The sequence below is a fragment of the Lycium barbarum genome, chromosome 3 (assembly GCF_019175385.1).
Source record: "Lycium barbarum isolate Lr01 chromosome 3, ASM1917538v2, whole genome shotgun sequence".
In the NCBI taxonomy this organism is placed as follows: domain Eukaryota; kingdom Viridiplantae; phylum Streptophyta; class Magnoliopsida; order Solanales; family Solanaceae; genus Lycium; species Lycium barbarum.
Window position 1 is genome coordinate 5,583,432 of NC_083339.1, and position 144,179 is coordinate 5,727,610.

The window sequence follows — 144,179 nt, forward strand, 5'->3', positions numbered from 1 at the left end:
TAAGAATATACTTATATATATATATATATATATATATATACCGACTAACAACAATACAGCATATACGTGTATATATATATATATATATATATATATATAATAGCCCGTGCAAGCACGGGCTCAATATTTACAATTTAAGGTAGCTAGTAAATGTTCCTTTACATGCGAAGAGTTGTGAGAATAGACAAAAGCTCTTCATAGATACATAGGAATTAGAATCTATAAAAGATGCGGAATTAAATATCTTCAAACTCACTGTTTTTAAAAAAATCATGGTCCATTATTGGAGAGGATGTTAGTAGTGCTATCCTAAATTTCTTTGAAACTAGTGTCATGTATGCCCCAATCAATAGCACCTCGGTGACCTTGATTCCTAAAATAAAGCACCCTACCACCATTAGAGACTACAGGCCTATCTCGTGTTGTACTACACTCAACAAGATTATATCAAAAATGCTCACTCAAAGACTCCAGCCTGTAATGGATGTTTTGGTGGACAGTGGACAGACTAGTTTTGTGCCCGGTAGAAGGCTGAATGACAACGTGATCCTAAGCCATGAATTAGTCAAATGCTATGGGAGGAAAGAAATTTCACCTAGATGCATGATCAAGATTGATATGAAAAAGGCCTACGATTCTCTAGAGTGGAATTTTTTGGAGCAAGTCCTGCAAGGTTTACAGTTTCCAGAGCAGTTTGTCAACTCGATAATGGTATGTGTAAGAACTGTTTCATAATCTATACTTGTAAATGGATCTCCAACTGCCCCATTTGCTGCTAAGAGAGGGGTTCGACAAGGGGACCCTATGTCCCCTTACTTATTTGTGCTATCAATGGAATATCTTACTAGGCTATTGAAAAATTTGAGAACAGCCCCTGATTTTCAGTATCACCCGAGGTGCAAAAAATTAAACATCATACAATTGAGCTTTGCGGACGATCTGTTATTGTTTTGTAGAGGAGATAAGGCATCTGCATCAAGGTTATATGAATGTTTCCAAGTATTTTCTCATGCGTCTGGCCTTATAGCAAATCAGAGTAAGAGTAGCATATACTTTGGAGGGGTTCCGGAGCCCATCAAACAAAGTATCATTCAAACACTTGGTTTCTCGATAGGGAAGCTGCCATTCAAATATCTTGGGGTCCCTTTGAGTTCCAAGAAACTTACTGTAGCTCAATGCCAACCCCTCCTTGAAAAGATGCTTGGAAGAATCACTAGCTGGACAACTAAATTTCTATCTTATGCAGGCCGTTTGCAACTGTTGAGGAGTGTCCTAATAGCAGTGCAATCTTTTTGGTCCCAAATGTTCCCTCTGCCTAAGAAAATCCTACAAAAGATAGAAAGAGTGTGTCAGAAGTTTCTTTGGACATGTGCAGCCGAGGCAAAAAACAAAGCCCTTGTGGCATGGGACCAACTTTGCTGGCCTAAGACTGCTGGTGGGCTGAACATTACTGATGTGCATACATGGAATAAAGCTGCAATAGTGAAGCAACTATGGAATCTTAGCAAGAAGAAGGATAAGCTCTGGATAATGTGGGTACACACATACTATATAAAGGGGAGAGCAGCTTGGGATGTGATTACCAAACAGGCCTCTTGGCTAATCCAAAAGATCCTGCAGGCTGCGAAATATCTCACTGAGGCAAATCTGGACAAGGTGACAATCCTGCAGGCTGATAATTATTCTATCCGAGATATATATAATCAGCTTAGGGGCGACTAGCCAAAAGTTGAGTGGAGGAGGCTTATATGCAACAACCAAGGCAGTCCTAAATGGATCTTTGTGTTATATTTATCAATCCATTGCCGAATGTATACACGAGATCGACTGGATAAATAGGGAATCCAAACGAGCTTACTATGCCCGCTATGTGAGGTGGAGAAGGAAGATCACCAACATATATTCTTTGTCTGCAATTTTTCTAGGCTGGTATGGGAAAAATTACTTACCTGGCAAGGTATTCACAGAGGGGTGATGAACTGGAAGGAAGAAGTCAAGTGGGCAAGTCGAAGGGCAAAAGGAAAAGCTGCACTTGCTATCATATATAGAATGGTGTTGGCTGGGGCAGTGTATCATCTTTGGCTTGAGAGAAATCAAGGATTTTCCAACAAAAGAGCAGAACACCTGAGCAATTGGTGAGAAAGATCATCCAGGAAGTGCATGGAAGAGGAGCAGCTTCCCCAAAATTAGCTAGTATTTTGTAGGCTTTAAATTTTTACCCTTGATAATTTTGGTAGCATTGTTACACCTCGGAAAAGCCCCCGCACGTGTACAAGGGATAGAACAATAAAGGGTATGAATGTGTGGTGCTTCATTAAGTAAGGGGTGATGATTCATGAATTATTGGAAATGGGAAAGTTGTAGAAATTCATGCAGCCCAGTGGTCGTAAAGTGGTTTACGGCCCCGTAAAGTGATTTACGGACCGTAAACCACCATCGTCCTCCAGCTTTCCAAACTTCAACTTTCTGTCGATGTTGAAATGGTTAAAAACGACTTGGAGGACGGCCCGTAAACTGGTTTACGGACCGTAAACCTTAGTCGTAAATTGCCATGCTCCTCAACCAAACTTTCTGTTTCTGGGATGCTTAAACACGACCATGGAGGACAGACCGTAAACCAGTATACGGTCCGTAAACTGTGGTTTACGACCACTGTTCATCCCGACAAATATTCATTAAAGACCAGATTTTGAATTATTAAAGGGACCTAAACCTCATATTTTCTCATTTCTCACCTACACCATTCAAGAACACTCTAGAACATTCCTCACAACACTTCATCCAAGATAATCAAAGGAACATCAAGATTAACAACACTAAATTCATGAAATCAAGTGTAAGAACACATCAAAGGATCATCTAAGTCAAGAAATTCCCAAGAAGGTGAAACTAGGATTTTGTCTAAGTGAAGTATTGCGACTCAAGGCCTGTTCAACCATCATCCGAGGTAAGTTTCATGATCAATTCATGTTGTTTGAGGTACTGGAAAGCTTAGATACTTGAAATGTAGAAGAACATAGAAATGAGTATTGCATGGGTGAATAGTGTCATAATGGAATAGTAATTGAAGGGAATCATGGAAGTTGAAATGCTACGATTATAAATACGTTATAAATGACATATAGACCATGGAATAAGTGTAAAGTGAGTAAAATTATGAAGATGAGCTAAAACCATAAAATGTGGGGAAATTGGAAGGAAATGGTGGATTTTGCTTAAGGTGTGTAAACGATGATTGTTGCTTGTAGTATTATGAGTATTATTGTAAATGTTTGGGAGTTGTAATAGAACGGGGGAAAAGTAGTGGAAACAAGGGAAATGCCGCCTAGTTTTCCTTAGGAATAATGATGCGTTTTCGTAATCCGTTAACTAACATGAGCCAAATTCTCTCGTGAAGGTGACGACGTGATATCGAAGGAAGATAAGTGAACGACAACTTAGCTAAGCGATCAAGGTATGTGAGGCTAAACCCTTTCTTTCTATGGCATGAATCCCATGACATGATTTCCCCTCTTTCCATGACTCTCCTATACCCTGAAAGCCAAGAGCTCAAGATCATAAATAGCTATATGAGTCAAAAGATATGATATGATGTTCTCAACGTAAATGATGTTGTTCCTTGTATGCACTCACCTTATACATTGATTCCTTCAAGGTGAGGCAGAATAATCATGTATGTCCATAATAGAATCGAGGGTACACGACCTTACGTCACCTCGATGGAATACAGCTAATCTAGAGTCCTTATGCATGTATAAGAACAAGCATATTTTATAAATATATTACTATGAGTATTTTACCATGAGCATGTCATGATTGCATTCACACCGGGCCTAGTTGGCCGGGCAGACACCGCTACGGCGGGCGGCTATACGGACACACCGGGCCTAGTTGGCCGGGTAGACACCACTAGTGGGCGGCATGAGATGGTACCCCGGACGCGGGAGGCCTGGACGCGGGCTCAGATTATTGATTATCACACCGTTCCGGTAAGGACAGGCAGCTTGCATGTCATGCATTTATGATATTACGATAAGTATGAGTAAGATAGCATGCATTATTTCTCTTATGATCTTTATTCAGATTCAGATGTTCTTATGGATGCTCACACTATATTATCGATGTCTTTCTTCATTGTTTATGCCTCTCATACTCAGTACAATATTCGTACTGACGTCCTTTTCCTTGGACGTTGTGTTCATGCCCACAGGTAGACAGGGAGGCGAGCTTGATCCAGACACTTAGGAGCTGTCAGCTGTTGAGAGCACTCCATTGTTCGGAGGTGCTTATGGTTTCTCTTTTGGTGTATATATATATATGCATGTATATTTTGGGCATGACGGAGTCTTGTTCCGTCCATTGTATAGTATGTCAGTAGAGGCTCGTAGATGCGTAGTGTGGGTAGTATGGTCTCACATTCTTCATGGACATGTGCACTTATTATTTTGATATACTAAAGCTCTCTATTTGTAAAAGTATTTATGTTTTCATATAAACTATGGTTTTCCCATGCTTTGGGTTAAATATGATAAAAGGGCATTAATCGAGTAGGGTGAGTAATAGAGTAAGTGGTGCTCGGTGGTTAGCCCCGGGTACCCGTCGCGGCCCCTAGCTGGGTCGTGACAAGCATAGAGGTGAAGTAGGCAGTATGCAGATTGTAGCGTGACTTGAGGTTGGGACTCTGTCCAACTCAAGATATTAAGTTGTACACAACGTTCACTTTGGTAAATAAAATCCTTTACTTACCAAAAAAAAAAAAAAGTTGTAGAAAAGGCGACGCTAAAACATGAGGTAAAGAATCTTGAATGTAAAAGCTAGCATCTTATCAAAATTCCACCCACCACAAAGTAATAAGCAACTTAAATATATATAGCGCTAAATATAACTAATTATTTGTGTCATATCAACTCCAAAAAGATCAAAGCGGGACACAGAGTCTATATGAGTATGTCCGAAAAAGTTCATACGGGGCTAACGGGTGTTATCGATACAGATTGTGTCATAGAAATATTGTAGAGCTATTGCTGATCAGTCAAAATCAGATCTATTCCATTCATTAGCAAGCAACATTTCAATCAGGTATTTCAAATCAAACACCTAGAATTCTTCACATAATATTAATAGTATCAGCTTACCATGTGTGCCCAATGGTAATGGTCTGAATCCTAAATACCTGAAAAGCTACAAATAAGAATTCTATCATAGTTGAAACAACTTTTTTTGATGACCTATCATAGTTGACACTCTAGCAAAGCCAAGAGAGAATAGGTATTTTGAACAACAATGACAACATTGGGTAGGAAAGTGAGCTTAAGAGAGGCATATCAAAAAATGAAATTATTGATATAACCTACAAAAGATATTCTTCATGTTATCATTTATCCACGGTTTTGTCAAATCATAATTCTTTAACAACTATAAATACAAAGAAAAACACATATACGAACATCATAAGATTCACCTCTTGCACAAGTTAACCAGGAAATCGGGTAGAAGGATCGAGTAAAATGGAAGTGAAAAGGTGATGTTCCAATTCGTTTTGAGTTTGCATCAATTGTTACCTAATGCAGTAAAAAAAAAAAGGAGAAAGCGTGTAAAAGAGTTACCCCAACTATAAAGCTTAGATACCGGGACGACAATCGGAGATGATCAACTAGCGTATATTTCTTTCTACTATTTTCTGCATGGTTTATCAGTCAAGTACTTAATCCTCTCAATTTTCCATACTGATCTAATTTGACAACAGTTATTAGAAGTCTAAATCTTTATAATCAATTATTGAAATAGAAAAACTTAAATAGAAACAGAGGAAGTGAAAAATCCTATTCCAACTTGTAAAACTTGTAGATATTCTCAACTTACTTTATATCAACCAAATGAATGATTATCAATAATCACAACATCGAGAATCAGATTGTTTGGTTTGCTTGGAAGTCCACAGGCAGCCTGAAGAGAGAATCTCTTGCCTTACCATATTCCTTCTTACTGCTGCTGCTGCTGCTGCTGGAATAGATACATGGACTTTCATTTACTTAGCATATTGATTGAGAAATTACCTTCATAGGAGACTGCATTGGACCAAGAATCGTAACATTAAAATATCGCATATTTTCTTCTGAGCGAGAACCACTTATTCCTGGTGGCTGCAATCAAAGTTAAACCAGGCAAAAAACTTTTCTCTCTTAGCAATATAGGTCGCAACCCAATCCAATGGACGAACTCACGTATAAGCTTCAAGGGGCAGAACACTTGCTCATACCATAATTAACAAACTAAAATATGTCACCTATATTGCCGAAATTCAGGGGGAAGATACTTTAATGCTTCAAAGAGCTCAATATTGCACCTCGGATGAAAGGAGAGGAGAGAAAAGGCGCATGTAGGTAAAAAAAGACTTTGTCTCCAAATAAATTGCGATAAAGATATCACTTTGAATTGCAAAAATTTGGCTTTTTTCTAAACCACTAGTTGGGTCCATTTCATTCCAATACTCAATCATTTCTCTTCTAATAATAAAGGGGGAAAAAAAAAACTAATACGTACACCTGGCCATATATTAATACACCACGTATTATCCAGTTTACAGCTCACAGTGAAATGACCGAAATGCCCCTCAAGCATGTCGACGATCCAAGTGCTGAACCCACTCTTCCATATAGTTATAATATATGTTTAAGTTATGTGTATACTATATATATACTTATATATTATAACTTAAGTTAGTTATAACTTAATTTTTTTTTAAGTTTATAAATTCGTATTTTATAAATTAAGTATATTTATATTATAAGTATATTCTTAGTATATTTTAATTATTTTTCAAGTATATAACTTTCTAGTTTTTAATTTAAGTAGATGTATATTATAAGTATATTCTTAGTATATTTTAGATATATTCCTAACTTAATATAAGTAAAAATATGAGCACAAGTAAATAGAAGAAAGCTCAATGAGCCATATATTTTATTCATTCTTGGATAACATTTATTTGTAAGTTGTAAATTTTTTAACTTGCAAATAATACGTGAGTTGCAAAGAAATAGTAGAATAATAAAATCACCAATTCTCAATCATTTGGTTAATTTCCACCATATCATATTCGACCATAAAGATATCTTCAAAGTCTTCCATTTGGTCCGCTCCACTTGCTATCAAATCTTCAATCTCTTCCTCTTCGCCTTCTTCCGCTTCTAAGTTTTGGTTGCGTCGCTCCAATCTAATCCAATCGCGAATGCACACTAGTACTTGCAAGCTAAATTCGGATCATGAGTGTCCATGGTCTCCAATTTGTTCTCTTCTTTAGCTAAATGCACTCTCCGAAGCCACAGTTGATACTTGAACCGTAAGGATATCTCGAGTCATTCTTGAGAGTATCGGATCACTTACTTTGTATTTCTTCCACCATGCTAAGACGTCCTAATCATCTAGTTCCTTGATATCCACATTTGGCTGCATCAAATAAAAGTGACATTCATCAAAGTTTGCAACTTTGCATTACAAGAAGGAGTTGGATGTGAATGTAAAACTTTTAAATGCGACAAACCCGACAAACCCTTTTTGCTACTTTGAGAAATAATAGGGCGTGGATCAACGGGTGTAGCATGTTCTTCCAAATTAGAATAATGACTAAAAACTTTTCTAAACTCGGCATCAATAGAGAGTTCGGCTTCAGCTAAAGATGATTCAACCCCCTCTTCAATTTCTAAAAATGTATAAATTTGATTAATCAATGCTTTAGTATAAGACACTTTTAAACAAGGATTTAAAAGAGAACTCAATATAAATAAAGTTGGGATGGGAAAAAAATACTTCTTAAATTTTGTTGTCATATCAAAAATAGCCGCTTGATAACCGAGTTTATATTTATACTCTTGTAAAACTCTAGCTATTTCCACTAAGTAGGCTAAAATTTCGATTACCGTGGGATAAAATTGTTTAGAAAAAGCAAGAGTTGCATTATAAAAAATTTCTAAGAGTTCAACACATTCCTTAACATCTTCCCAATGCGTAAAATTTAACCAATCATCATTATTAATATTATATTTGTTGTGAACTTATTGTATGGGAATCCTATACTCATATGCTTGTTGTAGCATAATGTAAGTATAGTTCCACCTGATCTCAATTTCTACTTGAATTTTCCTAGGTCTAAGGTTATTTTCCACACAACAATTCTTAAAATCTCTAAGTCTTCCCCTATTAGCATTACAAAAAATAAACGCAACCGCCTCTCTAACTTTTTGAATAGAATCGTCAAAACACACAAGACCATCTTTAACAATTAAGTTTAAAATGTAACAACTACATCTCACATGATTTTTTTTTTTTAGCGGAGGGTTTAATTCTCTTTTTAAAAGACCAATCGTCTTTGTATTATTAGAAGCATTATCTAAAGCAATGCAAAGTGTTTTTCTATAAATATTAAAAAATCTCATAATAGTAGACATTGAATCCGCTAAAAAATTTTCATCATGACGACCTTTCCCTTCATCATATAAAAAAGCTATAATTCTTTTTTGCATAACCCAATTATCATCAACCCAATGACATGTAATAGCAAAAAAATCTAACTTGTTAAGACTAAGACCCAAATCAGCGGTAAGAGAAACATTACAATTTAAAGAATTAAATACATGACGCAAATAAAATCTATATTTTTATACAAATCTATAACACCCGCTCTACAAGTACTTCTAGGAATACCCTCAAATAACGAATTATAACAACATTGAATATAAGTAACAAACCCCAAACCCGAAGGAAAGAAAAATGGTAAACAATCATAAACTACCATTTTAGTTATTTCTACACGCTCATTTTTCTTGTAATACTTAAATATTTTACCGGTTCGTGGGTATATCGTCATTTGAATACCCCATCACATTTGAACCCGTTTGCTCTCCCTAAACATCCATATGTCTCTTTCTCATATGACCATTTAGTGTACCCGTTCCACCATCCTTACTAGTTTCTTGCCTAAAAGCAAATACTTATCCACAAATGGTACATTTAGCTGTTTGGCTTTCCTTATCCTTAGTCATAAATTTTCAAATTTTAGCGGTTGGCTTACGAGTTCTAGGCGATTCATCTTGTGTATGTGATTGTGTAGGACCTATATCTCCTATGAGATTTTCTGGGGCTTGTGTTTCATCATCATCATCAATTTCATTAAAAGTGTCAGTATAATGTTGTTGCATTGCCTCATGATCTAAAAATGGATTATGTCCACCAATATCAATACCTAAATTAGGTGTTTCTTCCACAAATGTTTCCTCATTAAACCCACCCTTAACAATACCACTACTACCGGCACCACGTCTAAATCTCTTCGTCATTATTAAATAGAATTAATTTAAATCACACTCAAATAAATCACAAGAAAATAAATTGCAACAAATTAAATTCCGTAAATTAAATTGCGAAAAATAAAGATAGAGTTGGAACGAAGGTACCAAATTGCCGGACTAATTTCCAACAAGGTGAAAGCGGCTAGAATTGCAAATCCAGCAAAGCTACTTCAGATTGTTGCAAAATCACTAACTCCACCAATAATATTATTATAATTGCAAAATTAATAATTGAAACTATAATAAGACTTTATAATATTTAATTGAGAGAAATTTAAAGTGTTTAATTGTTGTAAAGTAACTATAATTGAGAGGTTGAGAGAAAGAGAAGAGTGATTGGTGTGGATTAAAATGGAAATGGATAGGGGTTTATGAGGATGGATTAAAGTCTTAAAAAAAAATTTGGGGGTTGGTTGGGGGGGGGGGGGGGCGAAAATGTGGGTTTGGGACCGTTTGCCTCCGTCTCTTCTTCGTAGCAAAGATTGTTGTTCCGTCTTTCGCGATTCATATCCAGCGCGGTCAGCGGTACTACATATTGTTGACGGATATACAAGCAGAAACGAGGCAATCCTCCGCTCCTAAATTCTTAACTCCCTTTTAATTCTCTGCTTTTGCCACAACTGAATCCACCATCTTTGTCCTAACGCTTTACAGGATTCTTACTGGATATGCCCCAGCGGTTGGCTATAGTCGGCATCTCTTTCTCTGATCGCCGCAAAATATGGTATCTACATCTACTCGCATTTTTTTAAGTCATCAAAAACTAACAAAAGACAAGTTTGTTCTTTTACTCTGTAAAGAACTTCTTTTAAACAGGATTTTCTTGTAGACTTGTACTTTGGGGAAGAGATTAGGATAGCAAGTGAAGAAACTAATGATCTTTTCAAGCAGGTCGGAGAAGTAAGCCGAGCAAGTAAAAGTGTGGTCCTTTGTCGTTACATGGTTATATGTTGCACTATGGTTTAGTTTTATGTAGGGATTAGTGAGCAAGAAAGAGAGTAAGCTTCTCTCTTTCTGTTCTTATGCGCTCTCTTCTTTAGGGGCAGAGTTAATGGAGGAGATACCTTACTCAGACCATAAGTCTGAATAGAAAAAAAAAAAAAGAAGATTCTTTTCAATAGAGAAACGTATGTGTTGTTTACTGCTGCCTTTAGAAGGCAAAGTCTTTTGCTTTCATTCTGTTGAAATACAAATTATCTCCTAATTGAGCTACAACTTACTTTGGTTAACTTACTATAGATGGAGAATATTGTATGTTCTTATATCAAATCCTCTCTATTTAGACCCACATTTTAATACATGTAAAAGTTCATCTATTAGAGTACGACAAAAAGAATTTGCTTCGTTAAGTCATTCCACTAAACTAATCTTTATGGATTGAGTTTTTCCAGTCTTGGTTTGAAAGCCTTGACAGCTCAGATTACGTAGTTCGTAGCCATTACTATAGGAAAGAACTCGTATTTACACGGATTCATCAACTGTAGATCTAAAAATCCCAAGAGTTGTGTATCGAGATGCTTATTAAAAGAGAGTTATCCATCGAGGTATTGGTTCCAGATGACTTACCCTTATTTTGGATAAGATCCTGACTTCTCTATGACGGGCTATCTCTTTGAGTCACATTTTTCTCCCCTGTACTTTGTATACATTATGTTACTGCAGTAGAATAATCCTACGTTCTGTACTGTATTGCTACCACAGTAAATGGTACAACTGCAAATATCATTAGTTTCATCTCTAAGTAGGTGAACCGTTTTGCTGCCAAACTTAGATGGTTTAGGTTGGTGATGTGTTATACATTGTTGAAATTGGAGCCTTTTGGATCTGAAATCTTCATATGGTCACTGTTTAGATTTATCTATGTTTGATTGAAAAAAAATGTAGAAGAGATATCTTCCTTTTCAGGGCCATCGGCCATTCAATAGATGATACATTGAAGATCAAAAGCTGCAGGTTAGATGATTGTATTGAATTTCTATCCTAATTTTGAGAAAATTTCTCCTCATATTGAAATTTTATACTGGATTATACAGGTTGATGATTTTTATGCTCGGAAACAACAGAACAGGCTAGCTGCACGTCAGACAGAACCGGGCAAAGCCAGCCATGAAGATTTTGTATTGAAGCATCCAGTGGATAATCATGAGAAGGATTAAAAAAAGCTTCTACCTATTGTAGGTGTCTCTTGACAACAAGAAAAATAGAGATTCGCAAGGCATGGATGCCTACTGCTTTGGCTCTCTTTTCCCCTCCCCTTTTTCCTATTATCTTTTGGTGGCCTTGTGAAGCTAAAATTTAGCAACTCCACTAAGATGCTGAAGAAATATTTCAGCTCACCTTACTGATGCAATCATTGTCTGTTGAACACATTTAGACTTGGTTGCTGTTGAATTCCCTAGCAACATCATTGGTCTTGTCTTAATCCGAAGTTTCATCAGTATTAACTGCTATCACAATGAATTCAACTTTTGAATAAATGATTTCATTCGAAATCTCTAAGCTTATTTTGGCAGGTGCTGCTCTTGAAAAATTAGAGGAGGAGAAAGGTATCGTAATCATTTCATGGAAGCTACATGTAATATATCTTATGTTTGGACTTTTAGTTTAAATTGAATAAAGGTGCAAATTTTACTAATATACATTAATACTATAAAAGTTTTTTTTTTTTTTTTTGTCTATGCAGTTTTGCCAAATGTATTAAGATAATTTACCCATTATAATAGTTTATGGTGGAATCATGAAGAAATTTTAAAGAGTAAAGATCGCTTTTATGTGCCAAATTATTTTGCGATATCTCTATTTTCTTTATGATTTTGAATTGGAAACTCTTTACTTAGCCCTAATCTATATATTTATATACGGCTGGTCTATAGCCTAAGTTACATGTCACTTCCAAAAAAAAAAAAAACCCCAGTTTTTTCCCTTTTTGTTTTTTTATTTGCTTGCTCATTGTTTGGCTCTTTTCCCCTTTCCCGGATTCTTTATTTGTTATTGTAATAGAGATTGGCAATAAGAAGTTGTGAGAGTTAAAATAAACAATTGTATGCATTATGACCCTCAAATTCTGGTGATACCGGTGGATTAATTCTTCGGTTAATTGTTATCTTTTTCCTCCCCATTAAGCTTCAAGCCACATTTCTTTGGCCTGCATATTATCAAAAAATTTAGCATTTATGAGTTTCCTTTGCAATTCTCAGACTCTCAAGTTCAAGCAAATAAACAAAGAGCTCATAGATACACGTTGAAATGCCTATAATTTGGTAAGTCCACGAAGAATAATGTTATTGATCGAAGCTGAACAGAGGTACAAGAATTCTGGGCTAAGGAGTAAGAAGCAGAGACAACGCCAATATGATCCCCAAGACAAAGAACTTCATTGCATAGAATATATAGTTGCACCTTATCCAACAACATTAACTTTCTTTATAGCACACTTATTATAACGGATATAGTTCAACCATTGTCCTCTGTTACAAAGTTGGCTTCAGAATCAATGACATAAATGTACCTTATTTTTGGTCAACATAACTGTTCTTCATTCCTGCACTTATTGATATTGTCTCTATATAACTTAATGTTTAGTACCATATACCAGAGTCCGAAAAAATATGAGTTGGATGGGCTCGAGGCTATTTAGCGTGTTCGTGCAATGATCCATTAAGAGATCAATGTTGGTGTTAGTCTAATAATGTTTCCGTAAGTGAATTTAGTTAAGGAAGTTTCTCCCCCTTCTCTCACTCTTAGACAAATTTATGCATAACTATACTTAATGTATGGGTGCCTTGATGTTAGCAGGTGTTCTTCTGTACAAAAAACTCTATGAGGAGGTATTGTGTTTAAAAGGTGGAGTAATTGTCTAGATACTAACTTCTATGAGATTCAACGGTTTATGTTTGAAGCATATGCTAATCTTTTTCTTAAGTTGGTGGTTGTTTTATGTGGAGGGAGTACTAAGTAGAAGTTTGGCCATAGATACCAAAAACAAATTCACTTTTTTTGGAATTTTTGAAGTTGGAGTTGTGTTTAGCCGTAGTTTTTGAAATTGTAATTTTTGGTGAAACAAGTTTTTTGAGTTTTTGGTATTCCGCAATACAACTTCAAGTTGTATTCAGAATATTTATGGCCAAACGCCCAAAAGTGAAAAAAGTGAAAAAAAAATTCCAGAAAAAAGTGAATAATTTTTACGGCCAAACGGCACCTAAGTGTGTGCACAGGGCATGGGTTGCAGAAGGCTTTTTTAATATGATCCCCGACTTGCTAACTGTTTCACTGCTTAAGACGTATACATAAACACTATGATATAACACAATCAGAAAAATTTAGCATAAAAATCTGATGTTTGTATTTCTTTAATAAAAGACGAAATAGCAAAAAGGTGAGAAATGTTATAAACAGCTTGTAGATATTGTCCGCTTTGGCGCACCTCACGGCTTTAAAACGCGTCTGTAAGTAAAGGCTTCAGGCCCTGCTTATAAGCACGCACACAATCCCGTGTGCGAGCGATGTGGGAACTTCAAGTTCACAACACACCCTCCCATCGCGAGCATCGTGCTGATAACGTGTTATAAACAGCTTGTAGATATTGTCCGCTTTGGCGCACCTCACGGCTTTAAAACGCGTATACAAGTAAAGGCTTCAGGCCCAGCTTATAAGCACGCACACAATCCCGTGTGCGAGCGATGTGGGAACTTCAAGTTCACAACACACCCCCTCATCGCGAGCATCGTGCTGATAACGTGTTATAAACAGCTTGTAGATATTGTCCGCTTTGGCGCACCTCACGGCTTTAAAACGCGTCTGTAAGTAAAGGCTTCAGGCCCTGCTTATAAGCACGCACACAATCCCGTGTGCGAGCGATGTGGGAACTATATTTTGAGATATTTTGGGATATTTATGGGATATTTCCAAATAATGGATATCCACTAAGATGGGATATTTACAACACTCCCCCTTGGATGTCCATTAATAGATGATATACCTCGTTAAAACCTTATTAAAAAAAAAATCCTGTGGGAAAAAGTCCTAATGAAGGAAAAAGAGTGTACATATCTAGAAATACGCTTTGAGAGCTGTCTCATTAAAAACCTTACCAAGAAAACCCAATAGGACAAAACTTGGTTAAGGAAAAAAGAGTACAACACGTATTTCACTCCCCCTGACGAAGACCAAGATTCAGATGTCGGAGTCTTCGCATTCCAATCTTGAATATCATCTTCTCAAGAGTTGAAGTTGGCAAAGATTTAGTGAACAAATCTGCAGGATTGTCACTTGAACGGATTTGTTGCACATCAATATCACCATTCTTCTGAAGATCATGTGTGAAAAATAACTTTGGTGAAATGTGTTTTGTTCTATCTCCTTTTATGAAACCTCCTTTTAATTGAGCTATGCATGCAGCATTATCTTCATATAATACTGTGGGTATTTTTGTATCACACTTCAAGCCACATCTTTCTCTGATTAAATGTATCACTGATCTCAACCACACACATTCTCTACTTGCTTCGTGAATAGCGATTATCTCAGCATGATTTGAAGAAGTAGCAACAATGGACTGCTTGGTCGATCGCCATGATATAGCAGTACCTCCGCATGTAAACAGATAGCCCGTTTGAGATAGAGCTTTATGTGGATCAAATAAATAACCTGCATCTGCATAACCAACAAGATCTGTACTACCTTTGTTAGTATAAAACAGACCCATATCGCTAGTTCCCTTCAGATATCGCAATATATGCTTAATCCCGTTCCAATGCCTCCGTGTAGGAGAAAAGTTATATCTTGCTAGCAAATTAACAGAAAATGCTATGTCAGGTCTTGTAGCATTAGCAAGATACATAAGTGCACCTATTGCACTAAGATATGGTACTTCAGGACCAAGTAGCTCTTCGTTTTCTTCCTGAGGTCGGAACGGATCTTTGCTCACTTCAAGTGAGCGAACAACCATAGGAGTACTTAAAGGATGAGAATTGTCCATGTAAAACCGATTTAAAACTTTCTCAGTATAGGCAGATTGATGGATAAAGATCCCTTTTGCGAAATGTTCAATTTGCAGACCAAGACAGAGTTTTGTCTTTCCGAGATCTTTCATCTCAAATTCTGGAGTTCCAATAAGGTTTATGTCATCAACATAAACAACAAGTATTATAAACCCTGATTTTGTTTTCTTAATAAAAACACATGGACAAATGACATCATTTATATATCCTTCATTTATCAAGTACTCGACTTAGGCGATTATACCACATACGCCCTGATTGTTTTAAACCATATAATAATCTTTGTAATCTGATTGAATACATTTCCCGAGACTTTAAACCAAATGCTTCAGGCATTTTATATCCTTCAGGAATTTTCATATAAATTTCATCAAGTAAGCCACATAGGCCGTGACAGCATCCATCAGTATAAATAATGTGACATCTTCTGTTGTTTGGACTGCTGGCCCAATAAACATTACGTCTACCAAGATGCTTCATTTTACTTGGTAATTATTCTACGTCAACATGCTTGAAGAGACGTAGAAATCAAATCCTCACAACCTTATACAATATTGCGCGCTATATTGTATATTGTCGAGAAGATATCATGTTGTATCGGTTCGCAATTCGACATAACTTACTGAGATCTCATCACTTCATTATTTTCAGGTACCTGAACCTCCCATAAGGTTTATGAAGTGTTATGTCGTAGCTCTTCAAGAGCACATTGCCTCCTTATTATGATCATTTGCTCCTCCCTTTTTCAAGGATTATTATATTTGGAACCGATTGGTCTACCATGCTCCATGCACGCTGTAGACTTTGTCCTTCAGGGACATTAAGAGCATATTTTGCAGATGAAATATGAAATAGTTGGGTCAGGAGGCATCCAATGCCAAACCAACTTAGATATAAACCAGCATTATCAAGATGATTGTCTTGATTACATATTCTGAAAATTGTGCTTCCAACTCAATTATTTTGAGCAAGCAACTTTGTAAATGTCAAACTGCCAGTTGACAATAAACATACATGTGACCGTCTCATAGATGCATCTATTTAAGACATCACATTGCAGGTGAAGGGGCCCACACTCACCTTTTATATTTTTCAGAATTTTGGGGATTCAGTCCCAACATTAGCTGGTGTAATCAACTTATCATGAGAACAAGCAACACAAACAAATTCTTGAAGAATCTTCCAGTTCTTCAATATGTTTTTAATACTCAATTAGCACATCAGATTTAAATCAGGACGATCAAAATGGTCTTGTCAACTGATAAAATTATCTGTACCCGTAAACTTCAAGTTTACTATGACGAGTGCTATTTCTTTTAATAAACTTCTGGTTTACTATTGCATAAAATTTTATGTCAAAACTTCTGGTTTATTGTGACATGCGATCTCTTCATGCTCGGGTAACGCTTTACACACGTGACCCTACCCGTAATAAGTTGGAGATATTCAATCTTCCAATCATCTGTAGTCTCAATATGATGACCATTTTTCTCGCTAGTAAACTTCAGGTTTACTATAATTTATTTTCCGATCGAAATAATTATGATCTGAGATGAATGGTACTATCATATATAAGCTCTTCGAGAGACATTAATTTGTTCACCATAATCATATATTATTTGGACACTGCTAGTGTCATGATACTTGTAAATAAATAATTAGCTCTTCTGGAGCCTTTGATCATTAATTTCTATTACCAAAAATTGTATTAATTATTTCCCCTTTTTCTACGCAAGTAAGAAAAGTATTTCTCATTTTTTAATATAGCATGCGTTGTTCCACTATCAATTACACAAATATCTTCATGATTGGTCATTGATCCAAATAATATTTGAGGATTTTCCATATATTCTTCAAAACGAAAGAATAGGCAAAGTAAACATCGAAGTAGATATTTTGATTAGACAAAGTATTACACACACTTTATTACATATATATGGAAACATAACCACAATAGCTAATACAAACGACATGTATTAAATATCTAAGTTAATACAGATCCATCACCGATCAGATGATCTATGTTTCCTTCAGGGAATTCAAAGAAATCTGCCACATCTAGATGCATAGGCTCAACATTATCTTCAGAAATAAAATTTGCTTCGGCATCCTTTTCTGCCCTTTTGAGGGAGGCTTGATATAGCTCAACAAGGTGCTTTGGCGTACGACAGGTACGTGACCAGTGCCCTTTTCCTCCACATCGGAAGCAATTATTTTCTGAATTTTTCTTTTGCACAACTTCATACTTTTCATCCTTCCTTTTACACTGCTGGTGGTCAAGGGTATTATATGGTGCAAAACGAGAATCATGATTAAAATCCCTTCCTCGACCACGACCATGACCACGACTGGGGCCACGACCTCTTCCACGCCTAGAATGGCGAAAATTTGCCTCATTCACTTCAGGGAATGGGGCAGTACCAGTGGGTCGGCTTTCATGATTTTTCATCAGTAATTCATTATGTTGTTCAGCCACTAGAAGATGTGAGATTAGATCAGAATATTTTTTGAACTTCATCTCTCGGTATTGCTGCTGCAGGAGCATACTCGAGGCAGGAAAAGTGGAGAATGTTTTCTCCAGCATATCAAGATCAGTAATATTTTCACCACATAATTTTAATTGAGAAATAATTTTAAACATAGTAGAATTGTATGCCTTAACAGATTTAAAATCCTGGAACCTTAAATGGAGCCAATCAAAACGTGCTTGTGGAAGTATGACCATCTTCAGGTGATCATATCTATCTTTCAGATCATTCCACAGCGTAAGAGGATCTTTAACCGTGAGATATTCCATTTTTAAATTCTTATCAAGATGGTGGCGGAGGAATATCATTGTCTTAGCACGGTTTTGGTTTGATGCCTCATTTTTATCTTTGATGGTGTCTTCCAGACCCATCGCATTAAGGTGAATCTCGGCATCAAGAATCCAAGACATATAGCTATTGCCGGATATATCTAAGGCTACAAATTCACGTCTAGAAAGATTTGCCATTAGTAATGGAAAACAAAGAAATCAATACCTTCGAGGCTTGTAAAGTATTTGCTCGAGATGACAGAGTCTCGTGCTGATAACGTATTATAAAATAAAACCTATGAAGTAAATACACAGAAGAAATATGTAGAGAGAATATGTAGAGAAATATCAGATTATCTTACTTCTGCTCTTTCAACATTGCATCTGTGCATCCTATTTATAGGAGCAACAAGACATGGGATATTTTGAGATATTTTGGGATATTTATGGGATATTTCCAAATAATGGATATCCACTAAGATGGGATATTTACAACAAGAAACATATTATTTAAAAACTCTTAACAAAGTGATTGGAAAGTTGCCCGAAAAATTCTATCTTTTATTGTCATACCAAAGCCTTTAGTGCGTCCAGTGTTGTTGTTGGTGCCCACTCCTAGGCTTGGCTGGCGAGAGTTTAATCCATTGCAAAAGAGTACAATTCTCAAATTGAAGTCTGTCAAAGAACTTCATTTAAGGTTTTTGCCACTATTTTCTGTGCTGGGTTATTATCTGTTGTAACTGATCATACTAGATTTTTTTATTTTTTTTTGGGTTCATACTACAATTATGGTTTGATTATTACAGAATAATTTCTTTGTACAAAAATTAAGACATGAACTACTCAGCAATATTTCAGTACTTTACCGCGCGAAGCGCGGGTGAATTTACTAGTATATATATATAGTAGTAATGTTCAAGAGTTTGTTATTTTTTCTTTAAACTTGATTTTCCAAAAATCAAGTCAAGATATTTTAAACTGAGTAAATTTCCTACTAGATTTTCTCGGAAGACTGCCACAAATATACTTCAGATTCATTTTTCTCACAAACTAATCCAAATGCATATTCTCTCTTAAATTACCTGCCAAAAACTTCTTAAAATCTAATTTTTCATAATCGAATCAAAATAAAATCCAAATAGCTATATTGTCGTTGATGCCAACAAGGAAATAAGTATTAATTTGAATGACTAATTTGGAAGTAGCTTTAAACAAGTCAAGTTCATAAAATATGGAGTAGTAACAAAAGCATACATTGTTACCAAAATAAATTGTTCAATCTCTTGTAATGCAACCAGGGATTTAGTTAATCAACTCTCACTAGATAATACTGCTAATCTCTTTTGCTCTATCCTTTGCCCATATAAGAATGAATTACATTATTCTTATTTATTCTTTAATCTCAATTTACTACTACTTCTTACTTTCATCACATTAATCTCTCTCCACATTTATTAGAGTAAACATATAAACTTGAAAAAATAATCAAATTTCTCTTATTTTTGCATTGTGACCAGGAGGTCACGAGTTCAAGCTGTGGAAACAGCCTCTTGCAAATATGCAAGGTACAATAGACTTGTGGTCCGGCCCTTCCCATGATCCGGCGCATAACGGGAACTTAGTGCACCGGGCTACCCTTTTTTTCTTATTTTCAAAAAATGATAAGTATCTCAAAACAACTATTTTTAGTAAAGGTGACGAGTAAAATATAATAAATGGACTACATTAATTAATCGTCTTTCCTTGCCTTATAAGTTATAACCAATACTTTCATAATACCTTCAAATTTTGTGGTGGAGTCATAAGTACACTTACATCCTTAACTTGAAGTATCGGGTTCAAGCCCTGAAACTGAAATCACTTTTGGTAGGGAATGCTTCTCGATTACCCTCACACTGAAACTTTCCACCAAGCACTAGATTAATCGAGTCTTTAAGCGAGTACTTTCAATTGTGCACTAGATTAATCAAATCTCAAAGCGAGTACTTCAACCGTGTACTAGATCAATCGAATCTCAAAGCAAGTACTTACAACCTTACACTAGACTAATCAAATCCCAAAGCGAATACTTTCACCCATACACTAGATTAATCGAATCCCAAAGCGAATACTTTTAACCGTACACTAGACTAATCGAATCTCAAAGCTAGTACTTTTAACCGTACACTAGACTAATCGAATCCCAAAGCGAATACTTTTAACCGTACACTAGACTAATCGAATCTCAAAGCTAGTACTTTTAACCGTACACTAGATTAATGGAATCTCAAAGCGACTACCGAATACCAAATGAAAAATAAAACAAAAGTGTGGTAGTTTATGGTAATGTTGATCTTGGTGTTCGAAAAATCAGTTTTTCCCCAAACAAAAAAGAAGAATAATTGTCCGAAATGGGACCCACAACAAGATTTCAGATTTCATTTTTTTTGCTCGGAATGTTCTTTCGGGGCGTTCTTTAATTTTTGCCCCTCAAATTGCTGGTCTTTAATTTTTGTCTTTCATTTAAAAAAGTGGCCGAAAATATCCCAAAGTTTTGAGTTCGAACCCCCGTTCAATTAAAAAAAAAATCGCAAGGCAAAGCTTTTACAAAAGTTTGTCCTCTCCTGCATAAGTTATGTAACTTCGCCTGATTTTTTTTTTTATACCTTGTGAAAATATTATTATTTTTTTACTCTACTGAATTTCGAACCTCAAAATATTTTCGATCATCTTTTTAAGCGGAGGATAAAAATAAAAAACTGAAGACCAGTCCGTATGAAATTGACCGACAAAAACTAAAGACCAGTCCGTATTGCCCTTCAGATTTTACACAGTGATGGGCCCAGTAAGCTTAATGGGCCCAGCCTTTATCCACACACACTACCCAAGAAGATACACGTGTCAGAAACCCACATACCTATCCTAAAAAAATCTATCACATCACATAAAATACTTACCCTATATAAACTCTTCCTCTTCTTGTGGGGTCAACAAAAAAAAAAAATCGTCCCTATAGCCCAAAGTATTCCAAAAAAAAAAAAAAAAAAAAAAAAAAAAAAACCCTACTAAAAATCTCTCTAATTTCCCCCCACCTTTTTATGGGTTCAGAAATAGTTGATTTTTCCGGTAACAAAGCAGCAAATGACAGAAATGCCCTTAAGCTAGTACCGAAGAAACTTACCTCTAACAAAGACAGGCACACAAAGGTAAATGGACGAGGCAGGCGCGTGAGGCTACCTACACTATGTGCGGCGCGTGTGTTTCAACTCACAAAAGAATTAGGTCACAAAACTGACGGCGAAACAATCGAGTGGTTACTACGCAACGCTGAACCGGCGATAATTGCTTCAACCGGAACCGGTACTGTTCCGGCTTGCCACGTCACCACTACGCCGGCGACGATGACGAGCGTTCAATCGCAACCGTCGATTTTGGCTCCGTTAAGTTGTGCGTCGGTTTCTGGTTATCCGGTTTATGCGCAGCCGAGTTGTAGGCTTGATTTGGAATATTCTGTTCATAGTTATAGGAATATGCCGTTTACGGCGTTGTTGTTGCAGCCGGTGACGGAGGATGATTGTTGTGAGGAGAAAGTTGCTGGAGAAGATGGGAAACAGTAATGTTTGGAGGTTTTTTTGGACTGAATGTGTTGGTTTCTAGAATTTTGTGGGTCTTTTTTGGCTGTTTCTAAAAAGATTGGGAAGGTTTAAAGGAAGGTCCAGCTTTTTGAGGGTTTTGGAGTAGATATGGTAAAGTTTTGGATTAAATGTGTCAGTTTCTAGACCTTTTTTGCTATGTCGAGAAGATTGGGAAGAATTAAAAGGTCCAACTTTTTGGGTTTAGGGGGATTTTGGTAAATTAGGTTAATGCAGGGGTAAAAGAGGTTAATTAAGGGGTAAAATGTTAATTTTTGATATATATATATTTCATTAGTAAGTCTTTTTTTAAATTAGTAATGTCCATGGAAAAGGAAGATGTTACATTATTACTTTGAATCTTTGTTCCATTTCCCTCCCGTTTCATTTTATATCATGTTAGTTTGAAGAAAATTTGTGATTTTTGTAGTTTAAACTATGGTTAAATATATTGTCAACCTTTTAAATTTGTTATTAAAATTTGCTTGCTAAATTTTTGTTTGAAGTAGCATTTGGAGATTGACAGACTGTTATCATTTGGTTTTTAAAGGATGTGTATTTGCATTCGAATTTGGAATAATTAAATTGGAGAACAGTTGGAATAATTTAAAATTTTAAAGAAGAATGAAAATAATAGATCAAGATCAACCGGAGAAATATATTAGGAAAAAAAAAAATTAACTTCTAAATAGCCAAAATTTGTAGCATTTCTGAACAGACCAAAACAACTTTACAAAATCGATTTCAGTCAATATTCATATATGACAACTGAACAAACTATATCTCCAGTAAAACAATAAAGCTAACAATAATTACAAGAAAAATCATCAAGGCCTTACTGTATGCATATAATTTGTATAAAGCATCGAAATAACTGAGAGAAATGTGCATGTTGGAGCACAATGTTTGAACAGAAACAAGATATCTATATAAACAATATGATCTTATTCGTATGCAACTGATAACAAACTATTGACTATTGCTATACTTTATTATGTGAACAATTATGTAAAAATGTAAAAGTAAGTATTACTTATCATAAAGAAAAAGAATGCAAAGCTAGCCAACTCTAACTTGCTCGGAGTTGAGGCATAGTTGTTATTGTAATGTATAGTAAGTACTGCACTAGAAGCTGTGTACCGCAGCCAGGATGACACCGATGCAGGTAGTGTTTGCCTTGAATATATAGGTCAAGAACTCTTAATGCATGTTCCAGAAACTCCACTTCTTCTTCTTCTTCTTAAAATCATCACATGGCAGGAAGTCTGTAATGTAGCATTAAGCTACCGTATTAGGATAATATAGCTTGAATAAATGAAGCAGGATTAGAATTCAGTCAACTTTCAATGTTCACTGCATTCCCCATTAAGGCATGTGATAAAGAACATTACCTCTGTCCCAATTTATGTGACATAGTTTGAATCGACATACAATCTAAGAAAGAAATGAAAACTTTTGAAACTTGTCGTCTTAATCATGACATAGCTTTTGTGTGGCTATAAACGATTCTCATTAAGGGTAAAATTGAAGTATACAGTTAATCATTTCCAAATTTAGGAATGTGTCAATCTTTTTAGAACAGACTAACAAAGGAAATACTGTCACGTAAACTGGAATCGGGAAATGCGCATGTAACCCTCCCCCTTTTCAAGATCTTCATTTTCTTCCTTCGTATAGGCTATCAATGCTAAGACGTATCATACAGAAAGAGGACATGAATGTACAAAAGTAATTACCTCCTTGAGGGTAGATTGAGTTGTAGTGCACCTCCGCCCAGAAACTCAAGTATATGACTGCACAAAGAGTAAAAACAAGAGAAACGATGAAATTGCTGTGAAGGAATTGATACCAAGACTTCAAAAACTGCTCTTTCATCTAGCTTGCAGCCACCAAGACCCCCCACAAAGTGCGCGTGTACAAAAATATTGTAACAAACTTTAATTCCTCTTCCGAGCAACCTCCAGATTTACATTATCCATTGCTTTGAAATGTCTACACTCGTTTTCGTAGTAGAGGTATGATTATACAATAGCATAGAATAAATGACGTGCATGCATAACCAATATAAAGATTGCCCCTATTGATTAAACTTTCAACATTTTCATTCTCATTTAATTTGTACGAGTACACGAATTTAGGTCTATAATAAGAGAAAGGAAAGCCCATGTGTCAATCTTAAGAGATACAATTTAGATTTTGAAACAGCTAACACGAGCAACCCTTGGGAATCTCCTTTTCATGAAACCTAACATCAAATTTCCTTAAGATAGTCCTTAAGGAAATTTCCAAAACTGCAAACTGGAAGTACGTGCAGCATCATGAATTTGTAAAGACACATGAAAATTGAGAACTACGAGCCAAGTCAATCCCACTTCCAAATTATTTCTTCTTCTTCTTTTTTAAATCAAAACTTGCTCAATGACATTCTTCAAAATAGAGGATATGACAGAAAGGTAAAAGCAATTTAAAATCTGAGAACTAGTTACCTCTGTTTGACTTTTGATCCTTCGGAAGAATCTCAATGTAATATGTGTCTTTGAATGACGTTAGAACAAAAACTTTCACGCCATACTGCCCACAAAGCAAAAGACAAAATCAATATGCAACACAAATAGGTTCATTCACAAAACCAATGCATTCTCAGCTAATATCATGATCATCACAAGCAAAATCATGAAAAAAAGAGCTGAGCATATACAATAAAAAAGGGAGGGCATCAAGACCAGACAAAATGGAGAGTGGAAGAAAGAGAAATAGCAAGACGGAGGTACACGAACATGCACTTGCTTCTACACTACAAAATATAAATGGTTAATTAAAGCCACAAACAACTACAGGGGACCACAAGAAAAGATTATATAGAAGCATGTTACTTCGGCAGTACCTATCAACTTGCAATTAACAAGCTACTAAAATATCCAATACCTCTATACCAGGACATCCAAATTATGGTTAGGCTGACAATAGCTTAAAGTTCTTATTTCCAAGGTTAAGAAACAAACCAAAAGACAGTAATCAAATGAAGAGCAAAAAACCAAGGAAGCAAAGTAAGGGAAATAATCAATACCGAGTCAGCGGCAGCCTGCAGTGTAACATGATCGCCCCATTCCCCATTCCTGATTCAACCAATATAAAAGCAAATGTAGATTAAAGGTGAAAAGGAGAATAAGGAATTTCAAAATAGAGAAACAAAGGTGTTGTTAATTACTCGGACATCCTCTTCAAGTATTCATCATATGCCATTGGGACATATCCCTCATATATCTCTGGATGAGCTTTAAGCTGATCAGACCAAATGATTTTACAAAACCTACTTTAGCTAAGATGCATTTGAAATAATTCAACTATGAAACCAGAGTATCATAAAGAAGATAATCTTATTTATTTGACAAGCACCTGAGTGACTATTTGCTGTCTGACAAATTTGTGGTGCTCTGGGGTACGATAGAATTGATCTGATAAAGCACGGAACTGGAAAAAAGAAAGGACAGGTAAGTAGATGTGCAGTAGAAACAGATAGGGTGGAACCTTATCTCAAAAAACTTAGATTCTCAGGAGAAGCCTTATGCTACAGAAGAAAAACTGCGCCTAAGTTCCCATACCCCATAAAACTAAAGAGTTAAGAAAATTTGAATTGTCCTCTTTTGCCTAAAAACTGAAATTATAATAATTTGGCAGGGAAACAGATAGGGTGGAACCTTATCTCAACAAACTTAGATTCTCAGGAGAAGCCTTATGCCACAGAAGAAAAACTGCGCCTAAGTTCCCATACCCCATAAAACTAAAGAGTTAAGAAAATTTGAATTGTCCTCTTTTGCCTAACAACTGAAATTATAATAATTTGGCAGGGAAACAGATAGGGTGGAACCTTATCTCAACAAACTTAGATTCTCAGGAGAAGCCTTATGCCACAGAAGAAAAACTGCGCCTAAGTTCCCATACCCCATAAAACTAAAGAGTTAAGAAAATTTGAATTGTCCTCTTTTGCCTAACAACTGAAATTATAATAATTTGGCAGGGAAAGCAGTCTTCCATCACCCCCCCAAAAAAAAAAAAAAAAAAAACTCTCAACTTCTCATATTTGCTTGTTCACTCTACATACGTAATCCAAGTTAATCCCTTCATTTATATTTTACCAACATTACTATTTACCAGCTTTTCTCCATGAAACAGCTCCCATTAAATTTTCACATTCAGTCTCAAATTTCTTAGTCTATTGTTTCAAGTATTCATATTTCATTCCATACGAGGAGCAAAACATTTATATTGGTCTAGCAGGATTGGGAAACTTTGGGAAAGCGTAAAGGGTGTTTAGAGGAAAAGAAGAATTCAGGGGAGAAATGGGATAAAAAGATGCGAGGTATTTCAAACTGTCATTTAGACCAACAAAGTTTGACTATTCAATTTAGATGAAATTGTGTCTTGGCAAGTAAGTGCAATTATTACCTGATATTTGAACAAAATGCTTTACTAAAAATGTTTATCTACTAGTCATAAGTAAATAGCCATACGAGATGTGGTACCAGTAAATTGGTATGCTATGGTCTCATTATCAGACTTTTCTGAGTACTTTATCGAACTAATCACTAGATAATTCAATTCAAATGAAATTGCAGATCCCCCGAATGTATATCATAATTTACTAATATTGTATATGGTCTTCACACACTCTCTAATAACTTATGGGAAATATGACTGACAGTGTTGCCACTGTTTAAGGCCAACGGCAAGAATTGACTAGTAAAACGCCAAATCTGAAAATGAAAAAATTGAGAAGTTTTCAAGCTTAGCTAAAAAGTGAAAAAGAAAAATAAGACAGACTTTATAACAAAAATCAACAACAAATTTCTACAACAAGGCCTCTGTACTGCTTAGCACCTTTTATCAACTGATATTTTTCAACGAGACAAACTTAAACAATTGTGGTGCCATCTTTAGTGTATGATTAATAACTATGTTAGAAGTAGTTTGAGGAAAGGAAAAACAATTATTTATCTTCCACTAGACAGAAAATCATGAAAGCCCATCTAGACAGTTCAATATCATTATTACAAACACAAGTCAACCAAGAAGTAGGGTAACCTGACAGTTGCCATCTCCTTGCACTTTGTGCTCCACCAAGTCATTTGTTTGCAATCTGAAGCAAGAAAACCCATGCATGGGATGCTTAGCCGAAAATAACTCACAGCAATAATATTACCATTCAATTGAATTAGCAAAATATCAACTTGATACACTTATGTGGAGTAAAATCTAAGCCAAAAAAACAAATAACTACAAAAAGAACGAAAAAGTGAAACCACATGCATTCTGTGACTTTAAGCAAACTAAATGTTCACAATATCTACTGGAATTTGCCTCAAAAGTGTGTATTCACAAAGCAACAGAATAACAGTTCGCTCATTACACACCAATTATTTTCTGTGCTCGTCTCAAGTCCCATCTCTCCTATTTGATTCTCTTTTTCCAAAATACTTGAGGGGTTAGGTGTTACCTTTTCAACTACCAGGCAGTAAGAACCACTAGGGGAAAAAGCACGAATACAGACAGAGAAAACCTAAGAAAAGAAAATACAGAAATGCTTCTGGAGACGCAGGACATCTAACCACAAGAGAGGTTTATATTTCTCACAGTGAAGCTATATTTTATTACCTTAAAAAGTGCTCAGGACTTTGGAGGAAAGAATTAAGCTAAGCACTACCGTTAGACAATACGTCATTAAAAGTCGTTACACAAAATTTTGTATACTTAAGAACCTAAGGCGGTGGGATCAAGAGATACCTATCTAGCAGCCTTTGGTGATCAGAGGTTGCTTCATCAACTGAAGGTATGTCTCCATTTATTCTAGGAACATGCTGCAATACAAATTATTTTAAGAAACTAAAGCAACAGTCAAGAAGGTATATCCAAACAAAAAAGCCTACATGCTCAAGCTAAAGGCTTCCTATTGCAGTTCATTCACAACAAACCAAGTATATATATATATATATATGATATATCTCTGTATATGCCTGTAAAGGCACAACAGTTCTCAGTATTCATAAAACAGAAGAATATGATCTCTCATATCCTTTTATATTTTACATGCAGATTCCAGATGAATAAATAATTTGGCAGCTGCTGATATAAGAGGTTATTGTTCTGATAACATTAATCCAGACAAAGCTAAGTACCAAGTATTCGCTCAGTTGCAATTTGTTTGTCTTCTTTTCTTTTTAGTCTGTTCCAAAAAGGATGCCACTTTCTATATATATTATAAGGTACTCCCTCCGTTTCAATTTGTTTGTCTAGTTTTGACTTGGCACGGAGTTTAAGAAAGTAAAAAAGACTTTTGAATTATGTGGTCTTAAACTAAAGCTATGCAGAATGTACAAAAATGCCCTTTAATCTTGTGGTCTTTAACATGCCATGCGGAAAATTGGAACTGAAGAGTTGCCAAAAAAGGAATGAGACATTATTTTTGAAATAGAATAAAAAGAAAAGTAAGACAAACATATTGAAACAGAGGGAATAACACTTTACACCCAACATCCCACACGGCATATTTAAGACCACAAGATTCAAAGGGCGTTTGATATACTACACATATCTTTTATTTAAGACCACAAGATTCAAAAGGCATTTGATATATTACACACATCTTTTGTACAAGACCACAAGATTCAAAAGTCTTCTTTATTTTCTTAAACTCCGTGCTGAATCAAACTAAGACAAACAAATTGAAATGGAAGGAGTAAATGGTTAAAGGTGCAGAGCACCATGCATGTCCTCATACACAACGTGAATTAGTGGTCTTGACACTCGCGCAAACAACCCCTCCAAAAGTTATAAAAGTACCAAAGAAGAGGGGAATTCCAAGCTCACCAAAGCTTCTAGAAAACAGACAAACTTACAGGAACAGCACTCAGTTGGTTTATTCTCTTCCTTACTTCTCCATCAATCTCAAATTCATCTTGTATGTCCAATGTGTAGGTATAATCTTCTCCATCATATGATCTGTTGCCAGGACTAGAGCAAGAACTTGAAGGCCCTAAATCATCAGCTTCTAGGCCAGTATCATGCCCTGTGAATGATAGATATATGTATACATATTTTAGCAAATGTTTAAATTCAAGAAACAATCACAAAACTGAAATAAGGATACGTACCAGCATAGTACTCCCTTGGAGGACCCTGCCAATGTTGTACACCAGTGGAGGCTTGTAAGTACTGCTGATCTGCATGTGAAGATTCAGCATCTTCTGCAATGGACAACTCTGACAGTTCTTCTTGTAGAGCCTGAGCAATAAGCTCATCATTTTCAACGTTGCAATATGATGGGTGACAGCGGTTTTCTCTGGCATATTGTTCATGAGAGATTTCAATGTCATGCTGTCTACTGTCACCATAATAGTTGGAACTAAAAAGTTGGTCCACATCAAGAAAACTAAAAGCCCCACGAGCAGCATCAGATTCCGGTTCACACATGATTATATCTTTCAGAAAAAATGCCAAAGTCAAAAACCTCTTCTCACCTCTAAATTGGATCTATCGCTTGTACCTGAATAGAGCTCGTTAATGAAGGGCTCAGATAAGAAGAATAAGATAATTCTGACCTATTGGTTAGATCATATAAAATCACTGTATATTATAATGATGTTCTGTTAGTAATATGGAGTATCTGTCCTCATCCGCTACGATTTTCTGATAGTGTTGTTGACAAGCAATGAATGGTCAGAGTTGAAAATGCACAGTGATGCATATGTACCATAGCTTCCACTTTAACGAATTAAACACGAAAATAGGAGTGAGATATGCAGTGGTGGTTCTAATAGATCTAGAAAGATAGGGCAGCCAAACAAAAAGGAAAATAGATAAATAACTATATCTTATGCAGCTTAATGTGTTGAACTACAGAGCAGTCAATTGCTTCAACTGAGACACCTTAACACTGATTATTGTTTCCTTTTCTTATATGTGCCAAACATTTAAGAAACCCAGAAGTGGTACGATTCACACATGATAGTGTGGATAGGATCAAAGGAATACATTATTCATGGAAATAATTTCTTTTCTTGGAAAAAAATTAATTCAAATTTCAAGACAAAGAGAGTAAGATCGGAGCAAGCGTATGCATTGTTTAAAGATTTAGGTATTTGACTTTCCACACTAAACTAAATGCTAGTTTCATATTAAGTGATTGTTTCAATGAATATGCAGATTAAATATTTACTTTGACTTGCTTCTTTATTGATTAGCACATATATTTACTTTGACTTGCTTCTTTATTGATTAACACAGCAGCAGCACTGACAATACTAACACTCTAACAGCGACTTTTCAGACTTATTTTTACAAGGACTACTAAGTGAAACATAAACAAAATCTTGTCGATGTTCTTGAATCAGATATTCTATTTAGACTTCCTCCCGATGTTCCAGACATATTCTGAATTCCTTTTGGAATCAACAAAAGATGATTTTTGTTTTTTAACAGTTGGGAGTTGAAGTTCACGCAATTGTGCTTCGTAATCCCCAAAGCCTGATGATAGTACCAGAATAATGTTTCAATAGAATCTAATAATATAGCTGCTAGCTCGATTGCTGAAAATCATTCTATCATTTTCTATATTCCTACCAATATAACAAACATTATTTTCATCTCTAATTACTTGTTCATCACGAAGCTCCACTGCAACCTTGCTATACTATTATAATACAACATCAACTGTTATAGCCAACTAAAGAGTTGATCTAGGAAGCATTTTACTTTCGTTAAACATTTTGTGGCGATACCAACGACAACTTACCTTGATAAAGAACTAAAGGCTCACCAGCCTAATTAACAAAATGTTATTGTTCGGTATCGCAAAAAAATATCTTCCTGATAAATGTTTTCCTTGATGATACCATTTTGCAATATTTCCTTACCTGGAATTATAGGAAATCCTCTTGAAAGGAGATAATCTTTTACCAAAATGAGAAAAAAGACTTCTATCACCCATAGGCAGAAGTCTTTCTTCACAAGTATCCTAGCTCTTACTCCAAATTACCTGTTTCATCAATATTTCGACGTTGTTTCAACCTTTATTACTCAAAAATATCACCAAAATACTATCTGCATACCCTATCCACCACCTTCTACAAATACAAATATCACCTACATTTATATCCAACAAAACACCCAAAACAACATTTTTTTTTTTTATACAAAAAAATTTCCATTAATCCCAAACATACCAACAACAATAGCATACCCATTGTAATCCCATAAGTGGAGTCTGGATTACCAAACATACACACTTTTCGCTTTAGTCCATCCCTAAAAAGAACGATACATTTTCTTATTTAGGAATAATTTAACTTTAAGCTTTACCTTTTACACTTAACGAGATGATCTAGAACCACAATAAATATCTTTAGCTCATTTTAGACCACAAAATTCAAAGTCTTCCTTTTTTTTCTTAAACTACGTGTCCAGTCAAACTTATATCACATAAATTGGGACGGAGGGAGTATAAGAGTCATAAAGTGAGATCAAAGTTAAAAGTCTTCACTTTTTTCAACAAAATCTGCATAAAATTCTTCATTTACCCCTAAACCACCCATTATTTTCTTGGTCCAAAAAGCCATCAGTATTTGTTGACTTTAAAAATTTTAACTTTCAGTCTAATTCTTCATTTAAACAACAATTCAGAATCTATTAACTCCCAAATCTTAAATACAAAAAAAAAAAAAAAAAAAACTCATCATCCCCAACCGCCCCCGCCAAAATCCCCCCCCCCCCCAAAATATATAATACGGTATACATTTCTTTTTAGTCCGTGCAAAAAAAAAAAACGTCACACAAATATTTAAGACTTACTTTGAACTTGAGAGTCTTTTTTTTTTTTTAAATATCGTGTCCAGTGAAATGAGTTCACGTAAATTAAAACGGAGGAAATATTAACAATTTCCCAATTAACACGTTTTCTTATTGACTAAGTAATTCAAAACTTCACCATAAAACAATTCCAAAAAAATCAATAAACTAGGAGAACAAAACAAAACAAAAAAAAATAGCAAAAATAAAATCAAGAATATGAATTAATCACAAATCAATCAGAGAAAAAAAGAAAATAAACAAACTAACCTTTTAATCCAATTCCACTTCAACTTTATTCATGTGTTATAACAACGTACTAAAAAAAAAAATATACTATCTGTGTGTTGTATTTTATAGGAGGAATAAGAAGTTGCAAATGAAGACAATGGGCACTGAAAAAGATGATAATTATTATAGGGAGAATAGGCAAAGTTATAGTTTATATAGAGTAAGAATAAAGGCAAATTAAAAAGTTCAACAGAGTTTTAACTTCATCGTTAAAAAAAAAAAAATATTATATAAATGTTGATTGAGTGTGTGTATATGGAAAGCTATTTATAGAGGGGATTGGGTTTGGCTTTTGAGTAGAATCAAAGATACCGTTACTTTATAGCATGGGTGGACGCTCGGTTTTTCGGTTCGGTTTTATCAAATTTTGGTTTGACTATTTAGGGTTCGGTTTTTTGAAGGTGGACACCAAATACCGAACCAAACTAGTTCGGTTCGATTCTTTCGGTTTCGGTTTTTTAAAGTTCGGTTCGGTTCGGTTTCGGTTTTTTCAATTCGATTTTTTTAATATAATATTAAAAGCGATTTCATTGACACTAATTCATATTCTCAAAAGCAATAAAATATAAAATTGATAAATTGAAATCAAAATCAAATAAACAGGATATACAAGAACAAAAAACTATAATCATGACATAGGATTACTAAGTGCTATATACATACCGTAAGAATAATTAAGAAAACACATAAATGACATACATTAATCCTAAAGAGACATCCTAGTTACCTTTCTTTGTTAAGGATATTTAATTTTTTCAATTGAAGTGAAAAATTAGGGATACAAATGCAAAAGAGGACTTATTACAATTGGGTTTTTTTTGCTTTAAACTTAATGGGCCTGAACTATTTTAATTTTTTTGGGTAATGTATTAAATTTCGGTGCGCGTTCGGTTTTTCGGTTCGGTTTTATCAAACTTCGGTTCGGCTATTTCGGTTTCGGTTTCGATTTTTTGACGATGGACACCAAACACCGAACCAAACTAGTTCGGTTCGGTTTGTTGAAGTTTCGGTTCAGTTCGGTTCGATTTTTCAGTTTTCGGTATTTATGCCCAGCCCTACTTTATAGCGCCCTTTATTTCAACTCTCCTTTTTTTTTTTTTACGGTAAAAGGTCAGTAAAAAATACATCTAAATTTTTAAATATTGTTTACTCGTAGATGTTAAAATTAGGGATGAGTTATTTTATTCGGAGAGACTTTCACGCGTCAATCCGTTTAAATTAGGGGCAAATCAGAGTGATAGTATAGTGATAGTGGCATAATTGATCGAAAAGTATAATGGAGGGTACGAGAAAATAATATTTGGAAGTTCAGAGATATTTTTGACCTTTTCTTATTTTTCTTTTAGTAATGATTATGTTGGAGTCAGATTAGACAGAAAATTGAATAACTCTATTTAGCAAGATTTGAACATATAAAGAGAAATCAATCATAAGATAACGATAAAAATAGAGAAACATTTTATAGAAATTCATCTTAACAACACAAGTGTTGATTAGTTGAGCAGAAAATTTTTAGCTGCGCCGGCTATTTGCATCAAGTTGTATTAGCTTAGTAAGATTACACAATTTAAGGGATAAAAATGTATATTATTAATCATGATTAAGTGATAAAAGTTTATGTACAATTACATATTATGCATCAATTTAATGATTTGATATAACCATCACGTGCTATTAAATAGGGGTTGGGGTACCGAATGCCTAAAGCAAAATCACATAATTATTCTATTCCATCTTATGTGTCATTGTTTCTCTATTAGTACGTGTTAAATAGAATGACACTTTTATATATTTGATATTAATATAATTTTAAACTTATAATTTTATCTTTAGTTGACATGTTTGTAGAAATCTCATATCACGTTTAAAATTACCAGCTTCAAATTAATAATTCTTTTTTCATATTTTAAACTTCATGATTAATCAAACAGATAAACACCATTTAGAAGTTAAGGTAATTACAAAATCTTGTATGATAAGTATTAATTGCTAAAATGATAAATAACTTACCATGATGTTAGACTTGTAAAAATAATAACACTTCCATATAACTAAAATTTATTTAAATAATAATATTATTATTACGCTTGTAATATGTACAAGTAATCTAATGCACAATTCGTTCATCGTTGATGAATTTTAATGGAAATATCGGGTAATAGTATATGCTTTAAAAAACAAAAAGAATTGGAAATAAATGTTGGAATGTCTTTATTTATAGTCCTGTGCCCTAAACCCGTCAACCGGTTCAAACCGGACCGGGCCGGTAACCGGTTACGAAACCGGTCACCGGTTCCGGTTTACCGGTTTGAAATCCCAAATCGGAACCGGTCCGGTTCAAACAGTCCAAAACCCTTTTTTTTGTATTTTATATATATATATATATATATATATATATATATATATATATATATATATATATTATAGTATTTTTTAGTATATTGTAGGTATATTTACATATGTTATATAAGTTTATAAGTAAAGTTTAAATATTTACTGACTGACAGGTTAACAGCAAGTCAGCAATGCAGAATATACGTGTGTATATATATATATATATATATATATTAAGTTATATGCTTAATTTATAGTGATATACTACATATACCTAAAATATATATCAATATACTTAGGTTATATAACTTATATATATATATATATATATATATATATATATATATATAGATATATGTTTAAGTTATATATATATTAATATATATATGTTTAAGTTATATGTATACTATATATACTTATAACTTATATATATATATATATGTTTAAGTATACTATATATACTTATAACTTATATATTATAACTTAAGTTACTTATAGCTTAATTTTTTTCTAGTTTATAAATTCGTATATACATATATATATATATATGTTTAAGTTATATGTATACTATATATTATAAGTATATTCTTAGTATATTTTAGTTATTTTTCAAGTATATAACTTTCTAGTTTTTAATTTAAGTAGATGTATATCATAAGTATATTCTTAGTATATTTTAGGTATATTCCTAACTTAATATAAGTAAAAATATGAACACAAGTAAATAGAAGAAAGCTCAATGAGCCATATATTTTATTCATTCTTGGATAACATTTATTTGCAAGTTGTAGTTTTTTTTTTTAACTTGCAAATAATACATGAGTTGTAAAGAAATAGTAGAATAATAAATTCACTAATTCTGAATCATTTCGTTAATTTCCCCCATATCATATTCGGTCATGGAGATATCTTCAAAGTCTTCCATTTGGTCCAGTCCACTTGCCATCAAATCTTCAATTTCTTCCTCTTCGCCTTCCTCCGTTTCTAAATTTTGGTTGCGTCGCTCCGATCTAATCCAATCGCGAATGCACACTAGTACTTGCAAGCTAAAGCCGGATAATGAATGTCTATGGTCTCCAATTTGCTGTCTTCCTTGGCTAAATGGGCTCTCCGAAGTCACGGTTGATACTTGAACCGTAAGGATATCTCGAGCCATTCTTGAGAGTATCAGATGACTTGCCTTGTACTTCTTCCACCATGCTAAGACGTCCAATTCATCCAGTTCCTTGATATCCACATTTGGCTGCATCAAATAAAAGTTATATTCATCAAAGTTTGCATTACAAGAAGAAGTTGGCTGTGAATGTAAAACTTTTAAATGCGACAAACCCGACAAGCCCTTTTTGCTACTTTGAGAAGTAGTAGGGCGTGGAGCAACGGGTGTAGCACGTTCTTCCAAATTAGAATAATGAGTAAAAACTTTTCTAAGCTCGTCATCAATAGCGAGTTCGGCTTCAGCTAAAAATGGTTGAACTCCCTGTTCAATTTCTAAAAATGTATAAATTTGACCAACCAATGCTTTAGTATAAGACACTTTTAAACAAGGATTTAAAAGAGAACCCAAAATAAATAAAGTTGGGATGGGAAAAAAATACTTCTTAAATTTGATTATCATTTCAAAAATAGCCTCTTGATAACCGGGTTTATATTTATACTCTTGTAAAACTCTAGCTATTTCCGCTAAGTAGGCTAAAATTCCGGTTACCGTGAGATATAATTGTCTAGAAAAAGCAAGAGTTGCATTATAAAAAATTTCTAAGAGTTCAACACATTCTTTAACATCTTCCCAATGCGTAAAATTTAACCAATCATCACTATTAATATTATATTTGTTGTGAACTTGTTGTATGGGAATCCTATACTCATATGCTTGTTGTAGCATAATGTAAGTGTAGTTCCACCTAGTCTCAATTTCTACTTGAATTTTCCTAGGTCTAAGGTTATTTTCCACACAAGCATTCTTAAAATCTCTAAGTCTTCTCCTATTAGCATTACAAAAAAGAAACGCAACCGCGTCTCTAACTTTTTGAATAGAATAGTCAAAACACACAAGACCATTAAGCCCACCCCTAACAATACCACTACTACTACTGACACCACGTCTAAATCTCTTTGCCATTATTAAATAGAATTAATTTAAATCACAAGAAAATAAATTGTAACAAATTAAATTGCTAGAATTAAATTGCGAAAAATAAAGATAGAGTTGGAACGAAGGTACCAAATTGCCGGATTAATTTCCAACAAAGTGAAGGCGGCTAGAATTGCAAATCCACCAAAGCTACTTCGGATTGTTGCAAAATCACCAACCCGACCAACAATATTATAATTGCTGGCTAATTATTGCAAAGTAACTATAATTGAGAGATTGAGATTTGGGAGAAAGAGAAGAGTGAATTGGTGTGGATTAAAATGAAAATGAAGAAGAGTTTATATAGGGGTGGGGAATGGGTTAAAGTGTTAAAAAAAAAATTGGGGGGTTGGGGGGGGGGGGGGGGGGGGGGGGGGAATGAATTTATGGCCGTTTGGCAACGACCATTTTTGCAAATGGACCGTTGCCAACGGTCCAATAACGGACAGCTGAGCCCAACAACGGCTATATTAAAAAAAAAAAAAATCACCGGTTTAATCGGTCCGGTTTCGGTTTCAAAAAATCGAAACCGGACCGGTAAGAAATAGACGGTTAACCGGTTCCGGTTCCGGTTTTACCTGTCCGGTTCCAGTTTTACCGGTCCGGTTACCGGTTTGAACCGGTTGACGGGCTTACTGTGAGGATCACTTTTCAACATATTCTGGTGAACTAATTAAAGCAAAGATTATATTTATAATTCATTTATTAAATATGAACATTCAAATCTACCAGCATCATTCAATTTTCCCTTGGCTTGTCCAAAATCATTGCACCTAATTATGAACGTCCAATTCTTATCTACTAGATTAATTTTCATTTCACACGTTTCTATTTAATGATTGTTTTTCCTTCTGTTTGCTCTATGTTTATAAGAAACGACTACGAGTGTATTTGCTTAAACTTATAAGTTAGACAAACTATCTTATAAATATCTGTTAATTTATTTATGGTTCTGATAAACACAAAAATAATACTCATAAACTAAGTGTCTATAAGCCATCAAAAATAATAAATTGGTCCCCATAACTTATGAATTTATAGATTATAAGTTATAAGCACTTTTGTTTTAAATAAACCACTAATAAAAGATCATTATTTTCTGACTAAAAAAATGCTCAGTGGCTATCCATAGATATTTTGATTGATTCAGTGAGAAAAAAACACTAGTAGTGTTTTGACACGGAAAAATTAAGAAGTTTTCTAGCGTTTAAATGAGAACTATGCATTTTTCCAGTGAACTGGTTTGGTAGGAATGAGGTGGAAAAATCATGTTTTATAATACAAATTCTCACTGAATGTCGATGGAAAAATCATTGTTTCTATTAGTGAACCTCTTATGATTTTATTCCTTTTCTTTCTTTTTTTTGTAATATTTGTCCAAAGAAAATTGCGTATCTGAAACTATTTACCCTTTGTTCTATTATTATGGGAAAAGAAAATGAAAAAGGGGTTGGATTAACCTAAACTTTTTACCTACTACTTTTCTTGGGGCAAACTATAGGCCTAACCTTATCAAAATGAAGTCAATCACTGTTGATTTTCTATTTTTATTAATTATTGTTTTGTTTTTCTTTATGTTGCTTGTAAGTTTTCATTTTTTGCCCAAAATAGAAACAAAGAAGTCAAGGCTCTCACTTTTTCTCAAGAGAGCATATATTGTTGCTTTGGGACATAGTCATTCTGAAGCGCTAGTTGTAGCCACTTTTATAGGGTTATTTAAAATATAATTACTACAATTTATAATATATTTAAATTTTAGTCATTTCTCTCGTCTTCCTCTTTTTCTTTCTTTGCTTCTTCCTACTCCTCGTCTTCTTTTTCTTCCTCCTCCTTTTTGATATACACAAAGAACTAACCTTTAACGAAAAATAAAATCGTGCAAAAGTTTCATAAATCTTGAATATTCATATATCTTAAACTACCTGACTTATAAAGTCAAAACACTATAAAAACTTAAATTATCATGGCAAATATAATTATTATATTATTTTTCATGGTTTCACAGAATATTATAGGCTTCAGAACAATAGCTTGCCAGATTTGAACTTATCATATGTTGATGAAGAAGCGAATTTTTACCGCTCATTTTAAGCTGTGATTATATGTCACAGCAAACGATGGAATATATCAAGGATGAAGGATTTGTAGTATCTTTCTGTATCTAACAAAAGCTAAAGAATTATTGCAAATGCTCGTTAATTAACTTTTAAACAATAGCCCTAAAAATTGCTATGGGTGCATGTAACACACCATTGGCACTAGACCCCTAATGGACTAAATTAGAATTTTACGTGTGGTGCTTGCTTATACATAAAAGGAAAGAGGTGGGATTTATATTTTTAAGCCTTGCCCACATTTCTATATTTGTCCTTTATTTATTTTATTATTACTTTATAAAATATAGAACCTGTCATTCCACTTGATTAAAGCTGATGCATGGTTAATGGGAATGAGAAAAAAAAAAAAAAACAAGCATTCAACAATTTAATGGACGATTTTGGAGTATACCCAATTCTTTTTTAGATTCTACAATATGAATTTCGTCATCCCAAGGATGGCCCAAAGGCACATAACATGTTGAACAATTTTCAAATTAGTATAAGTTATAAATAAAAAAGACATCCACAGGTATTTTAAATAAACTGATTGACGAATGCAGCTCGATGATGTAAACTACTTAATAATTGCATTTTATTTTAATTTTATGTTTTACTATTTCATTGAGTATAGAATTTAAAATGTGACGTTGACTTATACACCAGATATATTAGTGACGAGGAAAGAGAATAAAATCGTGGTTGAAAAGAGAGAAAAACATCATGTTGAAAGTATTATAGTAATCAGGATAATTTCTAATGTGTATTTAGTTTTGCAGTAAAAAGAATGTCATATAAATTGAGGTTGATAGAGTGTTTTTCTTTATTTTAATTTGATGGCCTGCATGGCTTTTGCTAGCTTAAAGATTTAATGATGTTATCATCACGATAATGATTGCTTTACATGCATGCTGATGCCGTCAGCTTTATTGTACGCGAGTCTAATGAAGTTATATAACAATACTTGTTTCCCTTTCATCACTGAAATTAAAAGCTTATAATACATTACATTATTAGGAAAAAGAAAATAAAACAGGTAGTAACCAAGAAAGGATTGATACAAGTTACACCACTTTCATGAGCCAAATTAAAAGGCCACAACTCTTCATGTGTTGTTAGCATTAAAAATGATATATATATATATATATATATATATATATATATATATATATATAGGGGGGACGAACACAGCAGTCCCCCTTGTACCCACTGCTTCACGAATTGTATCCGCATTAAATTCTTATATCATGAGATATATAATTTATATACTTTATCCAACTATTTTTATATCTCATGTAGACATGTGTCATAATATTTAATATTTATTCCCTTCTCATGTATAGACGTATGCACTTTAAATTTAATTCTCCGACACATTTATTTCCTCCGTGCACTTTTACTTGTTCTCTTTTGATTTTTGTATTCTAGCTAAATATTTATTATATTCTCATGTATAGACATATGCAATTCAATTTTAATTCTCCTACACAAATTTATTTTCTTCGTGCACTTTAATTTGTTCATTTTTGACCTTCACATTCTTTGAGAATTAATAAATCTCATGTGGATATATGTCATAGTACTGAATATTTATTCTCTTCTCATGTATACACGTGTGCACTTCTATTTTAATTCTCCGATACATATTTATTTCCTCCGTGCACTTTTACTTGTTCATTTTTGACTTTTCAAGTTATTTAAGAATTAATAAATGAAGTGCTCCTTCCGTCCCATATTATTTGGCCACATTACTATACTTGACTTTTTACGTTCTTTAAGAATTAATAAAAATGAAGTACTCGCTTCGTCCATTTTACTTGGCCACGTTACTAAAAATATATGTCGATTTTTCTATTCTATATTTATCTTCTTTTCTATTTCTGTTATCCCTATTTTCCTTATTTGTCAATACTTTAAACGTGAAGAGACGACGAACAATAGCAATGCAAATTTGCACCAAAAGTTATTTTAATGCTCCTACACATAACTTGTTCACTTTTGACTTTTCACGTTCTTTGAAAATTAATAAATCAAGTATATATTTTATCATAATATCCATATTTATTGGTATATAGTCTCAATAGCCTCATAAAATGATTTGAAAATGAATAATTAATGTGAAGGGTAAAATAAGAAGAAGAATCTTTTTCCTTGATATGTCAACATCGACAAGTAAAAGTAAAGGGAGGGAGTGACATTTATCCCTGTTTTCCGTTATTGTCAATATTTTACTTATTTACTCTCCTTTGCAGTCTCTGATTATTGTTTCTTTACATTTATAAAATGTATTACTTTATATTTTCATTTCAGAATTAAAATTTGATGATTAATGACATAACATATATCTTTCTAATTTTGATTTTTTTTGTAACAATTAATATAAAAAATTATAATATATTTTTTAATTAATTTAATAAAAATATTTTAATCCAATATATACAACAAAATGGTTTTTATGTTTGGATCTGAATAGTTACTTAATTGAAATGGATATCAACCTGTCGGTATACATATAAAATATTAAAGAATTTAAAAGAAAAAATTTAGAATCAAAATATTAATTTTCTCTCATATTCTTACTAATTTTCTTTTACATCAATGAACAATTTTCATTGTCATGATAATGATAAAAAAGGTCTGACTCTTTCCATCTCAGAGACTTTTAATTACAACTAAAGTGATAGTACATAAAATACATTTTGTATATATAATAACAATTAAAATATTTTTAAAAGTTATTTTCAAAATACAAACCTTAAAGACTTGCTAATTAAAATGAATAGACATGTTCGGCCCGTGCATCGCACGGGAATGTGTTACTAGTTTCTCTTATATATAAGTGTCTTAAGAGGACTAACACAGCATTGAATAGTTGTACCAGAAGCTCTACAAATTGTACACTCTAACACAACAATGAATACTTGTACCAAAAGTTATATAAATTGTACACTTTACTACTTCTTTATCTCACGTGGACATATGTCATAGTACTAAATATTTATTCTTTTCTCATGTATACACGTATGCACTTCAATTTTAATTCTCCGACACATTTATTTCCTCCGTGCACTTTTACTTGTTCACTTTTGACTTTTCACGTTCTTGCTGAATATTTATTCACTTCTCATGTATAGACGTATGCAGTTCAACTTTAATTCTCCTACACAAATTTATTTCCTCCGTACACTTCTACTTGTTCACTTTTGACTTTTCACCTTCTTTATGTCACGTGGATATATGTCATAGTACTGAATATCTATTCTCTTCTCATGTATACACGTATGCACTTCAATTTTAATTGTCCGACAAATATTTATTTCCTCCGTGCACTTTTAGCTGTTCACTTTTGACTTTTCACGTTCTTGCTGAATATTTATTTTCTACTCATGTATACATATATGCACTTCAATTTTAATTCTCCGACACATATTTATTTCCTCCGTGCGCTTTTACTTGTTCACTCTTGACTTTTCACATTATTTAAGAATTAATAAATGAAGTACTCCCTTCGTCCCATATTACTTGGCCACATTACTTGATTTTTCACATTCTTTAAGAATTAATAAATGAAGTACTCCCTTGGTCCCATATTACTTGGCCACATTACTAAAAATATATGTCTATTTTTCTATTCTATATTTTTCTTCTTCTTATATATAAACGCCCAAGGTGGACGGACACAACAATAATAAGTTGTGTAAAAAGCAACTGAAATTGTACTCTAAGCAGGGACTAACATGTGTACATTTTAGAAATTGAACAATAATTCTACCTCCTGTGTGTTTACTTTTTAAGTCTCCACAGGTCCGCAGTGTCTTAATTGTCCTTTCATTTCCTTCATTTGACATGTACTCCCTCTGTCTCAATTTAAGTGTCTACGTTTGACTAGACATGGAGTTTAAGAAATAAATATAGACTTTCAAATCTTGTGGTTCTAAATTAAAAATGTGTATAATATAATAAAATATCCTCTGAATCTTGTGATTATAAACTTGACATGTAGGATATTTGAATTGTCAACTTACTAAATATAAAAAGAGACGGACATAACCAAAATAAGACAATTTTTTTTTTTTAACAACAAACGCCCAAGTGGACGAACACAACAACAATAAGTTGTACAAAAAGCAACTGAAACTGTACTCTAAGCCAGGACTAACATGTGTACATTTTAGAACTTTAACATTAATACTACCTCTTATGTGTTTACTTTTTAAGTCCCCACGTGTCCCCAGTGTCTCAATTGTCCTTTCATTTCCTTCATTTGGCATATACTCCCTCTGTCTCAATTTAAGTGTCTATGTTTGACTAGACACAAAGTTTAAGAAATAAAAAATAAAGATAGACTATCTTGTGGTTCTAAATTAAATGTGTATAATATAATGAAATATCCTTTGAATCTTGTGATTATAAACTTGACATGTAGGATATTTGAATTATCAACTTACTAAATATAAAAAGAGGCGGACATAACCAAAATAAGACAAATTTTAACAACAATTGAGAAATTAAAGAGAAAAATAAGATGAAAAGAAAAAAAATATGGAGACTCACTAAGGAAAATCGCGGTATTCTTTAAAAAAAATTGAGTAACCAAATTAATCATGTTAGGTCCCGTGCATCGCATCGGCATAATTTTCTAGTATATATATATATATATATATATATAAGCATGAAAGAGGTACGAACACAGCTTCAAAATTTTGTGTCTGAAAATTCTGCTCCATTCATTGTCATATAGAGACACACGTCACACGTGTCTTTCCTTCTATTACTCAAATTTGTACTATCTGTGTATTGCAAATACCTTTTGGGATAGTCTGAAAATTCTACTCCATTCATTGTCATATAGAGACACACTTGTCTTTCCTTCTATTACTCATATACTTACCCATAGACCAAAAGTTATAAATTGTACACTTTAACCAACTATCTTTTTATCCCACGTGAACATATGTCATAATATTGAATATGTATTCTCTTCTCATGTATACACGTATGCACTTCAATTTTAATGCTCCGACACATTTATTTCCTCCGTACACTTTTACTTGTTCACTTTTGACTTTTCACATTCTTTAAGAATTAATAAATGAAGTACTCCCTCTGTCCCATATTACTTGACCACATTACAAAAAATATATGGCCAAATTACTTGTTCATTTACAAAATCAAGATAAAATTAATTAAATCTTCTCCATCTTACCCTTAGTATTAAATGTTCTTGCAAAATGGTCAATTTTGATTAGAATGTATTTATTGGGGAGAGATAGGGGTAAGATAGTAAAATATATCTTTTATTTATGATTTCTTAAGCGGCATACAAAAGGGAAAATGGGCAACTAATATGGGACAGATGGAGTATATATTTTACCATAATATTCATATTTATTGGTGTATAATCCCAATAGCTTGGAAAATGATTTGAAAATGGGTAATTAATGTGAAGGGTAAAACTAATACTAAGAAGAAAAATTATTTCTCTTGATTTGTTAACGTGGACAAGTAAAAGTGGGACGGAGGGAGTATATATTTTACCATAATATTCATATTTATTGGTGTAAGTCTCAATAGCCTTCGAAAATGATTTGAAAATGAGTAATTAATGTAAAGGGTAAAATTAATAATAAGAACAAAAATTTATTTCTCTTGATATGTTAACATGGACAAGTAAAAGTAAACGGAGGGAGTGACTTTTATCCCCGTTTTTCTTCTTTGTCAATACTTTAAACGTGAAGAGAGGACGAACAATAGTAATGCAAATTTGTACCAAAAGTTATATAAATTATACACTTTAATCAACTACTTTTTTATACTTGGACATATGTCATAGTACTGAGTATTTATTTTCTTCTCATGTATACACGTATGCAATTCAATTTTAATTCTCCTACACATAACTTGTCCACTTTTGACTTTTCACGTTCTTTAAGAATTAATAAATGAAGTATATATTTTATCATAATATCCATATTTATTGGTGTATAGTCTTAATAGCCTCAGAAAATGATTTGAAAATGAGTAATTAATGTGAAGGGTAAAATAATAAGAAGAAAAATTTCTTTTTCTTGATATGTTAACGTGGACAAGTAAAAGTGAAGGGAGGGAGTGACTTTTATTCCCGTTTTCCTTCTTTGTCAATACTTTACTTATTTTACTCTCCTTTGCAGTCTCTGATTATTGCTTCTTTACATTTATAAAATGTATTACTTTATATTTTCATTTCAAAATTAAAATTTGGTGATTTACGATATAACATATATTTTTCTAATTTTGATTTCTTTGTAACAATTTTTTTAATCTATAATTGTTAATATAAAAAATTATAATATATTTTTTAATTAATTTAATAAAAATATTTTATTAGTTTTGCTTAAAAAAATCCAATATATACAACAATGATTCTTATGTTTGGATCTGAACAGTTAGTTAATTGAAATGGATATCAACCTGTCGGTATACATATAAGATATTAAAGAATTTAAAAGAAAAAAATCTAGAATTAAAATATTAATTTTCCCTCATATTCTTATTAATTTTCTTTTTCACATCGATGGACAACTTTCATTGTCATGACAATGAGAAAAAAGTCCGAATCTTTCCATCTCAAAGACTTAATTCCATCATATGTTTTTAATTTTTAAACTCCATTTTTTAATTATAACTAAAGTGATGATACGTAAACTACATTTTGTATATGTTGCTATATATAACAACAATTAGAATATTTGTAAAAATTATTTACAAAATACAAACCTTAAAGACTGGCTAATTAAAGTGAATAAACATGTTCGGATCGTAGAACATCCATAGCTGAATTTCCAAATGAAAAAATAATAAACTTCTTTTATTATGAAATATAGCATATTTTGCATATTTGTCAAGCCAATTTCCTTTTTTTTTTTTTTGATAAAATAAGGTAATTGTCAAGCGAATTTCGGGGAATAAAGCAACAATAAATACTTATTGGTATCCAATATTTATATGAAATCATGCAAAGTCGTTGTTGTTAAGTAATTTAATAAGATGAAAATGTATATTAATTATTAAAAGTGTACAAACACATGCCATGCAACGCCATGCATCTTTCGACTTAGGGCAAAACATCAACTTCGAACAATTTTTTACCTCAAGGAAACCCCATACCCAGAGGTGGAAAGTGTAGTATAATATTTCAATTCACGATCCCGATTGACTTTTGCATATATTAACGGATCCACTAAACATCTATAAATTTTTTAATATGAATCCGATTATTATTATATTTTAATTAAAATCGTCATAGTAAATAGTAACGTAACGCTAACTTTTAACATTTAGCATCAAAGAATGTGGTGCAATGGGTGAGGTGCTCCTTCCTCAACCAGAGATCTCGGTTCGAGCTCTGAGCATGAAAAAATCCTTAATAGGAGTGTGACCCCCAACATGAGACCCTACCCTATGTGAATCTGTATTAGTCGGGTTTCAATAGAGATACTAAACACTAATGAGAAACAAAAAAAAAAAAAATTAAAATCTAACTCCGCGTCGGACCATATAGTGGGGCTGTGGGGACAAATTAGATATAGCAGAGAAACTTTTCTTTGAGACGAAGGCACACTGTACGTAGTATTAATTATATGATGGAGAAAGGAAAAATTTATTGATGGGTGAGGTACAAGTATGACTTGACATGTGAGGGTGACTATTTCTTTTTAAAAAGGGTATTGGTCCCACTTCTATTCTCATTGAGTGACTTATTTCTTTCTCCAACAGTAGCAACTCGATCTCCTCCCTTTAGTTATCAGCCGTCCTCTTCTTTATTTTTTTATTTTTTATTTTTGATGACATGAGAACCGCAGCCAGCAACAACTCGATCTCCTCCCTTTAGTTATCAGTCGTCCTCAGCCGTCCTCTTCTTTATTTTTTTATTTTTGATGACATGAGAATCGCAGATGACACGAGAATCGCAACCGTTATTCTTTGGGTGCGCACAGGGTAAATTCAGCTCCTGTGTAATAGCTCGCAAATCACACAGGAGAGGTAACCCGCACTAGGTAAATCCCGTGCGACGAGCTCGACCCAGAAGGCAAATCCCTTGCTGTCGTTGGCAGAGAGTTTCGAACCTAAAACCTCGATTATAAAAACTCCATGCTCAACTAACTGAGCCACCCTTGCGGGTCCTCTTCTTTATTTCTTTCATTCTAATTCTTCTTTTAGATCAATTTTCTGGTCACATTTTTTCCTTTAACTGCATTCTTTTTATATTCATTTATATATTTATCTTCATCATTTGATGCTTGAGACGTGTAGATAGATCTGATTGGTTCGAATTTTTATTTATTAAATTAATCAATTGTGTCAATTTTTTATATCTATAAACAAAATCAAATCAATAATTTTGAGTTTTTATTCTCAACCTTTTTTATATTTGATGGTTTTTTTAGTTCGATGTGAAACGTCTTAATACAAAATTAATTTGCTTTTTGTGAAGTATGATGCAAATGCCACACTATTTCATATAATTATATCTAATTCAGTTCATTGTAATCTTACGCATAAAACTATCAATCACAACCCCATAAGGGAAACAAATTTCATATAATACATGGTAGCTTTAACTTTTTGAAGGTGAGATCTTTTTAACTTTATAAACTATATATACTCAAAAAAACTTGATAAAAAAGGGATGGTTAGCTTCCAGGAACTACGAAAACATAGGAGTGTAATATATTCATTTAAGTTAATATATATGGACAGTGGGATAAAATTGTGAGGACAGACATGGTGTTGAATTGTTAAGAAACAAAAACTATGACAAAGTTAAAAAATATTTTTCAAATTAGATTTTATAAATATTTTAAAATATATATATATATATATATATATAAAATGTAATGTCAGGTTGATTTGGTGTTGGTTTTAGTTAAGATCAAATCAAATCAATTGTGATCAACCATCAGATTGAGGGGAAAAAATCAAACCATTAGATTATTATGTGTTTCAATTTAATTCAATTTTTCAGTTTGGTGCAATTTGTCAATTTTATTTATATACCCCTAATGATACAATGGTAATTATGTGCACTGTGTTGGCGAATGATGAGAAAGTTACTTTTAATGCATGTTTATTGTTTCTCGGACGTAATTTAAAAGTTAAAATTCAATATATTTGTTTTTTCAATATCTTTTTTGTGAATGACTTTAATTAACTAATCACGAAAATATTAATTTCAGGACCTCACAAATTGTTTTCACCGTGTAACAGTGTAATTTAAATTAGTGCAATCAAATGGCTTGCGCACACAAACTAAAAGATCAAAAGTATTTTTATTCAGCGCTCAACCTAAAGCCAAATGGAGATTAGTAAGGGAGGGAGAGGGGTACCAAAAAAAAAAAAAAACTTGCGGAGATTGAAAGTTACAATTCGCGGGGTTTTTAGCCTTCACTAATTGCTTAAGGAGGCTAAAACTCCGACAAATTGCAACTTCTAACCTCCGTAAATTGTCCTTTTTTTTTTCTTTTTTTTTCTGTAGTGTGTTCAGGAGGGTGAAGGGAAGAAACAGTAGTGGGTGAAGAGAGGGAAATGTTAAAAATGGAGTGAGACCCATAATGTCTACTTGTCGAATAATAAAGACTCTCCTACAAATTTGACATGGCATACCTCACACATAATGTCTACTTGTCGAATAATAAAGACCCTCCCGTCGAATAATAAAGACCCTCCCACAAATTTGACATGGCATACCTCACACATAATGTCTACTTGTCGAATAATAAAGACCCTCCCACAAATTGACATGGCATACCTCACACACCATAAAACTTTCCGGAGAAAGTGTCAACCTAGGAAAAACAGAAGACGATTCTTTTTGTTACATCCACATATTTCTCCATCCTGCGTTAAAGTCCATGCATGTCGGCCACCGCTTTTTCTATGTTTCTTTGTTACTGTTATACACTATGAACAAGGCATCACAGCTTTGTATGCTAGGTATAATTTATATAAGTACATCGATATATAAAAAAAATTACCCTGTTAAGTCATTCAAAGAATATATATATATATGGAAATGGATTTTTTAAATGGGCATGAAAAATCCGCCTACCATGTTTTTATTAATTTACAAATTCTTCCTTGGTTAATTTAATAATAATAATAATAAAATTGATTGATATTATGATAATATTAGGTAGCATAGATATCATTATCGGAGAAGTCGTTGATGTTGATTTTTAAATGGGGATGAAAAATCCGCCTACCAAGTTTTTATTAATTTACAAATTCTTCCTTGGTTAATTTAATAATAATAATAAAATTGATTGATATTATGATAATATTAGGTAGCATAGATATCATTATCGGAGAAGTCAGTTGATGTTGTGGAATGAATCATTTCCTTTCTTTTCGTAGAAAGAAATGATATTCAAGTAAGCAAATATGTCATGGTTTCTGGAGTCTATCTATCACATATAGACTTAAGGGCGTGGTAATTTTTTTTTTTTAGAATAGGGAAACAAGCAGCCTTCATCCTTCGAGTGCGCACTGGATAACCTGTTCACTGTGTAATAGCTCACAAACAACACAAGAGATGTAAATCGTATTAGGCAAGCCCGGTGCGACGAGCTTTAACTGAAAAGATTGCTGGTGAGGGGAATCGATCCCAAGTATTCCGCGTGGAAAACCACTCACCCAACCCTTGCGTGTTTGATACAATAAAAATAGAGACTGAATCTATTCTTTCCCTAAGTGAAATCCGTAAAAGAAATCTGAGATCATATGGATGTCTGTTCTTATTTTGACTCTTATATTAGGAATTAATAGGTGTACTAGTAATTGTTTGACTAAAAAGAAAAATATCTATAGGAATACAACGTATTATAACTGAGTATGCCGGCTCTTAGAAAAAATTTAAACATTAGCAAAATGGACAAAATTGCTTATGAAATACAACGTAACTCCCCATAAAAATGGGATATATAATCTTGAAATAAGGTAAGTTATCTGCTACTACGGATAAAAGGGACATGCAAGTGTAAAAAATGTTTACATCGTGTTTAATGTAGTCGCCGTTAACCCACTTATTTCAAAATTACATATCTAACTTTTTACGTAAGGATTATCTATAAAGATCTTTTGAATGACCTGATAGTATAGAGAACAGTTTTCACCATCCGTATATACACATTAAACTCGAGTTAGATTTAATTTATATGCATTCATATGAAAAAAAAATTACACATAAATGTATCAGAGTCCGCGATTTTTGTAGGACAAAAAAAACAGTTGAACCAAACTAACACAAAAAAAAAAAAAAAAAAAAAAACATAAGTAGTTTTCACGCACTAATTTAGTGCATGAAAGGACCAAACTGCAAAAATAAAAGTTTGGCCTTTCACGCACGAAATTCGTGCGTGAATGAGGCCAACAAAAACTCCTGCTTTGATTGGTGTTTACCACACATAAGATAACGGCTTCCGAATGTGAAAGCTTAAATGTTCATGCCTATAATTGATGTTTACTATGTAGTGTGTAGTAATTACAAGATAACCGTCAGATGTTAGAAGCAGGCACGATTAGTACTAAAATGAGAATTATTTTTTGTTTAACTCATTTTTTAACTTCTATTTTTTAATTTTTAGTAAATATTTATTGTTTAACTCATTTTACTTGTCATGTTGTTTTTTACACGGTTTTTTAAGGAAACGTCAATTAGAATTATAATTTCATATTTGATCTCCATTTAATATTATTTTTTCTTTTATGACATTAATCTCTTTTCACATTTATTAGAATAAGGAAAAAATGAAAAAGTAACTAAATTCTATGTTATTTTAATATATAAGTATTTTAAGTATGTTGCTGTACAATAATTTTATTTGCTCTCACTAATGGGTTGATACGCATGTAGCAATGAATCCATCACTATTGATTTAATTGTTTAATTTTTTAATATAGGATGCACTTTTTTTTAACATTGTTTATTTTTTTAATATGGGATTCACTTTTTTTTGTTTTAATATTGCTTGATTTGTTTAATATGGGCTCACATTTTTTTAATATTAGTTGTTGTTTAATATATATGGGGCCCACATTTTTTTTTAAAATTGGAACGGATGACGAACAAGTTGAGCCAACCGGCTCTTATATATAGTACAAAAATAGAAACTAGAAAGGATTTGCCCGTGAAAGCACCGGCCCAACCACTATAGCGAACATGATTTTTTCTTCTCTAATTTTTGTTGTCATGGATGAATAATGAAGGAACAGATTTTTAAAAAATAATTCTTTTCTCATCAATTTTTGTTATTACTACAACATATTTTATACTTTTTGGGAACACATTAATATTTTTTAGTGTGATGGCCTTGCCAATGCTTGATGTTTAAAGGGAGCCATGCTTTTCCAGTAAAAAAACGTATAGGGAACAAAAGGCCTTCAAGTATCATTATATCTTTTCTCTCACATTTGCAAGAGCACATATTGCATTATAGCAATTAATTGCAGTGGAATTGAAATTTGATTTAGTTAAAATAATTGTAATTTTTCAAAGAAGAATAAAAAAAGTTCTAACGTGAAATCCTAAAATTGGTGACGTTCTGCACCTTCTACGACTTCGGTGGTGAATGGAAATATTATATCTGGGATCCACGCGTTAAAGAGAATAGCAAACAGATGCGAAGCGAGGTCAGGAAATGACTGCCAAATGGGACCACCACAAGTGCACTTCTTTTGGCGGCAATAAAAGGAATTAAGGGCAAATTAGTCAATTCAGCTGAACGGGAAACTCCTCCATTAAGGGTAGTTTTACCCCTCCTTTTGCAATCTATATAGTAAACATCAATTATAGGCATGAACGTTTAAGCTTTCACATTCGGAAGCCGTTATCTTATGTGTGGTAAACACCAATCAAAGCAGGGGTTTTTGTTGGCCTCATTCACGCACGAATTTCGTGTACTTTTATGCACGAATTTCGTGTACTTTTATTTTTGCAGTTTGGTCCTTTCACGCACTAAATTAGTGCGTGAAACCTACTTATGTTTTTTTTTTTTGTGTGTTAGTTTAGTTCAACTTTTTTTTTTTATCCTACAAAAGTCGCGGACTCAAATGTATCATAATTTGTTGATTGTTGTAGTAAGTAACCTACCTATAAATTTCGAGAAGATTACTAATCCCACTTTAATGGAGAGCTACTTGTAATTTTTTTTTTTTTTGTTTTTTACATTACCGGGATATAAAACTCAATTAGGTTCTCTTGCTGATGCTTGTCCATGTTGATTATCGGGATGGATTTTGACAAAATGAGTTCCATCAACTTCATAAACAGTGATAGCACTTGTGTATGGTAATGCATAACCGCACAAGCCTAGATATGCTCAAGATCCAAGAAGAATTATTTTTATATTCCTATATAAAACGATTTTCCCACCACCCACCTAGTAAAATAACAATAAAAACAAGTCAAGAAACTCAGACTGGGACACACTGTCCACACAGATTACCTAGTTTATCGGCAGAATTGACAGCCATTTTGGGTGGAAATATGACCATGAAATCATTTCAACAAGGAACAATATTTTAAAAAGTTTAATCAACTTTTTGATGGAAAAAAAAAAAAAAACTATGTAAATGGCTGCTTGACAAGAATAGTCTAGTCAAAAGGTCACCAGTTATGCCAATGTACTGATATGGTTGGGATAGCAAAGTCATGAATACATACATTTTGCACGAAAAAATTTATGATGGGTGAGGCACAAATATTACTTGACATGTGAGGGTAATATTTTATTGAAAAAAATATATGGGTCCCACTTCTATGACCCCTTCTCATTCCTAGTGCTAATTCTCTCTCCAACCTCAGCTTTCACCATCAGCAATCGTCTTCTCTATTTATTTTACTCTCATCGTTTTATTTTCTAAATCAGTTTTCTGTCATAATTTTTTTCTTCACCCAATTCTTTCTATATTCATGTATATATTTATATTGTTCATATGATGCTTGGTACGTGTAAATAGATCTGATTGATTTGAATTTTTTTATTTATTAAATCAAATCAATTGTGTCGGTATTTTATATCTATAAATAAAATTAAATCTATAAAATCGAGTTTTATTGCTTTTTTGGGTTTTTTTTTTTTTTGATTTTTTGTTGATTCGATGTGAAATATTTTATAACAAAATTAATTTACTTTTTGTGAAATATGATGCAACTGCCATACTATTTCATACAATATATCTACTCCAGTTCATGTTAATCAATTATACACAGAACTAAATTTACAATGCCATAAGAAACTTGATTAAAAATGAATAATTTTTTGTCAAGGACAACAAAAACATCATAGGTGTAATGGATTCATTTAATTAATATATGAGAGAGAGACGCGCGCGCAGGGATAAAATTGCAAGGTCAAATATGGTGTTAAAAATGTTAAGAAACAAAAACTATGACAAAGTAAAAAAAAGATATTTACAAAGTAGATTATAATAAATATTTAATATATAGTAATTTTAAAAATTGAATATGTATAATGTTAGGTTGGTTTGTCTTAGTTTGATCTTTTTCAAGTTTAAATCAAATTACGATCATTTTTTTTCCTCATTATCAAAACCAATAAATTATTATTATTTCAGTTAGCTCAATTTATCAATTTGGTTATGATTTATCAATTTCCTTTATATACTCGTACTTGGTATAATGTTATTTTTGTGCACTGTGTTAGTGAAATAACGGAAAAGTTACTTTAATGAATGTTTATTGTTGCACAGATTTAACTTCATAATTAAAATTCGACATTCTTATTTTTATCATTATCTTCTTCTTGTGAATGACTTTAATTAATTAATTAATTACGGAAAAACTAATTTCAAGACATTAAGTTGTCTTTTCCACTGTGTCTTGTTTTGCTATTTAAATTAATATAATTAAAAGGCTTGTGTAAACAAACTAAAAAATTAACATTATTTTTGTCAAGCTTAGGCAAAGAGAGATTAGTAAGTGGAGTAATAAGTTATGGCTGGAGGGGTACGAGGGTGAATTGAAGAAAGTGGGTGAAGAGAGAGGAAAAAGTTAAAATGGAGTGGGACCCATAAATGTGCACTTGTCCATTAATAGAGACCCTCACACAAGTATGACATGTCATATCTCACACAAGCCTTAAAGCAACGGTAAAGTTGTCTCCTTATAGGTCACAAGTTTGAGTGATGCAATCAACCACTGATGCTTGCTCCCAAGGTAGATTGTCCACATTATATCCCTTTGGGGTTCCGTCCTTCCCCGGACCCTGCCTGAACGCAGGATGACCTTTTAAACATGGTCAATGATAATTCATACAACCAATCCGAACCTATTTGGGACTGAAACATAGTAGTAGTAGTGGTGGTTGTTCACCCAAGGGAAGTAAACAAGCCCTCCCCTTTCCCTTATCAACTAGACATTGTGTAAAGAGTACACAAGAAGATCAAACAAACAAGTTCACTACCAATCAAAATGAGATTTGAAATCTTTTGAGTCACTATATTCTCAGAACTGTGTCTTTAAAAACTGGCCTTCCAGGAAACTGCTCATCTAATACCACAAAAAAACTCATTTCCATTTTCGATATTGAAATAATCTAGTTACAAGATTCAATATTTCACTTGAATGTTTGTTTCAGATCACATTCCTAAACAAACATGACTCAGAATAGAAAAGAGTTTATAACACTAGATTCCATTTCTCTATATCAACGAGTCTCACTAACTTTCATGTATAACAAAACAAACTTTCTCATTCATTTTCTTGGATATCATAGAAAACTATAAATGCCATTTTCAATGAAAACTGAAAATACCAAGATCAGTATTACCATGAGTTCTTTAGATTCCTTATACCAAATGTCAAACCCCTTCATTCATCATTAAGGATCTCCAGAAGATTCTGCAGCAAGTCACATATAATGACAAAATCACCACATATATTGGGAGTAATATAATCTGCACTTCTGTGTTACCTTTCTCGCTGAAGGATATAATGTTCAGTCAACTTTTTCTTGTCTCCTTTTTCTTTCGTGCATATTGAAAATTACTATATTAACAGGTGTTTGTCAGCTTTGTTGACCACATGCGTACTAACCGTCCACCATCTTTAATATCAATTATCCTCCTTTTACCTTTTCTTTCAGATTCTGGCGAAGTCGGTTCAGCAATTCTCACAGGTGGTTCAGGATTTCCTGTTCCTGTTGACGCTTCGACAACTTTGTTCACCATTTCCAGGACCTCACTCATTTTCGGCCGTGACTTTGGATGTCTGACCAAGCAGCGGTTGGCAACAATGGAGAGCTTCTGGGCTGACCTTGAGATTTTACTTTCAAGCCTTGGGTCTATTATTTTCTGAAACTTCTTAGAATCTGATATGTACGGTTTTACCCACTCTAAGAGCTTCTGCTCACTCCTGGGACGATTTCGATCTAATGGGCGTCGACCAGTAATCAGCTCATAAAGAAAGACCCCATAGCTCCACACATCACTCTTGGAAGTGAGACGGCCAGTTTGAACATATTCAGGAGCAGCATATCCCATGGTTCCAACAACCTGATACAGTTTTTGAATATGTAGATTTTAATTTTAGAGTATTAAGTTGATATTTAATTTAAATTTAAAGATTAGTCAAATTGACTCGTAAGCGAAAAGTGTCACATAAATTGGGGAAATAGTTTTCAATAATCCATAGAACTGAAAAGGCTAACAAACAAAATCAACGCTAGATTATGCGGGGTGGGGGAAGGAAGAGGAGACTTGGAAAGCATGCTTCTTCTCCGTTTATAAGCTAAGAAAAAATACATATTTACCACCAAAATTAGCATTCATCATTCGACATATAGCTCGAAACTGGTAGAGTTACTTTATTTTATTAACTAGATATACCAGACCTTATCATCTAGTGAAATGACAAATTCAACTAAAAATAAATTCAATTTACTTTGACACAATACCTGGTGCAATTCAAATTAGAGGTCGTACTGGATTTTGACATAATATTTTACTAAAGGAGCGTACACTGTTAAAAATCATGAACTAGATTTGCTAAACTGACAGTGAATCAAAAATGAAGTTATGCAAAAGTTGACGGCAATTTTTGGCAACAAACTTCTTGAGTAACGGCTGGACCATTTTTGTTAAAAAAGTGACATGGATGAAAGTTAGAATTAAGAGTCAGCGAACTATAAGTTAGAATTAAGAGTCAGCGAACTATTCTTGGCAAGGAAATCCAGGACGAAATTAGATGAATCATAGTTGATCCCACGTACGAGTCAGGTCTATGTGACTATATTAACGTCTTCTAATATCCTACATTAATTAGAAAAAAATGATGAACGAACAAGAAAAGCTGAAAAAGAAGGGCAAGATCTTCAGGCTACATGTATTGAGATGCATGCCAACAAGTTATGGAAGCGTACTATTATGAATGGTGAAACTGAAGTTGCTGAGGTGGATGCCAAATCAGATGCCTTGCTGGAAGAAGAACAAAATATGTCAATTAGGCAAGAACGAATGAGAAACCCCCCTCAAAAGTTAGCTGAATTTGAGTGGAGAGCAAGATAAAGCATGTGCTGATCACACTGGAAGAATTTGGGACCATCTGGGAGCGAGAGGCGGAATGGGTTCAACATTTAAGGTTTTTAACATTGAACCAATATATCTTTAAAGTTATGAATTCATATCTATTATTTTTTGCAACTTTCGTGGATTTTTACATATAAATTTATGTTCTACGGCAACTAAAAGTACTCGGTTCAGATGAACCCGATGTACGTATGCTACATCCGCCCTCTGGCAAGAGTTAGTTATAAAGGCAGGAATGAGCAGTAGCAATAGCAGGATTTGTTTCTTAGGGAACTTCTGAGCTTCTCTCCCAATTATCTATCTTGTGAATCAGCTTTTCAGTACTTCCATGTTTCAATGCTTACCAGTTTGTCGCAGTCTTTCGGTTGAGTCATATCTATAATCGTTCATTATCAGTTGAAGTAATAGAAAGGTACTTGTAAGTCTCACTGTTACACATACCGCTGTTGAGACATGGCTTTGACCCTCAGGAGGTCCTAATCGAGCCAATCCAAAATCGGACAGCTTAGCATTCCATTGCTCATCCAGGAGAATGTTTGAAGATTTGAAATCTCTGAAGATGATCTATAATATGAAAAAAGAAAGACATCAGGTTTCTGAACGATAAAATAGCTGACTCAAAACATTAACAACTTGAGCTAACAAAACAAAAGACACAGAGGGGCTGAAGTGCATTGCTAGTTACATATTTCTCCTCCATCCCAATTTATGTGACACTCTATCCTTTTTAATCAGCCCCAAAAAGAATGACACCTTTCTATATTTAGTAAAAATTTACCTTTAAATGCCCATTTTACCGTTAATGAGATGATTTATAGCCACACAAATATCTTTATTTTGGAACACAAGTTTCAAAAGTGTTCCTTTCTTAAACTACATGCCCAGTCAAACAGCTTCACATAAATTTGGACGGAAGGAGTACATATTTACACTTTATATAGGTGTAAGTAGCTAAGTGGAAAAAGCACCTGAACATCCATTTCTTCATGTAGGTATGTTAAGCCACGAGCAGCATCTTGGGCTATCTTTAACCTCATTGGCCAGGAGAGAAGCGTTTCTGACCTAGCTGACAAATGGTTTTCAACACTTCTGTTAGGCATGTATTCATACACTAAAAGCCGTTGGATTCCTCTCTCATCATCTTCTGCACAGTAGCCAACTAATTTGACGAGGTTTCTGTGTTCAGCCACCCCCAGAAAATTAACTTCTGTCACCCACTCTTTGTGGCCCTGTTGTACACAAGTTATAAGAGTATATTAATTTACAAATGGGACAACAACATGTTTATCATGTTTTCTGTATTACCATGGTTCATTCCATAGAACTACTGTGAACAGACTGGTTATTCACCGTGTTCACCAAATTTATGTCTAAAAAAATTAACTAAGCATTAACTAAAAACCGGAAAGTTGCTGTGTGAGTCACAAGAAAACATGTGAAGTAAGTTAATTATTCTGCAGAAACTTCATCATAACCATGAAGAATTGATCCTAGTGACCAAAGTAAGAACATCATGGAATGTCAAAAACTGAAGTATAAGCAGCTTTCCAAGTACCTTATTCATGAGCTGGCAATGTACAATGTACAGAGCAGAAGATTTTCTAGTTTACAACCTCTTTCCACAATTATATGACCTATTAAGTTTATCAGAAATTGACTTGATTAATTTTTGGTGTAGTATTGGATGATAATTGAACTTTTGTCATGCTTATCTATCTATGAAGTTGGGGGAAAAAATCCTTTTCCGTTCTCTATTCTCATTTTAATAGAGATCATATTGGACAAAACCCCAGTAAGGAAAATGTTCTCTTCAGGCTACTAAGCAATCCAAAACTAATAGCAGCACCAATCACCCGTCTATGTTGAGAAGAATGTTCCAATGGGGCAAGCTAAGCAACTATCTTTTAGGTGATCCTCAACCACCAGAAGATTTGATCACTAGAACCATATTACCATCACATGTTAGAAGAAATAATTAGACAATGGGGCAAGCTAAGCAACTATCTTTTAGGTGATCCTCAACCATCAGAAGATTTGATCACTAGAACCGTATTACCATCACATGTTAGAAGAAATAATTAGACCTTTTTAATTTAGGAGGCTATACTTCTGCCATTCAGCACTTTTTTCTTAAATGGTACAAATAAATTCTAAGGTTCAGCACTTTCTGTTCAAATTTCAAAAACCTTGCCATCTAGAGTTGTTCAAATATGTCGAGTTTTCCATCTAGTGTGAAATTACACTGGGTATGTTGTTGTTGTTGTTGTAGATGGGTTGAGCTGCGAGTACATCACTATACCATAAAGAAAGAGAGGAAAAGTACCCCAAAAAAAAAAAAAACACGTTTTAACATAAGAGATCATCCAAGTCCATGGGATTCCATGTGCACAGTTAGATTATACATTTTGAAGAACGTCAAGCCAATTCAAATTAGTGAGTACGTATGTTGTTGTGTGGGTCTATAGATGTACAAACATTTAAGTTAAAACATTTCCGTAGCAACTTAATACTGCAAAGTAGTTTGCTTTGTTCTTCCAAGTTTTTCTGTCCTAATCAAATTCCCGAAGTTCTAATTCAGCTCCATAAATAACGCTTACATGGTAAGAGAAATGACAGTGATTAAGGTAATATTTCGATTTAGTTTCAGGCAGCTAAAAAGCTTAGATGTCAAAGTGTAAGATCCTAATATTTCTAATACATAATTATTCAAACTTAAAAAAGAATGGTACCTGTAATCCTCTCCTACCGAGTTGTTTTACAGCCACGTCAATCTTTTTAACTGAATCCTCACCGCTCTTTACAGTGGCCTTATATACACATCCAAATCCACCCTCCCCAATCTTGGTAATACGGTTGAAATTCTTCGTTGCTGCTTTCAGTTCTGAGAATGTAAATACCCTGAGATCGGAAGGCCTATCGGACAGGCTTGGAAATTGGCTCCTTCCTCTGGACTCTGTGCTCGTATCCGATGCATTCTGAGAGCCTGACTCAAGACGAGACTGCCTCAATTCACGATCAGAAAGTGCGGAAGAGGAGGACAGACCTGAATTTGACTTCACTGTGTTAGGTTCTTCCTTCTTCTCACCAGTGTAGAACGGAAAACACTTCATGTCTTTCAATATACTACTAAAATACCCTCCCTGCAGGTTCAAATCCAGAATGGTCCGTGAATATTCGAGTAATTTCTCATAATAGGTAACACTTGGCACGTATTTAAGTATATCCTATTTGAATATCTAATTAACACTGCCTTGATTAAGAAAAAATAAGCACATGATAAAGGAATAGACAACAATGAAAATGATAAATAGGCAGAAGACTAACCAACAATCCATGGAAATGGAAAAGGAGAAACCATAAGTAAATAGTAATAAATCAATTCTCTCCTACCAAACCCAATAACAAATGTTCCATGGCTCTCAAAAAAAAAAAAAAAAAACTCTAAAAACCTTGAAACTGAAATAACCACTCAATCTCAAACTAATTTTCTTGGCTGTATGAATTCTCAATATCCATATGTTTCATTTGGACCACAAAAGTTGACCCAACTGCTTGATACAATTCTTAATTATCAAGAAAGGAGCAAAATACACTTAATTTTCCATATGTATTTGTTGCCATCACAATCAAGCAAAACAGAAACAACTCAAAAAGCTAAAATTACCAGAGATGTAGAAAACCCACCATCTACAGGGCAAACGATTCAATCTTTTTCAGTTCTTGGATAGCCAAAAGCACAAAATTACAGTTCCTGTGAACATAGAGGTGTTAAAAACTTAAAAACTCTTTGACCCGTAAAAACCCCACATTCATATTTTCACTTTGAACGCCAATAGACACAAAAAAGAGGTTGAAAGGGTACTCAAGATCTCAAAAGACTTACCTTTAGGCTGCTAAATTTGAACCCGCAGCATAATTTTTATCTCAATCTGTTCATAAATGGAAGTATTATTTGGAGTTAGATAAATTTCTCAATATCCATTATGTTTCATTGGGAGTTAATTATCAAGAGAAAGCTAAATACAACCTTAAATTTCCATATATATTTGTTGCCATCAAAATCAAGCAAAACAGAGACAACCCAAAAAGGCAAAATTACCAAAAATGTAGAAAACCCACCACCTACAGTGGACAAGATTCAATCTTTTTCGATTCTTAGATAGCCAAAAGCACAAACTTACAGTTCCTCTGAATACAAAGGTGTTAAACTTAAAACCCCACATTCAACTTCTTATTTTAACTGCCAATAATCACAAAAAAAATGGTACTCAAGATCTCAAAAACCTCACCTTTGAGCAGCTAAATTTGAACCCACAACATAATCTTTATCTCAATTTGTTCTTAAATGGGAGTATTATTAAACTAATTGACTTGGTTATATCCATTATGTTTTATTTGAATACTTAACCATCAAGACAAAAGCTATATAGCCATCAAAATCAAGCAAAAGGGAAACAACCCAAAAAGGTAAAATTACCAGAAATGTAAAAAGATTCAATCTTTTTCAGTTCTTGAATAGCCAAAAGCCCAACTTCACAGTTACTGTGAATAAAGAGGCGTGATAACTTAAAAACTCTCTGACCTATAAAACCCCACATTCAAATTTTCACTTTTAACTGCCAATACACACAAAAAAAAAAGGTACTCAAGATCTCAAAAACCTAACCTTTTTAGGCTGCTAAATTTGAACCCACAGCATTATTTTTATCTCAATATGTTCACAAATGGCAGTAGTATTATACTAATTGGCTTGGTTATATGAATTCTCAATATCCATTATGTTTCATTTGGACCACAAAAGTTGACCCAACTGCTTGATACAATTCTTAATTATCAAGAAAGGAGCAAAATACACTTAATTTTCCATATGTATTTGTTGCCATCACAATCAAGCAAAACAGAAACAACTCAAAAAGCTAAAATTACCAGAGATGTAGAAAACCCACCATCTACAGGGCAAACGATTCAATCTTTTTCAGTTCTTGGATAGCCAAAAGCACAAAATTACAGTTCCTGTGAACATAGAGGTGTTAAAAACTTAAAAACTCTTTGACCCGTAAAAACCCCACATTCATATTTTCACTTTGAACGCCAATAGACACAAAAAAGAGGTTGAAAGGGTACTCAAGATCTCAAAAGACTTACCTTTAGGCTGCTAAATTTGAACCCGCAGCATAATTTTTATCTCAATCTGTTCATAAATGGAAGTATTATTTGGAGTTAGATAAATTTCTCAATATCCATTATGTTTCATTGGGAGTTAATTATCAAGAGAAAGCTAAATACAACCTTAAATTTCCATATATATTTGTTGCCATCAAAATCAAGCAAAACAGAGACAACCCAAAAAGGCAAAATTACCAAAAATGTAGAAAACCCACCACCTACAGTGGACAAGATTCAATCTTTTTTGATTCTTAGATAGCCAAAAGCACAAACTTACAGTTCCTCTGAATACAAAGGTGTTAAAACTTAAAACCCCACATTCAACTTCTTACTTTAACTGCCAATAATCACAAAAAAATGGTACTCAAGATCTCAAAAACCTCACCTTTTAGCATCTAAATTTGAACCCACAGCATAATCTTTATCTCAATTTGTTCTTAAATGGGAGTATTATTAAACTAATTGACTTGGTTATGTCCATAATGTTTTATTTGAATACTTAACCATCAAAACAAAAGCTATATAGCCATCAAAATCAAGCAAAAGGGAAACAACCCAAAAAGGTAAAATTACCAGAAATGTAAAAAGATTCAATCTTTTTCAGTTCTTGAATAGCCAAAAGCCCAACTTCACAGTTACTGTGAATAAAGAGGCGTGATAACTTAAAAACTCTCTGACCTATAAAACCCCACATTCAAATTTTCACTTTTAACTGCCAATACACACAAAAAAAAGGCACTCAAGATCTCAAAAAACTAACCTTTCTAGGCTGCTAAATTTGAACCCACAGCATTATTTTTATCTCAATATGTTCACAAATGGCAGTAGTATTATACTAATTGGCTTGGTTATATGAATTCTCAATATCCATTATGTTTCATTTGGACCACAAAAGTTGACCCAACTGCTTGATACAATACTTAATTATCAAGAAAGGAGCAAAATACACTTAATTTTCCATATGTATTTGTTGCCATCAAAATCAAGCAAAACAGAAACAACCCAAAAAGGCAAAATAACCAGAAATGTAGAAAACCCACCATCTACAGGGCAAAAGATTCAATCTTTTTCAGTTCTTGGACAGCTAAAAGCACAAAATTACAGTTCCTGTGAATACAGAGGTGTAAAAGGGCAGCCCACTGCACTAAACTCCCGCTACGCGCGGGGTCATGGAAAGGGACTAACCACAAGTGTCTATCACACGCAGTCTTACCTTGCATTTCTGCAAGAGGCTGTTTCCACGGCTCGAACTCGTGAACTCCTCGTCACATGACAGCAACTTTACCAGTTCCGCCAAGGCTCCCCTTCTTAAAACTTAAAAGACTCTTTCACCCATACAAACCATTCAAATTTTTTACTTTGACTGCTAATAAACAAAACGAATTGTACTCTAGAGCTAAACCATAAAACCTTAACCTTAAATCTGATTCCATATGTATTTGTTGCCATCAAAATCAAGCAAAACACAAACAAAAAGATCAAATTACCAGAAATGTAGAAAACCCACCATCTTAGTGAATCTTTTTCAATTCTTGGATAGCCAAAAGCACAATTTCACAGTTCCTGTAATTAAAGAGGTCTGAAAACTTAAAAACACTCTGAACCCTACAAACCCCACATTCAATTTACAAAAAAAAAAAAAAAAAAAAAAAAAAAAAAGGTACTCAAGATCACAAAAAACTCACCTTTGTGTTGCTAAATTTGAACCCACAGCTTAATTTTTATCTAAATATGTTCTTAAATGGCAATTTAAGCTCCAATAAAAGGTTCTCTCTTTTTTCACAGATGGAAAAGACTTATGATGACTTGAGAAATTAGAAAAGTCTTCACACGGCAGCATTTTCATACCCCACAAAAACAAATGAAAGTTTCTACAAAACAAGATACTATATTCACACTGTATTTTCAAGAAAGATTTGACCCAATTATTTTATTCACTCACCAAAATGGAATTGCGGATGATCACTTTTTTTGTCTTCTTGTGGACAAAGAATTAGTGGTTGAGTATAGTTGGGAAAATTGAATGTTGGAAAGCTCTGGTGCTTTTAATTTGAGTGTATTAAGGGCTAGTTTGGTGCCTGAGGTGAGGATAAATAGTCTCGGAAATAAATTTGAAGTGAGTTTATTTCATATTTGGTTGAGATAAAATTGCGAGGTAACTAATCCGGGATTGTAGAACTATTTTATCCTTATGAGAGGGTGAAATAACTAATCTTAAGATAAGTAATTTTGGTATAACTTATTTCCCAACCAAACAACCCTTTGTGGATGAAGGACAATAACCTCATATATAAGTATAGATTATTATTATTTGGTAATAAGCATTTTTGTTCATTAATAAACTTAAGAGTCATTACAAAGAAAGATTAGTCTAGGCAACATAGTGTCTATTCCGTCTTTTCAAAGACAAAAATAACAATTGGGGGGGAGGGGGGGGGGGGGGGGGCGGGAATGAGGTACATCATCAAGCTTTGTGGAAAGCTGTGTGCTTTCAATTTGAGTGTAACCTTAAAGGATGGTTTGATTTTTGATTTATGGATAATAACCTCAGATAAGTATAGTATTACTATTTTATTTTATGCTTAGTTGAATTTTTATGTTAAAATTAGCAATTTTGAGATTATTATATTACAATTATAGTACTCCGTTCGTCCTAATTTAAGTGTTTTAATTTGATTGGTATAAAGTTTAAGAAATAAAGAAAAACTTTTGAATCTTGATCTTAAATTAAAGATGCGTGTAATTCTTAGATCTCGTGATCTTAAACTATTCACGTAGAATGATGAAATTGACAAAACTATGAAATTGACAAAACTTACTAAATATAGAAAGAGATACTCTTTTTGAAATAGACCAAAAAAAGAAAGGAAAGCATTTAAATTGGGATGGAGTGAGTGTTATTTTATTATCACACTTAAAGTTAGATAAAAATTGTGAGATTATTATTTTCATGTCACACTAAATGTGGGATGATAATAACGGGATTAATCCTAGGATAAAATATCAAATGACAGAGATAATCTTGTCCAAATCTTTTCTTCAATCGTATAAAAAGTCAAGGTTAAAATTAAAAATAAAAATTTATCTCAATTTATCTAGTGACAAGCGAACACATATACTATAGTATACCTTAAATTCTTTATTTTTAGTCCAACAAATTAAGGGCCCGTTTGGCCATAAATACCAAAAATGTTTTCACTTTTTTTGGAATTTTTGAAGTTGGAGTTGTGTTTGGCCGTAATTTTTGAAATTGTAGTTTTTGGTGAAATGTAGTGTAAAAAAGTGAAAAAAGTTGAATTTTTTTGAAAAACAAGTTTTTTTTGTTTTCAGTATTCCGGAGTACAACTCCGGAAAAAAGTGAATAATTTTTATGGCCAAACACTAAAAGTAAAAAAAGTGAAAAAAAATTTCGGAAAAAAGTGAATAATTTTTATGGCCAAACGCCCACTAAATGTCTACCAATTGAATTACTTGAACTCATCCCAACCTTAGGTAGCATGGTTGTAACAAGAAGTCCTCTTTCTTTCTTAGCAAAGACATAGATATCCAATGTGATTATCTATTTGTGAAGATATTTGGCATCTCATAGGTCATGTAGCCTTTATCTCTCTCTCTCTCTCTATATATATAGGCATGCTAATATTTATAGTCCTAAAGTAGCTAAGTTGGTTTTATCACTACTGTATGAAGTCTTTTGACGTGAAAACTTTCCAGTTTGGATTGTCGATGAGTTTCCATCAAGTGGTTCAACTCCAAATGCTTCACGCTCATCTAACTTCAGTTTCTCCATCTTTTCTTTCATCACAATAAAGGAATGCTCATTATCCAGAATATTATTCAATTCAGGCAAACTCATATCATCAACCCACAGTTCTGCAATTAGTTTTGGTGTTTCTTCTGTTATAAGACTTCTCAATCTTTTACCACGGGGAGGTTCTGATATCACTGATGAAAATCAGGCATACGCAGCGGAAGCAAATAGCCAGGATCGAACTTGCATGTAATATAGACAACACATAATCAAGATATTAATCAAACATAAAATTAATACTTATCTCTTGAAGCGTGACCGCGACCAAGAATCGAATCTTCAACCACGAACACATACTATCCACGAGATCGTCATCCTTCAGTTCCACAGTCTTCTGCTGTGTAACTCGAATAATACCAAAATTTGCGAAATTCGTGTGGGCGAATTTCTATGAAAAAAATGGAGAAACTTGTAAAAACTCTTCGCCTCCTTATGGAATAAGACCCCTATTTTATAACTACAGGTTTAGGGTTTTCACCCTTTTCCAAAACCTGTTGGGTCTTTATTTTTCACTAAGAAATAATATTCCATTTAATTCTTTATCATTCGGGCACAACAGGGACCACATAATTTAATTAACGAGGCTTCCTATTAGGGAATTAATTCAAAAAATCTGAATTAATCCTACCATAATAAATTACGAATTATTCCACTAAAAAATCGTAACTGCACTCCTCAGTTCAATTTCGAAATCATACATTAAAACTTATTTAAGTCCTCATGTTAAGATTACAGATACCAATCAATTAAATTAAATTACTGATAATTTAATTCATTGACTAATTGAATCCTTTATATTTCTGCTTAACTTACATCATGTGACGGATACAAAATCCACCTGCAGGATTTTCACATGAGACTTATAAGCATCCATAAAGGGGTATCATCAGTCTCAAAGTCGAGACGTGGATTCTATCAACTAATTATTATTTCACAAATGTAATCTGTCATTATCCAATTTACCAAGAATACATAGACCTGCAACTGAGTCGTACCTTTTAATAAATCAAAATAATGAACAAATCACATTGATCATAATAATTATATCAAGATTAAGAGTATAAGTACATTTAATGAACTAGAGAATTTATTTTATATATTCAGTACAAAACACTTATCTCTACTTGGTCCGTTCAATACATACAAAATGTGCTAGCACAAGAAGATGGAACTATACCGTTCCCATAATGAAGATACATTATAGTAATCTTGTGCTACAATCATACCGATGGCGTTGCCCAATTTTCATCTTAGATTGTGAACATAAATTTTATACTTATAAGAACTGATGATTTAATCTTCTGTGTATAAGCTAAACTCTATACACTAAATCATCTACTATATAAGTAAAGGACACACATACTAGTACATGATCTATTTAACTCTTTATTAAACAATGAATAAATAATATTTCTATAATAAATACTATATCCAAACACATGGTTAATACTATATATCCCAATAATCACTTTCAAAGACGAACCATAAATCGCGAGAAATCATGACCTTAAAAAAAAAAAAAAAAGCTAAACCAAAATGAGCTTGCCATGAGAGCACTTCTTTCCAATCACTATAAAAAGATCATGCATCCATATCACTCTCATTATTCAAGGAAAGCCAACCAAGATGCATAGCTTCCACCACATCACTCTCATTATTCATTTAGAACACATCAAGAAACAAGTCTTCAAAAGCTTTAGTTTCATTATTTCTTCCAATAGTGCCATTATATGGAGAATCTACATTTAAATCTCTTTTAGATATTTCATCAAGAACCTTGCAAGTATATGATGTCTTCTTGATAGAAGTTTCTTATTATGGGTAGAAATTAGAAAGACTAGAAAGTTCAAAACTAACCAACTCATTTCGAAAGTCTGCCATCACAGTATTTTCTTTAATTCCAATCAATTTTAACCCACAAGTATTGAAAAGAGAAGCACAAGGAGAACAAGGAAAATATAATGATTTAGTACTGTTTTCATGACCATAAGTAGGGTCTGATACCTTCAAGCACTCCAATCCTTCCTCGTGATCAAAGGTCGATTGAGATTTCGCGGCCACTACTAATTTTAATTCTTCTCGTTTGGCCATTTTTTCTAGTATAAGCATCGTCTTTTCTACTCCAACCCTGATTCTTTCTATCCCCTCATCAATTCTGTTGGAGGTTTTCGTAATTTCTTTATGATCCACTGGAGTAGAGGAGTGTTCAACCATGGTGATAGTTGGTCCAAGGAGCGTTAGCTCTGATGCCATTGATACAAAAAACAGGAACTCTAAAGGATTGAGTTCGAGTAATTGGACGAATGAGTCAGGAAATAGCGGAATAGTTAGATAATTCCAGTCAAGAATGGAAGAAGAAGAAGCACAAACCGAGTCTAATTGTTATTGAATTTCAGAATATGTAATCTATACATCAATGTCTTATTTATATTGAATGCTGAGTCTTATTTGCAACTACCTTTGTAACTAACTGCTGACATGGTAAAACTAATTAACTCTTCAACTAACTTGATAATCTGACCCATTTTCGTGTAACATATACAACTAACTAATGTTTGATTTAATGCAATATCAACTCTTTTGATTTAATGAAATTCGTAAGATTGGTAGTAGAGTTATGCTAAAGGGTAGATAAAACCTCTGCACATTTTCTCTCTCTATGGGTTCTCTCTCTGGATGCACGTTAGCTTAACGTGCGCCTGCCATGGGCAAAAGAGCTAACTATCTCAGAAGGCGATAATGGCAAAGGAAGCACAGGCAGCTCAGGCCGCAGCTCAGCGGGGAAAAAGGAACAACAAATTAGTAGCGATTAAAAACCAAATCAACGAAACAAAACCGAGCAAAATGGCAGGAGGCGATCAATATCCAAAGACAACACATGCGAAGGAGAAATTAGGTAAACCTACTACTCCGGTGGCCATGAAAAACAAATCTGGGTCTGGATCTATAATTAGATTGGTAGACATTCAAAAACAGCAAAAAGAAGCTCAGGTACAGTGGGAAAAAATTGCACGGGAGCAGAATCCCAGTGATAGCATGACATCTTCTAGCAAGAGTAAGCAAACATGGGCTGATGAAGTTGAGGAAGAGGCAAAAGCTCCGGAAAAGAAGAATTCAATTTGGGACAACTTCGACATCGGGAAAGTGGTGAATGTTGGATTTAAACTCGAGTACGTGGCTCCTACAACTTGTGGTGAGTCTTCTACTATTGAAATTGAGGTAGAAGATATTAGTTCTGAATTGGAGTACTGGAAGAACTCGGTGGTATGCTATGTATTAGGGGCCCGTCCGCCATTTGAGGTAATGCAGGGGTTTATTCAGAGAATTTGGGAAAAACATGGTATAAATAAAATTGCAATGTTGAAGAATGGGGTGGTTATAGTAAGATTTGACATAATGATGGGGAAAAATGATGTAATTCAGGCTGGTATATATCATTTTGATAGCAAACCTTTCATAGTAAAGGCTTGGAACTCGGACATGGATTTCTCTAGGGAGGAGCTGTATACAGTGCCCATTTGGGTCAAATTGCCAGGCCTGGATTTCAAATACTGGAGTCCAATGGGATTGAGTAAGATAGGGAGTCTGATCGGGAAGCCCTTAATGGTGGATAAAAATACAGAGAGGAAGACTGGACTAAATTTTGCAAGACTAATGGTGGAGGTGGATATGGATGCACAACTGCCAGATACCATACAATTCATTAGTGAAAGGGGACATGGGATTGTACAGAGAGTGAGTTATGAATGGAAACCAACTTTATGCAAGTATTGCAAGAAGTATGGTCACACTGAGGAAATTTGTAGGAAGAAGCTAGTACCTAAGATTTTACCAGTCGTGGATCATGTGGATAAAGGGATTAATGAGCAATCTGTTGAGACGGCTGGGCAAAATTCAGGTGCAGTAAAAGCACTTGCCAAGACAGGGGAAGAGCAGGAAACCAGTAGTCAAAAAGGAAACGAGAAAACCACAGCTGATAGTGTGCATAAAAGGCAGCAGAGCAGCAAAATGCAAGTCCAAGAGTGCAGAAACCTGGGCCTAAGAAAACTGGAGAACAAGTTGGTAAAGTTACTCAGGACAGGGCAGTAACAATAAAACCAGTGACAATTATGGTCACTCCAATGCGAAGAGACAAGCAAGAGAAGAATCAAAATAAACCTCAAGGTGCAAACCAAGGAGATACTGGTCAACAGACTCATGCTGGACAAATAGCAGAAGTTAGGGACATGACCATTCCTATCACTGGGAATGGCTAATCTCTTAAGCTAGAATGTTCGGGGCCTAAATGGCCCAAATAAGCAAAAGGAGGTGCAGCTCCTTTGCAATGAGGAAAAAGTGGGTTTGATAGGCCTACTGGAAACAAAAATAAAAAAGGACAAGATTAAGCAAATAGCAGAAAAAATGTTTGGTGGATGGCAAAGCATCAACAATCTAGATTATCATTATAATGGTAGAATTTGGGTTAATTGGAAGCCAGAGTACTACCAAGTAACTCCGATAAAACTGACAGCTCAGGTGATAACTTGTGAAGTGAAGCATATCCCTCAACAACTGTCTTTCCTGATCTCTTTTGTATATGCGTTTAACACAAAAGATGAGAGGGAGGAATTATGGGGTACATTAATGGGAATACATAGGTGCAATAATCAGCCATGGTTGTTGATAGGAGATTTCAATTCTGTTCTACATGAAGAGGACAGGATATGAGGGAATCCTGTTTCATGGGCTGAAGTGGTTGATTTTGCTAATTGTGTGGAAGAGTGTGGTCTGATTGAAATCCCTCATCAAGGGTTCAATACACATGGAGTGATAAAGGAAGTAGTGAAAGAATTTACTCACGGATAGACTGGGTATTTATAAATGATACATGGTTATAGACTATGCCTTATTGCAAATCCATCTTCTTGCCAGAAGGCATAAGTGACCACTGCCCTGCCAAAGTAATTCTGGAAGAAGAGAGGATGGGGAAGAAAAAATCCTTCTTATATAGTAATGTATGGGGGAAACATCCTAAATTTCTAGACATAGTGAAAGCCGGATGGGAAATACCTATTCAAGGGTGCAAAATGATGCAAATGGTTAAAAGGCTGAAATTACTGAAGAAGAATCTGAAGCAACTAAATGCCCAACATTGTAGGAACATAATAAAGGGGGCCGAAGAGGACAGGGCAAACCTAAAGCAGGCCCAAGCACAGCTACAAACTCAACCAAGGAACCCGGAGTACCAAAAGCTTGAAAGAGAGAGTTACTTGAGATTTAAAGAGACTTCATACCTAGCTGAAATATATCTCCAGCAACAAAGCAAAGTAACTTGGTTGAGACTCGGAGATGACAACACTAGGTACTTCTTTGCAGTAATTAAACATCAAAGATTGAAGCAAGCAACCACACAAATTAAAGATGGACAAGAAAATTGGAAAACAGATCCAGCAGGGATTGCAGGTGTTTTTGTTGAGTACTATAAAGAATTTTTAGGGAAAAGAGCCAGCTCAAGAGTGAGTGCACAACATGTTATTTTACAAAATAGTCCAGTGTTGGGTATAGAACACCAGTTGAAGCTATTGATGCCATTTGCTGCCAAAGATGTGAAGAAAACTATATTTCAGATTGACCAAACTAAGAGTCCAGGGCCCGATGGATATGGAAGTGGTTTCTTCCGTGATGCTTGGGGGATAGTTGGAAGTGACATAACTACTGCAGTACTGGAGTTTTTCAGAATGAGAAATTACTTAAACAGCTGAATGCCACAAATATTGTCTTAATTCCAAAGGTAAATGTTCCAGAGTTAGAAAGCTAATTTCGACCAATTGCTTGTTGTAATGTGATATACAAATGCATTTAAAATGATTTGTAGTGGATTGAAAGAAGCTGTGAGCCATATAGTGGCAGATAATCAGGCAGCGTTTGTTCAAGGAAGATCGATGGTGCATAATATTTTGATTTGTCATGATCTATTAAGACACAATAACAGGAAGACTACTCCAAGATGTTTAATGAAGATAGATCTTCGAAAGGCATATGGCATGGTGAGTTGGGAGTTCCTTGAAGAAGCACTAGTGGGATTTGGTTTTCTAGCCAAGTTCATAAAGCTGATTATGGTATGTGTCTCCTCCCCAAAATACACTATCAAGTTGAACGGAGAAGGGTATGATTATTTTGAAGGGCAGAGGGGTTTAAGACAAGGGGACCCAGCATCCCCCTTACTCTTTGTCCTTGTGATGGAATATCTCTCAAGGGTATTGAAGACTATGAGTAATTTGCCAGATTTCAAGTTCCACCCTATGTGCAAGACTCTAAGGCTGAACCATCTGATCTTTGCAGATGATTTAATGATTTTCTGCAAAGGTGATATGTGTAAGGGTAAAAGAGGCTCTAGCTCACTTTAGCGCTACCTCAGGGCTTGTAGCCAACATGGACAAGTCAAATATTTTCTTAGCCGGAGTGGATGATGCGCTGAAACATCAGCTGTTGGACTTGACTCGATTTACGCAAGGGATATTTTCAATAAGGTATTTGGGTCTTCCTCTCTCCTCTAAGAAGTGAAGTAAACTAGAATGTCACCAATTAGTTGATAAAATTACAAGCAGGATTAAGACAATGTATGCTAAACAATTAACATATGTCGGGAAACTTCAAGTAATTTTGGCTGTTTTGTTTTCAATAATACATAGCTTCTGGGGGTCTGTTTTCATTCTGCCTCAAAGCATTGTGACTGAGGTAGATAGATAGGAAATGTAGAGAGTATCTTTGGGGCAGAACGAATGAGAAAAGGAAAATTTCACTCATTTCATGGGATAAGGTGTGTTTTCCTAAAAAGCAAGGTGGATTAAACATCAAGGGTTGTGGCAGCTGGAACCTAGCCTCTGTTGGCAAACTACTGTGGAAATTGGCTACGAATAAAGAGTCGTTATGGATGAAATGGGTGCATGGGATATATATCAAAGATGAAACTTTTTGGACTCACAAACCACCTGCAGATAGCAGTTGGTATTGGCGAAAAATCAATGCTTTGAAGGAAAGAATGCAACATTGGTATGCACAAAGGAAATTCCTTCTAACTGCTAGTGGGAAGTATTCCATCTCAAGTGGTTATTTAGCACTGATTGGCCAACGGGCGAAACTGGATGTAGCAGATCTTGTTTGGAACACTGTCTCCCTACCTAAGCACAGATTCATCATGTGGATAGCGGTTCATGGCAGATTACTCACTAAGGAAAGATTAATACGTATGAACATTCCTATAGAGGATGCGAGCTATGAGCTATGCCAATTAAAAGTTTTGGAGACAGGCAAACACCTATTCGTAGATTGTGAATATGCAGCTGCTGTGAGAGCTGGACTGATGCAATGTGCAAACATTTCATTGCCTGCTGGGGAAATGAAGACAGTATTACAGGAGATAAAGAAGAAACACTGAAAAAAATTTAAAAAGAAAGTGGTGGCTGCTTTGATAGGAACAATGGTGTGTCAAGTATGGAAAACAAGAAATTGGAAACACTTCAAGAAGGCAACAATACAATACACAGATACGGTAGAGCAGATTACAAGAGATATAGCAGAAAGAATTGAGTTTTTTAAGGACACAAAACGTGCATATAGATGTAGGGAGTTTTGGCAGAAATATTTGTAACTAGTTGACGTATTGGCTTGAGGCTTACTGCTCAATCTAACCTTCTTAGAAGGTGGACCTGAGGGTGGGTGCTCTTTAATTTTGTAAGTATTGTTTGTGTTAATGGTAATATTCACATTTGTTGCTAAAAAAAAAAAAAAAAAAACCTCTTTTGAAGGAAAAAAAAGAGACATAATTGCTCATTGATCCATGATACTTGAACCTAAGAGTTCCCAATTATATATGACGTGTTCATAAGAAGCATCTCACACCAAACTTCCATTTGGTATTCCTTTAGAAAAGATTACCTTCATCATTTGTTAACATGAGATTTCTTTAATCTATAAATACCTCTTTTTAACACAAGAAACTCTCAAGCATTCAACCGCACAATGGATAATAAAGTTTTTGAGTTATAATAATCATTAATCCCAAGAAAGAAACCCGTATAGCACCAAACACGAACTTCCAGTAGATAAAATATCCTCATAGGTTCAATATTTCTTACTTCCACCACAAATGCATGTAAGCATAAAAATTAATCACTTGTTTAGAAATTATTGGAACTTGGAAGTACAATGAGAAAATGAACATGAATAACCTCCAATTATTTCCTCATCGTCATGCTCGTAATTACTACCTTTGGTTACAACGAGAAGCATACAAAAAGATACCTTGAAACATTTTCATCCTCATAATTACACTGAGAAAGAAGAGGAATAGAGAAATGATCTTACCAAATTCACGCCCTTACGTGTATTATAAAAAAAATATAGCACTCTTAACACTTTTATACATGCTCTAAGTCAAGACTTCTAGACCTCACTCGATGATCTAACCAATTCTTGCCTTTTGTCTTTATAGAAGTTTTTTTAATCTCTTCAACAACCAACAACCCAATACATTAATTGTGAAAATGGGAAATACCAAAAACAAGTATACCCATTTTTCAAATGAATCAGATTTGATCCACAAGAAAAAAAATTACTATATGACTTTAGAAAAGTATGTCTACTAAAAAAATGGATATACTTTTTTTTTTTCAAGTCATATGACATTTTTTTAATTAAAAATAACCTACATGATTGTTTTTAAAAAAATTCCGTCAACAAAAAGGTATATTTGCACTATTTTATAACGGCAGGATATATTTGCATCATTTAGTAACGGCAGATGTATATATACACCACTTTTATAGTGAAAAATATATCTGCTCGAAATCGCAAAATTGAGCGGTGTATTTGCACCTTTGCCCATTAAACAATCAAAACAATATTCATGATGTTGCAGAAATTTAGAGCCCGTTTGGATTGGCTTATAAGTTGGCTTATAAGCTGTTTTCAGCTTTTTTGAGTGTTTGGCTGGCCAGCTTAAAGTCATTTTATGCTTAAAATAAGCTCAAAAAAATAATTGGACCCATTTGACTTAATTTATCTAAAGCAGCTTATAAGCTGAAAACAACTTATAAGCCAAAAAAAATAAGTTGGACTACCCCAACTTATTTTTTTCAGCTTATAAGCTGCAAACAGCTTTAAGCTGTAAGCCAATCCAAACGGGCTCTTACTGTCACAATCAAGGTTTTCTGAAACTGGTACAGCACTATAGCGGTCAGCAGTTTTCTACTAGATTTGGCTTTTGAAAATCACTCCGAATAGAGCCCCAATAAAATATTCTACTCTTACTTTTATTTGTGCACTTTAAATTTTTCCTTTTAAAAAATAATAAATAAAGTACATAATTTATCAATATATTCATATTAATTAGTGCATATTTTTATTAGATTTAAAAAATAATTTAAAGTGAGTAATTAATATTATGGGTAAAATAGAAAAAAATAAATTGTCTTAGCTTGATATTCTAAAATTGATAAGTAAAAGTGAACGGAGGAGTAACTAAAATGAGCTTAAGAGCCTGTTTGGATGGGCTAAAAAAAAGTAGCTAAGAAGCTGAAAACATCTTATAAGCTGTTTTTTTAAAGATAAGTCAAACGGGTTTAATTATTTTTTTAGATTTATTTTAAGCACAAAATAACTTATAAACTGACTAATAAAATACTTAAAAAAAATTGAAAACAACTTATAAGGTGCGTTGAACAACTTATAAGCTAAGCCAAACGGGCTCTAAGACAATAACTTCTGGTACTTGGACATCAAGGAGTCCATTTTTTATAAGAGGTCCTTTTTGCTCTTTAGTTTTTTCTCGATAAACGTGTAGGGAATAAAAAGAGAGCATTGGACAAAACTATCTACCAAAAACATTTGCATGCACTGACTAAAGCATACAAACAGAAACATATTACTAACATGCAAACGTTAATTCCTATCCTCCAATTCAGCCATTAATCTCTCAATGCCATTTCTCTTCCAAAAACAGTGCAACTCCTCCCAGAATCTACACATCTCTCTCACTATTCTTCTCTCAAAAATTTTGACCAAAAAAACTTTTTCTTGTTTTTTTTTTGGCTGCTGAAACTCCTTTGGTTCTGGAGCTTCTTCTTGTCTCCATGGCCATTTGAACCCAAAAAATAAAAATAAAAAAGTCCTTCCTCCCCTTAAAAATTTAAACTTTTTGGCTCTTGAATTGTTCCTATTTCCCATTTTCTTGAGAAAATTCATCTTTTTGGTTATTGGGTTGTTTTTATTTTCTGTTTTCTTGAAAAATGTGCTTCACTCCTTGAAAAAATTCATCTTTTTGGTTCTTGGGTTGTTCCTATTTTCTTGAAAAATTTAATCTTTTGCCTCTTGGGTTGTTTTAGTTTTCTGTTTTCTTCAAACATGTCCTTACACCCTTGAATTTTTTTATCTTTTTGGTTGTTGGGTAGTTTATATTTTCTAGTTTCTTGAAAAATGTCCTTAATTCCTTGAAAATTTCATCTTTATGGTTCTTGGGTTGTTTTTATTTTCTGTGTTTTTTGAAAAAAAATGTCCTTCATTTCTTGAAAAAATTACTATTTTTTTGGTTCTTGGCTTGGGTTGTTTCAGTTTATCTATTTCTTGAAAAAAAGGTCCTTCATTTCTTGAAAAAATTCATCTTTTTGGTTCTTGGGTTGTTTCTTTTTTCTAGTTTCTTGAAAAATGCCCGTCACCCCTTGAAAAATTTCATCTCTTTGGTTCTTGGGTTGTTTTTATTTTCTATTCAAGTTTTATGTTTCATTAGTGGTGGCATTGTTCTTGGAAATTAATATTCCTTGGGCATTACTAATTTGGAAATATTAGATGAAATGGGTAAAACTAGGATATGGTTACCCTGTTATTATTTGTTTATGATTCTTGTTTTGGGTTTTTCCCCATGTGTTTTGTGTTCAACTAGTAAACAATCTCCTGCTAATACTGCTGTGCCAGTTCTTGCATCTTTTATTTATAACCAACTTGCAAATCTTACAAAGGTATTCCATACTGATATCACCAAAGCTTTGGGATTCTGCATTAATGATGTGTAAGTGTTAATTTTGCATTATAGTTTAACATAATTATGATTTATGTATATATATACTTCTATTTTTCTAATTATCAACTTAATCTTTTCTTGTTTTAGGGATGCTGAGTTGTTTGAGGCATTTAATTTTCGCAAAAACTTGGAATTCTTAAACAATTGCTTTAAAGAGACCAATGGTATTGATTCTTTTTTCGTTGTTGTAATCAATTATGTGGTCGCGTACATGTTAAGGTGGAGAGCTCTAAGAGATTACTAGCTTCATATCATCAAACACCTTAATCATCCTTAATTGTAAACAAAATTTAGAATTTGTCATTATTTCTTGCATTAGTTTTGTTTATTGGATGTAATTTGCTTATGCTTTTAGTCACAAGATGCTTTTTGCATGCGTCGATCCTAATGAACTTGCTGGCAAATATTTTGGTCACCACTTTGTCTTCTCAAATGAATTCAAGATTCGGAATATACTATGATTAACCGTGACACTTGAAATGACCGGTTTTTATCAATTCATGGGGCATATTAAAGAAAGGGTTTATGCCCCATGTTCTTTTCGCTGACACATAACTCTCCATGTTAAGCCTGGCATGTTTTACACTGTATGTGTATAACTTAAGCTTTAAGGGGTCGTTTGGTTCTGGTAGAATTATGCATGTATTAGTAATGTAGGGACAAGTTATGCAGGAATTAGTTATGCAGAGTTTAGTTATGCAGGGTTTAGTAATTTATGTAATTTGTTATTCCATCTTCTACCCTACATAATACATAGATTCCCTCATAACTCATACATGCATTAGTTATGTGGGATCGTAAGTTGGTAACTAGACATCGTACTTGATGTGCTGAATTTTATACATAGCAACTAAAATGCTACCAAACTTGGTACTGGTTATGCTTATTATAATTCAGTTCCTAACTAGCAACCAAATGACTCCTAAAAGAAACAAGCTACAAAAATCAAGTGGAAGTTCTTGTCATTTTGTTACCTATTTGTGCATCGAAATTTTGCTTGTTCAAATTCTGATACCCTTAATCACTAACAATATGCTGGTCATTTTAACAGACGTGACACAGAGGCTATGTAACGCTGCAGAGATGAAGTTCTACTTCTCAAGTTTTCTGGATACAAAATCAGCCAAAAAAACTCAAGTCTTAAGACCCAATAGGAACTGTAACTTGACATCATGGGTTCCTGGATGTGAACCAGGCTGGTCTTGCAGTGTTGGTACGAATCAGAAAGTTGACCTTAAGAATGCAAAAGATATGCCTGATCGGACTCGTGACAATCAACCTTGTTGTGAGGGTTTTTTCTGCCCTCGAGGCTTGACTTGCATGATACGTAAGCATATCTATCGACTCCCTTCTTAATATTTTAAATTATATGCACGGTAGTATAAAGATTCTTGTGTTATCAATGTAGTTTAACCTGTGATAGCAGGTCAGTTATCATAGAGATTTACCAGTTATTACCAATAAGTGAATTTCATACTAGTAGTCACAGACTCACAGTATTGCTCTATAGTTTCTCATCCTTGGATTTCTACTACTATTTGTTGTTTCTTGTACTTTGATTATCTTATTTATCTGTTGTACCTACTGCTCCTTTTTTCTGCTTTATCATGGCTTTTTCGCTTTCGTTATTTTCATTTTTCATACTGCTTTGAATTGCTTGTCCTTATCTAACCTTTTTTGTCATGCTTTAGCTTGAGCCGAGGTTCTCTCGGATAAAACCTCTCTATCTTCCAAGGTAGGGTACACTCTACCCTCCCCAGACCCCACGTTGTGGGATTTCACTGGGTATGTTGTTGTTGTTGTACCATATAAGTGAATTGATTGTGTAAAGAGGTTTTTTACATTATCAGTGAAGTTTAACCAGTGATGGAAGGTTATATACCATTTTTACAAGTTACTAACTAGATTAGAGATTTACCATCGTGTAAATATTTTTTAACCATGATTGCGTAGAACTAAAACCCATTCCTCAATAGTTGTCTTGGAAATGTGTTTCGAAGATTTTGTACGTAATATATGTAAGGATTTAAGTTATAGGTACTAAAAGAAACCTTTTGGTAGCCCAGCTGTTGCAAAAGTATTTAATTCCTCTGTTTGCAGATATTGTGTAATGCTCAATTTCATTCATCTGTGATAAAAGTCACTGTCACTATTTTGCTTAGTTATTATGGATATACGTTACTTCTTGCATGGAAATGAAGGCGTGTTTAGAGCTTTTGTAATGAGTCTAGGCTTGTCCTTGATGAAGGTGTGAAGTGTTTGTTAGTGAGTCCAGTCTTGTCCTGAAACACTCAATCTACAACACTAGCAACCTCTGCATTAACAATGATGTAAATTAAAATGAATGCTACCAAATTAAATTATGTCTTGCCAAATACTCCCTTTATTTCAATTTGTTTGTTTTACTTTCCCTTTTAGTCTGTTTAAAAAAGGATGTCTCTTTCCTAATTTTGCAACTCTTTAGTTTCAACATCCTACATGGTAGGTTAAGACCACAAGATTAGAGGGGATTTGGGTACATTATACATATCTTTAGTTTAAGACTACAAGATTTAAAAGTTTTCTTTACTTTTTTAAACTCCGTCCCCAGTCAAACTATGACAAACACATTGAAAAGGAGGGAGTATATGAATGCTACCAAATTGAATGTATGTTTTGCCAAATACAATTTTTGTTATCTCGAGTAACTTACATTCCATATTGAACTCCATCTTACCTTTGAAATTGATGAATAAACTTTTTAAACCTTGAGGTTTTATATTTAATCTGAAGGGTCCCTATCATATGTTATGCAGCTTGTCCGTTAGGAGCTTACTGTCCTCGTGCTACACTCAACAAAACAACTGGTGTATGTGATCCGTAAGTTTTTCTAGCTCCACTTTTGCTTATCCTATTTCAGCATGCCTTCTATAGTCATATTATGATCAGCTAATACGTATTTGGTAAAGAAAATTTCCAGATATTCATACCAATTACCTCCAGGCAAGGTAAATCACACTTGTGGAGCAGCTGATCTTTGGGGTAGTGAAACAAGTGGTGGAGAGTTATTCTGCTCACCAGGATCTTATTGTCCGACTACCACCAAAAAGGTTACTTGCTCGGAAGGGTATTGAATTTAACTTGAACTAGAATTTCCGATGCATTAATTACCATCACTTTGTAATGCTATTACAATCTTAACTTACTATGTTTCTATTTGTGTATTTCCAGAAATTACTGCCGGAAGGGCTCTACGGAACCGAAACGTAAATCCTCTTGATTCTAGGAAGCTTTGATATCTTAGCTTGGTAAACTAGAGATTACAACGGCTATATATTACTCCCTCTGTCTCAATTTATGTGACACTCTTTCCTTTCTAATCAATCCCAAAAAATTGATATCTTTCTATAGTAGTAACAATTTAACATTAAACTTTACATTTTACCCTTAATGATATACTTTCTTGCCATAAAAGTTTCTATGGCCTATCTTAAACTACAAGTTTCAAAAGTCTTCCGTTCTTTCTTTCTTAATCTCTGTGCCCAGTGAAACACCTTCACAAAAATTAGAACAGAGGGAGTAATATGTTCCAGCACAGACTGGACTATATCTAATGTCCATTGTTTAGGATCTCATCTAGTTCACTTTATTGTATTAAGTCGGTCTTGGCCTTTAGTTTCCACCTCTCGGTACCTTTGAGATATTTTAGAGTCTCATATTAGTTGAGGGTATGGGTTGTTGTCTCGACTTTATTGTATAGGCTCACAGAGAACTTATTTCTTAGGCAAACGGTACTCTGATTTCTGTTTAAAAAAAGTCTTATTTAAATATCCAGATAGTTCTGGCATGAAAATGTACAAATCAACACTAGTAACAATTGTTTTACTTGGGGATCTGTTAAGTTAATTTTTTTGCTTCAATGTTACGTTTACTATGACAGCAAACAAAGATGTTCATTTTTGGCATTTTGACCATTGCAGCATGCATCAAGTTGGGTCAATGCCACGCACAATCAGATAAACAAAAGCTGCATGTATATGGTTTTATCCTTATTGTAAGTGGACTCTTAGTTTAGTCAATTTAATTTCTTTTCATGAAAATACACTATATTCCTTAAATTGGTTCTTTGATTTACATTGACTGAGGATTTACCAAAAGCTATCACAGTTTTAAGTCTATGTTTGAAGGGGCTTATTCCCTCCGTCCCAATTTATGTGACACTCTTTCTTTTTTAGTCATTCCAAAAAGAATGACATCTTTCTATATTTTGGACTCCCTCTGTCTGAATTTATGTGATACTTTTCGTTTTTCGAGAGCCAAACAAGAAAATCTTCGACCACAAATTTTTCATATGCCCTTTAAATAATTTTAAATTGTTAATTATTGTGACTTATAGTACTTTTTGACTTTAAACTTCCCATTTTACCCCTACTGAGATGATATATAGCCACAAATAGCTTTGATTTTTTTTTACCACAAGTTTCAAAAGTCTTCCTTTCATTTTAAAACTCCGTGTCTGGTCAAACGTTTTCTCATAAATTTGGAAAAAAGGGAGTAAAAAAAAAGGCCGGTGTTGCTATATAGAATACCACTTTTTGTAATTTTCTCTAGATTTTTTCAGTGTCTCAACCTCTATCTTTTTCACTGAAGTATGAGAGACCAACTCTTTTATTCAGAATTTAATGATCGATTTTTCTTAATTGAAGTTTGCAGATCTGTCCAGTTTTGCAAAATATGACCAATTTTACAATCTGGCTGCTTTTGCAAATCTGACCACATTTTGAAATGTGTTCAGTTTCTTTTAAAGTGTACAACCATTGTTCTTTTTAGTTTATTTTCATCTTTTCTTTGTAACTCTTAACTAATGTAAACTTGATATTAGTTCATATTGAGTTATATTCTAATTTGCTTGGGTGCTTTATCTTATTTTGTGCTATTTCTTTCCTGTTTTTTTGCATAGTATCTGACCTTTCTTCACCTTTACATGTAGGGTGTTTTGAGTTTTATACTGATCCTCGTTTATAATTGCTCTGATCAAGTCATAAATACTAAGTATCGAAGAGTCGCCAAGTCGAGGGAAGCTGCGGCAAGGCATGCACGAGAAACTGCACAGGCAAGAGAAAGGTGGGGATTAGTAAAAGATGTTGCTAAGAAACGTGCTTTTGGATTGCAACAACAGTTATCTCGCACGTTCTCGAAGAAAACGAGTGTGAAGCAAGGACCAAGAGGAGTTTTCAACCTACCTAAAACTAATGATGAAGCATCATCCATACCACCTAAAGGTCCAAGCAGTTCAGCTGGATCTTCGAAAGGAAAGAAAAAAGGACAAAGTGATCTAACAAAAATGATGCATTCAATTGAAAATGAGTCGGATAATATTGAGGGGTTCCATATGCAGATTGGAGATAAGAATATAAAGAAGCAAGCGCTCAATGCTAAACAACTGCATACGAGGAGCCAAATTTTTAAATATGCGTATGGTCAGCTTGAGAAAGAGAAAGCTATGGAGCAAAAAACTAAGAATATGACATTCTCAGGAGTTATCTCAATGGCAACAGATGATAATACTGAGATTAAAACTAGGCCTCCTATTGAGATTGCTTTCAAAGATCTGACTATTACTCTGAAAAAGAAGCACAAACATTTGATGAGGTCAGTTACTGGAAAACTTATGCCTGGTCGGATTTCTGCTGTCATGGGCCCGTCTGGGGCAGGGAAGACTACTTTTCTTTCTGCAGTGGCTGGTAAGATAACGCAGTGCACGTTATCTGGGATGGTTCTCATAAATGGAAGGGCAGAATCTATGGACTCGTACAAGAAAATTATAGGTTATGTTGCCCAAGATGATATAGTCCATGGAAACCTCACTGTCGAAGAGAATCTTCGGTTTAATGCAAGATGCAGGTATCAGTTCAAACACATTCTGCATCTTTCCCATATTATCTTTGAGAGACTGAGGAGCACTTTCCTTTTTTAAGTTTTGTTGAAATGGAAGTATTTGAATTGTTATTTTGATTTTCATCCTTCTTTAAACTTTTATTTACTTTCTATTTACCAACCAAGTTGAAAATATAACTCCAGAATTTTGTGAAGATAAAAGGAAAGAAATGGTAGAAAACCTTATCAATGAGTGTAAACTTGTGATGTTTCATTTATTTTGTCTTACAATTATCTTAACTAGGGTTTAGTTGCATTTAACACCTTAGTTATTGGTAAATCTATATATGTTCTCCAGATGTGCATAAACTTCGATAACTCTTTTAGTTTTTCACTCATGTTGATTGTGTCTCCTGAGGGTCACTCTACATTTAGCAAGTGTTTATATGACACTTAATGCCTGTTTAATCTTTCAGTATCTTGCCTTGTCTTTGCAGTAACAACCCGTTTCTTCTCTTTTAAATCTTGTTGGATGAACTGTTATGTAGGGTGTGCTAATCTTAGGTTATATAGGCTCTATTTGAAATATCCACAATTCCACGCCCTGAGTTCGTAGTTGAAAATGTGGGTCTAAAAATATTCCTAATTTTCACATGTATAGAAGGTTCAAATCGGAAGCTGTTGGTTCCAACCTGCTGCTACTATTGTGGATACGTCACTAAGGAGCCATTTGGGCATGAGAATTATTCACTTTTTTTCTAGAATAATATTTCATTTTATTTCAAAATCAGTGTTTGGTTATAAAATTTTCAAATCCAACTTGGAGTTGAATTCCAGATTTGGAAAAGTGCTCCAAACCCGTATTCCAACTTTATCTTTATAAATTCCAAATAAAGTGTTCTATTCTCAAAAAAGTATACCAAACACAAGTCCATCTTCAACTCCAACTTCATAAATTCCAAATAAAGTGAAAAATATTTGAAATCTATGGTGAAACGCCTACTAAGGCTCTATTAATTTCTTTGTTCAACTATATCTTGAGGCTCTACTACATGCCTATTATTAAGTAGTTGGAAAATTTGTCCTCCATGTATTCTACGTTTTTCTTGCGCATAAGATGTTATTCCAAGTTTACATTTGGAGCAAGTTTGATTAACTTGACATCTAAATGTTCGTTCTCATTTTCTTATTGTCATTTTATGTCTTCTGTTGAACCTTCAACATCATAAAGACTAGCTGCAGACTTGCCAAAGGCTGATAAGGTTCTTGTAGTTGAAAGAGTTATTGAATCATTGGGTCTTCAGGCAGTTAGAGATTCCCTGGTTGGAACTGTTGAGAGGCGTGGAATTTCTGGTGGACAAAGGAAACGAGTAAATGTGGGGATGGAAATGGTGATGGAACCTTCACTGCTGATCTTGGATGAACCTACATCTGGTTTAGACAGCTCATCTTCTAACCTACTTCTTAAAGCTCTTAGACGTGAAGCTCTTGAAGGTGTAAACATTTGCATGGTTGTTCACCAGCCAAGGTATGCGGATCTTTTTATCGCTAATCAACTTCTAGTATTGTGCACGGAAACTAGATATACAATTTGGTAGTTTTATCGAAAAAGTTATAAATAGTGGGGAAAGGGGCATTTGAACCCTGTTTACAACTATACCAAGACGTATATGTTGGAGATATAATAAATGGCCAAAGTCATAGATGGACCCTTGAACTTGTCCTGATTTTTCATTTAGACCCCCCAACTGAAACGTTGACCATGTGGACCCTCGAACATAGGATAAACTGTGTCATTTGAACACCTCGTGCCAGCTGGGCACACGTGTGCAGTACACTTGCTGTGACATGGAATGATGGAAACATAAGCCATGTCAAAAAAAAAAAAAATTAAAATCTATTTAAATAATTTTAAAAAAATCTGAAAAACCCAACCCATCCTCTCCGATAGCCCACTTCACCGCCGCCACTGCCTCCGCCGCCCCCACCGCCGCCGCTGCTTCAAAATCTATTTAAATAATTAAAAAAATGGTGTTGTTTTTCGTCGGAGATTTGTTTAAATAGATTTTGAAGTGGAGCAGCGGCGGCAAAGTGGGCTATCGGAGAGGATGGGTTGGGTTTTTCAATTATTTAAATAGATTTTAAAATAGAGTTTTTGTTAAAATTAATTTTTAATGATTAAAAATTTTAAAAAAGAAAAATTTTGGTCTCTCACGCTTTGTTTAAAGCAGTGTACTGCACGCGTGTGCCCAGCTGGCACGAGGTCTTCAAATGGCACAGTTTATCTTATGTTCAAGGGTCCAGATGGTCAACGTTTCAGTTGGGGGGTCTAAATGAAAAATCAAGACAAGTTCAGGGGTCCATCTATGACTTTGGCCATAATAAATTAAATAAAACAGCTTAAGCTTGTAGATCAGTTAGTCAGTCACTTAACTTGGTATCAAAGCAGGCGGTCCTGGGTTCAAGTTAGAATTTTGACGTGCTTGGCTCATAAAAAGAATCAAGCCCGCACGTGGGGGGCATGGTGGAGATATAATTGATTAAATATAAGTTGTGCTCTCTCTCCCAGACCCCACTTGTGGGACCATACTGGGTATGTTGTTGTTGTTGTCTCTAACAAATTAAGTTTTTTATATGAGATGGTCACACACTTCAATAGTATAAAAACAAAAGAATCACCCCAGAAATATAATTTCTCTCTATGTCTAAATAAGTTGTTCTAACAAAACGTTATTATAAGTGGAGCAATTTAGATAGTTTAAGATGCTTTTACTTTTATGTTTTCCCTTTCTTGCTCTATCAGTTTGGTTCCTGTTCATAGAAAAACAAAAAGCAAAAATTTTGAGCTGGCTCAGTAGGCATGTCTTCTGAAATCATGAGACTATTGAGACTATGTTGCAACGGAAGGCAGGATTTCATGTATGCACAGAATTTGACTATATTGTATTATATGTGTTGATAGTATGATTAAGTAAATAAAAGTGTGCTCTCCTAATAGCTTAAGCTTTTAAATGAGATGGTCACACTTCAACATAGTATCAAAGCAGGCTGAGGTCCTGGGATCGAGTCTCACTGCCATCTATTATCAAAAAGAATTTCCACGTGCTTGGCTCATGAAAAAAGAATTAGGGCCGCACGTGAGGGGGCGTGTTGAGAATATAATTAAGTAAATAAAAATGTGTTTTCTCTAACAACTTAAACTTAATATATATGGTAGAATGACTTATCCTTATGTTCTTCAGCTATACCTTGTACAAGATGTTCGATGACTTGGTACTTCTAGCCAAAGGTGGTCTTGTTGCATATCATGGTCCTGTGAAGAAAGTAGAAGAATACTTTGCAAGTCTTGGAATCACAGTACCAGATCGCGTAAATCCTCCTGACCATTTCATCGACATCCTTGAGGGTATGGTCAAACCAGGTGGAGGTGTGACCGTGGAACAACTTCCTGTCCGATGGATGCTTCATAATGGTTACCCTGTACCCCCAGATATGATGCAATTGTGTGATCAAATTGCAATGTCCTCCAAGGGTGTTGCAGCAGCTCCTGACCAATCTTTTTCTGTTGATGCATGGCATGAGAAGCGAGATTCTCTGTCTTATGGCTTGTTGAAATCCCATGACTTGTCTAATAGAAACACTCCAGGCGTAAACCGGCAGTATAGATATTATCTTGGAAGGTATTGTATCTTATGTTCTCCAGATTCATGTCATATTTTCCCGGAGGGATAATTACATTTTTAGGCCGCTCAAAAACGTAATAGCCAGCAAATGTATAGGCTTTGTATATTAATAAAAACAACAACATACCCAGTATAGTCCCACAAGTGGGGTTTGGGGAGGGTGGGGTGTACACAGACCTTATCCTTACCTCTGTGGGGTAGTATAGGCTTTGTACATTAAGTGTAAATATACATATAATATACATAATCAGTGTATATGTTTTATATCGGAAACAGCCTCTCTACCTCACACAAGGTAGGGGTAAGATATGCGTACACCCCCACCCTCCTCAGACCTCACTTGTGGGATCACACTGGGTATGTTGTTGTATGTTTTGTATATTTTGGCTAGCGCCTGTAAGAAAACCTTACCCCTACTACAATCTCTTAAATTTCTAAAACTGTCAGCCACTTGTAAGAGTTCATGACATGGAAATACATGCAGCTAAAATCTGCTACTCTCTCTCTGGTCCAACAACTGGCGAGAGAATTAACGGAGAGATTAATTGGTTTGGCTGAAACTTGATAGAATAAAAAAAAATTATACAAATAATCAAGGGAGAGTGAGACATTGGTCTAATGCAATGACGAAGCTTGTCACAGTTTTCTGGTTTTTCTGATGCAAGTTATTATATGATAATGTTTAACGCGATTACGATCTTTCAGGGTAGGCAAACAGAGATTGCGAGAAGCTCAAGTACAAGGAGCAGATTATTTAATCCTTTTGGTTGCTGGAGCATGCTTAGGAATCCTATCCAACCAGAAGGGCGACACCTTTGGATACTACGGCTATATGTATAGTGTCATCGCTGTGTGTAAGTGGAATACTTGCTAAATCCGAAACCAAGACATCTTCTAGCTGAATATATTTTCCTTAGATATTGTTGGATTTAACGTGCTTTACTTTCTATGGAAATATGATTCAAAGTTGTCTGATGGCCTCAAATTTAGAGCACATTTGTATATTAACCATATAGTCAAACCTCTCTATAACAACGGATATTTTTTGGCTGTAGTGAAATGCTGTAATAGAGAACATATAATGTAACATAACATGCAAAATCAGTTCCAAAGAGAACTTGGTCATTATAGCTTGGGTGATAACTCTGGATTAAAAATAAATAAATAAATAATGAAATGTTGTTATAGAGGATGACTGTTACAGAAGGTCTGATTGTATTTGCATCTATTACTTGTAGTACAACTTATTAAATGTGCCGTGCTTTTCTGTTCAAAATACTACGCAATTTTACCTGCTTTATGTCATTCTTGCAGCACTCCTCTGTAAGATTGCAGCACTGAGATCCTTTTCGTTGGACAAATTAGAGTACTGGAGAGAGAGAGAAAGCGGGATGAGCAGTCTAGCTTATTTTCTTTCCAAGGATACAATAGACCATTTCAATACTCTTATAAAGCCTCTGGTTTTCCTGTCTATGTTCTATTTCTTAAATAGTCCAAGATCAACCTTTGGGGACAACTACCTCGTTTTCCTCTGCCTTGTATATTGTGTGACTGGCATAGCTTATGTGTTTGCCATCTGCTTTGCACCTGGACAGGCACAATTGGTATGTACTACTGTCACGTCTCCATTGACATGATGTTATTTCTTTTTCCTGATTCTTTATGCTGACAACAAGCTTTTTCTTTCCCCTTTCGAACAGTGGTGTGTCCTTGTTCCTGTTGTTTTGACTCTCATTGCAAACCAGGAACCAGATGGTACTGTCGGAAAATATGTAGCCAAGTTTTGTTACCCAAGGTGGGCTATGGAAGCATTTGTCGTTGCAAGTGCGCAGAGGTTGGTAGTTCATATTCGACATTTAGGAAACTATAGATTGATATGGCACCAGTTCTCAGAATTTTAACATGGTTTTTGGTTTTCACCATTCACATTATGTTAGCATTTCCTCATTATTTGGCTATGTTGCTCGAACTCTCCAAAAATGTTGTCCCCGTATCAGATCCTCCAAAAATGAACTACTTTTGGAGGATCCGGCAAGCACCCATCGGCATTTTTGAAGAGTCCGAGCAACATATTTTTGGTTGTTGTTGATCACATTTTTTTAGCATTTTCTCATTTGTTTGGCTATGTTGCTCGGACTCTCCAAATTGTTTGTCATACTTGTATCAGATCCTTAAAAACGCACTAACTACTTTTGAAGGATCCGACACACACCGTTGGAATTTTTTATGACTCTGAGCAACATAATTTTTTGCTTGTGGATCACATTTTTGTTAGCATTTTCTCACCTGTTTGGCTATGTTGCTCGGACTCACGCACCGATTGGCATTTTGGAGAGATCCGGGCAAGATATATATATATATATATATATATATATATATATATATATATATATATATATATATATATATATATATATATATATATATATTGTTGTTAATCACATTTTGTTGCATTCTCATCTGTTTGGTTAAACTAGTTCAGCTAATCTTTTTTTTTTTTTCATTTCTCTTCAGATATTCAGGAGTATGGCTGATAACTCGATGTGGCAAGTTATTGGAGCTAGGCTTTGATGTGCATAACTGGACTTATTCTCTAATTTTACTGGTTCTCACTGGTGTAGTTAGTCGTTTAATAGCTTACCTTTGTTTAGTGTGTATTAAAAAGAAATAAACCAATTTTTTTTTTCTTCACATCTGTTGTGTTGTTTACAACAAGATAAAAAGGCATAGGTTAGGGGCTTTTGGCATCTAATGTATATCCAAGCAAGTTTTTTTGACACTGAAAATGGGGAGTGCTAAAGTATCTTCATCATTAGCGGAATGGGATAAGGGGTGACTGTTTGGACAAATAAAGAAAAAGTCTGATATCCTAAGCTATCGCTATGCACGAGGTCCTGGGAAGAGGCTGGACTATGTCGGATCTATGGTATATAATTATTGCATTTCTGCAAGAGGTTGTTCAGGTGATTTTATGCTCTCGCTATGCGTGAGGTCCTGGGAAGGGCTGGACCTTGTCGCGTCTATTGTATGCAGTTATTGATACAATAAAATGACAGTCTCAGTGCACTAAGCTCCCGTTATGAGTGGTCTAGAGAATGATGGATCATGTCGGGTCCAGGGAAAGGCCTGACCGTATAAATTTACAAAACTTAAGTGGAACACTCAATCTCACATCTCTTCCTTATTAAAATTAATACACGGGTTCATCTCTCTTTAAGAAAAAAAAAAAAAAAAATCATCCACTAAATGCCTCAAAATTCTTTAAGAAGTCATAAAAAATAAAATAAAAATTGAAGTACCTCATAAAAGTTGGAACCAAACATATCCAAGGCAAATCTTGAGTAATCTATGCACTGATCCTTTGCTTCTATGTATATCATAATTTCTTTTTTAAAAGTTGGAACCAAACATATCCAAGGCAAATCTTGAGTAATCTATGCACTGATCCTTTGCTTCTATGTATATCATAATTTCTTTTTTATGTTTACTCTCCGTTTGAAGTTATTAGCCAATCTAAGAGGACCATCTAGATATTGAAGGCTAATGTGAAGGTAATCCTTCAATTTGGTGATTACGAAAGGAATTTTAGAAAATCGTGGCATCGTCTATTTAGGCTAGTGTAAAAGCCGAAAATGTGTGATCTAATAGTTAACGAAGTGAAATGAAAATTATGAGAGATCAGAGATAATAGTTGTAGATAGAATAGTTATGGTATATACAAGATGATTTAGATATGATCAACAATGGTATATCTAGTGTCATTTTATAAGTGGAGTCTGGGGATGATAGGATGTTCGCAGACCTTCCCCTATCTTTGTGGGGTAGAGAGGTTGTTTTTAATAGATCCTCGACTCAAAAGAAACGTAGTCAATGCAGGATTGCAAGGAAAATAAGACGGCAAAATATCAAGATACAAAACAGATGAAGTAATAAATAGTAATACACACTGAAGAATAAGGAACTTCGATATCTAAATAATACTACTAATAAGAAAAGGAGAAGAGTAGGCTAGCCCCTACCACTCGCGCACAAAATGCGACAATACTCCACTGCTTACTAACTTTCTACCCTAATGTTCAATCTCTAAATCTTCCTATTTAAGATCATGTCCTCATCCATCTTTATATAAAAAAAGTATATTTCATGCTTAATGTGAAACATTTAATGAATATGTTTGCCAAGAGATGCACAATTATCTTTGGACTGCTCCAATGTTCATTTATTGTACTAGTACTATACTCTTTTGAACCAAGTAAAATACATAGTAATTACTGCTTTGGTACTAGAAAGGGTCTTATGGTCCAATTTTAAAGGCTGACCGTGGAAGCTTTTCCAAAGAATATAAGATTGTGTTTTGTACTTCTTTAGTGTGCGTTCAAGTCCCAATTTTTTTTTTTTATGACATGAGACTCGTAGCCGCTACCCTTCGGGTGTGCACAGGATAAATTCAGCTCCTATGAAATAGCTCGCAAATCACACAGAAGAGGTAACCCGCACTAGGTAAGTCTCGTGCGACGAGCTCGAGCCAAAAGGCAAAAGTCCCAATTTTACATGCATAAATATATATTCTTATCGTTTTATTTTCTGCCTCTTAATTTGATTAATTATGAAGTTTAGGGAAATACTCAAGATTTTCTAAACTTGTGATCTTAAATTAAAAACATGTTCAATATACCAAAATATTCTGAATATTATGTTACAGTCTCTAATGTACATGTGAGATGTTGGAATTAAGAAAGAGCAGCAAAACGTCGGAAGTGACACTCAGGTACGGATGCAACTATATTTAGTTGCGGATTCATATGAATCCAGTACTTTCTACGCGGAATATAAATTAACATGTAAAATTTTATTAAAGTACAACAAATAGTAGGTATAAACCCATAAATTCAAAATATAATAGCTTCAGTACTAGAAAGGGCAATTCGCAGAATTGCCCTTCTTTTGGGGTGGTCTTTAAATTTTGCCCCTCATATTTGAAATCTTTAAATTTTGCCCTTCGGCTAAAACCCATGAGTTCCAGGTTCAAACCCCCACATAGTCAAAATTTTAAAAAATAAATCGCAAGACAGAGTTTAAATTTCGCTATGCCCCCACCGGCATACACTTGTGAAGGAATTACCAAAGTTATGCCGAACCCAGCATACTTATGCCTTATGGGCAGACTTGGCATAAGTATGTCGGGTCCGACATAACTTTGGTAATTCCTTCACAAGTTTATGCCGGGTCCGGCATAAAAGTTTGCCCATTAAAAGTATGCCCCCGCCGGCATAAACTTGTTAAGGAATTACCAAAGTTATGTCGGACCCGGCATACTTATGCCAAGTCTTCCCATAAGGCATGAGTATGCCGGGTCCGGCATAAATTTGGTAATTCCTTAACAAGAGTATACCGGGTCCGGCATACACGCGACTCAAACCTTGCCTTGCAATTTTTTTTTTTTAATTTATGCTTGAGCGGAGGTTCGAACTCAGAACCTCATGATTTTTGCGTGAACGCTCAGAGTTGCAATGCGAAGGGCAAAAATTAAAGACCAGCAATATGAAGATCATAATTTAAAGACCACAAATATGAGGGGCAAAATTTAAAGTCTACCCCAAAAGAAGGGCAATCCGCGCAAAAAAATGTACTAGAAATCTCAAAGGTTGGACTCGTATAACTTAAATTCTAGATTCATTTCTGGACTATGATGACATTCAATTTAAAAATACTAAAAATGAAAATAAAATATAGTATAAATTAAAATATTACTACTATATATAAGGGACAATCTAGGGGCTTTTGTAGTCCTCACAAAAGTTTCCAATATAATCTTAAATTTTTTCATTAATTACTTTTAGGTCTTGACTTTATTTTCTAAAGTCAAACTTACATTTGTCCTTATTTTTTTTATGACAACCAAACATTTAGATCAAAATAAAAGAACTCAAATTTACTTCTGTCCTTATGGATTATTTTTTAAAAGCTACCCAATTTTTGTAGTTCTCATTAAAAAAAAAAAAAAAAAAAACTTGTCCATTTTATCCCTATTTGGAGTATTAATGATCTTGGAAGTTCTCACCCATTTTAATAAATTTGGTTAGTTACATGGACTTCTTAAATGATATAAGGAGTGATGATGTTACGGAAAATGTGATAGTGACCCTACAAAAGACCTATTTATTCAACAAAATTTAAAATTGATCCAAAAATTTGTTGTATTTCTTTTATGAGAAAATGGTTATTAAGCTTATTTTAAATTATCTTTTTTCAAAAGAAATTTATAATGGACAAGTAAAAAAGTTATTAAACAATTGTTTTTATATATATAGCTAAAAATGTTTGAAAAAATAATTAAAAATTAGAGCTTAACTCTCCAAATAAAAATAATACTAAATAATTGCAAATGAAAGTGATTTTTCACATTTTTTGATATTGCAATGTTGTAGCAAAAGATAGGATAATCAATGTTCCATATAATTTAGGACAAAATGGTTTAGTTAAACATGAAATACTAATGTCCCATACATGTTTAAAAAAATTACAACATAGATTTCCTAAAAAGGTATATTAAATTAAAAAATAAAAAAGTACATCATTTCTTAATATGCATTTTTTAAGGAAAAAGAAAGATTAAATTAAGAAAAACAAATGATTTCATTAACTTTTCAACTCTTTTAGTATGATTTAATATGAAGAAACATCTGTAAAAGTGTTTTGCCGTATCAAGACTTTTAATTATTTGATTTTAAATCTTATCTTTATTTATAAGTTAACTTCATTAAGGTTATCATAAAATAATTTGTAGCATCAGATATTTTCGATATTACTTAGATATTTTAATATTTTTTGCAAAAAAATGAGTTACCCAATATATGTTTAATTGAGAAAAAAATAATGAAGTTAATCCAACATAAGGTAAAAGATTTTACTATAAAAAACTTTCATTAAAATAAAGAAGAGAAGAGCCTCGGTGCATGCATTTGTTTGAAAAAGAAAAAAAAATGTCTAAAATATGCTATAGGAAAAATGTTGTTTTTTAACTTTTTTTTTTATATAATTTAATATTTTAAAAATATGAAAATATTATCAAACTACCTTTGCAACTAATATAATGTTGCAAAAACAATGCAAAAAATAAAGAATAGCAAGAAAGCAAAAAAAAAAAGGTTGCGAAGTATAAATTTAACGTTGTTTGGGCTCGGCTTAGCACGGACCAAATACCACTAGTAGGTAACATAAGTTTCAAGTTTTGTCCCGTATCCTTGAAGTGTAGCACCCTAGCGGGTAATCAAGTGTAGCGGCCTAGCGGGTAATCATTTTTTCCAAGCAGTGGCGGAGGTTGAAGCCCGGCTCAAGTTTGGCGCCCCTAATATTTATTCAAATCATATATTTATGTTTTAAAATTCTATATGTATATACATAATATATTTAGAACTCAATTATTAACACTTGAAGTCGACTTTTTTACTTCTTTGAATTGCTTGTTCGTATCATTAGTATTATCTGGTTGTTTTCTTTTACTACGTTATCTTATTATCTTGCTGCTATTACTGCTTATTATTATCGTTTATTATTCATGATTCTTTTTCATCTCTCCTTGAGCCGGGAGTCTATCGAAAACAGTCTCTCATTAAGATAAGGTCTGCGTACATTTTATTCTCCCAAACCCCACCTGATGAAGTTATACTGGGTATATTGTTATCGTCATCGTCGTTCTAAACTTTCAAACTTATAAAGTTAAAATTCTAGTTTCGTCCTCGTTTCTAAGTCTCTTCAATCAAACATTATAGTAACACTTTTGAGTAAAAAAAAAAAAACAATTTTCACATTACATTAAAAGAAAGAGAAATAAAGGAAAAAGCTTCTAAGAATGTCTCAACTTTAATGACCTCTATAATTGAAAGCTTGAGTTTGGCCCATACCAAAAAAACAAAAAAGAAAAAAAAAGGTTCCACGTGTCAAAAGACAAAGAGATGTTACAACTCAAGAGTGCACTCACACCCTAGCGGACTCCAAACGCAATATACATTACATCAAACTGACAACAACAACAACAACCTATAACTCCTTTCGATTCCGTCCCATAAATGGTTTTATTGTACCTGCGCCTCTCTATATGTCCCCTTCACTTTCCCCTTTTTCCTGTTCATCATTTTCTCTCTCTCTCTCTCTCTCTCTAACACACACACACACACACTCAATAAATTTCACTGTCTGTATTCTTCACTACAATTGAACTCACTTTACTGATGAATCAGGTTAGTAATTTTGTGTTTTCTTTTCTCTTTTTTATGTTCTTTCTTGTACTATGTGGAATTTGTTGTATGACATTAATGTATGTTTAAAAGGGGTTGTGGAATTTGTGTTTGTTGATAGAAAAATGTAGTCTTTTTTCTTGTATTGTGAGTTAATGGACTTAAAAGGGCACTTGTATGTTGAAATTTTTGCTCAATTTTGGTTGTTTTGCTACCCCTTTTGAGTAATTTGGAGTAATAGTGGTGAAGAAAGAAACCATATTTATATTAATTGAATGACATACATATTCTTTCCTTCTATTTTCACTAAAATTGACTCTCTTTACTGATGAATCAGGTTGGTATTTTGGTTTTCTTTGTCTTTTTTTATTTTATTTTTTATGTTCTTTCTCGTACTTTGATTGTGCCTATGTAGTAGACATTCTGAAATGTATGGTTAAAAGGGGTTGTGGAATTTGTGTGTTTTGACAGAAAAAATGTAGGTTTTTTTTTTTTTGGTATTGTGAGTTAATGGACTCAAAAGGACGCACTTGCATGTCAAAATTTCTGCTCAAGTTTGGTTGTTTTGCTACCCCTTTTGAGTAATTTAGAGTAATAGTGGTGAAGAAAGAAACCATATTTTTATTAATTTAATGACAAGCACACTCTTTCACTCTACATTCACTAAAATTGACTCTAATCAGTTTAGTATTTTGGTTTTCCTTGTCAAATTATGTTCTTTTTTGTACTATGGTTGTGCCTATGTGGAATTTGTGTATGACATTGATGTATGGTTAAAAGGGATTGTGAAATTTGTGTAAAAATGTTTTTTGTTTGTGTTGCAAGTTGCTGGACTCAAAAGGGAACATGCATGTTAAATTTTTGCTCAGTTTTCAGTTTTTTGGTAGCCCTTTTTGAACTTTAGAGTTATAGACATGAAGAAAGGAACCCTCTTTTTATCAATTGAATGACATACATACTCTTCCACTGTACATTTTCATTAAAATTGACTTTCTTTACTGATGAATCAGGTTAGTACTTCGGTTTTTCTTTGTCATTTTTTATGTTCTTTCTAGTACTATGATTTTGCCTATGTGGAATTTGTGTATGGCATTGATGTATGGTTAAAAAGGGTTTGCTGAACTCAAAAGGGCACTTGCCTGTTAAAATTTCATTTTAGTTTTGGTAGTTTTGAGCTTTAAAGTAAATAGAGGTGAAGAAAGGAATCAAGTCACCAACTTTTTATTAATTAGTAGACATCTTCAGTTCTAGAATTTACTTTCTTACTGACAAATCAGGTGTTATTTTGGTTTTGGAAGTCATTAATGGCTAAAAAGGGCACACGCATGTTAAAATTTCTGCTCAATTTTCGCTGTTTTTGTAGCCTATTTGAAGAAAGAAACCATCCTTTTTATTTCTTAGTAGATATTTAAGTTGTGTATGTGCTTAAAAAAACATTTGAGGCTTGCGCTGTCAACAATTGAATGACAGTTAGCGGGAAAATTTACTTGTACATTTTTGAGTTATTTAAGCCTTCACCCATGAGTAAATTACTTGATTAATGCTCAATGACGTATCATAAAATGACATAGAGAAGAATCTATGAAAATATAAGTTATAGATAAATAAATAGCACTGGAAAGAACCTTTTTAAAGTGAATTCCTTCCTTGGCATTATGGAGAGCTTGTATCAATAAAGAAGTCTTGGGGTCCCAAAACAGGATATTTAGGTGTGTCTCGAAATCCTTTCCTTTTCGGGGGACACGTGGTTCAACTTGTTTCCCTATTTCCGTATTTCCCTTTCCAAGACAATCCCTTTGACTTTCTTTTTTGCGAATGAAAGATTAAGGTTGAAAGCTCGGGCGTTTCCCTTTCTGGGTGTTTTCCTTTTTTTTCCAAGACATCCTCTATAACTTCCCTATCGCTGAAAGAAAAGTAAGGTTGGAACCTCTCTTTCGGGAGCCTCTTTTGTTGGGCTGAGTAATGGGACCGCATGTTATTCCATACACATGCTTGAAAATGTTGAATCTAGTTTTACCTAATAAGTTGATTGCTTTGGTATGTGGAACCGAACGACTTTGTAATTCGCTAGGGTTAAAAATGACTTGAGAAAGGTCCTGGTTTTTTTAAAATTTTGTGACAAAGATAGTGGGTTTTCCTCATAAGTTAGAGAAGCATGAAATGCTTAAAATTGTAAAACCAATAAAAAGAATATAGATTGCTAATTACCATTTGAAGTTTTTGTTGTCTCATTTTGAAAATGACATAACAGATTTTGCTATTGGTAGGGTTATTGGTGAATCATGGTAATTCTAGATGAATTGCAATTTTGAAGTTTTTAACTGATTTGATGGTTATTTGGTGCAAAGGCTACTTGATTTTTCTAAGGCTTATTTATTATTTATAAAATTTGTTGCTTGCACCTGTGCCTCGGATGTTCAGGCTAGCCCAAAGATTATAGGACTCTTGTTCTCATTAAAGCTTACAAGTTTGTTGAATATATTCCTTATGCCCATTTTTAATCGCCTCAAGACAGGTGTAGAAGGTTTTCAAAAGTATTTTCACAATAACCCCACTTTTTAAATACTGCCACTTGATGTATGACCTGCCTACAGTGTCCCATTACACAAATGCTTCATCTGTTGTGACTATGTATGTTGTGAGAAATAATGAAACAGGAGAGGAGATTGAAATAAACTTAGAGCCTGTTTGGATGGGCTTAAAAAAAGCAGCTTATAAGCTGGAAACAGCTTATAAGCCAAAAAAAAAAAAAGTTAGTGTAGTCCAACTTATTTTTTGGCTTATAAGCTGTTTTCAGCTTATAAGCTGCTTTAGATAAGTTAAGCCAAACAAACCTAATTAATTTTTTGGGCTTATTTTAAGCACAAAATGGCTTTAAGCTGGCCAGCCAAACACTCAAAAAAGCTGAAAACAGCTTATAGGCAACTTATAAGCCAATCCAAACGGGCTCTTAGACTAACTTACACCTAAATGCTTTTACAGGCACATATTAGACATTTTTATTTAATGTGGGGCATAAGTCCCTTGGGATGTCCCACATTGGTTGAGGGTTGTGTACTTATGTGGTTTTGGACATGAACTAGCTTTTGGTGTTGAGTTAGTCTGGGGTGCCTTTTGTTTACGCCTTTTTTTTTTTTTTTGAAAACTGGTAAATTTTGTTTTTTTAACACTTAATGTGCTGCATCTATGCATATTTTACAAAGAGCGTCTAACATTTGAACATCTCTGTTTGCAGAATTCGGCATATCGAAGTGGTTTTGCTTCTCTAGGAGTCTGGTTTGATGAATCAGGTACTAACTTTGATGCATGTCTACAGTATAATGATTCGAATTGTGGATGCTTTGTGCCGGTGCGAGATGTTAGTTGTCTCATTGTTTAATAGTGTCAAACTACTTGTTACTTCATATTGACTAGTATATCCCTTGTTAATTTGTTTTGTTTTTCCTTTTCTCTTGCTTATGTGATTCAGATACTTTTTTACATTTATGATTGATGTGGATATCCTTTATAGGATTTTCTCGTTGTCTTGCATTACCAATTTGTTATGATCTAAGGAAGTCATTACCGTGTTCTTTCTTGTTAAATCCCAGATGAATATGAAATCTTGGTACACTGACTATTCTGTTCTGGGATTTAATGGCAGCAGGAGTTATGTCTATATTACCGCTCACTTAGATTGACCACAGCGGTAAGTTTGACACCCAAAACTGCATTGGTGTTCTAATAGGTCATTCAGGTTCCACAATATGTGGTTCCAAGCTAATTGTATATGCTGAGAGTAATTATTCAGTTGTATAGCATACCTAGTCAAATATTTTATGTTTAGCCTTTTATATGTCTGATGATAGTATCAGCTATCGGGTTCTTTTATGTGGACTTAATTTTACTCATGCAACAAAAGGAACAAATCTAACTTGAATTAGTGCAGCATGACCATAAAAAAAAAAGGAAAAAGAATCCAATCCTTATGCAGAGTGAATGTCATGTGTTGAGACCAGCATATCTCATAAAAAGAATTGTTCACAATATATCTTTTCTTGATGATTTTTTTGACCTTTTTTTGCGGTATTGTAATTACTGATTCTTAGCTCATATAAGATGAACCTGTGTTTCATGCTTTACAAGATGATACAATTTATGCTGTATGTTGATTTTAGAAACCCGTGATGATCATGCTTCTCTCTCTGGTGTCTTGTGTTTTGATGAGAAGAGGGTGTTAAAGGGCATGGAAAGGAAAGGTATTTTGTACAATATAGGTATGTCATCTCATGTTATTTTTAATCCTTCGGAAGATGTTATTATAATGTAGTCCTTTGTCTTTGACTGTTATATGTGTTCTTTGTCTATAATTATGCTATGATCACTTCTAATAGTTCCTTTTTGTGGATCTCAGATTCCAGTATTGCGCCTAAAAGGGAAAATGAAATTAACCAAGAAGTATGTCACCTTCCCTTTTGGTAAATTGCTTTTTTAGATTATGGAATATGTCTAATCTTGTTTATTACATTTTTGTGCTTTTATTTGCCCTATCTGTTAACACTTTTAGCTCATGTATTTTTTGCTTTTCCTAGTTTTGTTTGGCCCATTCAGGAACTTGATACTTTGTTCATAATTTATGTCATTGTTTACCCCCATTTTAACATATCAGAAGAAAAAGCTGTTATCCCCTGTTTTTTCTTTTGGAAGAGCCTGTATCTTTTTGTACCTTTATCAAGTTTGTCTCGCTGTTTCTTTCCTTTTATGTGTATGAAGAAATTTGTCTCAGTGTCTTGTTTAGCATTTTACCGACCCTCTCTTTTAGATATAGTTACCTCAATTTGATATCATGATTTCTTGAAGGCATGGAAGTTACGGGATATCATCTTCCATGGTACCTTGTGAAAATACATCTTTGTGTAACTGCAAGGAGTATTGCTCCATGGTGCTGGTACTTTTTTGATGAATGTTAAATACTTTGGAGTATCAGTAGTTTAGACATCAAAGAATAAACTTCAAATTGCTTTGACATTCTGTTGTATAACAAATTTGCTATGCCTCCCTTGAGTTGATTTCTCTTTCTTTATTGTTGGAATGCCTAAGTTGTTCTGTTCCTCGCTGAAATTTTTTCGTTGTGGGAATTCCTTCCTGTGCATGTTAGGTTCGGGGGGTGTTTTTTCTTTTGGGGTACCAATAAATGCATTTTCCCTTCTCCATTACTTACGATCTAGGAAACAGAAAATGTTGTTCTTTTAATCATTATTATTTTGAGATCTTTGTCTTTGCTAAATTACCTGGTAACAGTGCCAGGTGCTTGATCTAAAGCGAAGTCACTTTGAAGCTGGGAAAATTCAAGCGCAAAATGATCTCTCCACACCATGTGAAGATTATCTTTTAGGTAAAACTGTTTTCGTAAGTTACGATCTTATTTTTATGACAAAATATTGTATATCAAGAAGAACTACATGTGTTTCTGGTCTTCTTGGAAACAGATATTGAGTTTGCTGAAAGCATCACAAATTTGGATTATGGTTCAAGTAGAGGATTGCTGGACCCTATTTTAGAAAGTCAGATCCCACTATCTAGTTGTGATGATGGAAGTGACACCTGTGGAATGCCATACTCTTCAGGATTAGCTGTGCACGAAGCTCAAAGCCATAATGCTATGTTTGGCCTTACCAATTCAGAGTTGCATGACCTGTCTTGTGACAAATGTGAAAATCAGATTCTAGTGGAGTATAACGCTGTCAAATTCCCTTCTGTGTTCGCTCCAGAAGATATTAGCAATGTGGATGACGTGGCAGGCTTCTTTGCTGAAGCTAATGACAACTTGATTGACCATTCTGCACAAACATCTGATGGAATTTCTTTTATATCCAATGCTACGCGAAATGGGGGGCAAGATTTTGATAAATCCACAATAAGCCCTCCAGTCACTTCTCAAGTAATGAACATTGACACTCCTGTCACTCAAAAGCGGCTGCGCAAGCCTACACGAAGGTATATTGATGAATCCTCAGATCTTAATGCTAGACGTTCTAGGAAAAAAGCAGAGGTTTCTACTTGTGCATCAGAATCAAAGAGTAAGCTTCTCAAAATCAAATGTCAGAAGAAATCTCGTGCAGAATCTATGGAAATGGAATTGTTTCCGGAAGAGTCTTCTTGTAAAGCTATTCAAGTGCCTTTTGCTTCTCTTATGAACGAAGAGTGTGATAAGAGGCCAACATCTAATGCAATACAGGTACACTCCAAAAACTTTTGAAACAAAATGTTTAATAGCATTAATGTGATCAAGCAATGTTCGTGTATGAGCACATTAAACTTGCCACTTGTTAGGTAGTATATAATTTCGGTCGTGCAAGTTAGTTCACAAATAATTGCACCCAAGGGTGTGGCCTAGTGATCAATGAAGTGGGATAAGAACCATGAGGTCTCAGATTCAAATCCCAGCTGAGACAAAAACGCTAGGTGATTTCTTCCCATCTGTCTAAGCTTGCCTTGGTGGACAGAGTTAGCTGGTGGGAGAGTCGAGGTGTGTGCAAGATGGCCCAGACATCACGATTAAAAAACAAATACTCCCTCTGTTTCAATTTATGTGAACCTATTTCCTTTTTAGTCTGTACCAAAATGAATGACCTCTTTCTTAATTTGGAAACAAATTCACTTTATGAAATGATTTACAACCACAAATACTCAAGACTTATTTTGAACCACAAGTTTCAAAAGTCTTCACTCTTTCTTAAATGTCGTGACCAGTCAAATGGGTTCACATAAATTGAAACGGAGGGAGTAACAATTAAGCAACCTCTTTGCTGACAACTTGTTCAAAATAACACTGTGCTTGCGTGAAATTTTTGGGTGGTGGGTGCTAGTAGGTATGTGTACTATTTGAAAACAAAGGGTGATCTTCCATAGCATTGTGTTATTGAGCAAACTGTGATACCCTCCGTACTTTTCCTGGATCTTCTTGCAGCTTTTTAATATATCTGAATCTTCGATTATCATTTTCCTAAACATGAACGTTGTCTCTTTGAAGGTTGTTCCGAAACCTCATAAGGAGGAACCACATAAGGAGGCTACAGTTGTGAAGCCTAAAGATGTTGCTATTGCACCGAAGAATTTGGATCAAGATGGTGCACGGAGAAAGCATCACAGGCTCTGGACTGTTTCAGAGGTCAGAAAGTTGATTGATGGAGTTGCCCAATATGGAGTGGGAAGATGGAGTCATATAAAGAAGCTTTATTTCTCATCATCTGTTCATAGAACACCTGTGGATCTCAAGGTAAGCACAACGAGTCAAGAAAAACCATGCATCATCTGGTGTTTGCATGTTAATGTACCTAAAGTTGGCACTATGCTGTTGCTTAAACTTCTCGCAGGATAAATGGAGAAATCTTCTTAAAGCAAGCTATCTACAGAAACAAAGCAAAATAACGGTTAGTTTTCATTTTTGAAATCTGATTAATGATGTTCGGTGCTTGCTGTGAATCATGAGTCACTATTTTTGACTTAATGCAATGGTTTCTAGAAGTTTGAATCTCGAAAAGCGAAAAGTGTCATAAATTGGGAAAAAAGGAATATTTGTTTTCCCATTTCAAAAAGGGAATATTTGTTTTGAAGATCTTTATTTGTGTTTGTGCACTGGGAGTCCATGTATGAGTGTTGGTGAAATTAGATTGTCGTGTAGTTGAGTATACTTTCCACTAAACTTATTTATTCATGTTTAGTTGCATTTTCGTTTTCAAGTAGCATGAGTTGTACTCATTAAATTAGTAGGAAACTCAACTGTCAAGGATCTATGTCCATATATGAGTTTGATATTGTTTAGTCGATGATGATCAATAAAGAGATGCGGAATGTTACGTTGTTCTTTAGATTTTCCAATTGTTTCAGAGTGCTTGCTTTTCTCATGATGGTGATTGGATTGTCATTGATGCAGGAAAAGGGTAAACACAACCTGTCTTGGCGACCTTTGCCCAAGTCTGTCCTGCATCGAGTCAGTGAACTGGCCAACATGCATCCGTATCCAAGAAACCGGAGGTGCAAGGGTTCTCGTTCTCCCTGTGCTTCATCTTCTCCCGAGCATACTAACAGGACTAACATCCAGTGATGACCCAAACTGTCCATCCAAAGACGTTGAGCTTTCTTTTAGCCAACTCCTATGCATAGTTACAGGAGTAACATTCAGTGGCGAGTTTACGTGCAAACTTGGTTGAGCTCTCTTACACCAACTTGCTGCATAGTTCGTGTATAGGGCAGCTTCATTTCAAGTCAAAAATAGGTTTTCTATATAATCCTCATTACCTCCAGAAATGCATGTCACATCTGTAAACCATTTTGAAATTTCAATTGATACAAGGGATTTCGTTTGTGCTGCCGAGCTGATTTCTCATTTACTTCTAGAGATTTTTGTGCAAGAACTGAAACATAAGGAAATTGATTCATGTAACATTCTTTGCTTCAACCGCATTCATAGGCCGACAGTTTTTCTGGATCGAACTATGGGAAGAAAATAGAAAAGGTAGACTGAGTGGGATCAACTTTTGTATTCCACATTAATGTAGCAACTTGGAAATGGAAGGCTAGCCAAGAGCTTAACCATTTCTTAAGGGGTTGATTGATAGTCTACAGGGTAAGAAAAAATTGGTAAAAAAAATACTACATTGCATATCTCATAAGCACTTCACCAATTGTTGTTGTAGTTCTAGTTTTTGATTAACTAGTTAGACATGAACTTTCAATTGTTATTCAGTAGAAAAGTTATGAAGAAGTGCTTATGACATACAATTTGAGTAGAAGTAAATGAGCCTACAAAGGTCGTGTTTTTTTTGAAAATTTCTTGTCTTACCTTTTACTGATGTCCTACGAAAAATGTCATATAACCAAATTAGTAGTCGGAGTCCGGGTCAAGAGTAAAATATCAGTCATATCCATTTAGTTTCTTACAACTTTACATGCAATGCCATTACAACATATGCTTTTACTCAACTATTCATCATTTGGAGTATGCCAATGATGAGAACTATTCGGTATCTGGAACTCACTGATCGTAATCCGTATTGAAAATTTGCATGATGGATTGATGATAGGTAAACTTAAGAGGTAAAAACACTTCTCATAAGGATTCACAAATTTACATTGAGTAGGTACATTAAGGGATAAAGCGCTTCATATGAAATGGTTCTCCATTCCCGTTTCATATACTGTAGGTGGAAGGTAGTGATACTCCTAACAAAGTTGGAAAGACGAAAACACACAGAGTTCCTAACACACATTACATCAAGCAAACTTGCAACATGCAAGGCATACAAAGTTCAACGTCTTCCGGTATCACCATTATCGCCGCCACCACCACCAGTTGCAGCTCCGCCGGTAGAATCACTTCCCCTTTGATTGTAGTATTCTCTTGGTATGCTATGATGATTGTCTATATCACGATTGGGGTACGTATGCTCTTTCCCAACACCAATTCTCACTCCATTGTCCATTACATGTTCTTCATGTCCTCCTCCTATCAATGCTTTTCTAGGATATGCCACTCCCAAGCCAGAACCAACCATGAAGCTAATCAACACAAACACTACGAATATTTTCATTGTTTAAATTCTGAATCTGCTTCTGGTCTAGGATAACAAAATACAACGCCCCCAAAAAGGAAAAGAAGAAAATAAGGCTTGAAAGTGTGTCTTTGCTATTTGTACTTGACGAGAAGATAATTGTGGAAATTTAGGTTTCAAAGTTGTTAGGTTATAAAGAATTGAGATGTTATGTGGGTTTATGGGGTCTCCACCATAGAATAAAATCATAAGTGGATTTTATGATATTAAAGTTGCACTTCTATTTTTTTCCAATACATCCTTCCAACAAGATGAAAGCAGCCTAAACAGGAAAATCCCACGTGATGAAGTGGAAGTGGCAAGACTTTAGTAAAGTCAACAGAAGCATCATTAATTTGCATTATTAGCTGCCTTACTCTATTATTATAATATAAGGTCAAACAACATTTATTTCTGAGTTCCAAACAAGACCGGGTCCGCTATAAAAAACTTTACAGATCATGCATGTTTCTCTAATAAGGTCAAATTTTGAGAATGGATCATGAATTGACACTCTTTATGGTGACTGTAATGGTTAATTTATCGCAACTCTTCTTCTTTATCTGAACTTCAAAATCGGCAACGTAAGTAAGCTCACATGCAGCGTTACTATTAAGCCCACTCCCTACAAGTACTGTATGCGGAAATTTATAAAAGACAAATTGCTTTATTTTGGCCTAACCCAAATCTTAAAAAACTACGTTTTCTTATAGTTGAAGAAGTGTGATCTCGGACAAGGATTACATTATCTACAGTTTTTGGCACTTAAAAGTTACACACACACACCTTTTTAATATTTTTAAATTATAAGAATTTGAGTGTGCAACTCAAAACCTACATCTGTTTGGATGGTTGTTTCCCGTGGTTCATTAATGTACAGTATAGTATGATACAGTATGATATTATATTGTACTGTACTGTATTAATGAACACAATGTTTGGATATACTATATCGTTTGTTGTGGCTTAATAATATTTGTATTAGTTGGTTTGATTGTATGGTACTGTATAATAAATTGTAAGTTTACCAAAATACGCTTAACTCTTAATTAGAAATTAATTTATATATATTAATAAAACTCAAGTAAAGAATAAAATAGGAACTTTAAAAAATAAGTAGGTAGTGAGTGGGGGTGGGTGGTGTGAGGTGGGTGGTTGTGGGATGAGGGTGCGGGTAGTGGGTGGTAGGGTGGGGATGAGTAGTTGTGGGGTGGGGGTGCGTAGTTGTGAGGGGTAGTGGGTGGGGGTGGTGAGGGGGAAGTGGGTGGTGGTTGGGGTAGTGGGGGTGGGTGGTGGTTGGGGTGGTTGGGTGGGTGGTAGGGTGGGGGTGAGTGGTGGGGGTGGGGTGGGGTGGGGTGGGGTGAGTAGTAGGGTGGGGCAGGGTGGGGTGGATGGTGGAGGGTGACGTATAATGGAGAAATAAAATACGTAACCACGGAAAAATCACCAAATCCCTGATTACAAAAATTGAGACTTTTCATGGTTATATAACTAGGGGATGAACCACGGATTTACAATATCATACCACATAATTTTAAGAACAATAGAAACAAACATAATTTCATAAAAACCATACATTAATGAACCACGTGAAACCACCATTCAAACAGGGGGTAAGGCGAATGGTGAAGCGGTTCAGGACATTATAAATCAGGTTGCAAACTTTATACCGTTCTACACCTGTAATCAGAGGGTTTACAAGTGGATGTACTATCATTTCGTAATGTAGAGACCCTATTTGTTTTAGATAGAGGGGAGACACGATACGATACTACTAAAAAATCTCTATTTTCTCGCTGAAAAAAGTTCAGTGGCTATTTGCCACTGAATGTCCATGAAAAAAATCTAAATAGTAGAGTGAAATCACACGAAAAAATTAGATTTTTTTTAGCGTTTTAATGGAAATCTGTTTCCCACCATGCGTGTCCTCAGTGAGCTGGTTCGATGGGAATGAGGTGGAAAAATCATATTTTGTGGTATAATTTCTCACTGAATATCGATGGAAAAAACCTCTATTTTAATAGTGCGAGTAGGCTTGGCATAAAAGCAGACAAAGTAGATACAAGTCATACAATAGATTAATGAGTGGAATTGAAGCAATATCAGTGTCTCGATAGACTGAATTGCAAGAGAGATGAAATGAAGAGTGAAGAAAGAAAACCGTAATAACCTGTGAATACATTTTTAATTATATTATGATGGGATAATTATAGCATTCTCTTAATTAACACATATCATGAAGCAGAGATTATTCCTTTTTTTTGCACTTCTAGTCACGTGTATTCGTAATTTTCTGATTTTATTTTTGTTGCTTTTTTAACTCATCTGACTCTGAATAGGACATGATGTCCTAAATATTCAACTAGATCTACTATGATGTATGATGAATAATATATACAGAGACATATTCAAAATTTGAACCGTAGAAATTTAAGATTCTACGACTGTGATTTTTAAGTACTAATAACTAGGTTAGATATTAATATTTATATATATTTACTGAATTTCTTAATATGTATATAGAATTAAGGTCAAAGCTATTGAATTCGATCGAACTCATAACTTACCCTATAAATCCGCCCCTAAAGACATACGAAAGTTGACAAATTAGGTTGAACCAATTACTGAACGTAAGCAAACTTTGGTAGAAATTGAAGTGGGAAAATATCCCACCAGCTACAGAACATCCTAACTCACCAACTTATACAATAAAACTTATAGATTCATCTTTGTGATATAAAGTATCTCAGAACCGATTACATAAGCAAATTAATTGCTTCTCATAACTAATATTTTCTCTGTCTCAATTTAGTGTCATGTTTTTCTTTCGGTTTGTCAAAAAAATGTCATACTTATTTGGTATTGATTTAACTTTAAATTTCTTATTTACTCTTACTGTAATGATTTATAGGCACACAAATGTCTATAACTTGTTTATACCACAAGTTTCAAAATTATTTTTTTCTTAAACTTTGTGCCGAGTCTTTTACTCTTCATATATAAATTGGGACGAAGGGAGTAACTTATGTTACATGGAGTTAAATACATGTACGTACATAAGTAAATAACTGATATGGGTAAAAGTACACGTATATAGATATGTAATTATTATTATTGCTAATTTTTAATGTATTTTAAAGAATCCACACCAAGTATATATTCATAACCCTATTATACTCGTTCGACATGAGTGGGTAAAAGCAAATGAAGAATCATTAAGCATGTAAAATCGAGGCTCAAACATTACATGTCATGCATTTATTGGTTGAGTGTAAAACACCTAAGTGTAAGTAAATTTTCACCTAATACACTTTGCAATAGAAAAAGTTTTGTGCTCATGACAACCTTTTCTATATATAAACACCTTTTATCCAAAAGAGCAATTTCCTCCTACTTATAATTAGAATTGAAATATAGGAGTCCGGAGCATAAATGACACAAAATTGGACCAAAATTTCCAAAAGGGATTGTGGGCTACACAATAAACCAAAAGGGGTTTATCGTGTAGCCCTACACGATTTACCCACTTTTTAACTGTTTCCGTCTTTTCATCCGTGAAATTAAAAAAAAAAAATAAAGGGCAAAAGTATTTTTGCAAATCGTATAGATGTACACGATTTAACCTTTAATTTTTGCAGACTACTCTTAGGGCAAACTTTGTTTTCTAACAGCTAAGAAAGGAGACACTACTAGAAGAAAAGCCCTAGCAGCTTATGATAAAAGGTGGACTTCTTATACTTACTCTTTTTGGACTTCTTATACTTATAATTTCATCAGGAAAAAATACCCTTTGAAAATCAAATTAAAGCTAAAATAGTTGTGTAATTGATCGAAAGTTAACTATACATGTTTGAATAATGAAATAAGATACTCCCTCCGTGTCAAATTATTTGTCGCTTTTTTGTTTTACACGCCCCTTAAAAAATATTAATTAGGAGGGAGTTTTAACTACTTTATCTTTATTTATGTCTAAGTTGTAATCTATCTTCATTAAATGTTTACTCTTATATATGCGTGTCATCCATTAATAACAAAATTCTACTAAGGGTAAAATGGGATAAATCTAATTAATTTAGCCTTGAACTTTTAAAACGATAAATAATTTGAGACAACTATTTTTAGTATTCACGACAAATAATTTGAAATGGAAGGAGTAATAGCAATTTGTTTATTGTACAAAGTGATTAAATGAAGGCATAAAAGTTATTGTTACATATCGAATTTAAATTAAATGGTGTATTAATTTATAGATGCTAATCACTCTTATCCCAAGATTATTAATGATGCTACACCGAGTTGATATTAAATACTCCCTCCGTCTCATATTAGTTGTTCAGTTTTCGCTTTTCGAGGGTCAAGTTGACTAATTTTCGGAGTTAAATTTGATTAGATCAAATCAATAATTTAAAATTATAAATTAAATATTTAAAAACTACACGAAAACACTACAAGTTACAATACTTCTCATACTAATATGGTGGAAAATATATCTCAAACTGTTGGTCAAAGTTTATATAGTTTGACTTTTAAAAAAAAAAAATGGACAAGTAATATGGGAGGGAGCGAGTAATCATCTACATTGGAGAGGTATTTCAATTGAATAGGCAAACTGATGTACAATTGTTGCACTGTAAATGTATAAAGATCATATTCCAAGAAAACTAAAATTGCTCGTTGAATTCATTGACATGGGATGAATTAAATCGTGTACATCTGCACGATTTGCATTTGCAAATCATGTAGTGGTATACGATTTGCCCTTTAATTTTTTTTTTTTTTTTGTAAACTTCACGGACGGAAAGACGGAAGCAGTTAAAAAATGGGTAAATGGGTAAATCGTGTAGGGCTATATGATAAACCCATTTTGGTTTATTGTGTAGCCCACAACTCCTTTTGAAAATTTTGGTCCAAATTTGTGTCATTTAAGCTCCGGACTCGAAATATAGTGACCATAAAACCACCATAAAAAGTATGGAGGATGAGGGAGTATTTGGTTAAGTATATGGAATGATTTTTATTAATTATTAGACCATGCACACGAATGGATTGTCATTAAAAGTTGGTGAGGACAACGATTTGTATCTCAACTGATTTTTTTGAGAACATGGATTGTCTCTAGATCACATCGAGGGAAAAAGGAAGAATGGGCACCTTCCAACTCTTTTTTTTTATTATTATTATTATTTTTGATAATAGAATTTTAAAGTATCATTGTGATATCAATTGTACAAGTTTGTGAAGATAGAATAGACGAGTGAAATGTAGAAAATTGAATACAAAATGTACGTAGTCTACAGGTGAAGAAGGCAAGCAAAGTTAAAATTGGAAGACAAGATTTTTCGATTCACTCCATATATTTTCTCTTACATAAACAAAGGTCGTCGTATTTCGAATCTTTCTTTGTTGTGTTCCCACCGCAAAAAAAAAAACGCATGGAAGAGGAATTCTCAACACGTAGATCTAGCGTATGAGTAATCACTTATTTAATTTTTCAAACTGATAATCCACCATTTTATTGTTTATTATAAGCCTATCCTTTTGTATATTTTACAATTTAATTAGAAAAAGAATTCATGCATAATAATTCAAATAATTCGTTGAGGTAATACTTATAACAAATTTTAAGGTCGTGCTTGAGTTGATTGAGATACTAATTAGCAAATTAAGTGGTATAATTCATCACGGCCTCTTGGAAGAGTTGAAGCCACAACATGTTACACGAAAGCGCTGCCTTAACCAACCACTTGAGCTAACACATAAGCTGGTATGTTTCAACTCAAAAGTCAAATCTTGTCACACTTTTTTGTGAATCATTTTTCTAGTTACTTGAAATAACGTAGCAGAAATTTTAGAATGACCAATTTAATGTTGAATCGTAAATAATTAAAGTGGGATGAAAAGGGAAAATATGCATTAAAATGCAAAAAAGAAATAAAATATATACACGTGTAATGGAAATGCACGAGTCCAATCAAATCATTGTTCCTAATTAAATGGTGTTATCCATGTCTGAGTTGGCCGGTGGGCTTTGTTTTGTTGCATTTTATAATGAAATGAAGTGTTGCACAACATGCATGTTTGCTTCCTCTTCCCTGTGGGCTTTTGGTAGTAGGCCCATTTCCTCATGTGCTCTTCATTACTCTTTCATCAATGCTTCCACACTTGCCCCCCCCCCCCCCCCCCCCCCCGGCGACCCCAACCTACACACGCCCCCACACCCTCCCCCCTCTCTATGTCATCCCTTTTTTTGTTGGTATAATATAATTATCTGGTAACCAAAATTTATTGACCTAACTAGTTTAGATTCACGCCGTGTAGAAGCCATAAAGGAGGAATCACTCTCTAACCAGGAGTTTCTTTATTTTCAGGACTCGAACGTGAGGGCTGAGATCTAGTTAAGGATGAAGGGATCTCATTCATCCCACCACATTTTGGTAGTATATGTCCTCCGTCATAGGCTACTGTTTCATTTTGTTTGTTATAGTTATTTCTTTCACAAACTGGCCAATTATATTGAATCGTGATTGTTATTGGCCTGTTTGGCAAAACATTCAAAATTTGCATATTTGGAAAATGCTTTTCGAAAATGTGCTTTTGGAGAAAAATAGTTTATATTTGGCTAATTAATTTAAAAAAAGCTCTTTTAACAATATTGAGAACTGTTTGTGCTTGGCCAAACACCTGAATTTTCAAAAATAAACGTTTTTATCTTCTCAAAAGCTTGGCCAAACTTCCGGAATCTCCGCATTTGGACCAAAACTGAAAATGCATAAAAGGAGTATGTTTGAATTATGAAGAAATATTTTCTAACAAAACAAAGTCAAAACTAAATATAATCCTTGTTCTCTCTCGAAAACAATGCAAATAATTAAACCTAGATTTTGACTTTTGCTTCAAAGTGGACTTGCTGAGAAACTTCTCAAATGTAACCACCAGGTTTCCTTGATTAAGACACCACATTCTTGTGGTATGTTCCAAAAAAATCCATGCCTGTAGGTAGCAAGGCACATACAATGCTATTATAATCTTTATTCCATATGAAAAGCATATGATTATTTCTCTATTATGTGACCAAATATTCTTTCCTTTTTAATAATGTTTTGAGAGCAAAGATCCTGTTGGGAATAAAATAGACCCGCAAAAATAATATTCACGGTATTAGTGATAAACGCGGAACACTAACTTATGGTTAAATCAGCAAGAATAAAATGCAGCAATAATGACACCAAGATTTTACGTGGAAACCCTTCTGAATAAGGGAAAAACCACGGCCAAGAGGAGCAGCTGATATCACTATAGCGAGGAATTTTACACTGTGTAGTAACGAGTACAAATACTCCTAAGACCACTACACCCTCAAAAGAAATAACACTCTTTTGATTTCCCACCTTACTACAATATCACTCACACTCTATTTTTCTTCACAGACTATTTTCTCACAGTCTATGGAACACCTCACTTTGCTCTCACTCAGATGTATTGTCTGAGATTTTGGTGTGTATAGCAAATGATCTTGGTAATGATACAAATGAACCATAGGCCGCCTATTTATAGGAATGAATTTCCTATGATGAGGTAAGCGCTTACATCACGACTATGATGAGCTAAGCGCTTACATCACGATTATGATGAGGTAAGCGCTTACATCACGACTAAGATGAGGTAAGCGCTTACATCACGACTATGTGAACAAAAGAATTGACTTGTTGGCCAATTCCACAATTGCTACCAATGTGATTTTGTCAAAGGAAGAAAAATCTTCCTTTCTTAAAATATGGGATAGAGGAATGGACCCCACAAATCTCCCCCTCCAGTCCCATTCACCTGAAGGAGGGTACACTGGCTTCTAATTTGAGTGCATGCCGACAAGTTCTTTGCACGATTCGAACTTGTCTCTCGGTACCGCCTTGGTCAGCATATCTGCAGGATTTTCATTCGTGTGAATCTTCTTGACTTGGAACAATTCGCTTTCCAATTGCTCACGAATCCAATGATATCTGACATCGATGTGTTTTGTTCTCGCATGGTACATGGAGTTCTTGCTCAAGTCTATTGCACTCTGACTGTCACAATAGACAACATACTCCATTTGCTGCAATCCAAGTTCTTGAAGGAATCTCTTGAGCCATATCATCTCTTTGCCAGCTTCAGTAGCCGCAATATACTCCGCTTCCGTTGTAGATAGTGCAACACACTTCTGCAACTTTGACTGCCATGATATAGCTCCCCCTGAAAAAGTAAACAAATATCCAGTAGTGGATTTTCTGTTATCAAGGTCACCTGCCATATCAGAATCTGTATAGCCCTTCAAAATTGGATTTGATCCTCCAAAACACAAGCATTCATCTGATCTTCCTCTTAGATACCTGAGTATCCACTTCACAGCTTCCCAATGCTCTTTCCCTGGATTTTCGAGAAATCTGCTAACAACACCGACTGCATGAGCAATATCTGGTCGAGTGCATACCATTGCATACATTACACTTCCGACGGCAGAGGAATAAGGAATCTTGGCCATTCTCTGTTTTTCCTCTGTTGTTGTAGGACACATCTTTTTGCTCAATTTCAGATGACCAGGAAGAGGTGTGCTAACCCACTTAGCACTCTTCATATTGAAGCGCTCTAGTACACGTTCTATGTACTTTTTCTGCGACAAATAAAGCTTCTTTTCATCTCTCGAACGAGTAATTCTCATGCCCAAAATCTGCTTAGCATGACCCAAGTCTTTCATTGCAAAAGACTTACTCAACTGTTTCTTCAACTCGTCAATCCTGGAAGCATTTTTGCCTACAATCAACATATCATCCACATATAGCAGAAGGATGATAAAGTCACCATCAGAAAATCTTTGTACAAACACACAGTGATCCGAAGAAGTCTTCTTGTAGCCTTGCTCCCCCATAACAGACTCAAACTTCTTGTACCACTGTCTGGGAGCTTGCTTCAATCCATAGAGACTCTTCTTGAGTTTGCATACAAGAGTTTCTTTACCTTTTGCCTTGAAGCCTTCAGGTTGTTCCATATAAATCTCCTCTTCTAAGTCACCATGAAGAAAAGCAGTCTTCACATCCATCTGCTCAATCTCCAAATCAAGACTAGTAGTCAAACCAAGAACTGTCCGAATGGAGGACATTTTCACGACAGGAGAAAATATTTCGTCAAAGTCAATACCTTTCCTTTGACCAAATCCCTTAACAACCAATCTAGCTTTGTATCTGGGCTTCAAGCTGTGTTCTTCGGCTTTAACTTTGAACACCCACTTGTTCTTCAAAGCTCTCATGCCCTTAGGCAAGTTCACCAACTCATAAGTATGGTTCTCACGCAGAGATTTCATCTCATCTTGCATGGCTTCAATCCATTGATCCTTGTGCTCATCTTCCATGGCCTCCTCATAACATTCAGGTTCTCCCCCATCAGTGAGTAATACATACTCATTAGGTGAATAACGGGAAGAAGGAACATGCTGTCTAGTAGACCTTCTAAGTGGAATATCTGACTCATCCACGACTTCATGAGTAGGAGCATCTACTTCATCAATAGCAGCATCGTTATCATCATCAACATGCTGATCTGGAACATGATTCTGGGCATCACCATCGTCATCGAGCCCACTAACTTCATCAGCATTTGTATGAGGAACTTGATCAAGATTAACTAAACCTTCAGAACTTGAAGATTTTATCTTCTCCGCTTTGTTAATATCTTCAATGGTTTGATCCTCCATGAAGATAACATCACGGCTTCTCACAACCTTCTTCTCAATTGGATCATATAGCCTGTAACCAAACTCATCAAGGCCATAACCAATGAAGATGCACTGCCTTGTCTTGGCAGTTAATTTCGACCTTTCATCTTTAGGCACATGTACAAAAGCTTTACAACCAAACACTTTCAAGTGGTCATAGGAAACATCCTTTCCATACCAAACTCTGTTTGGAACATCACTTTGCAAAGCAACCGCAGGGGATAGATTAATAACATGTGCAGCGGTCAATAAAGCCTCACCCCAAAAGGAATTCGGCAGCTTTGCTTCAGAAAGCAAACATCTGACTCTTTCCATCAAGGTCCTGTTCATCCTCTCTGCTAAACCATTAAGCTGAGGAGTCTTAGGAGGAGTCTTCTGGTGTCTGATACCCTGTTGCTTGCAGTATTCGTCAAACGGTCCACAATATTCACCACCGTTATCAGTACGAATACACTTCAGCTTCTTTCCAGTTTCTCTTTCAACTGAGGCCTGAAACTGCTTAAAGACACCCAACACTTGGTCTTTAGTCTTTAAGACGTAGACCCAAAGTTTCCTTGAGCAATCATCAATAAAGGTAGCAAAATAAAGTGCACCACCCAAAGTCCTTGTCTTCATTGGACCACATAAATCTGAATGCACCAACTCAAGCAACTCTGTCTTTCTTGAAGGAGGATGAGACTTGAAAGAAACTCTATTTTGTTTTCCAGCCAAGCAGTGCTCACACTTTTCTAATTTAGCACTTTCGAAATTTGACAATAATTTCTTTTTGGCCAGAACATTTAGTCCTTTCTCGCTAATGTGGCTAAGCCTCTTATGCCATAACGTCGAAGAGCTATTGCTCTCAACTGCATTCACCATATCAACACAGGTAGAGGTCGTAGTCCAGTATAGACCACGACGTTTTTCGCCACGAGCCACAATCATGGAACCTTTAGTAAGCTTCCACTTTCCAGCACCATTGGTACTGACATATCCCTCATCATCCAAAACACCAACAGAGATCAAGTGCAAACGAACATCAGGTGCATGCTTTACATTGTTTAAAACTAGTTTAGTTCCAATACTAGTTTTCAAACAAATCGTTCCAACACCAGCCACCCTGGATACAGTCTCATTACCCATACTCAAAGTTCCAAAGTCACCCGGAGTATAGGATGAGAAAAATTCCTTCCTTGATGTCACATGAGATGCGGCACCACTGTCCACAACCCAGCTTGACTCATCACAAGCAATATTTATCAGATCTGCATCAAGGACAGTAACAAGATCTTCTGTAGTGACAGCGGCAACACGATTGCCATCTTCTTTCTTTTCCTCCTTTTCTCTATTCTCTTTTTTCAAAATCCGGCAGAACTTCTTTGTGTGCCCTTTTTTCCCGCAATGATAGCAGTCAATATCTTTAAGTCTGCTTCTGGATTTGCTTCTATGATGTTCTCTATTTTGAGAACCACGATTCTTGCCTCTCCCTCTAGTGTCAGTCACCAAGACATCTGATGAGGAGGAACCTTGAGATTTTCTTCTCATCTCTTCATTTAAAAGACTGCTCTTGGCAAGATCCATAGAGATCACACCATCCGGAGCAGAATTTGATAATGAAGTTCTAATAATTTCCCAAGAATCTGGTAGGGAACCAAGTAGAAACAAGCCTTGAATTTCTTCATCAAAATTAATACCCATAGCAGATAACTGGTTCATGATCCCCTGAAAAATATTCAGATGATCTGTCATTGCGGAACCATCGTGGTATTTTAAACCCAGCATTTGCTTTATCAGAAACATCTTGTTATTACCAGTTTTTCGAGCATACAAACTTTCAAGATGCTCCCATAGGGTCCGAGCATGTGTCTCTCCAGAAATATGGTTCAACACATTATCGTCAACCCACTGTCTAATAAAGCCGCAAACCTGCCGATGCAACAAATTCCACTCTTCATCTGATTTATTATCAGGCTTTTTATTTCCAAAGACAGGTTGATGAAAATTCTTGACATAGAGCAAATCTTCCATTTTGCCCTTCCAAATGGCATAATTTACGCCACTCAAAGTAACCATTCTACTAGTGTTGGCTTCCATCGTTTATCACAAATACAAATACTATTTTATTCGAAGACCAAAGTAATTCTTTTCTGATGTGGAAGTTCAGACTGTGCTGCAACCACAGAGCATACTCAGACAGAACCTTGGCTCTGATACCACTTGATGGGAATAAAATAGACCCGCAAAAATAATATTCACGGTATTAGTGATAAACGCGGAACACTAACTTATGGTTAAATCAGCAAGAATAAAATGCAGCAATAATGACACCAAGATTTTACGTGGAAACCCTTCTGAATAAGGGAAAAACCACGGCCAAGAGGAGCAGCTGATATCACTATAGCGAGGAATTTTACACTGTGTAGTAACGAGTACAAATACTCCTAAGACCACTACACCCTCAAAAGAAATAACACTCTTTTGATTTCCCACCTTACTACAATATCACTCACACTCTATTTTTCTTCACAGACTATTTTCTCACAGTCTATGGAACACCTCACTTTGCTCTCACTCAGATGTATTGTCTGAGATTTTGGTGTGTATAGCAAATGATCTTGGTAATGATACAAATGAACCATAGGCCGCCTATTTATAGGAATGAATTTCCTATGATGAGGTAAGCGCTTACATCACGACTATGATGAGCTAAGCGCTTACATCACGATTATGATGAGGTAAGCGCTTACATCACGACTAAGATGAGGTAAGCGCTTACATCACGGCTATGTGAACAAAAGAATTGACTTGTTGGCCAATTCCACAATTGCTACCAATGTGATTTTGTCAAAGGAAGAAAAATCTTCCTTTCTTAAAATATGGGATAGAGGACTGGACCCCACAGATCCCTCTCCTCCTTATCTTTTTTTGTGCGGAAATTTCATGGTCACACTGTGGACAGTTTTATAAGTTAAAAGAAGGTTAGGCGAATTGAGAAACCTTTTTATTTTGTTTCGTGTTATTTATTTAACGGTCGATAAAAGCAAAAATAAATTTTATAAATAAGTCGTTACATATTTGAATAGAGTACTGAAGTCGATAACAAATAGTTGATGTATTTGGTTAAAAAAAATATTGATAAGCAGCCCTTATGTTACAATGACTAAAATAACTTTACGATTATTTATAACAATTATAAATTAAAACTATTTTTACAAGGAGAACGAGAAACGACAGATACAGATTGAATAGAGAGTTAAAATTTTTTGTAGGGAAGAATATCTTGAGAATTAGAAAACATGTTAGGAAATAAAATTTCTGATTAAACTAAAAATGCTTATAAAGTGAAAAGTGTTATAAAATATATATATGAATGTCCATAGAGTCTAGATTTTCCACATGTCCTAAAAAGAATAGGTACATGTACATTTGGTGGCATGTATGAAATGAAGAAAATGAAGCAAGGTACATGTACATTTGGTGGCATGTATGAAATGAAGCAACACAAGTTTGATTTTAACTCTTGGTGTTGTCATTGATGACTTCATCAAGAGATTTACCATCTCTATAAATAGATGGTTAAGTTCTCAATTTGTAAGGGATATCAACAAGAAGTGAATAAAATCTCTCTCTCCTTTCTACAAAGTTATTAGTTTGCTTCTCTTGTTTATTTCCAATTATTTAGTTTTATAACACGTTATCAGCACGAGACTCTACCACTATTAATTGGATTCCAATAGATTGACGAGTTGCTCTTTTGATTGGGGTATGATACTGATCCGAACACTCTGTCTACGAAAACCTTTGATGAGGAAGGTTTGCACTTTGAATTCGTAGCTTTATTACTCAACCTCAAAGGAAAGTAATTGAGATGTAAGTACTTTTCTGTCACGTAAATTTATGGATATATATACCTCAAATAAGTCTGGTAGATTTATTGATTATGTTATTATATATGTCAATGACTTCAATATTTTTTTATTACAATAAGTTGCACAAATGCTTTTTGAATATAGCTACTATCTGTATCTATTCTTGTTAATCATGGAATTTTAACTACTGGACAACACGGAAGTTTAGTTTGTAATGATCCAGATATGTAATATTTAAATTATCTTAATCATGTTTTTTATGATAATTTTTAATTTATGCCTATGTCACATGAAGTGATAATATTATCATAAGCATATTGTGATTACAATTGAAGATATGTTAGAGAAAAATACTCTACGTTATGTGGATACCTTGATTTGCTCCTGAAGTAGCAACATCTTAAAAGAGGTATTAAGCTATCATAATTTGATATGCTCAGAACACGTAGAGATGATTTTGTTCTATTCCTGAAGAATGAGAACTTTTGATAAATGTTACAAATACATATCCATTTCCTGAAGTGAATGTGATAATATGTAGCAAAGCTTATAAATATAAACGTGCATTTGATTATTATGTGTTTGAGCTTAGATACAAAATACTCAGTTAATGATGAATCTCCCTGAAGGAGATGTTTGAAATATTGAAGTTTAGAATTCAATGTTTATTTCGTGACACAAGTAGTGTCAAAATTTGCTTTCATGGTACCAGAAGTATTTAAGAAATATTTGGTAATAGAAATTAATGATCAAAGGCTCCAGAAGAGCTAATTATTTATTTACAAGTATCATGACACTAGCAATGTCCAAATAATATCTGATTATGATAAATAAATTGAAGTCTCTTGAAGATGTTATATATGATAATACCATTCATCGTAGACCGTAATTGGTACGATCGGAACACTGTAGTAGACCTGAAGTTTACTAACAATAAAAATGGTTATCATATTGAGACTACAAATGATCGGAATATTAAATATCTTCAAGTTACTATGGTTAAGAAATACACAAGTGAAATGTTACCCGAGCATGATGAGATCACATACCACAATAAACCAGAAGTTTATTGATATACAATTTCATGCAATAGTAAACCAGAAGTTTATCAAAAGAAATAACACTCGTCATGGTAAACTTGAAGTTTACGGGTACAGATAATTTTATCAGTTGACAAGACCATTTTGATCGTCCTGATTTAAATCTGATGTGCTAATTGAGTATTAAAACATATTGAAGAACTAGAAGATTCTTCAAGAATTTGTTTGTGTTGCTTGTTCTCATGATAAGTTGATTACACCAGCTAATATTGGGACTGAATCCCCAAAATTCTGAAAAATATAAAAGGCGAATGTGGGCCCCTTCACCTGTAATGTGATGTCTTAAATAGATGCATCTATGAGACGGTCACATGTATGTTTATTGTCAACTGGCAGTTTGACATTTATGAAGTTGCTTGCTCAAAATGATTGAGTTGGAAGCACAATTTTCAGAATATGTAATCAAGACAATCATCTTGATAATGCTGGTTTATATCTAAGTTGGTTTGGCATTAGATGCCTCCATAATACAGCTAAACCATTGCTTATGAGAACAAAGTTTCAGATGTTAGTCTGAGATATGATATATTGCATACAACAACACTTGTATGCTTCAGATCAATAAATTTTGATAAATTCTCCCCTCATATTTGGTTAAGGGTCAGGAACTAGATATTTCCATCTTTTAGCATTTGATGTGTGGTACATGATTAATGGATATACCATGATACACACAGATGGATTTTCCCAAAGAAAATGGGGACATATGTCACTAAAATAAGGGGGAGAGAATAAGCAGGTAAGAAATATGTTGTGAATTATCATCAGTATGATCCTCAGATAATTCAAGTCAAATGCTGGAAGCATTTGCTGACCCAACTATTTCATATTTCATCTGCAAAATGCTCCTAATGTCCCTGAAGGACAGAGTCTACAACATGCATAGAGCATGGTAGATCAATCGGTTCCAAATATAATAATCCTTGAAAAAAAAAGGAGGAGCAAATGATCATAATAAGGAGGCAAAGTGCTCTTGAAGAGCCGACGACATAACACTTCATGAAACCTTATGCGAGGTTCAGGTACCTGAAAATAATGAAGTGATGAGATCTCAGTAAGTTATGTCGAATTGCGAACCGATACAACATGATATCTTGTCGACAATATTTTGATACAATATAGCGCAATATTGTAAAAGATTGTGAGGATCTAAATTCTACGTCTATTAAAGCATGCTGACTTAGAAATTATTATCAAGTGAAATGACGCATCTTGGTAAGCATAAAGCTTATTTGACCTGCTGTCCAGACACCAGAAGATGTCATATCATTTAAATAGAAATAGATGTTTTCACATCCTATATGAATTACTTGACAAAATTTATATGAAAATTTCTGAAGGATTCAAAATGCCTGAAGCATATACAAATTCTTGGGAAACTTGTTTATAAATCCTTAAATGGATTAAATGAATCAAGGCTGATGTACTGAAATCGCCTTAATGAATATTTATTGACGAAGGGTACCAATAAGATCATGTTTACCCTTGTCTCTATATGATAATCAGAACCTTTCATATTATTATGCAAGTTGATGACTTGAATATTATTGGAGCTCTTAAAGAGTTTCCAAAAGCACTTGATTATATCTGCTGAAATGAGAAAATTGAAATGGTCCTGAAGTACCATATATTTGTGCAGTTGATGCATTTATATATCTTGCTATAACTACAGGCATGATATAATTTACTCCAACATGGAGTTATTGAAATAGATCAACTGCATATTGTAAATGAAAGCCCTGACATGAATATATTTGTCTTAACCAATACTGTCAAGTGTTTTGGACATACAGGGCATTCATCTGATCGACATAAGAATTCAATCCAAATGTGTTATCTATTTCCATGAAGGATTATTGTCATGACAGTCAAATCATAGAAAGACAACAACAGATTATGAAGCAAGTCATGATGTACTTGTCCTGATTGCAACAATATTATACGGCGATGATGCAACTCTATCTGAGAAAGGAAGGTGCAGATCATCAACCAGTTCGTCAAATGGTCATTTGACAGATCTGATAAAAGCTCTGTCAATCTCAAGATATGATAAGTTGGTATATAAGATTTGTTACATCATCGTCAAGAATTATGTGATGCTTTAATCAGGGGGAGCAAATACGCACTGCACTCTTTTTCCCTTGACCAAGGTTTTGTCCCATTTGGGTTTTCCTGGCAAGGTTTTTAATGAGACAGCTCTCAAAGCGTATTACTAGATATGTGTACTCTTTTTCCTTCATTAGGACTTTTTCCCACGGGGTTTTTTCCTAATAAGGTTTTAACGAGGCACGTCATCTATTAATGGTTTAAAGCAATCCATGCGCATGTGGTATAACCGCCTTAGTGAATATTTTTTAAAAGAAGGCTATAAAAATGATGCAATTTGCCCATGTGTTTTTATAAAGAAAGTAATATCGGAGTTTGTTGTACTTGTTGTATATGTTGACGACATAAACCTTATTGGAACTCCTGCAGAGCTCAAAAAGGCAATTGATTATTTAAAGAAGGAATTTGAGATGAAAGATCTTGGAAAGACAAAATTATGCCTTGGTTTGCAAATTGAACATTTGACAAATGGCATTTTTGTCCATCAATCTGCATATACAGAGAAAGTGTTGAAACGATTTTATATGGATGAAGCACATCCATTAAGTACTCTGATGGTTGTTCGATCACTTGATGCGAATAAAGATCCGTTCCGACCTCAAGAAAAGAATGAGAAAATTCTTGGTCCAGAAGTACCATATCTTAGTGCAATTGGTGCACTAATGTATCTTGCCAATACCACAAGGCCTGACATAGCATTTTCAGTTAATGTGTTAGCGAGACATAGTTGTGCTCCTACAAGGCGACACTGGAACAGAATTAAACACATATTGAGGTATCTAAAGGGGACTATCGATTTGGGCTTATTTTAACTGCAGTCCCGATCTTGTTGGTTATGCCAATGCAGGGTATTTATCTGACCCACACAAAGCTAGATCTCAAACAGGCTATGTATTCATCTGTGGGGGCGCTGCCATATCTTGGCGATCTACAAAGCAGTCTATTGTGGCTACCTCATCAAATCATGCTGAGATAATAGCTATTCATGAAGCGAGCCGTGAAGTTGTGTGGCTGAGGTCAATGATACATCTCATTCGAGAAAAGTGTGGTTTGAAATGTGATAAAATACCCACAATCTTATATGAAGATGATGCAGCATGTATTGTCCAATTGAAAGGAGGATTCATAAAAGGAGATAGGACAAAGCACATTTCACCAAAGTTGTTCTTCACACACGAGCTCCAAAAGAATAGTGATATCAACATGCAACAGATTTGTTCAAGTGATGATATAGCTGATTTGTTCACCAAGTCTCTACCAACCGCAACTTTCGAGAAGATGGTGCACAAGATTGGAATGCGAAGACTCAAATACTTGGACTGAAGCTCTCATCAGGGGAGTTAATACACGTTGTACTCTTTTTTCCATACAAGGTTTTGTCCCACTGGATTTTTCTTGTAAGGTTTTTAATGAGGCAACCAAAATGTATATTATTAGAAATATGTACTCTTTTTCCTTCACTAGAATTTTTCCCACTGGGTTTTTTTCTAGTAAGGTTTTAACGAGGCATATTATTTATCAATGGACATCCAAGGGGGAGTGTTATAAAATATATATATGAATGTCCATAGAGTCTAGATTTTCCACATGTCCTAAAAAGAATAGGTACATGTACATTTGGTGGCATGTATGAAATGAAGAAAATGAAGCAAGGTACATGTACATTTGGTGGCATGTATGAAATGAAGCAACACAAGTTTGATTTTAACTCTTGGTGTTGTCATTGATGACTTCATCAAGAGATTTACCATCTCTATAAATAGATGGTTAAGTTCTCAATTTGTAAGGGATATCAACAAGAAGTGAATAAAATCTCTCTCTCCTTTCTACAAAGTTATTAGTTTGCTTCTCTTGTTTATTTCCAATTATTTAGTTTTATAACAAAAAGCTATAAGTTGAGTAATACATATTTATGCAAATAGGCAAAATCTATGAGTGGAGGGCTTCTAGCCTTCAAAAGAACAAATTACTTCCTCTGTCCAGAAAACCAGGCATACACCCTTTTTTTTCCCCTTTGATTACGCTCATGTTTAGGCTAACCTTATGCGTATGTTGATTATTATATTGAATATCTGCTATGTCTTACCAATAAAAAGAAAAAAGAAATCGGATTAATTTCATGGATGATCACCCAAATTTCAGTTTATTGCATCAATATCACAAAACTATATTTTGTGACGAAAACACTACCTAAGTATCATAAAAAGTCATTGCATTGTTTTTTATAAGGAAAAAGCTACGCAACTCTGCCTATATAACAGAAAGCAATTTATGAGAAAACAAATAAGACATTTTCTATGATACCTTGTCAAAGTTGAGTAACTTTCATACAAAAAGAATTGTTAAAGTGTCTTTCAATGATACTTAGATAAAGTTAAATTACTTTTTGGTTATAACAAATGGTTATAACAAATTGTTAAAAAGTAGCTTATAAACTAAAAGTTGGCTTATTTTTGTACATTTCATGCTTAAAAGTAAGTGCTTTTAAGCACTTTTTATCATTGCTAAACACCATAAAAACTAGAAAAGTGCTTAAAAGCCAATAAACACTTAAAATAAGTTTATCCAAACACCCTCGAATATAATACTCCCTCCGTTTCAATTTATGTGAATTCATTTGACTGGACACGACATTTAAGAAAGAGTGAAGACTTTTGAAACTTGTGATTCAAAATAAGTCTTGAATATTTGTGTGGCTGTAAATCATTTTATAAAGTGAATTTGTTTCCAAATTAGAAAAGAGATCATTCATTTTGACACTGACTAAAAAAAATAGGTTCACATAAATTAAAACAGAGGGAGTAGTTAGATAGAGTTGAGTTACTATTAGGAGATTGAACCCAAAAGACACCGCCTACCAGCCTACCAATTTTTGACTTTGCTGGCACTTATCTAATCTCTTGTAATTTTTACTTACTTCATTAACAGCTAAGCCATACCCTCACTTAAAAATAAAATTAGTTGCATTATTACAAATGTGTAAGAGGTTCACTCTATGATTGGATAATGCTGACAAGGTGGTTACAGTTGGAGAGATTTCATCTTACAAATGATTGATTCTGCAACTGAGTATCCTCTTCTTCTGTGGTCAGTGATGATGTGTTGTTCTTCTCCAAAGACCAAGTGTCCATCACTTCACACTTCATATGAACAGTGTACTTGTCTTTAGAGGATGAATCCATGTGCTGGCTTCTGCAAGTATATCACATCAATTTATGAACAAAAACCAAAATCACAAAGTAAATTCATCGAGTTGGCCTGCATATTTATTTATCTTTGAATCTCACAACTCAGATTTGGTAATCTTTCTTCTTTTCCAGACTAGAATTTGCATTTGTCCCTTCAACTCATTCCAATCATTTTATCGTATTGAATTAGAGGCGATCTCTCCTTCCTTAATCAGAGATCTCAAGTTTCAACCTCAGTAACAGTAAAGGACATTCTACCCCTTAGTGACCAACATGGCGCAAAGTTAAACTAGTCGAACCAATATTTAAACCAGCTCAATAGGTGGAATAATACAAGAATGATTTTCTTTTAACCTAGTCATTTACTTATTTTACCTAGTGTATACATTTTTCGAAAGTATCTTTAATTGCATAGTGTACAACCCACCAAGCATAACGGTAGAAGTAATGTCGGATCCAGAATCTACACATTGTGAGTTTTGAGCGAAGAAAACGAGTTCTGAAATGTATCGAGTTTTAAAATGTATATTTAACTGTATCTATGCTTAATTTTCATACATGTATACAAGATTCGATCCCCCAATGAGTTCCGAGCTCTACCAATGCATCATGAGTTCATCCATAAAACAACTTAATTGCCACCAGCCCACCACACGTTTGAGAAGAGTGTAAGTTGTATGCATTGACAATGTAAAGAACTTTTACACTAACAGTGTAATCTAGCCGATGTAAAGAACTTTTACACTACAGTGTAATCTAACCGGTTATAGCACATTATTAGTCTATTTTCTAGGTTACCATATCTGCTATTAAATGTTAACTTAAGCTAGTAGCGTAAGAACTCATTTAAGAAGGGCATTATATTCTATTGACTTTGAATGTTTGATTGGCAACAAAGTGTAGAAAAAAGCTAGCAGATATATCCAATATGAAACTGCACTTTGGCTTTGCCTCGAAATCACTGCAAAAATACTACAACCTGCAAATGCCAGTACAATTTTTTTCTCCACTTAAGTTTGTCCCATACACCATCAGATACAAAAGTTCCTCAAATACTATACATGCAATGTATTAAAATTTAGAATCTTTAATGTCAGAAAGTTATGTGCCTACATAAGGATTACCTCTGTACGGCAGTACGCACTACCAATGCTCTCTGTTCAAGATGATAACTTGTTCTACCTTTATAATAAGCAAACAGAATCAAAGAAGCTTTTAAAAAAGAAAAGTGCATTTTCATAAAGAGAGTCAAAAAATAATGAAACTTTGGTTCATTCTTTCTTCTATAACACACAAATATATGAGCAATTTAGTCCTAATTGAATAATATAAACCACAAATAAAGTTCACAATTGTCAGAAGCCACTATAACCCCGTTTCGATAGCGATCAGCCTCTTCCTTCTTTCTTTCTTGATCATTCAAAGAAAGTCAAAAAGAATGAAACATTAGTTCATCTTTACTTTAATAACACACAAATTGTGACTGTCAGCACTACTATGAACCAAATTAATGAGCAATTTAGCTAATTGAATGATATAAAACACAAATAAAGTTCATAATCGTCATAAGCCACTATTAACCCCGTTTTGATAGCAATCAACCTCTCCCTCCTTGCTTTTCTTGATCATTCAACATTTACATAAACACAATTCAAATTCTATATTCGCGAAGCCCTCACTTTTCCTCCTCTCTATCTCTCTCTAAACATCCATAACTTATTATATCTAATTAGATGACAAGAACTACAAGTGGGAAATGGGCAATAGCACTGTGCCCAAGAAGCTTATCCCATATTTCATCTTTCCTACCTTATCTACTACTCATTCACCATTGTGGGGTCTAAATATTCAAGACTTCAACAGATTATTTATCTGGCATCACTCCCCACCCTTAGACATCACAAAGGAAGAGAGAGAGCTAATGCAAATTTTTGTGGCACGATCTATACATGTATATGACTCTTAAATCAGGCAATGCATGTTCGTACATGATCGTATCAAGAAGCACTATCATTAAAGAAACAGCAATGCACAGGTAGAGAAAATGTCAATAATAGTCCCTTATCTTTGATAGTAGGTTCAAAATAGTCCCTTAAGTATCAGTTGAACAATTTTGGTCCTGTAAGTTTGCCAAAAGTGAGCATTTTCGGTCTCCGACTAATATTTACCAAACTCTGATTGTTAAATTTAACCAGAACTGTGAAATTTTATTTTTTTAACTAGAAACACCAGAAATTGCCGTCAAATGTTTAGAAACTGTAACAGAAAGAACCACACCAGATACAAACAGTAGTCCAAAAATTGCACATAAAAATGTTGCACCAGACTCTTGAAAGAGACCAAAAATAACATAAGCTATAAAATTTGTACTTCCACTTCCAGATGTGAGTTCATGTTAAATATTTTTTATTTTCACAGTTTCGATTAAATTTGACAATCAGAGTTCAATAAATATCTTTAAAAAAAAAAAAAGTGCTCATTTCTAAAACTACGCAAGTGATGCTTTAGGAGTTAAGGGTCTATTTTGAACCTACTATCAAAGATAAGGGACCATTTTTCTCATTCTCATTTTATGATATCAGTCACATTTAGTTTGCCTCTCAGCTACAAAACCCTGTCATACTATTTAATGATTAAAAAATATTGGATCTTTCAAACTCTTGTATATATACCTGTCTCACTCTCACAGACAACACCACTGTACTTTCTCCTCTTCCTCCAGTTTTATTGCAGTGGTCCATTTCCTGCATAGTCCATGCAAACTGATACGAAAATGATGGACAAGAAGTTTCTCAAGGCATGCCAAAATAAATGGCAAAAGATAGGTGGCAAAGTCATACCTTCATCAGCGTGCGACAAATGTTGTAAATGGACTATGTGGCCTTTTCTAAAAGAAGAGAAGGCGATTCCAAGGGATGTTCCAAAAGGTCACGTCGTAGTTTATGTAGGGAAGTATCAAAAGAGGTTTGTAATCAAAATCACCTTGCTGAAGCACCCACTCATCAAGGCATTGCTAGATCAAGCTCAAGAAGTTTATGATTTCACTGCTGATTCGAAATTATGGATCCCTTGCGACGAAAACATCTTCATTAGTGTCATCAGATGTGCTACATCACCTGAAAGTCGACGCATCTCAATTTGCTTTTGATGGTCCAAATCACAAAGCTCGTGATAGTAATTCATCCATGATGATTAACTCATTGTTTAGAAGGTTGACATCAAAAATCATAACCTGCTGTATACTATATCTATTGAATGTAAATTCATTGTCTACGAAGTTGAGCATTACTTCTTTATTCAAGGAATCACCGATTTCTGATTGAAGCTACTAAGTCAATGAAAAAGAATCTAGAATAAGCACTAATAGGCACAATTCCTCATGCCGTAATAAGTTTAGGGACTAGGAAAAATTACAAAATCTACAGTGCATCAGATGCTATTAATTTATTTTATAATTTATTAGAATGCAAGAACTACAAGCATTTCATTCACAATATGCAGAACGACAAGCTAAACTGAAGGCACATAAGCCTTTATACAACCAACAATTTGATACTGGAATAAACTGCACTAAAATTGGTAGATAAAATGTATTACTTGATCAGTTCCAAGGAAGAGAGAACAGGCATAAACATTAAGCACATCATGGCATCTCAAGAGAGAAAGCATCCATCCATTGAAAGAAGGGGAAAGGTGGAATACATCGGCAGCCCCTTAAACTTGGCAGTAAATTTTATTTAGACACTCGAACTACGACCTGTTCCGATTGAGCACCTGAACACATGATAAAGTGTTCTTATTACAGACTTCCAACTCAAATTTTGGAAAAGCTTATGTTGTTCTTAAGCACTCGTTATGTAGATAGGTTAACCACTTAAAATATATCACACCCTTGAATTAATTATACGTGCTAGCTTCAATAAGTCGAAAAACTCAAGCATGTTCCTATAGAGACTAGGCCTCTTCCAATTAAAGCCGATGTGTAAACCTGCAAATCTAAAAGCTTAAATTGTTAGAATTTGAACACATTTATTTATTTATTTATTTTAAGTGTGAAACACGGCACCGTACGTGCAGACATAATTCCTTTTTTTAAGCCAAATATGTGAAAAGTTATGTGGGTTAACGAATCAAAACTTACGCCTAAACTAATACATTTGAAACATGTTGAATTGTGTTAAATGTCTCATCTTAAACCTTGAGACAATTCCCCTTTTATTACTTTTCCAGGAAAATAATTGACTAGAAGAGCCCTATAGGACACAATCAGAAACTATTACAGAAACTAAGAATGGTTTTACATTCATTATTATATTCTGCACACCATTTAGTTACACCTACTGCCCCATTAGGTGCTTCACGAAAAGTTTGACCTATGGAAATATATGTTTTCCCTCCAACAGTTCAAACTATTTTTTTTTTTCCGGAAAAGGGCCAAAATTATCCCTGAACTTTAGAAAATAGTTCATCCATACCCTTCGTTATACTTTAGGGACAATTATACCCTTACCGTTATACTATGGGATCAATTATACCCTTATGTCTAGCAGCTGCCACGTGGCATCATCCCAGCCCTTCAAAATTATTTTCCCCTCAAATAATTTTTTACCCACTAAAATAACCCAACCCAACCCGAATTTTTTTAGGGTGTTACACAACCCACAGACTAGTGAAGCTTCAAAGAATCCAGACAACTTGCACAATGCAACAGGAGATAGATGAGATTAACAAGAAAAGGAATTGCAAGATGACATTTTTTTAATCTAAAAGAGTTCTAAAATCAACCAAGTCCAAATTTAACATAATGAGCTAAATTCCTTAATCAATTCTGAACAAAAAATATAGAACTATCAAACAAAATCATCCATTTCTCAAATCCCTTTTGACGAATTAACTAATTCCACGGAAACAAATGAAAAAGATACAAGCCTATGGGTGAAAGCATGAAAAATACCCTAAACAAATTGCGGAAGACCAGCTTTTGCAGGACCTTTCCACATTTAAATGTTGAAGACATAATTTTAAATAAGTAAAAGTGTGCTTCTCTAACGGTTTAAGCTTTTTGATGAGATGGTCACAAAACTTCAACAAATATCTTCTGGAGTCGGAGCTTAAATGAACTGCGGTATTACCTACAGCCTATGCGTTTACACAGATTCATAATTCTGAAGGAGGAAATATACAAACAGCTGATAACAAATGAAAGAAACATGCTCTAAGTTGCATGGCTATAGTGGAAATTACTTATTAAGTAAATGGTGGATGCAAACCTTGTTATATGCATGTATCAATGGAAGATTACCGCCAAAACCATCCATAATCATATGAAGGAAGGGGAAAAACTCAGCTCAACAAACAGGACCCATCCACCGGGTAAAAATAGGCAGGTCAAAGGGAAATCCACAAAATATCATCATTCAGAACTGAAGGTGGAGGCACAAGTAGCCTAACTAGCAAACTATGTAAATTCCAAAGTACATTACCTCCTTCTGAAACGTTAAAACAAAGCTAAATACCAAGAACAAGGAATGTTGTGAAGTTGACAGATATGGTCGGATAATCCCTAAAAGGTGAGTAAGAGGTTAACACTGGAGATACAGAACAAGTCAGGCAACCTATGAACCTTAAGCATGAAGATATGTTTAAGCAGTAGACCAGAGAGACGAGCCATAATAGATATAATCTTGAAAAGAAACCAAGCAGGATATCACAAACACAGAAGATAAAATAGGTGTGGTATCTTGATGAAATAACAGTTGGTAAGAAAGTGATCATGGTATTGAATTCTATTCTATCCCATTGGTCTTTTGTAACCAACACGGTGGTATTTCAGGAAGCACGCCATCTTCAAGACTACCAGCAGTTTCATAAAGTGAAGTTGATCAGATTGGTGACCTGTATTTTTTTTTTTTTTCCCCATCTAACATTAATTTTTTCTTTCTTAACTGGCTGCTGAGTTAGGTGCTTTCTCACCAAACATGTCACTTAGGTGGCTAAGAGCCCGTTTGGATTGACTTATAAGTTGCTTATAAGCTGTTTTCAGCTTTTTTGAGTGTTTGACTGGCCAGCTTAAAGTCATTTTGTGCTTAAAATAAGCTCAAAAAAATAATTGGGCCCATTTGACTTAGCTTATCTAAAGCAGCTTATAAGCCAAAAAAAATAAGTTAGACTACCCCAACTTATTTTTTTTAGCTTATAAGCTCCAAACAGCTTATAGGCATAAGCCCATCCAAACAGGCTCTAAGTCATACCTTGAAGGTGTCGTTAAGTGTTGCCATTCTAAGATCAAACCCTTTCTATTGCTTCGAGTTTGATAATGCAACTATCAAGAAAAAGGAACAGATGAAAAAAGGAAGATGCATCTATGAAGAGGAGACGGTATGAAAAAAAGGATATCTTGGAGAAAGTTGAAAAAATCCCATACCTGTTCCACTGACCAAAATGAGAAATAACACTGAGCTTCTTCGCGTAGTGAAAAGATTGGTAGATGTAGACAGTAAACTAACTCTCCAACCACCTAGACCACAGAATAGTCAAATTCAAAAAGCAAGGAATGAGCTAAGACAGAAATCACATCAGGTGAATTCTACATAACAGTTTTCAAGCACCCTGAGAACTGGAATTTCCTTCAGAGTGCAAATTTTGTTATATGTTAACTAGACGTCAATATTAGCAAATTAGGGGAAATACAATGCTAAAAATTGTCTTCCCACGAACTGATGGTGAACAAGTCAAATTCTAAAGAATCGGAATGCACAAAAGTAGAGTTTCAAAATAGAACAATCTTTTTTTGATGAAATAAGATGTTGTATTAGGAAGGCATCAAGTAGATGCATGTTACATACACAAAAGAATCATGGTTAACTCCTGAGAACAAAAACTTCAATTCTAAATCAGGGAGTTAACCAGAAAGCAAAAAATCCATATTGATGGAGCTAATGAAGTCTAAAAGGGATAATATGTCATTTACAGGGGATAGATTGCTCCAACTGAAAAGATTAAAAAGACAGAAAGATTTTAGACTACTGCTTGGAGTTGAGATACCATCAAAACATCTGTGATTCCTTTCCTTCCAAATACTCCAAAAGATACATGCAGTAATCATCTGCCAGGTCTTCTTGATGGAACTATCAACTTCTTTTAGGTTCCAACTTTCCACTGCTTCTTTGACATTCTGAGGAATAGACCAGTTGATACCAAAGATTGAGATGAACATATTCCATAGAGCTGCTGCCTCTGGACAGTGTAGGAACAAATGATTCACTGTCTCCAAACTATTGTGACACATGTAGCATCTGTTAACTAGCTCAAACTTCCTCCTATTTAAGTTGTCCACTGTAAGGATAGCATTTCTGAGGGTAGTCCAGGTGAAACACTTAATCTTAGGAGGCAGTCTAGTCTTCCAAAGTAATTTCCAGGGCCAGAGGTCTCTCCTATCATTAGAAGAGCATAATTTGTTGTAGCCTTCCTTCACTGTGTAGATACCTTTTTCAGACCTGCCCCATTTTATGCTATCTGGTAATTGTGGAGACACTGGCGCCCCTTCCAGAACTCTGAAAAGATCAGTGAGTTCATCAACCTCCCAATCCTGAATGTTCCTCCTAAAGTGAGGTGCCCATATTCCATCTTCTCTATTTTGAGCCACTGAAGAGTTTGGATCAGAAGCTATCCGGTAGGCAAGAGGATGTGAAATACTAAGTGGTTGATTGTTGAGCCACCTATCCTTCCAAAATTTTACTGAATTTCCATTCCCAACCCTGAAAGAAACCTCTTGAAAGAATTTCTCCCACATGTTGTTGATGAATTTCCAAGGTCAATCCGCTCATAAGGAGAGAGAAATACCAAATAAATAGAGTAATATTCTACTTCAATATTATTAATCTACTAAGACTGTTCGTGATTGCAAGAAATGTCTCAACCCAATCTCTAGGTTAGAGTTAGAGCCAATCTTTATTGTCAGATCCAGACTTCCAGCTATAAAGTATCAGCACCAATTTGTATTGTCAGTCCCAAGCAAGGAATTTCACAAAGTACATCAATCCATCTAACAGCATAGAAGTACATCAACCCATCTAACAGCATAGAGATAATGTAACATGCCAACAACTACCAAGAAAAATAAAACCTGCGAACCTGACCCCCTCCCTGGAAAAGGGGACAATCTGTTATAAACTTGACGTGTCAAAATTTGCTCAAGGAAACAATTTTCTGGGGCAAGTTAGTGAGACTGAAACATAGAAGGACAAAGACACTTCTCCGTGGTAAAGGAAATTAGTAAATTTTAAGTACTGCTCCAAAACTTATAGTTATTGTTGCAGACCACTTTCGGTAATCGGGTAAAATCTTTCAAACAAAGACCTAGGTAATTAGGCCAACTATGCCACTTGCAAATTCAAATCAGAAAATGAGTTTCTGGATCCAAAAAAAGGGGGTCTGTCTTGAACTATCAAAGTAAAAACCAATATTCCTCCAATTTATCAACATCAAAAATTATTATGGAAGTGTGCATGTGATTGCTAAGACCTCTTAGGTAGCAATTCAAGATGAGTAAGATTGAGCATTCAGCTTAAGTAAAATGGAGCTAAAATAGCAAGAGATAGTATCGGTTCTATCAACTTTTGAGCATGTCTGTTACACAAGTAGGACTACATGAGTCATTCCAAACATTTTTGGATCCAAATATAAGCAACATTGTTTTCTGAGAAGGTAAAGCAATTTTATAAATTAGAAAAGCACAAAGGATGTGCTATTGGAACTGTATAAACAGAAAAGGAACAAACAACAATAGTGTGCCCCGTCTAATATTGTACGGAATCTAATGTTTGTGGAACTGTTTCAGCATCTACGTGTTCCATCCTACACCATAAGCAAAACAAAAATATACAGTTAGACGTTATCTCGTTGGTGGAGCTAGCAGAACCTTCAAGATATCTTCTGTTTCTTTCCGTCCAGACAGTCTACCAAATACATGCAGGTGTAGTAACCACAGCAGCTTCTCTAGAGGCCTTTTCTGTGCCACAACAGCTCAGCAAATATTTTCTTGATCTTGGACCCATTGCAAACCGATCATACTTGAGAAAAGCTGCCACAATTGCATAGTAACCTGGTAGCGCAAAAACAAGTGGCTGAGGCTCTCTGAATTAGAGTAGGACCAGCAGTTGGGAATGAGAGCCTCTCTAAATTAGAGTTCTAAAAGACCATTCTAACTTTGACTACCACATGGAGAACTTATGGATTTACCAAGCTTTACATCAAAATTGTTACTGTAATAATATTGAGGGGTATTTCAGTTACCTCTGTCTTATCTTATATATTTATTATGTGGCATCAGCCAAACATGTGAAAAAATTACTAGAAATTGATAATAATTATCCTGGGCTTTAACACCACGTTGACGGAACATAGAATGAAAACTGGTTGGGACTTGGAATGACTTCTCTAGGGATCATTCGTCCAAGATCACTCAGCTGGACATGTGTTATGCCTCTTCATTCTGTCCATGAACCAAATCCACCATTTTCAATTAAGCCATCAATTACTGATATTGTTATCATTTCAACTCTTCACATAACTCTAATGGAAAAATAAACTTTTAGAAAACAAAATTTACAACAGGACAATGATGTATCCGGTTTTCAAAACTCAGAACAAGTTGCTGATGACATCACATCCTAATGGAGCTAGCTTAACATGTGTTCTATATATCTACTCACTTCTAACAGAGAAGGTTCAGTGAAGCATGAGACGAATTAGAACTTGTTCTTTCAACAGAGATTTCAACGAAGGGATTCAGGAATATCTCTACGATAGCCTATAGAACAAGACTCTTAAAAAACAAATATGCTTATAATGATCGAAGTAACAAAATGCTGATATATATATATATATATTATATACACACACACATAACATATTCCAAAACATACTTAGCTGAACACGAAATTTCAAAAAGCTGAGAGATCCACCCCCTAATGTACATACAACAGATACAGAAGGGTGAGGCAATCTATGATTGCAAGTGAACTCCTATGAAGGTCAGTGAAAGCTCCTATGAAGGTAAAGATATAGCAAGAGAAGCATAATAACTAACTTCTTGTAAAGGTGCCAAGTTGAACAAGAACAAGCTGAAGACCAAAGTTCTTTAAAGAGCAAAGTTTTGTGTGCTGTGTTCAACACAGTTAGTGAATCCAGACCATCTTTTCTCATTGAACGATATTAAACTCTACAGCAGTATTTCATGAACAAATCTCTCTCCAGGACTACCCTATACCCTGATTGATATTCAGCAATCATTGCATTTCTACTTTACGTAACCAAATTCGTTACACACTTAAGTTGCGAGTATAGTCTTCATTTAACGATGAGTCCTCACAAAATAACTTAAGTTCTTGTTGTGTCAGTGAGAAATTAGTGGAATGTATCATGTCCAAAGATTCAGCTGAGAGGAAGAAATTCAAAAAGAACTGCGACCATATCAGTGACAAAGAGAATAAACAGCAGAAAAAAAACTAATCGCAAGAATATGAACTGAAGCATGTGCATTGAGTTGAAATTCATCAAACAAGAAACCTAAGAGAAATATGAGTGTCAAACTGTACTGAGGGGAAGATAAAGGCTATATAAGAAATGATAGCCATTAAAAAGGGCTATACAAGGGTGATTTGGATTATTATTGTTCAGAGGGCTTTTTTGTTATTTTTATGCATCTACGCATGTATCCGCATGTTTTGGTGGAGAACTACCCTTCAGAAATCTTTCCTAATAAACTTCATTCACCAATATCAACAAACAAAAGGTACCCCAAGATCAAAAAACATTCAACTCCATGCATCCAATGTGATGTCAATGAAAATAAGCTAATCAAAGATTTTATTCCACCTAACAAGCTCAAGAAAATCTGTAAAGCACAAACTCATTCTAGGTTATAGAAGAAAAATGCACAACATGAAGCTCTCGCCCCCCACCACCTTCTATCTTATAAAGCAAACATACAACTGCTCAAGGGCTGTACAAAAAAGTAGTCGGGCAAATCGACATTTCAAAAATTAAGCATTTTTTTTAAAATAAGGATTAGCCCAACTATTGAAGCTGTTTATCAACACTTTTCATGACAAAGTTTGAACTACATTGACTACTATCAACATTAAAGGCTGAATAACTAAATTGCTCAACGAATGTTTAGTGATTGCTTTACTGTCTGGAGATCCAGCTGCGCAAAAGAATATTAAGCAAAGAAAACTATTTAAATTCTTTTATCCTGAGGACTTCATAGCCAACGTATGGCCCCTGAAAAAGAGAAGACACACTCAACACGACCGATCTGTTCCCTTCTGTTAGTGAGTTGTAGCAAATTTGACACTGAAAACATCTTGTGCTATCCAGATTACCTTGTCACTTTCATTTGATACGAGCACAACGTTCCAGACACTTGTTTCCCTACATTGAACACTTAGCATCCATCTCTTCTAAGAAGCTCAGCTACTGTCGCCTCCTTATTCATCAAATCATTGTAATATGGAACAAGTGAGGAAACTCGTCTGTCAGAGTTGAGTCCCCAGACCATACATCCTACCAGAAATAGGATTCCTTACCTGATTTGTAGACACCTTATTGGTTCTTTAAGGAGGCAAAGCCTTGTTTTTTTTCTGTAACTAAGCAAGCAAGGGGCAGAAAAAAGAAAGAAAAAAGGGGAACCATCTAGCCAGAAAATGAAAAAGGAACAATATGAATTCTTCTCAAGCAAACATGAGATTTTTTTTTTAGCATTTACTCAATAGCACTAATTCTTCAAATATTAAATTCTTCCAAAATTACAAGGTAAAGAATCACTTGAATCCTAAAAACTTTAAGCAACAAATGTCCAATGTTCAAACATTAACCAAAAGAAAGTTTAAACTGGCTACTTGGAGGCTTTAGTTTGATCTTTTCCGTGTAGGGGAGTGGAAAGTTTAGCTCAACGATAACCATGTATCATTATACAAATCAAACTTACTTAGAAACAATGGAATCTACAACAGAAACGTGATTAAAAAAAAAAAAAAAGAGGAGGGCTCACTTAATCTCATACCCCTTAGTGGTAAAAAAGAAAAATACAACAATTACAAGTAGTTTTCAGGTTTCATCACCATGAAAGACTTGAATGGTAAATCATATACTCTGAAACGGACATGGAATAGTCAACAGGAATTCCCATGAAATATACAAGTCATATATTGCCTCAGAACAGAGTACATACAAAGCGTAGCTGGTGACTTCTTAAACAATGCTGTGCTGACCCAGAATTTTGAAGCATTGAACATCAAAAGGACAAAAAGATTACCCCACCAGCGCGACAGTCCATCCAGTGAAAGCTTCTTTCAATGAATCTTTAGCAAAATTCCCACCAAGTATCATCTAACGCCCTCGAGAAAGCCTTCCAATTCTCTTCGACCAAATGTCCTCCCAACTGAGGAAGCATCATTATACCTTGCAGCCAAGTAAAATGTTAACCAAGCTACCATGAAATAAACTTCCATAACAGACTGAAACGCCAATGCAAACACTTCTCCAAATAATCGACCCAATACCCATCTCGTACACCATCCACAAATCAAAACTTCCCAACATTTAATTCCTATAGCAGGATACACCATAATACCCAACAAATGACACCCTTCTTTAACAACCTCCCTACCACTTTTCCTCGAATCAACAATCGAAACCCAAGAATCAACCGCAAAAACAAACCCCACTACCAACTCCACCAAAAACCATGACACGACAAAACAAAAACTCTCCTTCTCATACCCTTTAACCCACGGTGCAACATCCGAAAAGGGCATCAATTTCATCCTAACGAAAACCTTAAAAAACGCATATTGATCCTCGATTTCTCCAAAAAACCAAATACCCAATAATTGAGCTAACGCATCCCTTACCGCCCACCTCATCAAAACAAACCCCGATAACCTCCTTAAACCCAAATTAGAACCTTCCCAAGCAGTCCTAAAAACCGACCGATAATTCCCTAACACATTATCCAACACTTGCAAGAACACAATCCCATGTACCCAAGTATAAGTAACCAAAAAAGCTAACACAACATAAGCATAAGCACCAGATAACAAACTAACAAGAAACAACAATGACGTGGCATCATTATTTTCAATACCCTTTATCAAGAATTGCAAATCAACAACACCCTTTTCATTTTCATTTTCATTTTCATTCTCATTATTATTATTTGTTGTTTTCTCCTTGAAAGAAATAAACCCATTTCTAACAACTTGATTCCAAAAAACCCCATTATCAATGATTTTATTTTCTTGACCCGAAAACCCTAAATTCGGGTCAAGAACTAGGTATGTAAAATTAGGGTTTTGTTTACTAGAAGGGTAAAACAGTGATTTCTCAAAATCAGAATCACTAGAAAAGAAATCATCATCTAGGGTTCCAACACGAGATAAATGAAGAAAAGGGCGTCGATTTTGTTGATTTTGATTTTGATAATTTCGACCCGAATTGAGGGATTTCGGGTCAGGTGAATTGGAATTTAGGTTAATGTGAGATAAGAGGGATTTTAAAGAAGGGTTGTGATCGATTAAGGAAGTGATGTAATGGGTACCGTTTTGGAGATTGGAATGAAAAGTGAGGATTAAAGTGGAAAGGAAGAAGAATAAGAGGGTGTTTGAGAGAAATGTTGTGGTTGATTGTTTGAGGATTGAGGTTGTTGTTTGGTGGTTTATTTGTGGTGGTTGACGGTGGTCCATGGTGGTGGAATTTTGATGATGATGATGATAGAGTTTTGATTTGATTTTGTAATTGTAGTTTGAGGGGTGATATTGATCAATTTGAGAACATTTGGGTGTGGAAGTTAATATATTATATTTGCAAATTGCAACGTCGATCCAAAAACGGAAAGATGGTTGAGGAACAGCAGCGCAACTAGTAGGATACTACGGTACGATAATTTTGATTTTCGGGTTTTACAAAGAAAAATTACCATTACATGATTTTAAAAATAGGTGAAAATGATTTTCACTCTTCGATTTTGCTTTACAAATTAAATTCTCCCACCTTTATCTTAATTAACTTTTTTGAATTCTTATTTTGCCCTTACGTTATCAACTTAGTTTTTTTACTTTTACTTCTTTAAAATCATGATTCTTTTTATCTCTTTAATCTATGTAAAAGGTTTCCTACAAAAAAAAAATTATCACTTTTGAGACGGAAAAAGAAAGATGAGAAATACTAAGTTGAGTATATAACTTAATGCCATTTTATAATGAAATAAATGAGAAGAAAAATAATTCATTTTTATTAATAATAATCAAAACTCTGATATCTATTTATACAAGTAAAAATAATCGGTAATAATAACTTTAAAAATATCTTTCAATGTAGATAATACAAAATTATTAATAAAAATAGAGGTATATTCTATAACAAATTCCTAAAGATCATCTATTTATATTATAAATGAATTTTAAATTCTAATTAAAAATACTCCATTAGTGGCAACAAAACTCATTTATATATTGACAATAGAGAACAAGAGAGAAGTGAGACTTAAATATACATATACATATATATGTTAAAATAACAGGTAATATGCGAGTGTGTGTGTATTAAAGCATCAATCATAAAAAGTAACATTAGATTTTATGATAAATTCATAAAAGAATTATTCTACTTATAATATGAATTTACATAAAAATAAATTTTATATAATATAAAAAGGTATTACATAGATGGAAGATTGAAAATGACAAGGGTAAAATAGACATTGCTAGGATAAAGGGGGAAGAATGACTATTGTTCAAAGTTGAAGAGGGAGTTTGATTTCTAAAGCAAAGTTGGGGGTGAAAATCATTTTCACCTTTTTAAAAATGCATATCAAATACCGTACCAAATACCATAATACAAGAATCCCGGTATAGAAAATTTCGATTTCGGTATGGTAATCGGTATATACCAACTATTCCCACCCCTAATAACATGTATCTAATACTCACTTTGTTTCAATTTATGTGATGCAGTTAAAATTTCAAAATTCAAATTTCTAAACTTTGATGTAAATATTGAGGTGGAAGCTTTAAGTTTTTGAATTAAATTTTATATATTTGAATACTACGTAAAAAGTACTATAATTCACAATAATTGGCAACTTAAGATATTTAAAAGACATATAAAGAAATTCCGATAAAAAATAAACTTAATTGACTTTTGAAATTTCAACGGTGCCACATAGATTGGGACAGAAGGAGTAATATTATTAGAGATCGTTTGGTTAGTGAGATAAGGATAATAATTCCGAGATAAGATGCAAAGTTATTTTATTCTCCGTTTGATAATGGGTATTAACCAGTCTCGAGATTATTTTATGCCACCATTTGCACTAAAATGGTGGAATTAATGTCCCATCAATATCCTTGCTGATCTCATCCCATGAATAACTTACTTCTTAGCAAACAACCCATAAGTTATTATTGTTTGGTGGTTGATTGGAACAACCCATAAGTTATTATTGTTTGGTGGTTGATTGTTTGTATTAGTAGTCGTTGACGGTGGTGATTGTGGTGGTTCGTGGTGGTTTGATTTTGATTTTGATTTTGATGATGAAGTTTTGATTCCGGTTAGGGAAATTTGGTGATTTGGGTTAATTGTAGTTTCCGAATGTAGTTTGATAGGGGACGCTATTGATCAATTTGAGAACATTTGGATGTGCCAGTTATAAAATTGGATTTTATATATTTGCAAAAAGAAGTAATAACGGAAAGAGTTTTGAGGAACAGCAGCTAATCTAGTAGGATATCCATATCATCATAACATGCGTATTTAATAATACGATTATGAGCAGTTTGGTTGTCGGTTAGAGTTATATAAGTATTAGTAATGTAGAGATTAGTTATGCAAGATTTAGTCATTCATATATATTTGTTAACTAGTGAACTTTCTCGCGCTTCGCGCGATCATAAGTATCTCATTAGATTCATGATTGAATTTCATCTAATACTCAGAATAGTGAAGTAATCACAAATTATATTTTATGAAATCTAAACTTTTAAAAAATTCCTTATATATATATCAACCGTTATGAACTTTGATGAAACTTAGCTTCTCACAAAAACAAAACAACAACAAAAAAAACTAAATGTAAAAACATCAACTACATACTTAGTGAAATTAACATAGAAGTAAGTTAGCGTATCAACAAAAAAGCCTAAAGCAAAAGTCTATGTGAAGAGAAGAAGCCCTGATATAACTGATAAAATTGTTGTCATGTGACCAGGAGGTCATGGATTTGAGCTATAAAAACAACCTCTTACAGAATTACAGTAAGACTGCATACAATAGATTCTTGTGGTCCGCCCCTCCCCAGACCCCGCAGACTTAGTGCACCAAGCTGCAATGGTTAAGGTAAGGAAGTTGTGTTTCAACAAACATACATACTAAATAATCAATTTGTACTTGTATGCGAATTTTTTGGTTGGATCATAGTAATAATGTGGAATATGAAATTTTCCTTAAATGATTTGTAGAGTTTTATGATTTTTGTCAATCATATATTTAACTTTATCATGTTTATTGTGCTCAACCACACATGTTTGTGCCATGGTATACTTATTGATCTAATTAAAGTAGTTATTTTGCATGTTTTTAAATTTTAATGTTATTTCTTTTGCAAAAAAACTTGTTTGAATTAATAGACGTTATCCAATGTAGTTGGATCTTAGTTTCATGCTTAACTTATCTCATCCCCCAATAAATTTTAATCTTTTTGTTTTTTGTTATAATATAGAAGAAATAGTTGTCAATGTCATATTCCCATTTTTTTCTGAACCAAATGTATGTTTCCTTTCTATAAATGTGTCTGTGCATAGATATACCCTTACGTATCCTAATATAGTAATAATATTTTTCTAAAACATTAAATTTGTCGATGCCAGCCTAATAGTATCTGATTTTTTCGTTAAGTTAAATAAAGAAGAAGTGGTAAAACAAAAAGGACAAATAAAGTAACTCTAACCATCAATTTCATCCAACTCTATATGTGGAACAAACTGAATATGAGGTATTTTCTCCAGAACTTCAATTTCGGCTAACTTTATAATGGAACTTCCCTTTCCTTTCTTTTTCTCCTTCCTTTTCCTCTTTGTTTTTATTTCCCTTTTTATGCCATACATTTTCTTCCTAAATTTATGCAAAATCCCCAAAAATCAGTATTTTCCTGGAATTCTTCTATCATTTTCCCCTATAAATTCTAACTGTTGGTGTTGTCTAATACATAAACTTACAATTCTTCAATAAAAAAGACAAGGGAGGACAGAAGAAAGATTAGAAAAACATTATATTCACAGAAGTGCATGCGGAAAAATATATCAAGGGTTGTAGCTTCACCCTATGATATCCGTCAAATTAAACACGCCTGCCTCATTTCGCCATGCCTTGAAATTAAAGATTGGCCTTGGATTGCTATTGGCTTGGTCACTTGACGTCATTCATCTTAACAATAAACTTATTTATGCTGCTACTGCGCAAAGTTTGGATATGGTATGTCTGTTTATATAGTGGATGTACAAAATATAATGGTTGATTCCTTTCAAATTCTATCATATTAAGTGCTGATGCATGTATACTGACGTAACTGAAAGAATGTGGAGAAAGTCATAAGTGCATAATGCTATAACTGAAAGAATAATTAATTTTATAATGACCTTTATGTAAAGTCTTTTAACATCAGAAAGGGGTGATTACATGAAGAAAAAGAGGAAAAAGTAATTAAAATTTAATAAAATAGATATAATTATAAAAAAAATGTGGCTGAGGAGACGTGCCATAATGAAACATTTATTCCTATTAGGAATGATTTGAGTAGCAATACATGGGACATTTATTCTTATATAAATATAAATAAATAGAAAGCACGACAAAAAGCCTAAAAACTGATAAAATCTTATAAAGAAAGGTAATGCAGTACATAACCGCTCCCTTCTAACTTATAGTAGTAAAAGTTATAATCCGTTTCATTTGATAGGGAATGACTGATTCTTTAATAATTATTTAAAGCCATTTCCACATTAAATTGGATAGGAAGAAATTAGGAAAAAGATCAAAAAATGAGGAAAAAGATCATAAAAACCAGAAAAAAGATAAATATGAATGCTGGCCATAGAGAGGTGCCACATCACCTTGTCTATGCCCAGCTTTATATTATTTATAGATTTTTCTGCTATACTAATTATGTAGGATTGTGTATATTGCCATGACTTCATTACTTTTGTTAATTCTTGTTTGACCTTCTTTGAAATGTTTTTTCTTGAGGCGAGAGTCTATTGAAAACAACCTCTCTATCTCTCAATGTATGTTAAGGTATGTGTACACTCTACTCTCTACAAACCACATTTATGAATTATACTGTGTATATTGTTGTCATAATTATGTAGAATTGTAAATAAGTAACCAAATACCGTATTAGTATGCTGAATTTTATATATAACAACTAAAATACTACCAAACATTGTAATCCCTCCGGATAAAAAAGAGTGTCCACTTATAAAATCAAGAAAAAATTAATCTTATTTTTTCAGATTTGCCCCTATTTAGTGTTATGTGATCAAATCTCAATACTTATTTAATTAGGGATAGTTTAGTCAAATTACCTATTTTTGTCTAGAAGTTAGTATTTTCTTAAGGGGTGTGCAATTGACTAAGTGGACACTCTTTTTGATCCGTAAGGAGTATTATTTATGTTGATTTTATACATAAATAACTTACTTCTTAACCAGCAACCAAACAATCCCTTATTTATTATTGTTTGGTGGTGGTGGTGGTGGTGGTGGTGGTGGTGATTGTGGTGGTTCATGATGGTTGATTTTGATGATGAAGGTTGATTCCGGTTAGGAAATTTGGTAATTGTAAGTTGATTGGGGTGGTATTGATCAATTTGAGAACATTTGGGTGTGGAAGTTAAAAGTTTTGGATTTTTTTTATTTGCAAAGAACTAGTAATAACGTCAATCCAGAAACGGAAAGAGTTCTAATAGGATATCCATAGCATGTATCTAATAACTAGTTAACCAACCCGCGCTATGCGCGGTAAAATAAATTTTACAATTTTATGAGGTAAAATTCTGATCAACGCCGTTGTACTGAGAAATAAAAAAAAAATTATGTAACACATTCTTTGCTTCCTTTCCGAGTTAATGTTGTTGGTAAACAAAATTTATTATAGTAAACTATACTAATGTTTATTAATAATATTAGAAGTAAATAATTATCATAAAAATTTTAGTATTGTAATTTTCATGTTGTTCTACTAATTATTACAAGTAGTACTTCTAGTAATAGTACGTGGAGGTTTTTTGAGATTTCTAAAATAAAGTAAGAAAAAAAAAAAAGAGCAAAAACAACAAAAAAGGAAACAAACTTAAAAACTTTATTAAATCAATTAGACATGCCATTCTCACATTTACCCGTTGTTTGAAATAGCAATTCCGTTGCTGCCTTAGAAATGTCAACACCTACCATTTTTCTTATCTCTACTTTGCAATATAAGCTAAGCAAAATTTTAACTCAAAAGATTAAGTTTAAAGTCACATGATAAATCTGATTAAAGTAACATCAAATATATTTGGCTAGAAAATGTCATTCATAGCTTCAAACCAACCAACTTTACACTAAGAGAATAAATTTTTTACAATTAGCACAAATTCAAATAATAAAGAAAAAGTTTATCTGAAAATTGCAACAAAACGATGCACTTAGTGCTGAGATCAAGCATCACACTGGTCCACCCTATATAATGATTAATGTTAAAACTATATAACATATCATTGAGTCTGGAATGAAATTAAAATCTTTACTTCCCAATCCTACGAATACAAAATCACAAAACAAAGAGGGAATCACTTATACTGCATCAATTCGAATTTCATTAACTGATTCAGATTTACAAAAAGAATTGTTATAACAATATCAATCTCAGAATAACGCTCAATATATTGTGAAAGACATCAATACATTACGAAGAAATTAATATGCTAATAATTAAATACATCTTATATTAATGAAAAAATAAGTAAACTAATAGTAAAAATAATTAAGAAGTAAGAATTTAGAGAGTATATAATTACCTTAGGAGAAATGCATTCAATATTGAGGTAGATACTACTGAATGTACCTAGCTCTTCGATGTAGATGGCATCGCACAAAATAAATTTTTGTAGCAAATGTTGAATAAATATAATTATATTACTCAAAAGGGTAAAAGTGTTCAACCAAAACGTTGGCTTATTTTTGCCCGTAAAGAAATGAGTCCATTTGAATATGCTGGGAAGATAGCACAAACAAATGAGTTCAATCAAAATGAAATATTCAATCATACTTTATCTCACAAGGCACAAATTCTGATCATACAAAGTAAAAAACGAAATACAATGAATATGCAAGGTAAAAATCAAACAAATTCCTTTGGCTACTATGTCTTCCGGTACAAAATACATAATATATCAATTTAAATAAAATAATTGAAAACAAATCAAACAACCATTTAAACTACATATACTTTATCATACATAAGTATACAGAGATGGAAAGAGAGAGGAAACAAAAAAATTGTGAAAATTAGAAGGCATAATAAGCTGACACTACAAAACTGAAGCACAACAGGACATATGAATGGAAAATTTGAGGTGAACCAACAGATATAGAAGAAGACTAAAACGTATAAACATTAATATGAATTAATTGTTAAGCTTAATGGGAAATTAACTAATTGTTGACCCATGATTCCATGAACGGAA

At 34.2% G+C, this 144,179-nt stretch overlaps 8 protein-coding genes and 1 long non-coding RNA gene across 26 annotated transcripts; 6 read left to right on the forward strand and 3 right to left on the reverse strand.

The window, feature by feature from the left end:
* The first annotated feature begins 453 nt into the window (after positions 1 to 453).
* On the forward strand, positions 454 to 1,722 carry LOC132630180 (uncharacterized). The gene is made up of 2 exons (XM_060345755.1): positions 454 to 711; positions 886 to 1,722. The coding sequence occupies exons 1-2, from the start codon at positions 454 to 456 to the stop codon at positions 1,720 to 1,722; spliced, it is 1,095 nt and encodes a 364-aa protein (XP_060201738.1).
* Positions 1,723 to 9,997: 8,275 nt separating this feature from the next.
* On the forward strand, positions 9,998 to 12,895 carry LOC132630027 (uncharacterized). Of its 2 annotated transcripts, XR_009578462.1 has the most exons (4): positions 9,998 to 10,071; positions 11,253 to 11,300; positions 11,381 to 11,922; positions 12,545 to 12,895. It is a non-coding gene; the product is annotated as an uncharacterized LOC132630027 (long non-coding RNA). The 2 variants fall into 2 exon arrangements; XR_009578461.1 differs by lacking the exon at positions 11,253 to 11,300.
* An 8,313-nt stretch (positions 12,896 to 21,208) lies between these two features.
* LOC132630029 (transcription factor TCP11) lies at positions 21,209 to 22,221 on the forward strand. Its single transcript, XM_060345529.1, has one exon. It carries the CDS (start codon positions 21,221 to 21,223, stop codon positions 21,737 to 21,739), a length of 519 nt encoding a protein of 172 aa, XP_060201512.1. The 5' UTR covers positions 21,209 to 21,220; the 3' UTR covers positions 21,740 to 22,221.
* A 368-nt stretch (positions 22,222 to 22,589) lies between these two features.
* LOC132630028 (OVARIAN TUMOR DOMAIN-containing deubiquitinating enzyme 12-like) lies at positions 22,590 to 32,116 on the reverse strand. 3 transcript variants are annotated; one of them, XM_060345527.1, is made up of 12 exons: positions 31,867 to 32,116; positions 30,664 to 30,786; positions 28,903 to 29,090; positions 28,648 to 28,817; positions 27,536 to 27,609; positions 26,837 to 26,891; positions 25,151 to 25,225; positions 24,963 to 25,036; positions 24,822 to 24,870; positions 24,241 to 24,325; positions 23,491 to 23,547; positions 22,590 to 23,019 (listed from the first exon to the last, which is right to left on the reverse strand). In XM_060345527.1, exons 2-12 carry the CDS (start codon positions 30,735 to 30,737, stop codon positions 22,955 to 22,957), a joined length of 966 nt encoding a protein of 321 aa, XP_060201510.1. In that variant the 5' UTR covers positions 30,738 to 30,786; positions 31,867 to 32,116; the 3' UTR covers positions 22,590 to 22,954. The 3 variants fall into 3 exon arrangements, with proteins under 3 accessions (XP_060201510.1, XP_060201509.1, XP_060201508.1); XM_060345526.1 differs by lacking the exon at positions 30,664 to 30,786 and having other exon boundaries at positions 28,903 to 29,294; positions 31,865 to 32,115; XM_060345525.1 differs by lacking the exon at positions 31,867 to 32,116 and having other exon boundaries at positions 28,903 to 29,294; positions 30,664 to 31,446.
* A 21,881-nt stretch (positions 32,117 to 53,997) lies between these two features.
* LOC132630030 (serine/threonine-protein kinase PCRK1-like) lies at positions 53,998 to 63,231 on the reverse strand. 11 transcript variants are annotated; one of them, XM_060345530.1, is made up of 10 exons: positions 62,881 to 63,066; positions 62,703 to 62,758; positions 61,175 to 61,220; positions 60,976 to 61,042; positions 59,913 to 59,958; positions 59,714 to 59,780; positions 58,759 to 59,169; positions 56,998 to 57,258; positions 56,471 to 56,593; positions 53,998 to 54,997 (listed from the first exon to the last, which is right to left on the reverse strand). In XM_060345530.1, the coding sequence occupies exons 6-10, from the start codon at positions 59,714 to 59,716 to the stop codon at positions 54,497 to 54,499; spliced, it is 1,299 nt and encodes a 432-aa protein (XP_060201513.1). In that variant the 5' UTR covers positions 59,717 to 59,780; positions 59,913 to 59,958; positions 60,976 to 61,042; positions 61,175 to 61,220; positions 62,703 to 62,758; positions 62,881 to 63,066; the 3' UTR covers positions 53,998 to 54,496. The 11 variants fall into 11 exon arrangements, with proteins under 11 accessions (XP_060201513.1, XP_060201524.1, XP_060201514.1 ...); XM_060345541.1 differs by having other exon boundaries at positions 59,694 to 59,780; XM_060345531.1 differs by having other exon boundaries at positions 60,956 to 61,042.
* An 11,697-nt stretch (positions 63,232 to 74,928) lies between these two features.
* LOC132630031 (putative white-brown complex homolog protein 30) lies at positions 74,929 to 88,681 on the forward strand. Its single transcript, XM_060345542.1, has 14 exons — positions 74,929 to 76,050; positions 76,150 to 76,226; positions 77,114 to 77,389; positions 78,858 to 78,921; positions 79,022 to 79,168; positions 79,273 to 79,307; positions 80,022 to 80,095; positions 81,032 to 81,945; positions 83,150 to 83,446; positions 85,161 to 85,598; positions 86,307 to 86,455; positions 86,916 to 87,205; positions 87,302 to 87,435; positions 88,116 to 88,681. The coding sequence occupies exons 1-14, from the start codon at positions 75,836 to 75,838 to the stop codon at positions 88,270 to 88,272; spliced, it is 3,267 nt and encodes a 1,088-aa protein (XP_060201525.1). The 5' UTR covers positions 74,929 to 75,835; the 3' UTR covers positions 88,273 to 88,681.
* A 4,973-nt stretch (positions 88,682 to 93,654) lies between these two features.
* LOC132630032 (uncharacterized) lies at positions 93,655 to 102,194 on the forward strand. 5 transcript variants are annotated; one of them, XM_060345545.1, is made up of 10 exons: positions 93,657 to 93,841; positions 97,074 to 97,128; positions 97,429 to 97,526; positions 97,996 to 98,094; positions 98,232 to 98,275; positions 99,119 to 99,212; positions 99,307 to 100,055; positions 100,851 to 101,096; positions 101,194 to 101,250; positions 101,754 to 102,194. In XM_060345545.1, the coding sequence occupies exons 4-10, from the start codon at positions 98,064 to 98,066 to the stop codon at positions 101,922 to 101,924; spliced, it is 1,392 nt and encodes a 463-aa protein (XP_060201528.1). In that variant the 5' UTR covers positions 93,657 to 93,841; positions 97,074 to 97,128; positions 97,429 to 97,526; positions 97,996 to 98,063; the 3' UTR covers positions 101,925 to 102,194. The 5 variants fall into 5 exon arrangements, with proteins under 5 accessions (XP_060201526.1, XP_060201528.1, XP_060201529.1 ...); XM_060345546.1 differs by having other exon boundaries at positions 97,482 to 97,526; XM_060345543.1 differs by lacking the exon at positions 97,429 to 97,526 and having other exon boundaries at positions 93,655 to 93,841.
* A 23,174-nt stretch (positions 102,195 to 125,368) lies between these two features.
* LOC132633672 (protein SMALL AUXIN UP-REGULATED RNA 12) lies at positions 125,369 to 126,680 on the forward strand. Its single transcript, XM_060350195.1, has one exon. It carries the CDS (start codon positions 126,153 to 126,155, stop codon positions 126,543 to 126,545), a length of 393 nt encoding a protein of 130 aa, XP_060206178.1. The 5' UTR covers positions 125,369 to 126,152; the 3' UTR covers positions 126,546 to 126,680.
* An 8,664-nt stretch (positions 126,681 to 135,344) lies between these two features.
* LOC132630034 (uncharacterized) lies at positions 135,345 to 137,230 on the reverse strand. Its single transcript, XM_060345548.1, has one exon. It carries the CDS (start codon positions 137,143 to 137,145, stop codon positions 135,787 to 135,789), a length of 1,359 nt encoding a protein of 452 aa, XP_060201531.1. The 5' UTR covers positions 137,146 to 137,230; the 3' UTR covers positions 135,345 to 135,786.
* Between the last annotated feature and the right edge of the window lie 6,949 nt (positions 137,231 to 144,179).

Coding starts and splice junctions, on each gene's coding strand:
- LOC132630180 (XM_060345755.1), top strand. CDS start 454: ATGCTCACTCAAAGACTCCAGCCTGTAATGGATGTTTTGGTGGACAGT. Junction 712..885: donor AGTTTGTCAACTCGATAATG/GTATGTGTAAGA, acceptor CCTGATTTTCAG/TATCACCCGAGGTGCAAAAA.
- LOC132630029 (XM_060345529.1), top strand. CDS start 21,221: ATGGGTTCAGAAATAGTTGATTTTTCCGGTAACAAAGCAGCAAATGAC.
- LOC132630028 (XM_060345526.1), bottom strand. CDS start 29,221: ATGTGTGAACCGGAATCTGATGCTGCTCGTGGGGCTTTTAGTTTTCTT. Junction 25,226..26,836: donor AAGGAGATGGCAACTGTCAG/GTTACCCTACTT, acceptor TCTTTTTTCCAG/TTCCGTGCTTTATCAGATCA. Junction 25,037..25,150: donor GACAGCAAATAGTCACTCAG/GTGCTTGTCAAA, acceptor TGGTCTGATCAG/CTTAAAGCTCATCCAGAGAT.
- LOC132630030 (XM_060345535.1), bottom strand. Junction 57,259..58,758: donor TCGGTAGGAGAGGATTACAG/GTACCATTCTTT, acceptor TGTGTACAACAG/GGCCACAAAGAGTGGGTGAC. Junction 54,998..56,470: donor AAAGCCATGTCTCAACAGCG/GTATGTGTAACA, acceptor AAACTGTATCAG/GTTGTTGGAACCATGGGATA.
- LOC132630031 (XM_060345542.1), top strand. CDS start 75,836: ATGGGTAAAACTAGGATATGGTTACCCTGTTATTATTTGTTTATGATT. Junction 86,456..86,915: donor GTATAGTGTCATCGCTGTGT/GTAAGTGGAATA, acceptor TCATTCTTGCAG/CACTCCTCTGTAAGATTGCA. Junction 87,206..87,301: donor CACCTGGACAGGCACAATTG/GTATGTACTACT, acceptor CCTTTCGAACAG/TGGTGTGTCCTTGTTCCTGT.
- LOC132630032 (XM_060345543.1), top strand. Junction 98,095..98,231: donor AGGTATTTTGTACAATATAG/GTATGTCATCTC, acceptor TGTGGATCTCAG/ATTCCAGTATTGCGCCTAAA. Junction 100,056..100,850: donor CAACATCTAATGCAATACAG/GTACACTCCAAA, acceptor GTCTCTTTGAAG/GTTGTTCCGAAACCTCATAA.
- LOC132633672 (XM_060350195.1), top strand. CDS start 126,153: ATGCAAACTGATACGAAAATGATGGACAAGAAGTTTCTCAAGGCATGC.
- LOC132630034 (XM_060345548.1), bottom strand. CDS start 137,145: ATGGACCACCGTCAACCACCACAAATAAACCACCAAACAACAACCTCA.